The sequence below is a fragment of the Microtus oregoni genome, unplaced genomic scaffold (genome assembly GCF_018167655.1).
Source record: "Microtus oregoni isolate MIOR12 unplaced genomic scaffold, Mior012 000024F_ref0000369, whole genome shotgun sequence".
NCBI classification, from domain to species: domain Eukaryota; kingdom Metazoa; phylum Chordata; class Mammalia; order Rodentia; family Cricetidae; genus Microtus; species Microtus oregoni.
Genome location: NW_024543083.1, coordinates 7,720,517 through 7,864,695, shown reverse-complemented (window position 1 = coordinate 7,864,695; position 144,179 = coordinate 7,720,517).

Sequence of the window (144,179 nt, the reverse complement as noted above, 5' to 3'; positions counted from 1 at the left end):
CTAGGCTCTGCAGCAGAATTGAAATCCAGAGACTACATCCCACCAGAAAGACTACAACAGCCCCAACCAACCTATGCTCTCCACCTGTAGAAAAGTGGATCCTCAAATAACCTAAAAATTATAGACAGATGGATAAATAGATAAAATCTATTATTAGAAGTAATGTGTAACTAATTAAGACAAGCAGTTTCTCTGCATCTGTGTAATTTCTAAGATAACTTACCAGAATCATTCAGTTGCAGCAGAAATAGAACCAGAGAAATTGTGAGGTGAAAGACATCAATCTATTTATACTCTACCTCCAAATCCAGCCCAGGGCACGGACGCACGCATGCTCGCCTACCCGCCTGCCCGCGTGCACGCACATCTGACTAAGAACATTTGAAATAAGTCTGATCCTTTTAATTCATTTTTTTTTTTAGAAAACAAAAACTATTTGGTGATAATATTGTCTAATTCTGCAAACCTCTTTCTGCTTCCAGCCTATAAGACAGATTTCTGAGCGTGACTGAGACAGGCATATTGGCAAAAACATGAGCACGGCGCACATGCACACAAACACAGACCTCCTCACTCCCACTCAAACCGCCCACCCATCCTCGTGTGTCCCATGTGCCCAAACAGAAACACAAAGACACAAACATTCTGACGTCACTGGGAAGCCGGGCTGTGCTTCCTGCAGCGTTAGCTGCTGTCTCCCCAAGGCTTCCAACCTGGGAAGTTTCCAGCCACGTTACAGCGATTGAGCAGAAGAAGAATTTCTACAGATACCGTGTTGGACGGAGTTGAAAGCAAGTGTGGACAAGGACAGAGGATTCTGGAATAGGGAGGGCAGACAGCATACATACTTCTCCCACCTCTTGTAGCCCAAGTTGCCTTGTTTTCAAGTCTGACCTGAGCCGGTTCCTTTCCTTCTGGTCTGTTGGCTAATTGCCAGACGGTGTTGCATGGTTAGGCGAGATGCTGGAGAGCATCTTTTCCTTCAGTCTGTGGTTTTGGCCTCATGGCTGGGCAGAGGGCTCTTCACTTTGGCTGGGTCCTATTGCCGTTCTCTTGACTTGAACATGTGGTTGGCTTCGACCTATATTGGACAGCTTGAGGTTTTCTGTTTGTGCTCCTGCTCTTTGGAAGACAGGCTGCTGGTCCCGGGAGGTGGTGGATGGAAGAAATAGGGACCAGCACTGATGAGACCCACAGACAGCTCCCAGTTGATCTGTAAGACACTGAGAAGAAGGTACTATTAAATCACTCATTGTGGGTGGTGGCACAGCGCTTTAGGGCCTTTGGGTATCTCTTAAGACATACCACACAAGAATTCACTTTCCTGTAGCTGGGACAGCTTCAAAGAGCTCATTCTGTAGGAGTCTCACAGTGGAAAGAGGTGACAGCCACCAGACCCTGGACACCCAGAGAATGACCTATATGGCAAGGAAACATTTCTATTACACTTCCTACTATAGCGTCTCAGGCATGACTTGCATGGAGCCAGGATCTAGATGTGTGATACAGCCCATCTCTATTGTGATGGCAATAAAATTTCAAAGAGATATTATTGTTTAAGATCAGAAGTGGGCATCCTACAATGGATGAAACATCCCAGAGAAACAGGCCCAGATCCCCTTCTGCCTACATCTGATGAGCGAGGGGTCTTTTCAGGGAAGAGAATACATACAGGCAAGGGGGGGGGGGGGGGATGGACAATCTCCAGGGACACACAGCACAGCTTTTCAAGACACCAGAGCTCCTAAGATTACGCCTGGGCCCAACTTCTCTTCTTAATACCTTCAGCACAGCTCACCCTTACAAGAGGTCAGGAACAAACCTGTACCCGGGATACCAGATATCCAAGAAGCTTTCTCTTTTCTTTGTTTTAAATGTAATTTAACACGATGGCCTCAAAAGAAAGGTAAGGGTTGGGGGGTTGGAAGGGGCAAGGCGGGAAAGTAAAGCTGGAGAAAGCAGACTCTACTTCACGCTGTGCGCTCTAGAGCCTATGCCGGTTATCCAAGCAGGCTGCAGAAGGAAGCAGACTCTACTTCACACTGTGCGCTCTAGAGCCTATGCCGGTTATCCAAGCAGGCTGCAGAAGGAAGCAGACTCTACTTCACACTGTGCGCTCTAGAGCCTATGCCGGTTATCCAAGCAGGCTGCAGAAGGAAGAGACGGAGACGACAAGAGGGTACTTCAGAGGAACTGCGACCTTCCAACTATAAACGGAGTGCCCAAGACCTAACGAGCTGATGCTCGAAGTCTTAACTGCCGGTGCGGGTGTCTTAAGAGGCGGCATCTCTTCGGAAATAATTAAGGAAAAATGAGATTCTGAGAGTGAAGCGCTGGTGGGATCATATTAGTCTTCTCCCTGGAGACGCCAGAGTGCTCTCACTCTCCCATGTGAATATACGCTAATAAGATGGCCATCCCCAAGTCAGCAAGATAGCGTCACAAGGAAACAGATTGTCCAGCACCTTCATCATGGGCTTCTGGCCTCCAGAACTGTAAGAAATGGATTTCTGTTAAGTCTATGGCACTTGTTATAGCAGCCTGGGATGATGGAGGGACCTACAGACCCACAGTTTCAATTTCTGCCTTTTCTTTAAACCGTCTCAAGACCTGGCTCCTAAGCTTCATGTGCATGCATGTGTGCGTGCGTGCGTGCGTGCGTGCGTGTGTGTGTGTTTAAATGGAGCTACCCTAGTGCAGCCTAAACAGCCTACACCTTCCAGTGCTATGAAAGCTAGCTAGCTATCGGGGAGGATGCTTCTCGGACAGTACCGACTTGGTTTCTCTCCGCTCCACCCAGAAGTCATAGATTGTCAAATAAAAAGTTCAATGTCAGATGTGGGATCTCTCCCCACAAGTTGTTTGTCAGGGGTAACTCTGAGACCTCTCACAACAATCTAGGCCATTGCCACCGTCCTTAATCTACCAGACCTTGATGACGCAATCCTGTTGCTGAAGTCACCACACACTTTGGTCACAGGACATGGAGAAAAGGAGTTGGCACTACGCACGCACTATGTCTCCTCTCTGTGGGTTAGCTCTCATAGGACTAGCTATGTGGGCTGCTGGTGGGAGGCTCATCCCTTATCCTGCGATGAACCCTGGGAACTACAACAAGAACGGACATTTCCGTCGGTATAATGGTAGCATGAATCTTATGGGGGTAACCAATCTGTTTCTGACTGAATTTGAGGCCCGATCCACCAGAGGAACTGTATGCCTAGTACTGTAAGTCTGGCTAAGAAGCCATAATTGGGCCCCAGGGGTGAACTCACCACTGTTACTCTACTAGGTAAACAAGGTATTAGACTGCCCTTGACATTTGTTTGTCTATACCGTTAGAGTAGTTTAGCGATCAGGGAAATCCCCTTATGAGGAGGACAGCGGTTAAGGCAGACACCCATGACTTATGAAAGTGGAGAGAACGGGTGCCTGGCAAGCTTAGTGTGGAGTGCTCAGCCTGTTTCACTCCCTCTTCAGAAGAGTGGAAACCTTGCAGGAGCAGAGGGCCAAGACGACCAGAAAGAGAGAGAGTGTGTTCTCTAGACATAACGGGACTGCTACGTTCATGACCTTGCAGCAGTCCTGGTTTGACCACAAAAGATCAAGCGCCTAAGCATTCAGGTGCAGAGGTGGGAGGGGTTTGTGAGTCCCCGCCCTAAGGAGGTAGTGACAGTTGGTGGCTTCTGGGAGAGGAAGAGCCAGTTTTAAGAGTGAAGCCCCTGGTGGCTAACCATGCTCCAGTGAATGGACCTTACATTCAAAAAGAAATAAAAAAAGAAAAGAATAGAAGGACAGGACGATGATCAGAATACATTGCATGCATTTCTCAAAGAGTTAACAAAAGTATTGAATCATAAGCTTTTTTAAACTCCTGCTTCCTTCAGGCCTTTGAGCTCCTCATATTGATGGGTCTGCAGGAATTCCTTCAGATCCCCCAAGGACCACATAGGGGAGCAGTTCTCAACGTGTGGGTCGCAACCTCAAAGGGATCAAACGAACCTTGCACAAGGGTGGTATATCAGATACCCTGAATACCAGATATTTTAGTTGCAATTTGTAACAGTAGCAAAATTACAGCTATGCAGTAGCAGCAAAATAATCTTATGGTTGGGAGTCACCCCAACATGAGGAACTGAATTAAGGGGTTTCAGCATTAGGAAGGTTGGGAACCACTGACTTAGGAACTTTGAGAAATAGCAAGATGTTTCCATTCCTGAGTGACAAAAGCAGAGGAAACCCTTGAAAGTCAGGATGAGGTCCCTGAGAGACCAAAGGTCCTGATGTGAAGAGAGATTGAAATCAGTCCAAAGATCAGTCAGAGAGAACCATGTAGGACAAGGCACACAGCAGAGCAACCCCAAGAAGAAAAACAGGAAAACATCAACATTGCTCATATGGCCAGAAATCTACCTGCAGGCCCGTGGTCTAGCACCCCTGATTGGCAGTCACCTCAACACACAGTTTCTCTTTCTGCGTGTACAGGATACAAATGTATTCCGGGTTCTCAATCACTGGGACCGCTCCCTCTCCCCCTCAAAAATACTAGGTTAGTATTTTGTGTTTTGATCTATACACTAGATTTTCTAACAACAGACACGTAATTAAATATTTTAAGCCAAACTGTGTCAGCTATGGCCCATAAAGCAGATTCAGTCCACTATGGATTTTTATATAGCCTATGAGATAAAAATGTTTTTTTACCTTTTTTTTAAGTAGTTGGGGAAATCAAAAGAAGAATAACCCTTTGGACACATGGAAACTGTGACGGTCCTATTTCGGTGTTCACCAATAAAGGTTCATTAGAATACTGCCCAGCTGGCTCATCCAGGAATTGGCTAACACACCACCACACCATAACTGAGTGCCTGTGCCAAACACTGCCAGGTCACAAGGACTAAAGCTCTCACTCCCTGGCCATTTACAGAAAATGTTTCTTGACCTTGATTAAGATACTAGAACAAGTTGCCCAGAGTTGGGCATGGTGACACGTGTCTGGATGAGAGAGAGAGAGAGAGAGAGAGAGAGAGAGAGAGAGAGAGAGAATGTTCAGAATCTCCCATTTCAACAGTAGAAATAAATCCTTCATTCTAGACAGGGAACAGAGAGGGGTCGCCGATGGCTGCTTAGAAGGACTGAAGTTGTCAAGTGAGGTAAACTGTCTTGAGTGGCAGGCGCCTGCTGGAATTTGTTTTTGGAGATTCAACGCAAAGGCAAACAGACAGAACTGGAGGCCAGGCTCTTTTAAGTTGTATCTTCTGTGACGGTCAGTTTAACTTCCTGAGTTTGTGTGTAAAATGAAAGCAATACCTGGTTCTTAGAGTCAGGGTGTGGGTACCAGCACGAGATGATGCATTAGAAAGGTGCACCCTGTTTAGACATTGCCTGCCCTGAGCTGGTTTTAGTGGCCATGGTTGCAGTCACTGGAGCGGATAAGGAGGTTGGTTTTGCCACTTGTGAGTTGAATGATCTTAGGCAAATCACTGACCTGTCTAGGCTGCAGTTTCTTCATTGGGAAACTATATGAACAAAGAGACCCGCTCTCAAGATTTTCTATGAGAATTCAATGAAGTCGTAAGAACTACCAAAGCTGGCTCAGGAAAAGCGTACCTCCCTAGCGACACGTCATTAGCAAGCAAGTGAGAAGACTATGGAGATGATCTTGGAAGACTCAATATGGCTGAACATACTTGACAGGGTATATCACCAGGGCCAATGTAAATTTGAAGGTGTTTCCTGGAAAGCCTGTGCCACCGAGGTGGGTGTGCTGGCCTTTCAGTCTCCCTTAGCTTCCCGAGTAGCAAGGTGCTAAGAGACTTTCAGCTTGGGTCGAGAGTGGGCCCCACCATCTGTTCGTGGGAATGATATCGATATCATTTGCCAGGTTAAAACAAAGATGCGAAGTGCCGGGGGACACAGAGGGTTTGAGCACAATTGTCTGTGAGGGTTCAAGTTCAACTTGGATGAGCACCAGGGCTAATAGTTATGGATTAAAGCAGACAACACCATCAATTTTGCTGACTTTCTTATGCCTGCTTTGCATCTTGCTCCCCGCCCTCTTCGACTGCAAAAATATTTCAAGGCTTTGGGGAATACAGACTCCTCAGCGTTTGCTTTCACACCCTGACTGGTGTGGTACTCCTTTTATTTCTGGTAAGTTCCTCCCACAGAAAGTACATTTCTGAACTGTAGCCTAAGTCATCTATGGATGTGATGTCGGTTGGTTTTGTTTCCGTTTGTACTTCTTATTTTGGAGAGGGAGTTTTTGTTTTGTTGTTTTGTCTTAAGTGGCCCGGCTGCAGTCTGCCACTGGGCCAGAAGGGGGAGGCTGAGCGAAGAGGAGTCACGGCTCTGGAGGGAGGAGAACCAACTGGAGAGGGAGAGGAGGGGAGTAAGGGGTTGTGGGGAGGAGTGAGGCAAGGGGAGGCTGAATGAAGCAGATTCATGCAGATGTGTAAGAAAAGCAGCTGGGGAGGAGGGAGAACAGAGTGAGGGTAGAAGAGGGAGGGGAAGGAGAGGGAGGAGGAAGGGGAAGTGGGAGAAGTTGGGGTGAGGCAATGAGAGAAGTGAGGTAGTTAAAAAGACAGAGGGTAAGGGGAGGGGTGGTGAAATCAAAATAATTATAATAAAATAATAATTGCAGCCATCACTTTCCTGTGCTCCATGCTCTACATACGTAGTCGCACTTAATCTTCACAGCAACCCCAGGAGGTGGGTATTAATATCCCCATTTTTCAGATGAGGAAATCAAAACGCCAGAAAAGAAAGCCTTCAAACTTTCAATCTGTGCACTAATTTTCAGGCGGTAGGAACTGGGCTATAACCAAGTCGTTTCATAAGTAAATACTGGCAGCTTGAATTTTTTTCCTTTTTTTTTTTTTGAATTTTTAATGTTCACTATTCCAAGCCGCGGGTCAGTAACAGAATACGTGGGAAGTCTTTAAAAAACAGCAGCGAGAGCTTTTGAAACAGCACCGCTGCAAACCGCCGCTTTCACACTGGGCTCCATTCAGAGTTCAAGGTTGTACATTTTTTTTCTCCCACACAAATTCAACAGAACAAGAAACCACAGGCATTGAGTGTTTTCCAAGTCTGATCTCGGGAGTATGAACTTTTAGAAACAAGCACCAGGAGGAATTTATTTGAAAGCACTTCTCTGAAAACCCTGTATGCTCTCCATTCCAGGCTTCCAGGCCCTTGAAGAGCTCGGGATGTTTAGCATACACCCAACCACTGGAGGCATTCAGCAAAGACTCAACAGTATGGATGCTGTAGTCAATTTCCGGGTGGGTATTAGGCTTGTTAGACTCTTCCAGCTCAATCAAGCGTTTCATCCTGATCGGGTGTCACGACCAACCATCTCCAGCCCTGTTCCCCCACAAACTCCACAGATGGCTCTGATGCTCTGGGAATGTCTGGATCCTTCTATCTCGGCTACCAGGCCACATGTGCTCCCAGCATGCGTCCTACAGGGGTTTCTCTAGAGTAAGTATCCTGAAGGAATAAATAGATAAATGAACCGCACAGCCTGTCTAGCTCCACATGTAGGGTTTGAGGTTTTACGGGGGTGGGAGGGGATGGCCTTTTTGTCCTTTTTTTGTTCCCCATTGTATTGCAATTGAGTTTGTCAAGAGGCTCGGAGTTTTATTTTTCCAACATGAATCACTGATGATCTAACGAATTAATTACCCATCCGTCTTGCCCTGTGTGAGTGAGGTCATGGGAGAATGGCTGGGCTCTGCTGACCTCCTCTGGACTGGAATGTCACAGCCCCCATTTAAGGACTCAAGTTCAATACCAAAATTGCCAGTTTAGGTTAGAATCAGACCTAAATGTATCTTATTATACACAGAGGCACACAAATGCAGTATGTCATCTTTAATGGTTTAGAACAGAGCCTAAAAAAAATAGTGTCCTAGCCTAGATGAGTTTTATAGCCTTTGATATATGGCTTTCATTATTAACAATAATTTCTGTAACTGCATCCAAATTCTGGAAGACACACGGTGAATATTAATTTTATTTTTTTATTTATTTTCGGCTCCCAGTGGCTTCCTCTAGGGCAGACCTGCCGTCCCGTGTCTCCTCGGTCCTGAGATCTTGCATTCTCCTGTGTGAGGTTCTCATGGTTCTGGGGACAGCCTGCTTGCAGGAGTATTGTGCACAGGCTTTTGCAGTTCTGCTGGAGACCGGGATCTTTGCTCGCTGGGTTTTCTTAGCTCTTTCTATTTTGCAACGATTTTCCCCCCTCACATACCCTTTGTCATTATATTAAAATCTAATTGCAAGACGACTCTCCTCACCTAAGCCATCAACAAAGCCCAATTATTTCTAATGCATGCAGAAGGGGGAAAGTGCCAAACAATAAAAAGGCTTGCAGTAACCTAAGCCTTTTTCACAGTCAGGCTTCAAGTTCACATGTGAATTTATGCCAGTTTTGACATTAGCCGAAAAAATTAACAGTTCTCAAAAATGAAACTCTCACAAAAGGGGTTTTGTGTTTCAAGCAGAATAAATTATAGTGTGATGTTATTAAAACACTTAGTTGTTAAGTTGCCAAGAAAATCCAGTATATTCACACAGACTCGAGGACCTGTCTCCATGCAAAGTAATTAAATTAGATTTATGGGCTGCATTACATCAGTGTTTGATAGTTCATTTTTCCTTTCTTCATATTTTGCCCTGCTTTATTAGAGCATGTGACAGATGGTAAAAATAGTGTGAAGTTTCTTGGCCCTGTGCTAAATCCCCTTTCGGTTGTATATCTCTCTCCTGTCAGTTCTCCCCAGCGATGATAAATTAACCTCTCTCGTTGTATCCCAAGTGTGGCAGTAAAGCTCTCTTTGACACAGCGCTATCACTTCATCTTCATCTGCACTGTTTCGAGGAGAGAGGAAGATGATGCAATCGCCGCCGCGGGTTTAAAAGAGGAGATTTATTGTGTCAGAAAAAGGGAGGATGATTAATATAATACGCATCATTATAGTTTTCATTTGGTCTCATTTGTTGCCTTCGCCTCGTTGGAAGTCAAGAAGTTCGTGGGGTGGGCCACCTTCTAGACCGCCATTAGCCTCTAGCCCTGCCTTGTGGCCTGAGCCCAGGGCCCAGCAGGTAGAGGGTGACCTGCTCCCCTCAGCTCTCACCCGGTCTCTGGGGAACAGGTGATGGTTTTCTCTCTGGTGACTGGAACCAGCTTCCTGCCTTTACCAAAGAAGATCAATGGTGTGCCTTATGAACAGGGGACATAAATAAGGTTGCAAGCCGTTGTTTGAGGTGTGTCAAGTCAGGGTGAACCATAAAACTAAACAAGAGGTGAGGTCATCAAGACCCTGGAGACACCCCTGGCAGGACCAGAAGAAACAGTGCCATAGGAATGTTTGAGCAAGAAGAAACATATTGTTGTGATTATTTCTCCCATTTATAATAAAGCTATAGTCTCTTTTGAGCTGCTCCTTGGCTGTGAACTGCTTACATCTGTACACTGACTTTTTATTCTGCTCAAAAGGACACTAGGCACGCAATGATGAATTGTAGATCTCTCCTGCTCTAGACAAGGGACATCCATTGGCCAACTACAGAGCCCATCTCACTTTCCCAGGACCTCCCAACATTTCGAGTACCAGATAAGGGGTTCAGCTCAAGGAGAAGCCCTGGACCCTACAACAGGATGGTGCCTCAGCCACAGGGAACAGAAGCATTGCTGTCACTCCGTGTGCCATAAGGGGTGGGATTGGAAAGTGTCCAAAGTGGAAAGAGTTCGTGGTATGTCTCCCCAAAAGTCAATAGCCTTTGGCCACAAACCAATCCTACTGGGGTACAAACCAAGATTGTTCACTGTTTGCTCCAATTGTAGTAACTGCCTCCCAGACAACTGAACCATTTTTGTCCAATTTTCCTCAGTGACTCTAGAAGAAACAGAGAGCAGCCTTGTCCTACATATCCTTACCTATTTCTTCCTGTCCCCACACCTCTATCCTTTTGCTCAAGCAGGACACCACAGCCATATTTGTAGTCTATACTGTACTGTGTGACCTCAGCCAGTGACTGAGGGGACTAGACGTGAGTCTATCAGGTTCTTTCTCTACTAGTAATATGAAATTAAGGGAGAAAAACAACCAGTGGGCATGAAAGAGAATGAAAGAATTCAAGACCAAGGGCAGCTCTAACATGGTGCTAAGGCTCCAAAATCAAGATGCTACAGAAGAGGCAGATAAAGATGTTGGTGAATGAAGATGAAAGCTACAGCAAGGACTTCCTGGACCCTGACACACTCTCCGTACACTCCTGTTCTTGAGTCCCATGACACCCCCTGAAGCTTCCAAATAAACCACCCTCCACTGTTTTGGTCTTTAAGATTTTTTTTTAATTATCTGTCTATATGGACACGTGCACATGAATGCAGGTGCCCATGGAAACCAGAAGAGGTCGTTAGCTCTCCGGACTCGAGACTCACAAGCAATTATGATGGGCCATCCCACGTGGGTGCCAGGAACCAAATTCAGATCCCCTGCCATCTCTCAGCCCTGCTCTTTGTTCTTAAAGTAAAGCTCATTACTTCAGTGTTTTCTGTAGCTGTCTCCAGGCGCCTCTGTTTCCTACAAGGCCTTAGCATAATTCTTCTTTTCCATGCAGGCTAATTTCTTTTGCATGCCACAACCATGCCTTGGACACGTCTATGTTCTCAATGTGCTGACGTTGCTTCCTTTACCCAAAATGTTCTCTCTCCCTTTCTCAGAACCAATCCTGCCCGAATCAGGTGCTCTAGACTATGTTAATGACAGTTCCCTTGGGTTTCTCTTAGATACTCTATGAAACAACATTTAACAACGTTGTATTCTGCAATGTGTGTTACATTGTATTGTAATATTGCCTTGTCTCCCTGCCTCCTTCACTGGGCAAGAAATTCCAAGTTCCTGAAGGTCAGCAATGAGCCACACTGGTATTGTGGTCAGTGCTAATAACATAGGGGAGTTTCCCCCAGATGGATTCCCACATCTAGCAAGGCTGGGTAAAAGGACATCAAAAGCAGGAAGGCTGTAGTTTAGATGGAGCCAGAAGTGGCCTCTGTCTCTTCCTTTTCTCCCCAGCAGAATGGAGTTTTTTGTCTAAAGTGAACAGGGTGTTTGAGCACATGTTCAGAGCAAAGGCACTGTCCTGGGATATGGGAGCCCTGCTCCCATTTACAAAAGGATCTAATTTATGGCTGCCAGAAAAAAAGTAGGGTCCCCTAGCAGCGATCTAGGGTGATATGCATCAACCCAAACTTTGGATGAACTAAGCATGATTTCAACTTAATTTCAGAAATCTAAATATATGGAATGCATTAGCTGATTTTATTTTTGGCAGCAGACTTAACCATTCTAATCATGTTTTGCTCCAGCGAATTTTAAAATTAGTTTGCATTTCCTAAGCACACATCAGCTGAGTGAGGGCCAGGAGGGAGGGAAGGAAAGAGAGGGGGATGCTAGGAGAACACTTGGTGGAGATTAAAACTTTCTTGGCAGCTGCTTCAGCAAGTGGGTAATCCACACAAGGTATGGAAGCCTACTAGAAATGACTTTGGGGGCCTGGAAGAATGTGGTTGTAAAATAAACATTGGTCCACCAACCTACCTTCTGAATGTGGTGTTGAGTCAAAGGAAGTAGTGGAAAAACATCTTTTACTACCTGTGTTTCTTTTGGGAAAAGTTCTTAGTTAGATACAAATTCAAATTTTCTGTGTAGCAGTAAATTGCCTCTTCTTATTGTAGAGTTGCTTAATATGTTATTCCTTCTAATAAAGTGGTAGTATTAGTGATTGCAAAAATCCATTCCTTCTGAGAGCTCAGTGTCTTTTAGATATCATTTCTGCATCCTCGGTTAGACCTCGGAGATCAGGCTAGACACAAGTCTCTCGATGGCTGACACAGGTCAAAAGACACTACTACAGTAATAGCAATTACCATCTGTAGGATCGTCTACTGTGTAACAGAAACCGCATCCTATACAGAGCATCTCCATCACAATCCTGAAAGTTCTGTTGATTAGTTTCCCTCGTTGTATATCGGAAGAAACTGAGTCAGGACATCCAGTACACTGGGTGTAGTCACACAGCTGGAAGTGGCATTGTGTTGGCTAAGCCAAAACTAACTGGCAGTGCTCCTTCCCAAGAAATACAGGTTGTGCTTTGGCCTGAGCAGTGGGCCAATGATGTTGCAATCACAAATCCCTTTTAGGGGTCGAGGAAGGAATTGAAGAAAGCAAAAGTAGAATGCTACCCAGGGCTCCTAGGATTCCTGTGCAGATTCTTGATGGAAGGAAGCATGGTTCTTTGGGATCTAACAAAGGGTGAGGGATTCTAGAAATACACAGGACTTTGTGGCCTCTGGAATTGCTCTGAACCAGCTCTGAGGGCAAAGAAACAACACACCAGGCAACACACTCTGTTTTGTGTCTTGAGCTTCTGCCTTGAGGGCAGCCTTTGTATGACACTGGGCCAATGGTAGGTAGAAGTTTAGACAGTAGGGGAACCTCATCACAGGAAGCACAGGAGAGCCTGTAAGGAATTGAGTGTGATTAACCCAGCACTGTGTTAGAGACTGTCTAAAGAAGAAAAAAATAATTGAAATGCAAGTCATCTGTGTTGACCACTTTTCATCTCTGTGGCAAGTGTGAGCTACTTAGAGGAGATAGGATTTGTGTGACCCAGTCTCAGCCCATGGTGGCTCCACTCATCTGGACCTGATATGAGGCAGGGACATCATGGCAGAGAGGACAGCCAGGAAGCAGAGAAAAAGTCAGAAAGCCACGAGAGAAGATACAGATCCCAAGACAAGACCCAAACCTCTGAAATTCTCCATAATTTCTCAATAATACCATCAAATTCTGCATCTCTTGGGAATGCACACCCTGTATAGGTCAGCACCAGCATCATTTCATCACTTCCTAACATTCAGAATGCAAAGATTTCAACCATGAGGCGTTGAGGAGTTGTTTTATTTCTAAGTCCTAAGACCATCATTATGACTTGACTGTCGTAGGGGTTCTACCGCTGTGATCAAACAGCATGACCCAAAGCTACTTGGGGAGGAAAGGCTTATTTCATTGTATAGTTTTCAGTCCATCATACAGGAAAGTCAAGGGCAGAAACCCCAGGCAGGAACTTGGAGACAGGAACTGAAGCAAAGGCCATGGAATAACACTGCATACCAGCCTGCTCTTCATGGCTTGTTCAGACCGCTTTCTTAAAGTACCCAGAACCAAAAGCCCAGAGGTGGACCACTCACAGGGAAATGGTATCCATAGTGACCATCAATCAAGAAAACATACAGGTTGGTGGTCATTTTCCCAGTTGAGGTTCCCCCTTTCCAGATGACTCTAACTCGTGTCAAGCTGAAAAAGAACTAGTCAGCATAGCGGCAAACCACCTAAAACGATCAATTTAATAAGGGAAAAGATTCATCTTCATTTATGTTTCTAGTGGTTTCAAATGATGATTTCTGGGCCGTGTTGCCTTTGGGTCCACAGTGGCACAGTGCATCATGGGTACTCGGATGCTTGGCAGAACAAATAGGAGAGGGAGAGACAGACAGAGAGATATAGTCCAGGATCCCCTTATTACAACATGTTCCTAGGCATCTCCTTCTTCCCACTAGGTCCCACCATGACAGGTTTCACCTCCCCCAAGTTGTGGCCCAGCTTCAGAACCCAGTTTTTACTACATGGGTTTTCCAGGCACATTTTAGATCCAAACCGTAGGATTCAAAGTTTCACATAGAAACAGGACTGCGAAAGGAATATATGCTGTGTGTGTATATATAGGTAAAGAGGCTTATTGAATTGGCTGAAACTACGGAGAAGGATGATGGAGGAAGGTCATTGGCTAATAAAGGCACTGCCCTGGCCCATTTTATTGGTTAGAGGATAGGTGGGAGGAGTAAACAGAACAAAATGCTGGGAGGAAGAGGAAGTGAGCTCAGAGACTCGACCGCTTTCCTCTCGGGAGCAGACGCCTGAGAGAGACGCCATGCCCCTCTCCCGGGATGAAGCTCTGACCCAGGATGGACTAGGCTAGAATCTCCCCGGTAAGCGCACCTTGGGGTGCTACACACAGATGATTAGAAATGGGCTAAATTAATATGTGAGAATTAGCCTAGAAGAGAATGGGCCAAGCAGTGTTTAAAAGAATACAGTGTCCGTGTAATTATTTCGAGGCATAAGCTAGCCGGGCAGGCGGCTGGGGTGTTGGGGACGCAGCCCCGCCGCCACCCTTATTACTACATATGGCGCCCACGTGGACAACTGCTTCCTCATAAAGCCTGAGACAGCTTGGGAAGTAATTCTAGAACAAAATGAAAGCATTGTGCCTGGTTTCTTGGTAGCAGCAATTTCTCGGTTCTACTCTGCTTGCTAGAGGCAAGCAAACGCCTCATCTAAGAGAGGCTTCCTGACTCAGCTTTAGCTGCAAAGCCTGCAGCTCATTAAGAGGTCCTGCCACGAAACACTTAAATGCTGTTGACGAAAAGCTGAAGGCATGCTTTTCGGTTTTCAGCCATAGCAGAAAAAAAGCTGCACCGTTTAAAAATGCCAGCTTTCTGGGCTGTCCTGCCAGGACAAACTCTGACTCTTTTACGCAGGCGGTTTGTGCGGTTTGCAAGCACAGGCTGCTGAAGCTCTCTTGCTGGCTACAGCCAGTACCTCAGCCATGAGGCTGGAAAGCTAAGGAATGGGCTGGATCCAGCTGGCAAAGCCATGCCTTTAATCCTACTGATATGCTTGGTAAATTAAAGACTTGTGTGGTCAGAAAAAGAGAGATATACAGTAAAGAGAGATTCAAAGACAAAGAAAATTTCTAAATGGTTTGAAGTGTGTTAAAAATATACGCAGACTAAAATTTAAAGTTCTTAAAGTAACAAAAAAAAAGGAAGAGAGTTGTTGTGTGTGGTAGCACACGCCTTTAATCCCAGTGCCTAGAAGGCAGAGACAAACAGATCTCTGTGAGTTCAAGGTGTAGTAGTGTATACCTTTAATCCCAAATGCCTGGGAGGCAGAGACAGGCGGCTCTCTGAGAGTTCAAAGACTGCCTGGTCTACAGAGTTACTTCAGGTCAAAGATACAGAGAACCTGTCTCAAAAAGCAAAGAGTTAAAAGTAAAAAGAAACAAAATAGAGGTTAAAACAAAGCTGCACAAAGATGGAAAATGCACAGAGAATTTTGATACTGTATGCTATTATGCTCTCTTTGAATTGTTTGAATGCTGAGGAAAAAGCAAAAGCCACTAAAAGATTTTTGTTTATAAATGCTTCTGAACTAATCCAACATAGATATTTTGAATTTGGATCTAAGGAAATGATACTTTGGAAAGGAGTTTCTTATTTTGTTTTCACAGAGGATGAGATGCTGTTCATTTCTTCTATTCCGATTTGGTATGATGGACCACGCCCCCCTGAAGGGTTGGTGTAAACATCTTCAGAAAATTGCTTCGCTCAACTGCCAACTGAGAAGAAACTAGCACACAGGTTATACCATGAAAGACCTAATTAATGACGCCCCCATTCAGCAGGAAGCAGTTTGGAGAGAAAAAACTGCGCCCATGTTCCCAAATATGGTTTATAAACGTTCTTTTACATTTAAAGGGGGATATGATACAGATATGAATAATTTGCATTAGTATAGATTTTGCTTTATTGATAGAGATTTAAGGTCAATTTTGTTATATGTATAAGTGTTTCTGATTTTGATTAAGGTATTGTGATTGTGTAGTTCATTTAAATATGTACTGTATAATTAAGAAATATAGATTGTTAATGGATAATCATCGATAATAGTAAAGCTTGTAGTCATGTTAGTTAGATTTTCTAGATATATAGAGATATATTTTAGATTAGACATTCTTCATGCCTTTCAAAGATTATAGAATAGGACATTTAATGTTTTAATAACTTAGGACTTTTCATGACAATGAGACACTCTGCTCCTGGCAGCACCAATGTACTTCAAGAGGAAGATGGACATCGAAGAGGCACCTTATGGAGTTTGATAGCCATTTGGGCAAGAAACTGCTCTTGCCTGGACTATTGCATAAAACTGGACACAGAGAACCCACAGAGAGAGGACTACTGAACTTGCCTAAGGTGAGATGATCTTTCGGGGTTCCTGATTCATGAAAGAGTCTGCGAGACATTCTGCAGGACACAACAGATAGTGACTGAGCTGACTTTGAATTTTCCTGCTTTATGGAAATGTCTGCTGGATACCATGGGCCTGAAGGCTGAAGATGGATGCCCCAACGGTACAGAGGAACTTTGGGTGACTGTCCAGGTAGCGAGATGTCTCTGTCATTTCTAGAGTTTTAAAAGTTGCTTTTTTCTTGTTTGCTTAGGTAGTATTGTATCTTTCTGGAGTCTTTGATGGAGTTAAGAATAGTTAGTTATAGTTATAGTTTTCCTTAGTTATGATAAAGATTATTGTAACTTTTACTTGATAACTGTTTTGTTATATGTAATTTTGCTATGTTAAAGCCTTTTTTTTTGTTTAAACCGAAAAAGGGGAAATGATGGAGGAAGGTCATTGGCTAATAAAGGCACTGCCCTGGCCCATTTTATTGGTTAGAGGATAGGTGGGAGGAGTAAACAGAACAAAATGCTGGGAGGAAGAAGAAGTGAGCTCAGAGACTCGACCGCTTTCCTCTCGGGAGCAGACGCCTGAGAGAGACGCCATGCCCCTCTCCCGGGATGAAGCTCTGACCCAGGATGAACTAGGCTAGAATCTCCCCGGTAAGCGCACCTTGGGGTGCTACACACAGATGATTAGAAATGGGCTAAATTAATATGTGAGAATTAGCCTAGAAGAGAATGGGCCAAGCAGTGTTTAAAAGAATACAGTGTCCGTGTAATTATTTCAGGGCATAAGCTAGCCGGGCAGGCGGCTGGGGTGTTGGGGACGCAGCCCCGCCGCCACCCTTATTACTTCAGAAGGATGGATGGACTATCTAAAGCCCGGGGCAGGTCAGCAGGCTGGAGACTTGGGTAGGAAGTGATGTTGCTGTCTTGATGCAGAAATTCATTTTTTTTAATAAATTTATTAAGGATTTCTGCCTCCTCCCTGCCACCGCCTCCCATTTCCCTTCCCCTCCCCCAATCAAGTCCCTCTCCCTCATCAGCTTGAAGAGCAATCAGGGTTCCCTGACCTGTGGGAAGTCCAAGGACCACCCACCTCCATCCACGTTTAGTAAGGTGAGCATCCAAACTGCCTAGGCTCCCCCAAAGCCAGTACGTGCAGTAGGATCAAAAACCCATTGCAATTGTTCTTGAGTTCTCAGTAGTCCTCATTGTCTGCTATGTTCAGAGAGTCCGGTTTTATCCCATGCTTTTTCAGACCCAGGGCAGCTGGCCTTGGTGAATTCCCAATAGAACATCCCCATTGTCTCAGTGTGTGGGTGTACCCCTCGCGGTCCTGAGTTCCTTGCTCGTGCTCCCTCTCCTTCTGCTCCTGATTTGGACCTTGAGATTTCTGTCTGGTGCTCCAATGTGGGTCTCTGTCTCTGTCTCCTTTCATCGCCTGATGAAGGTTAATATTCAGGAGGATGCCTATATGTTTGTCTTTGGATTCACCTTCTTATTTAGCTTCTCTAGGATCGTGAATTATAAGCTCAATGTCCTTTATTTATGGCTAGAAACCAACTATGAGTGAGTACATCCCATGTTCCTCTTTTTGGGTCACCTACCCCTGGACCCAGCAATACCACTCTTGGGAATATACCCAAGAGAGGCCTTATCATACAACAAAAGTATATGCTCAACTATGTTCATAGCAGCATTGTTTGTAATAGCCAGAACCTGGAAACAACCTAGATGCCCTTCAATGGAAGAATGGATGAAGAAAGTATTGAATATATACATATTAGAGTATTACTCAGCAGTAAAAAACAAGGACTTCTTGAATTTTGCGTACAAATGGATGGAAATAGAAAACACTATCTTGATGCAGAAATTCTTACCCTCTAGAAGCTCGCACTGTTTGCTCTTCCAGCCTTCTAGTTTTGTGGTCCAACCATATTACTGAATACAACTCCTTTCATATGAAGTCAAATGGTTATAGGTATTAAACAGATCTACCAATACCTAGGCCAGTGTTTAACCAAATGACTGGGTTCTGTGGCCTGACCAAGATGACATAAAATGAACTATCACAGTTGCATTTCCCTAATACAGGTTTTTTCACCGTGTTTTCTTCCAATAACCATACATATCTTGCATAGTTATAAAGACAGTATTATGAGAATTTACTACTTTTATTACACATATAACACATGTTCATTATAGAAAATTTGTATACATAAAAATTTGCTGTTCTAATTTCTTATGTAATTTGCAAACTCTTCCTCGTATTTATGAGGCTATTTCTCTTGGGAATTATAGACATGAACTCCTTCATTCTTTCTTGTCTGTCACGCTTATGACGCCTGGTAATTACCAGGTGTTCATATATATTGTTCAAAAGAAATGACTTTTGATGCCTAGTGCCAGCATTTATTATTTGTAATAACTGCATAATAGTCAGAATTGTCTGCTAAAATTATTGTGAAGCATTACTTATTATTAAACACGTAGATCGTTTTCAAATGTGCTTCTGTGGCTTTTAATTCCCGGCCCTAAAATAAGTCTTCCTCTGGTAACTTCTGTGTCACATACATCCTTCTTCTATTTGAATAATTCAGGAAAACTTATTTCTATGTGATTTCTTGAAGGCATTTTGATCTTAAGCAATCACACTGGTTAGTCAAAGCACTAATTAATTTAGGGAAAGTATAGGCTTTACAGTGATTGGCAGTTCCACTGAGCCTTATAACAATATCTGGAAGACACATGGTTATTTAGGAAACTAGCCCCAAACACAAGCTGAGCTTTGACTAGTGTGTGTCTTAGTCACTGTTCTGTTGCTATGAAGAGACACCATGACCACAGCAACTCTTATAAAGAAAAGCATTTAATTGGGGGCTTGCTTACAGTTTCAGAGGCTCAGTCCATTATCACCACGGTGGGAAGTGTGGCAGTGTGCGGGCTGCCATGGCAGCAGCTGGGAGTTCTACATCTGGATCTGCAGGCAGCAGGAAGAGACTCAGGACTTGGCATGGGCTTCTGAAACCTTAAAGCCCACTCCAGCGACATATTTCATCCAACAAGGCCACACCTCCTAATCCTTTGAAAGAGTGCCACTCCCTGGTCACTAAGCATCAAATCTATGAGCCTAGGGTCGTTCTTATTCAAACCACCACAAGTGGTTCCGAAACTTCTATCACAATGGAAGTGCAAGTCATCATGCACATTTCCTGGGTCTCTTTGGCCATTGGCTTCTCACTACATGTTCAATGAATAGCAGACCAATCCAGAGGAAGAAGAAAGAAAAGTCATGTCCTCCCCCAAAGAGCCCTGAAAGGCTCTGGTTTTCCCTCATGCATGTCTCTTACCACCCGACCCAACCCTGCTGCTTCCGCTGTGGTCCCATGTGGCAGGCAGTGATCTCTCCTCTGGCATCTGAGGGCAGCAGTCCCTTCTCTCCAGACCCCATTCCCATTACCTCTCGTGACCATGTGACTTCACAACCCCCATACCCAGGTAGTGGGTTTGTAGAAACAGCAGCAGTGTTTCCTAAACTCCACTTCCCGTATTACTCGTGTACTGCAGGATTTCAATGGGTATTTCTCAAAGACAGGTTTACAGTGCAAAGCATTTAGGAGATGCGAGATTGGACAAAGTTCAGCTGTATGGCTGTAGGACCTCATGGAGCCCAACATACATGAATATTAATATTAAGGCACACATTGAATCTCTAAGAGTTTTCCCACTTTTTTCAGTCATGTAGCCACGGTATGTTGTTATATTATCCAGGGACAATAATCTTCCAAGGAAATGCTTATCAATACTTTTATCAAGAAGAAGAGAACAAGAGGTTATTGATAAAGACTAAACTCTTATTTGTAGTAAAAACTAGATAGTCCCAGTACTCTGAGTTCCAATTATATTGGTATATATTGGACAGCAAAGGTTATGTCAGAGGTGGGCTCCTCTTCTCCAGGGATACAGTGATCATCCACAGCCAGCACAGGGCGTGGTTTCAACCTAGGCAATGTTTCCTTCTGCTCCTCCAACCACAGCATCAGGCCGCTGTCCAGAACCGTCTTCTACACCCTGGCTTCCGGAGCTCAATGAGAGGAAGGTCATTTTTAAGAATGAAGTCCTCACTCTACGTAGTTTCCTATCTTTTCTCAGGAGGTTAAACGGGGTCATTTGTAACAATACAAGCTGAGCCTTAAGCGGAAGTTTCTGGAAAACAAAGGAGCTGATCAGCCCACTGGGCCAGGACGTCTAGGAACTGGAATAGGGAGCTGCTGAGGCACCAGGAAGTGTGTTCCCTTTCTCCCTCCTTCTCTCCTTCTTATGCTGCACCCACTTCTCTCTCTCTCAGGCTGTCCTCTCTCCCCAGCAACCCGACTTTGCTGAAGTCCAGTGCGCATGCGCATGGCTCCTGCTAGCTAATCCAGGCTTGGCTCTTCTCTGCCAGAGTTGCTTGCTCAGTCTCTCTGCTTTCCTGTGGCTTAATTCCTGCTGGTGGTTTCATTTCCTCCTGTGCTCAACAAAATGCTGACTGTAGTATTGGGCCTCCATCCCAAACCTGAAGCCGGTATTGTTATAAAATTAATAGTAGTAATAGTAATAATAATTTTGAGTGATTCAAGAATTAAGTTCTTTCACAAGATGAGTTTTTTGCTTTGTTTTTTCAACTTCCAAAGCAGAGTTTCCTTAAAATCCAATGTAAACTACTCCCTGGCATGGTCTGTGTCTTCTCTACACTGTCCAATGGCAGCTTCTGTAATGCTCCATCTCACAGTCTCTAAAATGGCCTTCCCGGAAGTCTCTCCCTACCTCCCCATCTGCTTCCTCCTGCTCTCAACTCTGCTGACCATTCCCTCTGGAAAACTAAACGTGACCTCGTGACTCAGGACCACCCATTGCAAGCCATTGGGACAGCATACTCGGCTTCAAGTCTGTTGGAGAGTTCCTCCCCTTTTTAGTGCAGTGGGGGAGGCCAGAGGCCCCAGCTTGTTTCCCTGTCATCGTGCCTGGTACAGCTTGCACCCATCGAAAAATCCCTGCTGCCTCCACTCAGTCCTCAGCAAGCATACTGTTTATTCCTCGGCTTTCTAATAAAATGACGTGCTCTTGTTTCAACACTTCGTGTTCCTACTTCATGGGTGTAATGTCCTTTTAATTTTCTCAAGGGCATGAGATACATACACTGTTTTTGTTTTAAAGGCCTGAACTGGTGGTTCATTATAATTGTGTTTTTCCTTCTTTGTATGAACTAGCTTGTTTATATGGCTTATTTTTATGCCTTTTCTCTAACGTTTGGGATTTGTTTTTTCATTCAGCATTCATCTTTTAAGGCAGAAGTTTCTTTTGTGTGACTAGACTTGCTGTCTGGGGCAGGGGTAGTTGTTGACTTAACTCACGCCTAAAATTCTACAACATTTTCTTCATCCACTTCACCTGAAGTTGTTCCCAGAAGAGCTCCAGGTGGCAGGCGGAAAATGCATTGTTCTTATCTGCGATTGCCCAGTGAATAAGCTAAATAGCTGAGATAGTATCTTCTCTAAAAGTTTGCATTTGATAAACTAGCAAAACCAGACTCATACCTGACTGCCCGATTTCATAGCCCACATTCTTAACACCACACTCAGCTGCCCTTCCTGTGGATCTACTCAGAGATCGGCATTTCAGTAAGGACTTCCAGCTGTATGTGAGCCACCCCTCCGGCCCCGTGCCAATAGAAGCAAAGGAAACCATTTATACACCCAAAGGCCAGAACTTGACTTTGCAGCCTGACTACCACGCTCTCAGCATTCTCTTCCTACATCTCCTGCTTCTGCGTGTGTTGGGGTCATCCGGTTCTACAAGTTGTATTCTCTGCATGGAAGAGGACGTGGCCTCCAGGAGCCCAGGATACACATCCCACGAGTTCTGCCCACCCACCTATGCACACGAAGTCTGGCTGCTATCCCAAACAATCACTGTAGTCATGGAGATAAGGTATTCTCTTTGGCCTTATCTAGGCTACAGACCCACCTCTGGTACTAGAGAGCAGAATCTGAAGGCTGTCTCACTCCCTAAATCATGAGTGACATCTCAGAAAGGCAGTTTCAGTCTGTACTGATGACAGTAGGCAATCGGGAGAGTGGATGCAAACACCCACAGTTGCATGTTAGGAACACGGGTCATGCTATAACTGGTGTGTGGGTGACATGAGGCCTGAGGAGTTAGACAGAGTCCAGGTTCACATCCCAGGGCTATTGTTCAAGAGTTGGATGACCCTAGATGATATATTTAACCAGACTAGAGTATTTTTTATCCACAATTTTCCATTATTTTTTCTTGTAGGTGGACTTACCAACTGGCACGCGTTTAGCTACCATGTAGAAATTTTTTTTTGCCACCGTTATCTTTCCTTTTTGCTAAACTCCAGTTGACATCAGCTGGGGTGTGTGTGCAAAACAGTGCTTGCACTTCCTCCATCAGTGGCTTCTGTCACCAAGAAAGGGACATCCAGCCCCTTCCCCAGTCGCTCTGGGTCTAAGAGATCTGCTTTCTTTCCTCGGCAGCATCACCACTACCTGGGAGCCCTTTGGTTGTTTAAACATCTAAATTCTAGAACAAAAAGGCTACACCTCCTTCTGTGCCCATGCCCTCCTCCTCTGTCTTTCTTTCTTTCTTCCTTCCTTCCTTTTTTTCTTCCTTTCTTATCTATTTATTATTTTGAGACCTGGTCTTGCTATGGAGCTCAGGGTGGGCTCAACCACCTTCCCATAACATGGAGATGAGAAACCTAGAGCCTCTTTGCTTAGTGGATAAATAAATAAAAGATAACGCAACTGACCAGGAGATTTCCACTTTCAATCATGCCTCCCTCACGCTCATCTGGATTCGGTTCTCTTCATGCAGCCAGAAGCCTTCTATGCACGTGGGGATGCTCCACGTTCACTCTTGTGTGGAGGAAAGTAACACATGGACCAATGGCACAAGCTGCCATTCTGCCCTTCCTGCTGGCATGCTGCATGGCAGGGGCCTGCGTGAGTCCCTGGCAGCAGTAAGAAGCAATTATCTACTTGCCTGTGGCACTGGAGTGCTATTTAGCTGTGGTTCTGGGATCGGGAGGCCTCCCTTCATTTCTGAAAGCTGAGCTCTGACTGGGAGGGGAGGAGGAAGCCAATGATCGCAAGGCTAGAAGGCTGGCACACCAACCTCCCCTCCCCTTGATGTCTTTTGCTGCATCCCAGGTAAGGATGGCAGCCGGAGTCAAGTCCCCTCCTGGCACACTGCTTCACTGAGCCTGGAGGGAGGCGGCAAAGGGAAGGTCTTCAAGAAGTGATCCTCACTTCTAAGTCTCCCAGTGCAACAAGCTGTTGTTTCTGATAGGACTGGAGAGTTACAGGGGCTGGATTTGAACCCTGACTCTGTTTTTTCCTAGTCACATGACCCGAGAATTCCAAACTGGGAGGCAGACACCTCCTACTGCCTGACCAGATCCATTACTGTCTTCCCTTCTTTTCTTCAATCACTAAAGAGGCATTGATGAAGACTGGACACTATAGACCATGTAAAATCACCAGTCCGTCCTTCCACACATCAGGTACTCAAATGCCCAGAGTTTCTGGCATCTCTAGCTGCCCTTTATCTGACAGTGAGCAAGTTCTCAGGAGAAAAGGAACGATTGGCACTTACGGAGAAGCCCCATGTGGCAGAGCCTGCAGTGGATGCTGTTTACGGACTGCATCTGCTTCCCCAGTTATGCAGGGAAGGAGCAACACACAAGATCCTCCTCCATTCAGAGAGGATACTCAAGGACATCCCCTGTGACAGACTTACGGGGTTTGCTCCAAGGAGCCGCAGAACTACAGGGGTGCTCAAGATGACCTGGGACACAGATGCTGTGAGATTTCCCCACAAGGTCATGGGGTCCTCATAACTTTGGAGGCTCCTGAAGCACAGTGTGTCATCAGAATGTAACAGCTGCACTAGGAGCCTACAGATGTCGTATCTATTAATATGGTCTCCAAGTAGATTTTTGCTTCTCTCAGCATTTCTATGCCACACTCCCACCTGCTACCCAGTCTTCATGGTCAAACCACGTGTCCCAGGCATGCGCACTTTTTTTATCTTGGTAGCACGGATAATCTGGCCATGCCCATTTTTACCTTGGTACTATGTATGGTCTTGGCATCATTCACTGGATAGGAAGCAGGCCATGAGTGAGTGACGTCATCCTATTCCAGGTCCAAAGTAGACGGCCTCCGTGAGCATCAGCCACAAGCTTGGTGACAAGCCACAAACTGAGTCCCAAGAGCACAGGAAGCCTGCTCAGCCCTGCTTTTGACATAGTTCATAACCTGGGTCAAAAAGGAGTGTCTTTCGTGGACTCCCTAAATGTGCGGGCTAGAGAAGAGCACTGAGGCTGGAGGGGCCACGGTCATTGACCTGAGCATCTGTGGCCATTTGAATCTGTTTGTTTTGTTTGTGGTTCTGATACAGCATCAGGATGGCCTCAGACGTGATGCCCACCCTCCTCTGCCCCTACACACACACCTTTGGGCTCTGTGTCTGCACCAATACACAGAGAATGAGCTTGTCTCCAGCTTCTAGCAGTAGTAGCAGTGATTGATGGTCACAGTGACCGTTTTCTGAAGCCCTGAATATCTTTAATGCGTTTACATCATTCTCAGTTAGGCTTCACAACAGCCCCAGGGCGCATAGGCGGAAACAGACTCTGAGAAGCGCCATAGCCTAAGATTATCAAGCAAATGCACTTTGGAGCTGGAGTGGAGCCTAGGCCGCAATTCCAAAGGCTGGATTCTCTCTCCTGTGTCCCTGGTGCTTCCAAAAGAGGAACGGAAAATCTTTCCGAGCTCTACCTGGTGGAGGCTGGCCTTCTCTCAGAGCCCTGTGGAGAATAAAGGGGAGCCAGATAACTCCCCCCTCAACACACACTCCCCACTCTAGCAGTGCTTTCTGCTGAGTCCTCAGAGAAGCCCAGGTCTACCTATGTGCATAGAACCAAAGGAGGTCTTCCCTCCTGTCCTGACAAAGTATTTCAGTGTTAGTGGGGGTTGGAGGAATATGTTCAGCCCAGACCCGGCCCAGCTGAACCTTTTCTTTCACTCTGCCTTTCTTTCTGGCCTCAGATGCTGTTTAGCCTCTGCAAGAGTCTTGGGAGTTTCTTTACCTGGAGACCTCCCTTCCTCCTTGCTTCCCTCCTTCCTCACAGGCTCCCTTCCCGCCCTCCCTTTGGGCAGCTTTCCCTGGTTTCTTTACCACAGGAAACTTGGGCAGGCTGGGAGTTACTCCACCTACTTTCCCCCTCCCACCTACACTCTTCCCAAACCTGGGGAAATAATTTTCCTCTCGCCCCCCAGGGCTTCTCCCTGCTCCACTTCCCTAGCCTTCACAGAAGAGGCTGCGGGTTGAGGCTTTTCCATTCCATTTCATTTTTCATCATTTTTACCCCTTTCGGATGGTTCGCATCTGAGGGTCTCGGTGGATTAACTGGCCAATCAGATTTCATTATGAGCCCAAGTAGTTCTTATCATTAAACCTGTAATTTATTTCTTCTGTGTTTCATAAAATGTGAAATATTACCGTTCTCCGGGAGCTTGAAGAGAGCAGGGATGCCCCATTAAGTTCGACACTGCTCCTCCGTACGAGGCCCTAATTATATGTGAAATTTTTTTTTAACAGCTAAGTTTCTACTTGCAGATGCTAACAAAAGAAATAAGCTTTTAATCCAAACATAATTAATATGAATTACCTCCCTAGCACACACTGGCTCTGCACCATTAAACTTAATTTTTGTTTTGCATGGTAATTGTGTTATCATTGCCGTTTATAGAACTCGAGGACCCTTGCTTTGTTTTCAGTCAAGACCGAAGGGACTGGAAATGACTTCCTGCCCCGTGTTAGTCTGAAGTCTGCTCGCCAGCTTCCTGACTGGTCCCTTCTAGACCCTATGGCTTGAGGGACCTAGAACCACGAGCCACGCTGTTGGCCACAGGCCAGGTCGTTGCTGCCCTGGAGATGGGCTGAGCTGAGACTGATGGCGTCATTAGCGTCACTGTCATCATCGCCATCATCATCATCATTGTAATCACTGTTATTGCTCCTAATAGTAATGAATACCACACAATTTCTCTGTAGCGTGTGGGTTCCGGCTACCCTGCTATTGCTTGCTTCTTCCAACTATCTGGGGACTATAGATTTGAATTAGTCAAAGCCCCTAGAAAATCTTAGATGGAACACCAAAGCCCCAGGTTTTATTAAGTTCCCATTAAAGGGCCAGTGGAAAGGCAATTAATTGCCTTGTATACATAAGACTTTGGGTTCAGTCCCCAGCACCTTACACACACACACAGGGAGAAAGAGACAGAGACAGAAACAGAGAAAGAGACTGAGAGACAGAGAGAGGTTGGTTCCATCAATTTTTTCTTTAATAAAGAATGGGATCAAGGCTGATTTTTCTTTCATCTTTGACCCCTCAGCCTTGGTCTTTTTATCTCCTATTCTAATATGTATTTTTTTTTTTAGACTGAGAAGGAAAGCAAGAATGCCCTTCATTCATTAAGGAATTGTTGGAAATCTACTGTGGACTGGGTATGGTCAAAAATGACCTCTGAGATCACAGAATTTACCATGTAGCTGGGAGAAAGAGGAGGCGTCAAATCGTGGCAACGGATGGTAATGCTGAGGATGTAAAATAGCGTGTCTGTGCACGAGGAAGTGGAGGAAAAAAATCAAAAAGGCTCTCGGGAAGCATCCTGTAAAAATAAGAGCTTGAGCTGCCTTTGCATATGAGCGTGGGACAGAGGTGATGTGGAGAAGTGAGTGGGGAAGGCTGCAGGGAACACGACACCCATCTAGGCTAAGGCAAGCCAGGGAGCAGTCAGAGACAGGCTAGGAAGGTCTTCTGGAACCAGAACACAGAGCATCCTGAGTGCTAGCCAAGCTGACAAGACTTCATGAAATAAATTTTAATTTATTTATGTTTATTTTATGTGCTTTTCATGTGCTTTGCCATGGATGGCAGGTTCCCTGGAACTGGAATTATAGGCAGTTGTGAGTTGAACCTGGGTCCTCTAGAAGAGCAGTCAGTGCTCTTAAGCACTGAGCCATCTCTCAGCCCCTCAAAATAGTTGTTAAACAGTAATGAGATGGGGTGGATGTCTTAAAAAGTGGCATCTTCAGCTGGCCAGTCTATTAGAAAACCAAGGGAATCTTACATTAAAAAGCCTGGGGGCATGGAAACCAGGAAATCATGGCAGGAGCATGGTAGAGTGTCTTAGAAATAGTATTAGAAAAAGAAAAGAAAAAATTACCTAAACGAATCCATATAGCTTGGAAAGAGATAGAGATGAGAGAGAGAGAGAGAGAGAGAGAGAGAGAGAGAGAGAGAGAGAGAGAATGCAGAGGACAGAATAGCTGGTAACTCACTTTTGTTTTCTGATAAAAAACTGTCAATAGGCTCCTGCAGTGACTCAGATCTTGGCACAATTATGGTTTGCCTATCCCAGACCACTACCTGAAGCCATTTGCTTCTGCCAGCTAGTGATACTGTTAGCATTTACAACACCCACACAGTCGTTTCAGGATGCAGAACTACATATATTATACGGCTGGACCAAGGAAAGACGACACTGAGAAGTTCAGAAATATTTGGACTATGACATTTTTCAGTGGTCAAGAGCAACCACTGGCTTCCAGATCTTTCTCTTCGCAATATTGTTTTAAAAGTTATGATGGCAGGGCTGAGGCCGTAGCTCAGTCAGTGACGTACTAGCCTTGCAAGCATGAAGACCTGAGCCCAATCCCTGGGACCCCCATACAATAGGCTTTCAAGGGCTGACAACACCCAGGGTTTTCCTCTGGCCTCCACATGCATGTGCAAAACACACACACGCACGCACACACACACACACACACACACATACACACTATGGTGGTGACAATATTAAGTAGCACCAGGTAAACCTCACAAGCAGTGACTCGGCCATATGCTTCATCAAATGCTAAAATCTTGCAGCTGCAGGGGAGCCCTTCCTCTTAACCCTCTCACTGTCCTGTGTTTGTCTGGAGCACAAAGGGGAGCCCCTGTCGGCAAGCACACTAGACCCTAAGAACAGTAAGGGTTTGCTGGAGCTTTTACCATGGCAGCGGCTTCATTATTCCCCCACGGTCCAGCTACAAACAATTGGATGCTCCATCCTCTAGAGAGGTTCTGACTTCAGGGAAAAGCATTCTGTGAAAGCAAAGCTCATGTGTGACCTGGAGCTCTGCACAGGAACGAAGATTTAGATTAACTCAAAGAACCCTCTGCAAACTGTGTCCTTGCTCCAAAACAGCCCAGGGAAGCTCTGTAGTGTAGTCAATATGAAATTTTCAAACTACTAAAAAGGAGGGAAGAAAATATCGAATATGACCCGTTAAATAACACAGGTAAGAATAAAAAAATTGAAAGGAGGTGAAAGACTACATTCCAGTGGGGAAAAGGCTGCCACACACAGGGTGGACCGCACAATGGAAGTGGATTCATCAGTGGGGCAGCCCGGTGCTCTGGCCTGTGCAGTATGATGTGGAATTTCCCAGGATACCATGCATGGTGGCTGAATTGAGAAACGGAGTTAAACAGCCGAGATCCAGCAAATGCCCAACCTATGACATTCTAGTCAGACACTGATAAGCCTAGCAACCACTTTGGCAGTGGTCCATAATGTGGACAGGAACATGACCTGTGGGGCTAAGCACCTGCAGAACCAGAATCTAAGAGCTGAAAGCCTAGGAGGAAGGAGAAAGGGGAGTTGAGTAAACCTAATGATTGCCCTAGATCTGATCCCAACTGCTCTTCTCCAGGCTCCATGAAGAGTGAAGATCCAGTAGGGTTCTCCCTGAAATGTAGCAAGAATTCTTCAAGTCCAGATTTGTCCCCTTGGCAGCCTGGATTTTTAAAGCTAATAAAAACCAGTTTTCTTCTCTGGGTTGTCTGAGGTCTTCTGCCTGTCTCTCATACCCGGGGAAATAGTTTCCTTCTAGGCGGCAACTTGCTTGGGCCACACTGTTTTTGACACTTGATACCCCAGACACCCCAGGAGGTAAAGAAAGGAAGTGACCTTGAGTGTGCTTTCAGCCTATCCCTCTGCCTCTGGGCATCACAACTATGGAAAACCAGTTTCTAAACTTGGTTGGTGTGATGCTTAATTTTAATTGTCAACTTGACGGCTCAGAGTTCAGTAAAGCACACCTCTGGGTGTTTCCAGTAATGATGGGATCACGAGGACTCTGACCTAATCACCAGATGACTACCTGATGGAAAGTGTCCTGGCATGATTGGGGAGCAATGAAAGAGGGGGAGGAGGTAGGGTATAGTTGGAAGAAGTAGATCACCGGAGGGCTGGATCTTGCCCTGGCGTCTTCCTGTATGCTTGCTTTCTAGCTCCCATGAGCCCAAAAGTAAACAGTCTGACAATTGCTTCTGATGTCATGGTGTTCTGCCCATGCACACAGGGCCAAGCTGCCACGGCTTTAACCCTCTGAGACAGCCAAAATAAACTCTTTGACCTTCATTTGTTCTCATGGGTGTCTTTGTCATCCAGGCAAGAAAAGTAACTACTACAGTTCACATTGCCAGTGGAGACACAGCCCACCTGGAGTGAAGCCTCTTCCAAAAATACCTTCAAACATATCCTACCTTCAACCTTGCAAAACCTCTTCTGGGCTCAGCAGGTGAAGGCATTTGCTGTCCAAGCTTGATGGTCTGAATTCAATTCCCAGAACCCACATGGTGGAAGGAGAGAACCTCCCCCGGGTAAATTGTCTCCTGGCCTGTGCATGTTCACACAGACACACACACACACACACACACACACACACACAGATAGACAGATACACACACATGCCTATGCACACACATACACATGAATGCATATATAGACACACACGCAAGACATACACACACAGAGACAGACAGATACACTCACAGAGAGACACAGGCACACACATACACATGCATGAACACACACAGAAACACATGCATGTTCATACAAACAGACACATATGCACACAGATAGACAAAGACACACATGCAGACACAAATGTAATGCAAAAACTGCATTTTTAAGTAACCATATTTAAAGTCATTTTGAAGGGAAGTAAAGAAATGAGTGAAGTATAAAGAAGAGCTAAAAATAAGGAAAAGATATATCGAAAGGAGGCTACAGAAAGTCTCACCATAGTATATACAAAGATCTAGAGAAACCAGGCTAACTTCTGGACCCTTGAGTGGGGGTTCCTATCTTCTTCCAATCATGAAAGGTGCTTTTCCAGAAGGTAGAGAATATGGCCAAAAGAAATGAAAGGTCTATTTGGCTCCAAGTTACCAACCTGAACTGTTGGTCTCACAGGCAGGAATAGCTTTATTCAAGGTGAGAGCCTGGCTGTTGACATCTGTAAAGAAAGACTCTCTAAGCTGGAGGCATCATGGGACGAGTGTCAAGACTTCTGTCCTAGCTCTGGACACAGAAGAGGCCTCGGAACGGAGGACAAGTCACCTGACCTCCCTGGCTTGTCACTCAGCTGAGAGATGAGGAGCAAACAGGTGCCAACCTATGATGAGCCGCCACGAGGATCGGTGAAGCTGCTGCGGGCAGAGATCTGGCGAGGTCCTGGCACACCCTTCGCCGTTATATAAGTATTTACTAGTTCATTTGGTTTTCATTTGTTTTGGATTGGTATAGGAAGTAATAGGCTGTAATTATGGCATTTTCATATAATGCTGGTTTTCATTGTTCCTGCTCTTCCTCCTCTTCCTTCTCCTCTTCTTCTTCCTCTTCTTCCACATTCCTCCCTTTCCCCACCCCTCATACCTTCCCATGCCCCGCGTTCTCCCTTCCATTTCACGCTACATGCATCCTGTTACCTTCCTGTCTTCCTTAGGACCACTTTTCCCTCTCATGGAGCTTTTCCAGTTGTGTGGCCTAGAGCCACACTCACACACAGAGAGATGAAAGGCTCAGATCTTTACTGAGAGGCAACAACTGGTTTCATTTTGGAAGTGGAGAGCTAGGTATTTTCCAAGTTCATGTTCATACTCTGAAATTTTCATGATATTGCTAGGATTATTAGTGAGCCAGCACACTCTTCACTGATCTCATGTACCACTGAGCTGTACGGACATCTCCCTGGTAGAGAACATCGCACTGGGAGCGGCAAATAAATCAAAACACAATGATGCTGGAAAATGCCATAATGAAACCCATTACTTTGCATGTTGATCATAAACATGAATTTATAAAAAGAAAAGCAAACACACTCTGGAACTTACATTATAAACTTGCTCATACAGAGATCTTCGTAAATTATTTAGTAAACTAATATATGATTATTGAAGACTTTCTGAAAAAGACACAAAATAGGAAAATATTTTACTGCCATTGCTACTCACGGTTCCTACTTACATTTTTTTTCATTTTTTTCTTCTACTCCTTTTTCTGTATTTTGATGGATATTTTAACCTAATAACCATTTGATATGTCACCATCTCCCAACATAGAACACTAATGCCCAAGGGGACCACAGAGATGTCTCAACAGTTAAAAGCCCTGTTTGCTCTTTCAGTGAACCAGTGTTCAATTTCCAGCACCCATGTGGTAACTTATAACTGCCAATAACTCCGCTTCTGGGGGATCCAACATTCTTTTCTGGCCTCCATGGACACCGAATGCATGTAGTAATTACAGACATCTCATGCAGACAAAAACACTCACATACATAAAATAAAAATAAAAAGCCTTTTAAAAGGGACATTAATGCACAAGGATAAACCACAGAACTTTCCAGAACTTAGGTGCTGATTGCACAGGAAGCTCTTCAGGAAACCAAGTTTTTCCCATACAAACACACACTTAGAGAGTGCTGTCTGTGGCCCTCTCTCTGTGTGTGTGTGGAGGTATAGAGAGATAAAGATAGATGAGAGACAGACAGACAGACAGACAGAGTCAGGGTCTCACCATGTAGCCCTGGCTGGCCTGGAACTTGCTCTGTAGCCCAGGCTGGCCCCAGACTCTCTGAGATCCACCTGCCTCTGCCTCCCGAGCACTGGTATCAAAAGCATGCACCACATGTTTGGCTGATAATTTCAACATCCTATCGAACCTATTTCTACATCTTTCATAAGATTCTTTCATACCCTTTGAAACTGCTTTATAATAAACCACTAAGAAGATTTGTCCCAGAGTCCTTAACCATCCTGTTTGTATTCGATTAACTTCGTCTTTGTGGTAATAATTTAAAGCTTCCCTGAGCTTTCACCTTGCAGGCTGATGAGAAGTGGAAGCGTGTTCAGGTTTCCGTGTTCCCAACAGCCCCAGAGGCAGCATTATTGGGTGGAAGGGCAGGAATGTTGACATTCATCAGACACGGTGCCAATTTGTTTTTCAACAGGTCTGTATCCATTGCCACTGTCCATCAGCTTGTGACAAGTGCCCGACCAGGAGAGAGGCGAAGGCCAAAGGGCTAAAAGCGGGACAGCTGACGGCTTCTTTCAGCGGCCTTCGTTAGCACACCTCCAGTGACATTCAGGGCAGCCCTGGGTCTGGTGCCAGTCCTGTTCCCCTCCCCCGCCTGCCTCTTCCTCCCTCAGCTCCTGAAGCACAGAGTCCCGGGGAGCTCAGGTTTATGCCATGCTCCTGGTAGTATCACAGAGTAAAGGACAACTGACTTTCCACATTGCCAGAAATGTGAAGGGCTATAAAATGTTTATCAGTGTGAAACTCCAAGGAGGAAGGCCGGGGTTCGCAGCATTTGGTACCGCTTGTCATTGGTTGTGGTATAAATACGCTCAGTTAGCAACCCTGCCGATACAATGTCACTGAAGTTGGAGCTGGAAAGATATGTGTACAATAAGTTCACCCTAGAGGCCACTGCCTGCGTGTTGGCATTGTCACGGGTGCTGGATTTCTCTTCTCTCTTACCTGCATGGCTTCTCAACCTTGTTCAGATTCTTCTCCTGATCTCACCATACCTAGGAACAAGTACAGCAGGGGCCTTTCCTGGGTGCAGGACCAAGTGAACTATTAGCCTGTCCTTACCCCCCACCCATGCTAATGTTACATCTGGCTGGAGTCTGGGCCAGGTGTCTGCAGGTTCCTCTTATCCAGAACACTGAAGACAAGAGCTCACACCGGTTTGCAAAGGAAGCATGCTGAATTCAGAGCAAAGTGACAGCATAGGCTATACAGAGAGATGCTGTCAAGATCTACAGAAGGCCATGCGAGTCACAGCATGCAAGGGTCCCAGGCTACAACCTGGGCTCTCTTCTATGAAGTCTAAATGAAGGAGCCAATTGCTGAAAAGTACAGCCTGTGTTTGATTGATAGTTGAGGAAGTGTGATCATTTTTCCTTCTGCTCATGTCCCTTCTCATAATTAATAAAGATATAAGATGGTAATAGGGGATTTCCTCCAAAAGTTCACTTAAACGACACACTTTGCCTTCCTGTTCACGCATGCCACACCAGTGCGAGCCTGATGAGCCTGTCTATGCTTCATTCAGGATACCCTGAGAATATTCTCAACAGCATCTCTTCTCATTCGATTGTTACTGTGGGTAGGAGAAATCTATACCGTTGTTCAGAAATGAGTTTTTGGAGCTCAATAAAACAAAAGGTCCTGGGGTTGCTATGTGCTTTGTCTGGTGAGGTGTGGGTGTATAGACTGTGCAGATGAAAAACCAGACTCCCAAGAGCATTATTACGAGAGGGATGTGTGCATAATCAAAGTCAAATATGGTTCCAGGCCAAGCTATCTCCTTTGCTTGCCTGCCTGACCAAGATTTCTGGCTCACCCATTGCAGAAATCAACTGGATTCGACTGCCAAGTATCCTCGCCCACCTCTATGGAACTCTGTGCCATCAACTTACATTGATCTTGCTGTGCGGCTGGTCCCTCCCCATCCTTTCTGCTCTGGCTACAAAGCACAGGCTGTCTTGACTCATGCCCGTTCTCCCCCTTGGTATTTAGCAGACTCCTCTCCTCATGTCTAGTCTCCAATTTCCCATCCAGTAAGTACCCCAGAGGATCTAATAACAAGTACAATTTCCACATTAGTGAGCCACAGTGGATGCGATCTTGAAATCAATCCCTCCTGTTTTTCCCTTTCATGCCTTTCCCTTAACCCTCACTGGGGACTCGGGGTTCCACAATGCCCACTGGTTAGCCCTGAATGAGGCCAGCCCCCCATTCCCAGCACCAGATAATTGCTGTCCTCAGTGTGCTCTCAATGCTGTGTTGATCAGAGACTTGAGGCTCTCAGGTTTTCGTGCCAAGCTCTTCGATGGAACGTCGTGCTGTGTACTCTAACCATCAGACCAGATAATCCATGAGAGCCTGTTCCAAGATGACACTTGGGAGTCACAAGTCCCTTGAATAACCCAGCCGCCACAAGGGACATGCACAATCTGTGTTTCCCAGTGTCAGGAGTCTCAATAAGAAGCACGTACACCTGTCCAGCACACAGTCTCTCTTGGACATGCTCCCCTCGTCCCTCCCACTCACTCTCCTTCCCAGTCAACACAGACAACCTCATAGTCAAGTGTCAACAACTGCCAGGAAGATAAAACAGAAGAAACAGGTAAAAGGAAAAACTTACACACATAGCAAAATTGCAGTATTCAATGGAAGGTATGAAGGAGTACGGAATGTTGTATTTTCCAGCATTTTGTGGGGAGCTCTAGACCCTAAAAAAGCATAAGTGATTCCCTTGATCTATGGACAGAGAAATGAATGGGTTCCTTTCAAGCTCCCTCCCAGGGCCCATGTACCAGTCTAAGGATGCTATTACCCCATGCAAATGTGTATGAAATAGTTAACAGTAATATTCCTGAGCTGAGGCAGGGCGTAGACTTAACAGTGTTACAAGGAAGCATATGGATCCCCATATTTTTTACCAAAGGCAATCTATTCTAAGCTTGGATTCAATCTGGAAATTGCTTTCCCCCAAATGAATTGAGCTCAAATACCTTCACCCTCTCACACTGTGGGGCAAAATGATGAATCCGGGAGCAGCAGGCAGGGAGGAGGCAGGGAGGAACATGCAAACAGAACGCCCATATTAAGTAAAGCTGGCGTTTACACTTGGCCCATCAACGTGGAGCAAGCATCCCTCCTACAGAGCATCAGCAGCAAAGATAAAGTAAACTCTGAAGATTTAAATAAGGGAGTGATGAGGATCCTCATCCAAGGAACACAAAACTCTCATCAAAAACCAAGTGCAGCACAAGCCGTGGTTTGGATAGGCATCCCTGAGAACCACATACTGATGGCTAGGAACCCAGCTGGTAGCTTGAGATGCTGGAAGACCCAGTAAAAAGTCAAGTCCCTGGGGAGAATGGATTTGAAGGTGATATTGGGGCCCCTACCACTTCCTGTTTCTCTCTCTGCTTCCTCTCCCACTTGATAGGCTACTTCATCACAGACTCAATGGAAGCCCAACAGCCGAAACACCAAAACAATGAGCCACAGCAAGCCTTTCCTTTTTTAAAAGTTGGTTTACCCAAGGCATTGTTACATGTATGGAAAGCTAACTACCATAGCATAGAAGGAAAAGATATATAATCTAGCAGAAGAAAAATACAAAGTAAACTATCTTAAATCATCCCCTTCACCCGACTCCAGCTACACATGGTTTGGTTAATTCTTTAATGAGGATGGATTATAATTAATATAGAACTACACAGTATAATTATTGCATATAATTATGCTTGAACTAACAGCAGAGTAAATCACATATAGTTTGTGCTATATAGTGCGAATTTTCAGTTAATATTTTTTGAGGAGATAGGGAGGGTATTTCATAATATCCTCCAGGAATGCGTACATCACATGCATCCCTCTGGATATTTCATTTGAGATTGTGATGCTCAGTGGTACCCAACCCAGCAGCTGCATTACCGGATTCTGCCTGGCAGACCAGCCCAGGAAAAGAGTAGTGATGGTAACATAAAAGAGACCCATGGCTGGTCAGAGCCTGCAGAGCCAAGGGTTAAGGTCGCCTTGCCATCTGGTGAGGACTCTTAGGAGAGCTCTCCAGGATGTTTTGAGAGGCTGTCTGTCTCTAACCTGTCCCACTTTCCCACTACATCCCTGGCCCCTTCCTGCTTATCCCTTTCCTCTTTTTCCTGGTTCTCTGAGAATAAAACCTGTGCTCCACTGATGACCATTAGGTTCATCAGAGGAAGAATTACAGGCCCCAAGCTGCTCCAAAAAGTACCGCAAACTATATGGAGCTGATGGAACTTAGGGCAATGCATGGCAGGTTGTGCTTTATATGAGCACACACGGGTGTGAGGAGGGAGCAGACAGATACTGGGGCAGGCTAGCAAGGCATCTGTAGGAGTCCTCAAGTTTGGGGATTGGGAAGAGCTTTGTCTGTCTTGCCATCAGTATCCTGCATAGGTGTTTCTTACCTAGGGACTTTGCAACCACCTTGGAACAGTGGCTTTTTCCTCTAGGCACTGTTTCCTCCCCTGGCGCTTCCCTCCCCTCTGGGCCACATATCCTAGAGTGGCTGACAAAAATCTCTCCAGGAACTCGAGGCTTTCTCTAGGTGAGAAGACACTAACAGGGCTAAAGAAAGCAGGTAATCTTGAAGACGCCTCTCTTTTCCCTCATTGACTTGGTGGGCTCCTTCTGTTAGCTTCCGATCGTGCTTTCCTCCTCCCCATCCACTGGACTCTTGGGCAATTTCCCTTCTTACCAGAAATCACTCCCGTCTTGAGTCTCACGCAGGGTTTGTGTATCTGAGTTTATAGCTCAGCTTCCCTAGCCCAGTCCGGTCTTTTGCTACTTACCAGCGACCTCAACAGTGTGACCCTGACGCCCCACCCCCATTGATCTTCTTAAAGAAGTGCTCAAACCCCAGCCCCCTTGTAGCTCTAAAGGGAATAGGCGGGGGGGGGGGGGGGGGGGGGGCTCCCTTAGCATTCAGGGTACTGATTCACCCTCACTCAGGGTGCTGCCCCAAATACAGCCACCAGGAGCTCTGGGTTCAGAACAAGGAATCTACCCGCACCCCCAGTCTCTTGTCCCCCTCATCCTGCTTTCAAAGGCCACCCTGAGACAGAGCAAGTGACACTAAAACCAAAGAGTCTTCCCCCACCCACCCCTCCGCTGCAGCCCCGCCTGCCCACTGATAATAATGGGCCAAGACACTTTTATTATCATTATTAATTAGCACTTTCAAGCAATGGAATTAAATCAATATGGTGGACTGAAACTAATTTTAACAAGCCATTGAGATCAATCATTGGGACTTTTATCTACATAAATGCCACTAAACTCAGCTCGTTAGTGTAACATTAGCTGGAAAGAAAAAGAAGGGAGACTGGCGGGGTTTTAATTAGGAAGACATAAACTGAGCCACAATTTTTCTTCTTTGATTTGCTTTTAATCTCGCCTGCAGAACTCTTCCAGGGCTGCTCTGGCTGATTTTCAGTCCCTGGCCACTGGGACAAGAAGCGGGGGAGGGGAATGGAGAAAGGAGACATGAAGGGCAGGCAGCCAAGAACACTGCAGATGGCCCCTCCCCTGGGTCCACCCCTAGCCAGGCCATCACCCAGGGACCTCTCCAGCTCAGCTCTCACCTTCTTTGTCATCCAACCAGAGCAGCCTCTGTATTCACCTTCACTTATCACTTATCCGTGTCTGCATTAGATGAAAATGATGGATGTGCACATATGAATTTAGGCGAATAATCAATCAGTGGACAGCAGATGAGCACCGGCTATGAGTCAGATACCCTACTCCTAATCTAAATTTGGACCAAAAATTTAGCGATAGATGGCCTGTTCCCCAAAGCCTGCATTTGTTCTTAGTCTTCCTTGGAGCCCCTGGAGGCCAAGGGCTGGAACTTATTCTCTGAGAGATCCCTTCCTATCTATCCTTATTTCTGAATCTGTAAGAACCTATAAATGTTTGGCCTGAGTGCTGATACCTTTCCATCGATCTAAGAAAATACCCAAAACTTATAAAGAAAAGGTGTGAGGTTGGCTCTGTGATTAAGAGTACTTCTGTTCTTCCAGTGGACCAGAGTTTGAGTCCCAGCACCCACAACTGCCTGTAACTTCAGGGCCAAAGGATCTGATGCCCTCTTCTGGCTTCCACGGGTACTGCACTCATACACATATACACATACAGAGATTCACACATATGCATGTAATTCAAAATAATAAAAGCAAATAAATAAAGCAAGTATTTATCTGGCTCAGAATCTTGGAGTTTCTTGTCCATGATTGGTTAGCCCCATTGCTTTGGATCTGTGTGAGGCACGCCATCCTGATGGACGTACATGGTGGAACAAAGCTGCTTGCCTCATAAGTAGGATGCAAAAGAGAATGAAAATGGGCACACAGTCTCTTTCAAGGTTGTAGCCCAACGACCTAAAGACTTTCTGGTAGGCTCTGCCTCTTGAAAAATCCCATAATCCTTCAATAACAACCAACCCTTTTAACACACAGGCCTGTGGGGAATAAGTGACTAAGATACACCTTCTTATCCACATTTTATTCCTTCCAGTACTCAGACAGGGACATCCCACTACAATGAGTCTTCCCCAATTCTGACGCACCTACATAACAAGTTTACATACATACAAGGTTCCTGATTGGTTTCCTTTCTTCCCTGTTCTTCCAGACCCAGTTTTAAGCCAGACACTCCATTCTGTCTGTGGGACAGCCATCACCATAGAGGTCTGTACCTTCCTATCCAGCTTGCCTCCTCGACAAGCTGTAACCACTGTGAAGGGACTGGACCTCAGTGACTCCACCATCCTCAACACTGCCTGGCACAGGGCCAAAACCCTCTTCACAGCTGTGCACACGTGTGGTAATAACCACTAAGGAGAGCCATGGCACCAAGGAAACTGAGCCCAAGAGAGAGGCTGTGGGTGCTGCAAGTGCCAGAGCTAGAAAGAAAAACCTGTCCAAGGTCACTGGAATTCAGATCATTCCATCATGAGCCCCAGATGCCAGGCAGGAAGCTACAGAATTTGGTGTTTGCCATTCTGGGTTTCAGTCTTGCTTTCGTCTCATCTCTCCTTACTAGGATGCCCTAGTCTTCTTTTTTAGATTGTAGAGGTTTATTTTTTGCCCTTGTATGTTGGAAGCATGTAAACTTGTATTCTTAATTTTATATATGATCACAGTAAAGAAATTGTCTGAGTCCCAGAAAAGATACTTTTGGGTAGTGTTGGGACTATTGAGCATTATGAGATGAACATAAGGATTTGGATGCCAGGGGCAGAATTGTGTGGTTTAAAGTGATGTGTTTGGTTGTCAAGTCAACAAGGTTTGAGCTTCTAATGGCTCACATTTTAGTCAACTTGATTGAAAACTCCATCAAAACATACCCCTGAGTACATGTACAGGGATTTCTAGAAAGGTTTGACTGAGGAGAAGAGACCCATCTTGAGTGGAGATCACACCGTCACATGGACTGGAACTATAGACCAAACAAAAAGGAGAAATCTAACTGAACAATAACATCCCCAGGGCTGGAGAGATGGCTCAGTGGTTAAGAGCATTGCCTGCTCTTCCAAAGGTCCTGAGTTCAATTCCCAGCAACCACATGGTGGCTCACAACCATCTGTAAAGAGGTCTGGTGCCCTCTTCTGGCCTTCAGGCATACACACAGACAGAATATTGTATACATAATAAATAAATAAATATTTAAAAAAAAAACAAAAAAAAACAAAAAAAAAACAATAACATCCCCACCCTACCCCATCCCCCCGCCCACAAATGCCACGTGACTAGCTGCCTTCCCCATCTGGATGGACCGTATCCTTCACTGGGGACCAAAATAAGCTCTTCCTTGCTTAAGTTGCTTTTGTCGGGTATTTTTTCATAACAGTAAGAAAAGTAACTAACAGCATCATTGCTGTTGCTGTTCTTATTACCACCAGTCGGGATGCTCTGATATCATCCTTACCCACAAAATCATTAGAATTTGGCATTCTTGCAAGAGATCCTCCACGGCCTGTTAGCAGTCTACATACCAGATATTGTTCACATTACAAATTAATAAATTAAATTTTCTGCAATGTAGCTATCTTAGAGTAAACCAATGCATGGATCCAGTCCATGCCTGCACATGCTAGAACTCAGTCTTAGGAGACAGGGGTCCTAGATCTTGGTGACTATACTAAGGCTCCATTAACTTAAGGCACTGTAGCCAGCAGGACTTAGTGAGTCCTACGGAGTTGGGTTCATTGTTTAATCCCTTTATAGTGAGTTCCTTTAAAATATCTAAGCTTTAAATTGCTCATCTGTAAAATGGGGCAAGTATAGTAACTCCTGGAGCCCACAGGTGTCTGTAATGACTGGGTGAGACGATGGATGGGACCGTGGTCTTGCACACAGAAGTTCTCAGTAATCAGTAATTCCCAGAGCTTTTATTATTCTACTTCCATGTACCTTTTTCACGTTTGCCGTAATTTATAGGGCTATTTCATATGTATTGTGTACTCGTGAAGACCAACACCCCCCCCCATCAAACAGAGAAGACCTGCTACAGAGTCGAAAATAAGTTGGTCAAAAGACACAAAAAAGTTTCAGTTCAACAGGGCAATGTCGGGAGAGCTGTGTCATCTTGGTGACAACAGTTGGTAATAAGGTACCCTTTTAGAAAGTGTTCTTGTGGGGGGATAAGAAGGATGCAAAGTGATAAGCATGTTAATTAGATTGATTGTAGTGATCATTTTGCAGTAGACACGTATATTAAACATCACATTGTATTCATAAATAGGTACAACTTTCACTTGCTGATTTTGTACTAGTGAAGCTGGAAAAAAATAAGGTCACTTTTTCAAGATTATGTTGGGTTATTTTTTCTTATGAAGTTAGACTGACTCAAACCCAGGGTGCCTAACGATCTGGTAATAAATAACAATAAAAGCTTTGCTATCTTTCATTACACATTAACACTATTTTGGAATTTTGGCCTTGCTCTTGATTTCCTCCCATGCCCTGCCACCTGCGGCTCTGTTAGTCACACAAATAAGCTGCCCAAGTCTTTTAACCCTTGCGTCATAAAGTGAATCTGTGTGCTCTATGGCGACAACCCAGGATGGGCTGTGTGAGTCTGAGACCAATGAAATTCTTTACATCTTGTAAACCTAGGGACACCTTGACCCTGGAGATCCACTTTCCGTGTTAATCAGAGGAGGAAGTTGGATTATGACAGACTATGGGTAAACATCAAAGATGTCTTCGTAATGATTGCTTACCTGTTGTGTGTCGTTAGGCAAGTCTCTAAGGCACAGAGTTTTGGAGTGGGGATTGCATCATACCCTGTATTTGCAGGACTGTGCGCGGTGAGGTGGCTTAAACTAAACAGTTTCCTCTCAGGAGACTCTTTATCTGAATCATCCCAAAATGCAGGAAGCCCATAGCTCTTGGGGTAGGACTCCCGGGAGGGGTGAATCAGGCTTTCTCCCAGGGATTCAGGCCAGCAGTTCATGTGCATGAGAAGCCTTGCTACATCTTCCCCTAGAGGTTGGACATCTTGGGTTCCTTAAAGACTTCCTAAACCAAATGAATCACCATCTCCACACCCCACTGTCTCTATGCCTTCATTCCAGACAGTCTTAACTTCCTGACAATGGCATTACTCTCTCATGGCTCTCCAGCCTCAAGGCCCTGCAGCTTTTTTTCAAGTTGTTTCCTTGGGATTCTGTGAACTCAGAGATCTAGGTGTGGGTACAGAGGTAGGTGTTCATGATGTGGTCCTTCTTATGTCATCTTTGGAAATCTGTATCAGCTCCCAAATACATCTCCATGGTGATTACCCTAGTTGAGGATGTGTCAGCCGTCTGACATCGCTTCCAAGAAAGGACTTGCAGTTTGGAACATTCTAGCATCTGGTGAAGTGGGCCCATCATTTCAGGGGGTATCAGATGACAGCAGTGGGGGGCATGTGGTGGAGCAAGATGATCACTGAGGAGCCAAAAGTCAAAGAGAAAGATGGTCCGTGGAGACCCCTTCAGTAATGTGTCCCCAACGGCTTGAAGACCAGACCTGCTGTTAGCTGTCGTCTCCCAAAGGGCCACCACTCACCAGTAAATGCTACCCAGGGGACCAAGTCTTTAACACATGGACCACTGATGGACACCCAACATTCAGATTCTAGTAACTATAGCACACCCTGCTTCTTAAACAGAGAGTTCATTGATGTTTATTTGTTTATTTAACCTTTAACTTACATATATGTATATTTCATTAATAAAAGGCTTTACATTTCCCTCCCAATACCTGAAGTGCACACACATTTTCAGCCCTCCCACAGCCAGGCATGCTTCCCTCACACCCCTGCCCAAGTGAGTCTCTTGTCTGGGAATTTCCTATTGCCACCTTCCTGCTCAGCCTTACTGCCACCAAACACGCCCACGTTTTCAACACTGTGTTCATTACATCCTCTCTCTATTTGCAAATGCAAATTCTATGGCTCCTGAAAAAACAGAAATGAAACAATTTTTCAGGCATTGGGTGTGTAGCGCACAGGTTGTTCTGAGTTTACCCCACAAAGCATGTCTCCGGGTCTAGTGAACTAGGGAACTCATTCTGTAGACACACTTGGGGCTCAGTGTGAGAGGAGACCTTATCTCACGCTGGCCAGTGAACTTCCTTCAAACCATGAGAAGCGGTTATGCCTCTTTCATCCACTGGAGAAGGTGTGGCCTGAAATCATTGCCCACTTCTCAGGCAACAGACTCTTGCAGAGCCAAGAAACCGCCCCGCCTTGCTACTTGGGCCTTTCAGTTGAATCCCTCACACCCCTTTCCAATTTAGCTACTTCTTCTCTCCCTGTTAACAGCTTCCTGTGACTTTTTAGCCAAACACACATGGCCAAGATTCAGGGCAAGTCAAATAAATAATCCACAAAAGTTACGAAATTAGAACACACTGAGGACCTTCAGAATTGCTCACAAGAGCCTGGCGGTGGCAGCGCACACCTGTAACCCCAGCACTCAGGAGGCAGAGGCAGGTGGATCTCTGTGAGTTCAAGACCAGCCTGGTCTATAGAGTGAGTTCCAGGATAGGATCCAAAAGCTACACAGAGAAACCCTGTCATGAAAAACAAATAATAATAATAATCTGTGAATTGCAAAGCTGAAGTGAATGATTTGCAGGTCACAACCAGCTCTCTCCACAGTCAAAATGCGAAGCCAAGTTTCAGCTCTCAGGGCACTGTTCTTCTCATGGCCGTGTTCGCTCACTGGCATTGCTCAAAATCGCTTATAAATGGCTTTCCCTCCTGCATCCTCATAAAGAAGTCTGTGATAAAGTATCAAGTATTAAAACGGGGAATGGGGCTGCAGTTCACTAGGCAGAGTGATCGTCTAGTCGGCATGAGGTCCTGGGTTTCATCTCTAACACCCTGTAAACTGGATACGGTGATGCATGCCTGCAATCCCAACCCCTGGGAGTGGGAGAAAGGATCACAAGTTCAAGGACACCCCCAGGTATATAGGGAGTTCACAGCCAGCCTGAGCTACATGAGACCAAGTCAAAAAGAAAGAGAAAGAGGGAGGGGAGGGCGGGAAAGAGAGGGGAGGGAGAGAGAAAGGAAAAGGAAAAGGAAAGGAAAAAGGCTGAGTATGAAATTGAGGTAGAAAAATATTCAGAAAGTCTTTTGCAAGATCTGAGAATAAAAGTTTGAATCATCCCTATGCTAATTACGGATGCTCTTATTAGTCTATTTTGCTAGTAGACAGCTGCAAGCTGAAGGGTGTTCATTTATTCAGTAATCAAATAGATATCGAGTGTCTCCTGTGTGTCAGGCTTTGTCCTTGGCACTTAGGGAAATGGCAGTGCACAAGGCAGATAAAAACCTGGCCCTGTGAGGGCTTACATTACTCACTGACAAGGAAGTAAATAGGTCAAGCGTGTTTTACATCAAAGGCGGATCCGCACTCTGGCTATGGGTACAGAGGGAAGGACGTTAGAAGTGTCAGAGCTCAGGGTGGGCAGAGAAGTCCATGGCCACCCTGTGCATAAAAGCAGGAATACAGAAAGAATAAAGATGAATGCAAGGCAATTTGCCAGCAGCTCCTGGGTAGCCCTCCGGGCCTGATTCCTTCAGATTTTCTGTGAACCAAGAAGAGAACAACTACAGAGAACTGGCAAGGGTCCCCTGTGAGGCACAGAAGTCACATAACCTAGCATGAGCAAGCTGAAATCAAAGCTAGCAAGTCCTGCCTTGCAAGAGGTAAACAATTGGATCCGAGGCTTCAGGAGCCAGCTGCCCGCTTTCAAAGGGGTCTTTTTTAATTCCTCGGACTCTTTCTCCCTCACCAGTGGTTTGTGTGCACATATGTGTATATAGGTCCTCAGGTACCATCTGCCTTGTGTTCTTTGTGTGTGTGTGCATATGTGTATGCAGGAACCATCCACTTTGTATTCTGAGACCTGGAGTTTGCTGGCCTGGTTGGTGCCAGGGCTCTGCCTGCCTTCCTCAGTCCAGAGCTAGGATTACGCATTCACAGCCCCAAGTGCGGCTTTTTTCCCTCCAGTTCTGGGACTCGAACTCTGGTCCTAACGCTTGCATGGCAAGTGCTTTACCAACAAAGCTATTACCCCAGCCACATACACATCAATTGGCGTTTAATAGAAATAATGGACAAGGCAACACTTCCCTGCTGATTTTGATAGCATGGAGGCAAGTCTTAGAACTTCAGGTATTTTAACAATTGAGGTGACTTTCTCAAGGCCAGAGACATTGGGTAGAAAGTTAGGGGGAAAGCTACTTGAACATAGAGAATATGAGGTACTACACCTAAAAGAAAGGAAAACAATCCTATGAAAGTTTCTGGGCTTTCTTTGGAATCTATCTGTCTCTAGAATTCGATCAGATCACATGATGCTATTTGGGAAAGGTCCAGCCACTAACAGGGACTGACCGTGGCAACTTACCTCTCACCAAGCTGAACTTAGGTCAAACATAAAGGACATGGGCTCAAGAGTCAGGCTTAGGATGTATGAGAAACTCTTTTCTTGATTTTCTTGTTCTTATTTTCCCACTTACAATCTCCTCAACTTCCCGCATATTCCCGAGGGAGACATCTGGCTTTCTCAAAAATATTATTTCACTGGGCATGTTTTATGAGGTCTGAGCTCCAGCAGATGATGTCACACTGTTTGCTAAGTGTCTTCTGTAGAGCTGTCTATCTTTTCCTTACTAGGCCCATATTACTCTACCATCTGAAGAAAAGGCCCACCTGCCACACCATGGTCAGCAAAATGGAAGACCCATTCTTTGTACTTCGCTGCCCTAGCCAATAAAGGCTCAGCCTAAGATGGCTGCAGAGTTGGAGCCACTGAGTCTGTTATAGACCATGAGGTGCAAAGATGGGGAGACTACAGGATGAAGAGGGTCCTCCATGATGAGTCAGGTTCTGCCAAGGAGCCTGACCAAGGGTATGGAGAAATGACTCCATGAGTAAAGCCCTTGCCAGGTAAGTGTGAGGACCTGAGTTTAGATCCCCAGCACCCACATAGATGCCAGGTAGGTGTGGTGACCTGTGTTCCCAGCACCTGGAAGACAGCAACAAGGAATCTTCCAGAACCAACTCACCAAGCTCTGGGTTTAAGTAAGAAACCCTGCCTCAAAGTATGATGTGGGGAGCGATACCTAATGTCAGTCTGGTGCACCCACACACACACATGTGCCCACACACGTGCATGCGAACATACAAAAACAGGGGGAAGGGGAGGAGGAGCCACCGCCTGTTCAGAAGGTCCACTCCATACATCTACTTACATCTCACTGGCTGGAGACAGAGTGCAGTTACCATACCACACTTTGCTCCAAGACAGACGGAAATCTTGCCCCTCCCCAAAATGAAACCCTAAAGGAATAAGTCAGAGTCTGGAAGACAAATATTGCATGTTTCTCCTACATGCAGAACCAAAATTTAGACTTAAGTACATGTTCGAACGCTGACGTCATAAAACTGGGAAAGTGGTGGTGAGTGGGGAAGAAGCCACCCTAGGGAGGCGGCAACGGAGAACGGGGTGCATGTCTCCCCCAGAACCCCCACTAGCCTATGGTAAATGTTACTCATTTACTGTTAACTATTTTTCTCTCCTCTTCGTCATTTCTGTTCTTTATTTCCTTTGTTTTCAACTTTCTCCCCTTCTTTTCTCTCTGCTGCCCATTTCTGTAATTACCTCAGACTGTAGAGATATTTGGCCACTATTCCTCAAGCCCTCATGAGAAACAGAGGGCAGCATATCTTGTCCTCCTGTGCACACTTCAAGGATGCTGATGCCTTCATCACTAATGTAACTCCTTATCTTCCTTCCCCTTAACAGAAGGAATGGCTTCCTGAGCCTCCTCAAGGCTGTAGTGAGCAGAAGCTAAGCATGCATGGGCAAGCATGTACAATTTGCTGGTGGTTATCTGTCCCAGCATCCTCTCCTATCAATCACTTGCAGTCAGTGTTTCAATACTATGGCTTAGCCTCACTAGATAGCCACTGTGGTGTCATCGAAAAGAAGCATTTGCAGAACCACCTCCGACATCAGGAACATCATCCCTGGTGTTATGTGGACCAAATCAACCAAACTTGATCCATTTTACAGACTGTCCTCCTCGTTTTTATACCTGTAGAATTCATCCCCACATGCAATTTCACCAGATGCATGCTGATGGAAATGAGCAATATCTTGCATTCATTTTGAAATGTGAGAGGTTTTCTAAATCAGATAAAAACTTGAGGAAATTGACATACTCATGTAAGGCATCAGCCCGGTATGGTTATTATTACTTCTCCAACAAAGCAAAACTATCTCATCAGCCCCAGAAGATGAGGCTGCTTCTAAGAATAGGGGAGCTTAGCGAGACTAAGGAGTTCAAAATCTCAGTTTCAAAGGCCAAGATAGAGACTTAGGGTGACTGTCGACTTCAAATTATGTTATGATTCTGCAATCCACACAGCCAAATTCCAGGTTTAATTTTCACCAAGATAACAGAAAGAGCATCTTCTGGAATTGCTACAGAAGTGCAATGTCTGGTTGAATTTGAGCTTGCCATTGTCTGTTATAAATTTTTCAGTGTGAATGGGATCAGCCATTGGTCTCTACTGTGCTTGCAGGTATTGTTATAATTATCGTCACATTATTCAATCACAGTATCTACATGGTCCTCAGGCATTGGTACAATAAGTACTTTATTATGAGCTACCAAAGTGATAAATTATCCTATTCATACTGCATACACTGGATTAGTGTGCAGCACCAATAGTACAAACTCATTGTCATCAGCAAGGAGTTCTGTATGAGTTCATGCTAGGAAAAAACTAAACCCAGCCTAGACATCGGAAGGGTCTTTTTCCTGTGACTATTTCCATTATCAGGTATTCTTCCAGTGCCCAATGCAGAAAAAGGACCACGATGGATACAGCAACAGAAAAAGACTAGTGTGACTATCAGAGTACAAGGCAAACACCCAGCTGTCACAGAGGCAATGAATAGACATAGCAGCTATCACAGCTCAGCCTTGAAGGCAAGAGGACAGTTGACATTCTCCAACTGAGAAGCTTAGAGTTGGAGTCCTAAGAAGCTGAGTCCATATCACTGGGCAAAACAGGACTAGAGATCATAAGGGCAGGAAAGCTGGAACTCAGACCTAGAAGAGGCAGTGGGAGGCTGGTTCTAGGAAAGAATTAATTGCACCGCCCTCCAGGTACAATGTTCTCAGTGAATATTCCTTTGCTGATGTGTGATTTCCCTCTGTATGCTGTGGTTACCATTAATGAATTAAAATACTGCTTTGAGCCTATAGCAGAGCTATAGGGGAACATACCTAGGTGGGGAAAACTAAGTTGAATGCTGGGAGAAAGGAGGCAGAGTCATGGAGAAACCACGTAGCCCTACTGGAGACAGACAGTGGAACTTTAGCTGGTAAGCCACAGCCATGTGGTGATCACAGATTAATAGAAATGGGTTAAGTTAATATGTAAGACTTAGCCAATAAGAAGCTAGAGCTAATGGGCCAAACAGTGTTATAATTAATACAGTTTCCATGTGATTATTTTGGGACTAAGCAGGTGGGAATGACCAAGTGGCCTTCTCACTACACTATTTGTCTTTCATCTCTTTCTAAGGTCATCCACTGATGTGGGAAGTCCTTCTGTATGTGTGTTGCTTTTATTGGTTAATGAATAAAGCTGTTTCGGTCAATGGCTTAGCAGAAAAAGCAAGGTGGGAAATTTGAACAGAGGGAAGACAGAGAGAGTAGACAGAGTTGAGGAGACACCATGTAACCGCTGAAGAAGAAAGATGCCATCACATTACCAGTAAGCCACAGCCTTGTGGCAATACATAGATTAATAAAAAGTGAGTTAAGATGGAAGAGCTAGCTAGGAATATGCCTGAGCCACTGGCCAAACAATGTTGTAATTAATGTAGTTTGTGTGTGATTATTCGGGTCTTGGCAGCAGGGAAATGGAAGCAGCCTCAGTTTACAGTTCACCATAGAGTGCACCAGGAAGCCAGAGAGCAAAGGAGACAAGCTGTGGACTCCAAGACTGGCAGCAGAAAACAAGGATCGCTTGGAAATCAAAGGGAACCACCTATGAATGAGTACAAACAAATTCTAAAGCTTACAGGGGAAAAAAAATAGGTTCTCTGTGTTCTGATCATTACATAAAACTGGAGCAGAAGTCAAAATCATCCTCCAATGCAATCTACAAGCCCAGATGTCTTCACAGCTGGATTCCAATGATGCAAGGATGAAGTCGTTCCAATTACACACACCCTCTCTCTTCCTCACTCACATGAACTGAGCACAAACATCACTCAGCAAGGGTACCTTAGTCCTAGACATAGATTTTTAAAAAAATATAAACAGAAGGCTTTCAGAAAGGGGGTGGGGAATGTAGGAGAACACCTATGACTTGAAAGGGGGAGGGGAATGGTAGAGATGGAAAGGCACAAGCAGACTTGGGGGTGAGGGTGGGGTCAAGTTGCTGGTGAACCAAATCCAAGTAAGTGTGAAAATGTAGTGTGAAACCTGTTGCTTTGTGTGCTAATTAACATAAAATAAAAACAAAAACATCTTCCTGGAAGGATGACTGTGGGGTGAAATTAATTAGCACATGCAGTATATCTAGCTCTTTGTAGATCTTTAATGAAAGCTGATTCCCCCCCCCCCTACTAGGAAGAAAAAAGTCCTAATCAAAAATGCTACCTACATGAATCTAGTAATGTATTGAAAGAAGGATAATAAATCTTACCAAATTGAATGTGTTCCAAGACTACAATGTTGATCAAATGTTAGAAAATTAATTAGTGTAATTCAACACATTAATACATTAAGTAAAACATCATTCAACATTTCAACAGATGAAGTAAAAAGTACTTGATAAAAATTAATGACAATTCATAATTTTTGAAATACTTTCAGGGCCAAGAAATAGGAGTAATTTGCTTAGTATGATAGTTTATTAAAAATTGGACAGTGTATAGCTGTATCAATCAGGTTTGCTTGACTATAATGAAATACTGGAGGCAACTTGATATATGAACATAAAAGGCTTATAACTCACAGTTTGGGAGGTTCAAGTTCAAGATCAAGCAGCTTCTCAGTTTAGCATCAGGCCAGTGTGATATATGATGGCAAGAATACATTAAAAAGTTTCACTCTGGAACCAAGTCATTGCCATGCACGCCTTTGAGAACACTGTTCTCTCAGTTTCTTTTCCTGAGGCTGTGACAAAGTACCCTGACAAAAGCAACCTAGGGAGAAATGGCTTTCTTGGCTCACAACTCAAGGCAATAGTCTATTATTGTGGGGAAATTGAGGCAGCAGGAACTTGAAACAGCTAGTTACAACACATCCACAGTTAAGAACGAAAGCAATGAGTTAATGCATGCACACCGGGGACAGAAAGCATTTTAACAGGAATGAGAACCATAGGCAGCTTGGTAACTTCATTTAACTTGCCTCTTCAAGACCTTCTTGAGCACAGCAGTGTATCCACCACTCCCATTTGAGGATGTATTGCTGTTGTGTAACCTGCATTTAACACCTAACTTAGGATGAGCAGCTCGGGTCACATGACAACTAATTGGTCCACTGTCAAACCTTCAGTTTACACTGATACCCATTAGCGTGCCAATAACTGTCTCCCAAAGTGAGAATAGTTTCTATGAGTAAAGAAGAACCTTGCTCTGAAGTCCCCAGGCATTTCCATAATTCACCTCTAAAGTCCTGCCAAAGACTCCAGATAGCATCCCCTGTCTGCCACTGATAACTCAAGTGTCATTCCGTGTGCTAGATCATATGGTACAAGTGGTTCAGCAGGTTGGACCTGTTGAAGAGTCTTCTCCCATTCTGGGCCCCACTCAAAAGTAGCATTTTCTACTTTATTTGGTATATGGGCTGCAGTAATGCACCCAAGTGAAGAATGTGCTGCAGCCAAAATTCAGATTGAACAACCAAGTGTTATGCTTTGCTCTTGATGGTGGGGAGGGCCAGATACAATGATTTCTCTTCCACCTTAGATGTAATACTTCTGATTCCCAGGGAACCTGCAGGCCACGCCAGCCAGAGAAGCAGGCATACTGACTTCAGACTTTACCTCTCCCTTCTCTCCTCCAAACCCAACCCCCAGTCTCACTCCCCACCTCTGCTGCAAACACCTGCTGCTGTCTTCACTGCCTCCCTGCCCCCATCTCCAGCAGATCACTGATAACCCACTGACGAGGACAGGAGACCCACAGCTGAGGGTGGTGGGCTCTGAAAAGGGATTTGCTGAACCGATTCGTAAAAAGGATGCCTCACAGAATACCAGTATGAACACATGCTCAGCCCAGCCAGCCAAGCCTGGGGAAGGACAGCTAGGAAGTTGTAACTGTGAGAACATCAGGCCTGAGCAGACCCTGAACCCATCAAGCAAATCTCCTCCCACCTTCCTGCTAACTCCTCCCATTGTCTCAGCCCCCAGCTCCAGCTGGTATTCACTGGAACCTGCCAGCCAAGCCTGCTAGAGAAGTTAAGTAGGCCAGCAAAGCAGGGAGGTGAAGTTTAGGAGGAAAAGAAGTAATACTTCTGCATCTCCACACCACTGGGCTCCTAGAAATTTTGCTAAGGTAAAAGGGGCTTTGAGTTTAAGTTGGATTTACTCCCCATCTCTGATACGCATGAGCTATACCAAGTCCAAAGTGGTTGCTATCTCTTGCTTACTGGATCCAGTCGACATAAAGTCATCAGTACAAGGAACAAGCATGATACTGTGTGGAAGTGACAGACAATCAAGGTCCCTTATGTGATGACACTGGCTAGAGAATTAATGTATCCTTGAGGTAGGCCAGTAAAGGTGTATTGACAGCCTTGCCAACTAAAAGCGATTTGTTTCTTGCTGTCCTTAGGGGCAAAAATTAAGAGGAAAGCATCCCCAAGATCAACAGCTACATCCTGGGGGAAGTGTAATCTGCTCAAGTAAGGAAACCACTTAATAGTGAAGCTGCAATTAGAGTCATCTCTTAATTAGGCTTGTGATGACCAACTGTCATTCCCCATGATCCACCTGTCTTCTGCACAGACCACATAGAATAGTTAAAGGGAGATATGGCGGGAACCAGCAACCCTGCATCTCTCAAATCCTCAATGGCGATGCCAATTTCTCTAATCCCTCTGAAGAGGGAATACAGGTTTGGGTTCACTATTTTCCCTGTTAGAAGCTGCTCTCATGGCTTCCAATTTTCCTCCTCGATCTGGCAGTCAGGGAACCAACATGGGGATTCTGCCCAGTTGTATATTCTGGCACCAAGGAAATAACCAGAGGATGAGTTTGAGGACCCACGAGACCCACAGTAAGTCAGACTTGGCTAAAACTTTATGGATCATCTGACCTCCCCGCTGTTGCTTTCATTGCAGGGCCATAGCGCTTGGAGGGGGTGGGGTCTCTTGGAATCCTTGCCAATTCAGAATTAGTTTCTAGTAGCGCCTGGAATGTCCGATTATTTCCTTTTTCCCAATAAGTTACCCTGATAGATGAACATAGATCCTTTGGGGTAAGGATGGGCAAAAGATTAGAAGTTGGAGAAGGATAGGAAAATGACTCAGTAAAACTTGAAGCGTTGTAACAAGGTCCTGAGGAGAACCTGGCCTTGGCCTTCCCTTCATCCAGCAGGTTCTGTATTTATTCGATCATCTAGAAATTGGCTGACGGGCCTTGGGTCTGCGTTGGTTCATTTTAAGATAGCCTTTCATTAATTTTTTTCTGGAATGTTTATGCTTATGCATATCAAACAAGGCCACAGTAGACTTCTTATCCATTTCACTATGGGGAACACCATGACTGATAACCAGAGCCGAAGGTCTCCACGAGTCAGGCCATTAGAAACATGACTTTGACTGTGGTGTCCCTTACAGTAAGTACACTCACCTTGCCTTGGATGATTCAGTGATGCCGCTTGGCCCCTGCTACTCTGGGATCCAATTAGAACCTCTGCATTTAACTCATACAAATGAGCAGCTGCACCTCCCCCATAACGTCTGACACAAGGAGAACACCAATGGCAGGGCTCTCCGACTGTGCTGGTGGCCCTCTCGCCAATTTACATCTTAGAGCTTTAGTGCAGGCTGTACCTTTCAGGCCCGTCCCCTGTGTAAGGTTGGGTTTAAAGCAACAAAGCCATTCAGGCATCCCAATTTCTCCAAGCTTTAAAATTCTTCCATCAGCATCAAGCCAGGGGATATTAAACATCCCCAGTTTATTTCATATTAAGGCATCGTTCAACCTATATATCAGCCAGTTAATCAAGTAAACTCTTGACATCTTTTATTAACTGGGTGAGCTACAACATTAAACCTAAACTCTCGACTCAATGGTCCTATAGCAACAAATTCAGACTAAATCCAGTCTTACGTTCTTTCCAACTCTATCCTACATCCTTAGAATCCATTCCCACTCATATTCCCCAGACTTCTGCTGGAATGAATTAGAAAACTCATTATGTTCTTTAGTGATATAGCACAACTCCTCATGGACCATGCTTTCTACCTCATCTCTAGAGTATTGCTTAGCTTTGAATCTTATTATAGGTCTGGAGGCAGAGATGGGCACCGAGGGACATCAGCACTGTCTTGCTCAGCATCCTCTTCAGGAAAGACCTCTAATGGTCTCACAGACAAGGCAAGGACAGAGAGGGCAGTACCGCAGAGGTGGGAATGCCTCCTCTACTAAGAATGGGGAAACTATTTCCTTAGCCATAATAAACCCCATCTTTACCGGGGTCCTACCACACATCTGCATCCGAAGCTACTGGACCCCTACACTTTTCTAAGTGCTTCCCTCACTTTAGGGGCTCACATCCTTTGGGGCTGAGACTCAAATTTATGATGTAAGTCACCCAGTCATATGAGGAGGGTCCAAGTTTTATTTTTAGTAGTGTTAGCACTACAACTGCTGGAGATGCCCCCCCACACACACTGCCTACTTCCAGGGCACAGCTAGGAACCTTTTGACTGTTTATGCTCATCTGGATCTCTCACAGACCTTTCATTTTTGTTTATCCAGAGATGCTAGAAGTAACAAACCGGCATCATTATTTTATTTACCTTTCCACAAATGCTCAAGTCTTATAGTCAAAGTCACCAGCTCCTTGTGTCTCACAAGAGGTGAGTCAGGGGTATCAAATACATGATCTTGTGTAGTCCTTAATGAGTCTGCACTGAGTTTCCAGTGCTCTCCATGCTACCAGAGGAGTCTTCAGTAACCGCAGGTTTCAGAGAATTGGAGAACCACCTGCAGCTACCACTGAGTCCACTGGAGAAATTTATCATTACAATTCTCTTTCTCTACTACCAAAATCTGCATTAGTCTAGGATCTTTAGAGAAACAGAACCAATAAAATGGGACTTTCTAGATTGACTTCACATGATAGGGTTTGAGTAGCCCAATGTTATCCATCTCATATTAAAGATGGATGGGTGCCTCAGCGCCCCAATCTTGTGTTGGAGGCCTATAGATTCTTACTGAGTCAATGGTCTTCAGTCCATCTTGGGAGACCAAAGAAACCGGGTTCTGATATGAGTGAAGGATCGCAGCAGCAGTAACAACAACAACAGAGCAGATGAACTTGCCGGTGAGGTTAAGGCAAAGGGCACAAGCAAAGCTTTTTTCTTTGACCTCCTTTTGCCTGAGCTGCCACCAGAAAGTGGTACCCATATGGGGGTGGGGAGGCCTTTCCACTTCCAATAAACTGAACAAGAAAATTCCTCAATGGTGTGTCCAGGTGGCTTGCCTTTTTTCCAGAACCAGGCAAGCTGGCAAACAAGATTAACCATCACAGAGACCCTTATTGATACCATAGCAACGATGTATGTATGAAACAGATAAGAGATTCTTCCATAGCCACTGTTTCAACAATGATCTAGAGATGCCAGCCTGAGAAGGGTCAAAGCACATAAATGAGAAGGGAATGAATTAAAAAGAATAAATAATGCAATTTTTATGGACAAAGTATAACTGTGCATATGAAAACCATGAAAGAATCTATGAGTTATTAGAATAAGAAAAATTGGATGAAATAGGAAGTAGCATATATTACTGTAGGATAAGACAGAGTGGTTTGTATTGATCCAACACTCCCATAAACAACATTGATGACATACATTTTACAAAGCCAGTGATTTGGAGGTACTAACAGGGTGTGGTGCAGGGAGCAGTCACAAGCTAATAGAGTCAAACCTTAAAGGAAAGAAACCTCCTCAATGTGTTTTCTATCCAAGTACACTCTATGATCCACAGTGTAAAAGCAGCTAAACCCTAACAGAAACGCTTCTGGTCTATTAATACAAGGAGTCAAGAAATGGAGCCCAGAAGAGCTGCAGGGTAAGGGGTGAACCTGGAAATGGTGAGAGAAGAGTCATCAAATCGACACATTAACTCCACCCAAATCCTTGACACTTGAACTGCACATGTGTGTACAGCAAGGCAGGCAGAAGCTGTGGGGATGAAAGAGCTGAGCATGAGCTAAGCCTGATTCTAAATGCACCTCCTTCAGGGAGACAGCTTGGAATTCAGCTCAACTGAGCTCACCACCCGCAAAAGCAAAAATAAAGGTTCTTCAAAAGAAGATAGCAGAACCCAGAGTTTCTACAACTTCTCAGTGATACCTAATACATCACCAGAAAACTGACATCAAGGAAGACATTAAAAATGTAGCCTAAAGAAAAATAATGCGAAAAAAAATTGCTTGTAGAAACTTATTTTTGAGTGACTCAGGGTTTGCATTTGAAGAAACAAAACAAAACAAAACAAAAAAACTGGGCAAGCATCAGAAAAATGTTCAAAGACATTAGGCAATTAAGATGATCATGAAGATGTAGATGAGATCCTTGGCAGAGAAATAAAAACTACAGAAAGATCAGATGAAAACTTTAGAACAGAAAAGCACAATGTCTGAAATAGGAAGATAATTCAATAGGTTTAAATGGTATAATAGAAACAGGAGAACATTTGGCCAGCAAGCTTACAGATAAATGACTAGGCAGTCTCCAATCTGAACGAAAGAAATAAAACAGATTTAAGAAAGGGACAGACGTTGTGTGTGGTGGTGCGTGCCTACATTCTTAGTACTTGAGAAACTGAGGAAAAGTGTCATGAGCTTGAGACCAGCCTAGGCTGCATAGCGAGTTATACGCCTGGGCTACAGAATCAGACCCTGTCTCCAACAGACATAGAAGCAAGCAACAGACTTTAGGAAGAAATAGGGTGGAGAGTTGGCTCAGAGGGTGAAGAGGCTGCTGTGCACATGAGGACCTGGGTTTGCAGCCCCAGCAGCTGTGCACAATGCAGGCATGGTAGCAGACACACATCTGTCCCCCTAGTGCTAGAGGACAGAGAAAGGAAGATCCTAGGAGTTCACCGACCAGCCAGTCTAGCCAATTGGTGGACTCCAGGTTCAGTGAGAGACTGGCCCAAAATGATAAGGTGAATAGCAGTAGAAAAGGTCCACCTCTGTCCTTCATTCATGTGCACATATTCATGTTTACGCATACACTGTATATACACACTAATAACGATGGTGTTTAGAGGAAACAAGAAAAGATCAGACTTCAATTACCTGACAGATAGTATTGAACATGTTAGCACATATTTAAAATTCTAGAAGACAAAGAGAGAAAGGATAGAACTTTATAGAAAAAATACTAGTGTTTGTGGTGATGCACACACTTAGCCCCAGCACTTGGGAGGATAAGGCAGGGCTGTGAGTCCAAGGCCAGCCTTGGCCATACAGAGAGAGAGAGAGAGACACTGTCTAAACAGAAACAGACATTATTAACTTTTGGGGGAAGACATGGCTTACAGGTACTGGGAATTTAGCAAGTCTTAAAATTGAATTCAATCAAAAGGAAATAAAACATTATTTTTAATTAAGAAATTCTATTCATCAAACGGTACCACAAGGGTTCTTAAAAAACAAGACACCAAGCAGTGAGGACAATGAGCCAAATGAAGAACATGCTCCAGAAATACGTAAGCATTCCTAGGGACCAATCACAAACAAGGCCTACCAGGAAGTGTGAGGAGTCTTAGACATCATGAAACAGGAAAGCTGTGTGGCAAATAAACTTGCACAAAGAGCTGGTTCTCATCATAAATTGACAAAATGTAAGTGTGGGGGGCTATTCTTGCTGTCAACTTGACTACTTCTAGAATTAACTAAAACCCAAGTGGCTGGGAACACCTGTGAGGGATTTTTCTTTATTGAATCATTTGAGTTAGGAAGATCCATCCTAAACTCAGATTGTTTGCAGTGGGAAGATCTACCTTAAATCTGGGTCACACCTTCTGGTAGCAGCCTATATTAAAGGACATAGAAAAAGAAGCTTTTACTCTTGCTTGCCCTCATCTAGCTTGCAAATCCATTCATTACAAGCATTGGAGCCTACTTCTTCCAGATTCGGGTGTATACTGAAAAACAGCTGAGACAGCCAGTCTCCTGGACCAAATATCTACTAAATTCTTGGAATTCCCATCAGGGGAAGCCATTGTTGGAACAGTCGACCATAACTTATAAGCCACTCTAATTAATCATATATCTATATATATAAATATATATGTATATATATATACATATTTTATCAGTTGTTACTCTAGAGAACCCTGAACAATACAATGAATGAAAACCATGATGAAAATGAAAATGTAAAACTATAAGCCTTCTCCAAGTATATTTTCTCCCACATGAAGATACTTGCCTATTATATATACATATGTATATGTACATATCTATATACATATATATGCATATGTCTAAACAAATGTGCATGTGGCCAGAGTATAACAGTAGAAAGAATAAAGGGAAAACGTCAGGTGATGAGAAAGGACTGTATGCAAGAAAAGGACACGTATGTTGTGAAGGAGGACATAAAGCTAGTTGCTTCTCTAGTGTGACCTCTGTCATGAAATTTTTATTTTTTTGATGGCAGATGAAATATATAATTTTGGTGGTATAAAATATATTCAATAGTGAAAGTGTAAACTCCAGTGTGAAGCTCCAAAGCTTCAGAGTGGTTATTCTAAGCATATAAATATGTAGATTTGCTGAGCCATGGTAGCACACACCTTTAATTCCAGCACTCAGGAAGCAAATGTAGGTGGATCTCTGAGAGTTCAAGGCCAGCCTGGTCTACAGAGTGAGTTCCAGTATAGCCAAGGCTACATAGAGAGATCCTTTCTCAAAAAACCATAAACATACACACACACACAGGATATGTAGACTTTGGGTCTGGTCAATTTTACTGTGTGATGCTTTATATTTGTAAGTTTTTTATAATAAAGGTTTAATTAAAAAATTTTGAAGAGAAAAAAATCTTCATGATTTGAGGTAACCAAAAAATATTCTGAACATAAAAAGTTCAAGCCACTGTCTCGAAAAACAAAAAAAAAAAAAAAAAAAAAAGTTCAAGCCATTCAAAAGATTCATATATTGGACTTTAAAATTCAGAAATTCTCTTTAAAAGCACACTTAAAATTATGAATCAAGCCATGTCCTGGAAGAAAGTGTTCATGGACTATAGCTGATGAGGAGCTTGTACCCAGGAAAAGAACTCTCAAAATTCCATTATATATAAGCAACGAGACTTTAAAAATTCAGTAGGCAAAAAACCAGCTATAATTGTATTAGAAAAAATGAGTAGGCACTTCATAAGAAGATACACAAATTTCCTATTGCTCTATGATCTTGCAAAAAAAGATACACAAATTTCCAACATGCATATAAAAATATGTTTAATACCTTTAGTCAAAAATTTGCATTACCTAACAGTAAATTAAAAATTATAAGCCACCACTGCGCACAATAGGGCTGCTAAAGTTTAAAGACTGAACTGCTGTGTTGGGGCAGGAATGTAAAACAGGCAGCGCTCCCACAGGCTGCTGCTCTGTCAGATGTGAGATGCAGAAACCACTGTGGAAGGCTGTTGACAGGTTTATTTTTTTATAGTCAAAATTACACCTACCCTATGACCCAATGATGCCACCACCTACACATTTATCCAGGAGCGATGAAAGCCTATATCCACAGAAAAGATTTTCATCAAGTATGTTCTGAGAAGCTTTGCTCATGATTGCCGAATGGTGGAAGCCTTCCAAATGTCTGTCGAGGAGTTGATGTACAAACTGAGATGTGTTCGTGCGATGGAATAATACTCAGCCATAAACAGGGGACACTCCCCAAACATGCGAGAACATAGACGACTCTCAGAAGCGTTGTGCCAAGGGGAGGAAGGCAAGCACCAAAGAATACACTCTGAGTGAGTCCATCTACCGACCATCAGCAGAAGACAAAACTTGAATAATAGAAAGCAAAGAGGCAGTGGTGGGGCAAGGTTCAGGGGCCATGAGCAAACTTTTGGGGTGATTTAAAGAACCTGTGTCTTGACTGTGGTAACATAATGACTGTCTGATGCTATGCAGCTGTTGAAACTCCCTGAACTCTTGGTGTCGAAAGGGGAAGCATTCCACTCTGTGTAAATTATACACCAGTAACTAAAATTTTTAAGTATTTAATGTTAGGGTTAATTTACGTATTTGTTATTATTTTATGTTTCTTCATGTGCTCAGGCCACTGACAACTTTGTGGAGTCAGCTCTCTTCTTCCACGCTTTATGGGTTCTAGGGAGGAAGCAAGGTCTCCAGACTGAGCCATCTTGCTAATCCTATGGTTTAGTTTTGAATATTTGACGGAGGGGGGGATCTACAATGAGCTACCTTACATACCAGACTGAGAAAATTTTAAGCCCAACCAAGTGTTGACAAATGATGAAGAGTTGGGTGCTGGGCAGGAGAGCCCTGAGTTATCTCGGTAGAGGACTCGCTTCTAAGGATCAAGCATGAAAAGAAGAAAAGGATACAGGATAAGGACAGGGAACAAGGCCAAGTCTAGGCCGTTGTTCTGGAGTGAGAAATGCCCATCTAAGGGCAAATTAAAGCATCTTTAATTGTGTGCACTGCCTCTTAGACACGTAGTTGCACACAGTACTTGAGTGAGTCGAGAATTTTCAGGTACACTGGGACGTCACGCTCTCACACAATCTCCTAAAGTTTGTTCTGCTGCAACGGTCTGGAATTGAACCCACAACATCTGTGAAGAGTACCAAATATAAATGCTAGATCTCTGAGGAAAAGCAACACAAACACAACAGCCAGGGTCAGGGTCATCATGGCTATTCTGCAGGGCAGGGGTTCTGGCCCAGGGAGTGGGACCAGAGGCAGCAACTCAACCTCCGTCGCTTTGTGCATGCTGGCTTTAGACCTATTAATCAAGCCCTACCTGGAGGTTAGGGCACTTTTCGTTTTGCATGTTATATTTTACAATAAAGGAGAGGGGAATGGTACATGCATAATGGTTAAAGGAACTATGCCAGTTTAGCCTGGAAAATAAAGGAAGGCTTAAGGGTCAGTTAATAGTCATCAATTGTGTGAAGAAGAAAGTAAATTTTCTGTGTGTTTCCACAGGGCACAGCTAGGACCTTTGAAAGCAAGAGCGTTCTAATGATTCGAGTACTCATAGTGGGTACCCAAGCTCAGCCTCCACCCCTGGGCAGCTCCATCAGTGGCTGAGGTTAGGTGAGGGCTCTCATCCTCTTGCAGCTCTGAAACCTCCATAGATAAATAAAAGAGGACAAGCCGGCGCCATTCCTCATAAAGGAACAAATAGAATATCGAATGAGAATGTGTTTACTTCTGAAATGTCTGTCAGCTAAAAACAGGGACCCTGCCAGGCAGTGGTGGTGCACTCCTTTAATCCCAGCGCTCAGGAGGCAGGGGTGGGAGGATCTCTGGGAGTTTGAGACCAGTCTGGTCTACAGAATGAGTTCTGGGACTGCCAGGACCACACAAAGAGACTCTGTTTTTTGTTTTGTTTTTTTTTTTTAAAAAAAAAAAACTAAACAAAACAAAACAATAATCACAACAAAAACAAAAAACAAGAACCCAGATCTACTCTGACCGGGTCATTCTTTCATCTTCCTTCCCTGCTTACCATGGTGTTTCTGTTATTCAGATGGCTCTGTTTTGCTGATTTCTGTTGTTTGTTTTGTGGTGCTCAGGACCCAACCCAAGGCCTCACCTGCTAGGCCCTTGCTCCACCCTGAAGGAGACCCCACATCACCCCTTTCGCTTTCACCAGGGTAGATTCACTTTCAGGTTCTGGTTCTGGCTGAACTTGCTCTGCTGTGGCCCTCCAGGCATGGGCCTTGGGAAAGGGACAGCTCCCAAGCAGAAACAGCCCAGGGACTGCTCAGGTTGTCTGCAGCCACCCTGACGGTTACTAGCTTGCACCGTTCTGAGTTAGTTGCCATCTGGAGAGATAAGAAGCAGATTCTGCAAGACAAGGAGTCACAGATGACAACAGCCCTCACTGGCCGTGTATTCAAAGGCATTCGCTCTTTCCATCTCTGGTGTTTTAGAAGAGAGTATGAGCTGGAGAAAGGAGGAAATAACGGAAGAGAAAAGGGGGGAAATATGGAAACCCACAGCTGAATCAGGCAGAAGACATTTGCACAGAGTTCGCAGGAAACCGAACTGTCTTCAAACCATCCGCCCAGAAAGGGCAATCTTTTGGGCAGTATTTCTAGGGTACCAATGCCCTTGCACTCAGAGGAAGCGCTTCCTGCTTTAGCAGCAAAGAGAATGTGCCCAAGAATCAGGAAAACAAGAAGCAGGTGGTTTGAGCGAGGTGTGTGGTTCCATTGGGCTCATGAAGTCAGCAGCTACGACAGCCACACTCTTCCTGCAACCCAAGCCTTTGCAGCCACAACAGCAACAATGATGGAATCAGGGCAGCTGGGTTGCAATGCTCAGTGCCACTCAGTGATCAGTACCATTTCCAGCTCCCCCCCTCTGGCCAAAGAGCAAGACAAGGGCTTCTCTCTGGATACACAGAAAAGGCGACTGCATATCCAACCACTCATGCCAGAGACCTAGAGTCAACATACCCCAGTGGTTCTCAACCTGTGGGTAGCCATCCCATTGGAAGCCAAATAACCTTTTCACAGGGGTTGCATATCAGACATCCTGTATATCAGATTCTCACATTATGATCCCTAGCAGCACTAAACGTACAGTTATTAATTAACAACAAAATAATTTTACGTTTGTGGTTATAATTTTACATTTGTGGGTCACCACAACATGAGGAGCCATATTAAAGGATCGCAGCATTAGGAAAGTTGAGAACCACTGACTTACACTGTTTCCTCTCCTTTCTGGTTGCTAACTCCTGTTTTACCTCACGTGAATGACTAAGCTCTCTGTGTGCTTTCGCTGCACACTGCAGAGCGGGAAGGACTCAGGACACAGATCCACTCCTATTTACCATTGATAGTGAGGGGACAGCTGGAGAAGGTGAGGACATCTCAAGGAGGGGTACAGGTGATCTTGTCCCTAACTGAGAGGAGGAGCAGCCCAGTACGTCCTGCCTCATCTCCTTAGCTGCCCATAAACAGCCTCCAACTGCTTCTACAATGAGAAGATGTGAACCTGGACCGTTCTCGTTGGTATTTCATGGAATCAGCACTGATTTCCTGACCAACGGACCAGAGCTCAGAGGGCTCTAGGACCCCACATAAGGTCTCTGGGTGAAGAGAGAGATGAACGGACTTCTTGCCCAGTCAATGTTTTGCACCAAGCTGAGCCCCGCCCCCTTCCCCTGTCCAGGGAGAAAGCCACCTCCCCTTCCTTCCAGTCTTTTCTTCCCTATTAGCTGTCAACACTTTCTCAAGGTTCTTAAGAAAACCAAGACATCTTCTCCCTCTGAAAAACCTCTCCGACCTGTGGAGAAATATAACCCCTACCCCCTCTGTTATTTTTCCTGCCTGATGTCTGTAATATCCTTGTTATTAAAGAAGCGCCTTCTCTTTCCCAGACTCCACCCTTCTTCATTAGCATACGCGCTGGGGCTCAGCCATAGCAATGCGGTGGCTGTAGGTGTTCTGTGGCCCACAGGGCTCACACCACAGTGGCTATGACCCATTAAAAGCTCCAAGAGCCTGCTGGCTTGGAGGTGGGGAGCTATTTCCCAGAGCACATCCACGCCTTGTGCCTAGTTTACTGCAGCCAGGGCCCTGCTGGGTGTGCAAGGCAGGGCCCTGGCCCACTTCACACACTCTGGGTATTTCCCAACAGGCACTCTCTGGCTGGGAACTTAATCCTGCTGGAGCCTGGCTGGGAGTGCCCCACGGGGAGCCCCCTCCCGAAGCCCAAGTTCACATTCATAGAGATTGCCACACTACCAGACAGGCCCTGAATCACGAGTGTGACTCACTTGTCAGCCGATTTCTCTACAGAAACCTCTTAGCAGTTCATTTCTGGCTAATTTATTATCCTTCAGCTTAGCCCTACAGCGCCATTAGCTAGGCGTCTGACACGACTGAGTGAAATATTGTCTAATTTATTATCTTATTACTCCTCTGGAACGGGATCAATTAATTACCCATTAAAGTATTTCAGCTGCGGAGATTTATTAGCGGCCCTCTGCATTTTAGCAGATGATTAGTTATACATGTTTGTTTGCTTGAAGAGCAGAGACTAGCAAATGGAGAGGAGAAAGGAGAGCAGAGAGAGAGAGAGAGAGAGAGAGAGAGAAGGAGAGAGAGGAGAGAGAGAACCAGTGCAGCAGCAGGCAGTTAATGGGGCTCCTCTGCCTGGTGAAAATGGAGCAGTCGGTGACAAGAATTATCGACTCATTCACTCGCGGTTTTGAGATAACCATATGTACAGGGGAAGGGGAGGGGGGAGAAATACCCTCACTCAACTGCTTTTTCCATTCAATAAATTCGCTTCAGAATATATTGGATTGGGGTTTGATGGCTATTTCGTGTTTTGCAGAGTGCTGACACTGGTATGATTCAGTAATTATTGTTTCTTTTAAGTTATTGCTGTAATTTTGCTCTCTAAGATCCCAATCAATTTCTGCCTCTCAAGGGCACGCTTGAAAAGCGATATTTGAAAACAGCCCTCTGATAGATTGTGCTGCTCGACAGTGGCTGAGACAAATAGCCTAATCTGGCACAAATTAGCTTGGCTTCCACAGATAGTTTTATACAGCAATGTAAATTATATTGTCAGGCCCAGTCACTTTCCTGCTTAGAGTGCAGCTAACAAGGAACCATGGGGACGTGATTGGTGCTGCTGCGCCCTCCCAGGGCTGCTGCGGAGCCATTTGTAAGAGAGAGAGAGAGAGAGAGAGAGAGAGAGAGAGAGAGAGAGAGAGAGAGAGAGAGAGAATCAGTGCCTTGGGTAACAAAAAATCAAGGTGGTCCAGAGTGCTAGAACAGGAGGTGCGGATTGGACAAGTTCTGAGCACTCTGGGCTGTATGAATCTAAACCATTGGAAGGAGATGCTCTGGAATGTGGGTTGGGCTGGTCCAATCCCTGGGAGGGATGCAGGAGAGGGAGGCGATGCTCCGTTGGGAAGTAGCCGCAGAGGGGCCAAGACCAACCACCACCTTTTCTCCTCCAAGAGAAATAAATGGTTTCAACTGATCTGGGTGCAGGGTGGGGGGAAGAGATGTGCTGAGCTGAGCTGAAGTGAAAGCCATACCAAGCAGTGCTGGATGAGAGTGTGCTGAGCATATCAGCCAGCTGGCTGCACTGACCTCAGGGAAGAGCCTGGCAGGATGTGCTGACCAGCACAGGGCAGGCATTGCCCTCCCCCCAGATCCGTGTGACAGAACTTCTTCTCTGGACACCATTCTCAGCAACTGGCTAGTCCCTTCCCCTTTCTGTCACATCTGGAATCCTAGGTCCCCTGACTCTGCTGACATTTCTATTTCTCTACGCCCCTTCACCAATTGCGCCCTCTCCAAGTTCACCCACAGACCCCATTCTTGGGCTTGGCTTGGAACACACAGCCTTGCTCTCATTTAATATATGCCTGATTGGCTCTTAATTCTCAGAGATCCCCGAGTTCTAGGAGAGGAGCAGGACCCCACCTCAAGGGCAGGACTAAGTAGCGTTCAGAACTCTGCTGACCTAGGAACAGAGAAGCCAATCGAAGGTGTTTGTAAAGTTGCCTCCTGAGTCCAGGAAGGAAAGGTAAGTGGGGGAGGCAGGGCAGAGGCAGGGCATCAGTGAGTACAGAGTGGAAATACCTAGTCTTTACGTAAGGGCTGAGATACTGAGGAAACACTGGTCTTCCCCAGAGCTCTGGTACCTGTGGGATGTAGTTTTGGATACTTGCTACTACATAGCTCCACATCCTCCAAGGCTAAAGGCTGCACTGGGACTACCCTTCATAGTCAAAGGCTTGTCTTCACATAATGTCTAAACTGTACGCGTGACAGAAAGGTTCTGGCAGAAACAGCAAATGCTCTAGCCTCCTTGTCTGGTAATGGCCCAAAAGCCTTCACTGATTTCAAAAAAGACTTTGGAGTTGAATTTAGGTCCCCCTGTCTGGACCAGTCATCATCTGCTATTTTTGGAGATTCTGAACCAAGTTCTTTCACCTTCCTGCTTTGTTACTTCCTTCTCAGTATCTCTGGGGGCTGTTGGATTGCTACCTCTTTCGTTTGCTGGAGAAAGGAGACGCACAGGACTGGATGGCAGAAACACAAGCCTTGGCAAGGGCCACGTAGCCATCAGATCTGATGAAAGCACTGTTTGCAAATAAAAGAGCACTTTTTCTTCGTTAAGCCTCATAAATGACAGTTGACCCACGCCAGATGCTTTGCATAACTCGTGTTTCCGAAAACTAATTAGCTAATTCTGTAGAAAGAAAATGCTAAATACATGATAACACAAACACAGCAAAAGTTTATCTGACACTTATCCTAATTCCAAAGTGGCACCCTTAACGATCAAGACAGTGACAGTGACACAAGCAGTGACAGAGGCCCAGCATCCTTCCACCTTGTGACTCCTTCATCTTCAGCATACAGGTTCCTACTTTAAGTGCTCCTCTGCATCATGTCTGCAAAGAAGGGGCATGCAGATTTTGTCCATGGAGAGGCAGGTGTTTTCTGGGCCATGATGGGATTTATTTGTAAACATGCTCCCAGATATATAAACTTCACGCTGGTTGGGAAACTCACCTAAATGTGTTTGTACCACAGGAAAGAAGCAAGAATGACAACTGATGACCCTGTCACATAATCTCAATATTATTTGGCTCCAGATCAGGTATGGAAACTGGAACATCAGATCCAAAGTCACACAGCGGTAGATACAGAGATAAAGTAGAGATAGAATTTAAATATGGTTATTCTACTCTGCCAATTTATACCACACAAGAAAACAAAACCTAACCAAGAACAAAGATGTTGCACAAATGTCACTCATTTTCCCTAGGACTCAGCTTGGAAACAGAGGGTTCAGTTACCTGCTTCTAAGTGGAACACTAAATAGACCCAGGCAACAAAGTTTGATTTATTTCTCTTGAGAGCCTTGGTAGAGTTCAGTACCCAGTGCTTTATATGAGACTCAGAGAAGTGACTGACTTGTTTAAAGTCACACAGCTAAGTAAGCACCAAGTAGGAATGAAACCTACTCTCCTCATTTCACATTAGGGGTGCAATCCTCAGCCCTGCAACCTCCTTATCCCATGGGGCCTTTCACACTGTAGCAGGAAACAAAATCAGAGCCCATCACACCTCCATGCTTGCTCTGCTTGGACACCTATGCCTTGGTAGCTTTTCCTGAGGGAAACAATCCCACATCATGTGCTGGTCAGGGAAGTTCTGCTGGCAGAAGTTTGGGGCAGCAAGTCTCGGTTGCACCTTCAGGCAAGAAGCAGAGAGAGAGAGATGAATGTTCATGCTCAGCTTGCTTTCTGCATTAGATGCAGTCTAGGACCCAAGACCAGAGAAGAGGTCCTTCTACTTTTAGGGTGGTTCTTCCCACCTCAATGAGCCTAATCAAAGCCATGGGCTAACCTAATCAAGATACCTTCATGTGTGTACCGCAACTTGTCCCCTAGGAGACTCCCAATCCCGTGAAGTTGACAATATCAACCATCACAGCTCAGTCAGTGCCTCTGCCTATCTCTATTCTGCCCTGTCAGGTCCAAGACAGATTCTTTCTTAACCAATGGTATTCAGAGCATACAGAGGGGAATCCCACATCAAGACACCATGACCATGGCAACTCTTATAAAGGAAAACATCTAATTTTGGTGGCCCTCTTACAGTTCAGAGGTTCAGTCCCTTACTCTCATGCTGGGACACTGTGGCATGCAGGTAGATACGGTACTGGAGAGGTGGACTGGTGAGTTCTACATCTTGTGTAGGCAAAGGGAGGTGGACTGTCTCACTGAAAGTAGCTTGAGCACAGGACATCTAAAATTCCCACTCCCATAATGACACCCTTCCTCCAACAGGAACACACCTACTCCCAACAAAACCACACCTCCCATTAGTGCCAATCTTTGGGAGCCATTTTCTTTTAAACCACGACAGACTACATTCTTAAAGCTAACCCCTAAGGCCTATTCCCTTCTTTGGCCACTTCTTCCTCCTGAGGCCGACTACCAAGGCCCAGTTATTAAAGTATTGAAGTTCAGCAAACAAAGTCCCCTTTGGCTATACTAATTAACCTGCACAATCAAACCATCTCATCCCAACACAGCACTTTCCCTGTCTCTTTACAAACCACCATTTACCTATAGTCACTTCTGTCTCCTTTCTATCCAGAGGCCATCCCTTGTCCCTTGGGGAAAATATCCCTTCCTCCTTCTCCCTCATCCTCTACTGATGGAGGAAGGTCATTGGCCAATAAAGAAACTGCTTGGCCCTGTGGGTGGAGTAAACAGATCAGAACGCTGGGAGGAAGAGGAAGTGAGGTCAGAGACTCCACAGCTCTCTCGGGAGCAGACGCCTCAGCAGAGATGCCATGCCCTGCTCCCTGGCAGACACACGTGATGAAGCTCGGACCCAGGATGGACTAGGCTAGAATCTTCCCGGTAAGCACACCTTGGGGTGCTACACACAGATGATTAGGAATGGGCTAAATTAATATGTGAGAATTAGCCTAGAAGAGAATGGGCCAAGCAGTGATTAAAAGAATACAGTTTGTGTGTTGTTATTTCGGAGCATAAGCTAGCCATGTGGGCGGCCGGGTGTGGGGGACGCAGCCCTCCGCCCCATATTACTACATTTTAGCCTAGAAGAGAATGGGCCAAGCAGTGATTAAAAGAATACAGTTTGTGTGTTGTTATTTCGGAGCATAAGCTAGCCATGTGGGCGGCCGGGTGTGGGGGACGCAGCCCTCCGCCCCATATTACTACATTTGGCGCCCAGACGTGTGGACAACTAAACCCATTTAAAAAACCTGAGAAGGCTTAAAAATAAGGGAGAGAGAGTTTAACACAGATTTTTGCTGTTTGTTGGTGGCATGCTGTAGAGAGATTTCCTGATTCGGCAACAGTAGCAGAAAAAAACGCTGTGTCATTTTAAAGCGCGACTTCCTGGGGCTGTGCTGCCATTGCGATCTTTGTCTGGCTCCTGCGGGAGACAGAGCTTTTGAATAGAGCATTTGGAATAAAGTGCTACAATTAGTTTGATGGCAACTAGACTCGCTGTGTTCTCCGGTCTGCTCTGCTTGCCAGAGGCAAGCAAGCGCCTCATCTAAGAGAGGCTTCCTGACTCAGCTTTAGCTGCAAAGCCTGCAGCTCATTAAGAGGTCCTGCCACGAAACACTTAAACAGTGTTGACGAAAAGCTGAACGCATGCTTTTCGGTTTTCAGCCGTAGCAGGAAAAAAGCTGCGCCATTTAAAAAATGCCGGCTTTCTGGGCCATCCTGCCAGGGCAAACTCTGACTGTTTGAGGCAGGAGGGCTGGCTACCGAGAGAGGACTTGAGTGTTGTCTGTTGTAGTTCACTTGCTGGCAGGGACCTTGAAATGCCATACAGTTGTTGCAGTAAACATAGCTACAGCCTGTATATCCGCCATGAGGCTGGAAAGCTAAGAAATGGACTGGATCTAGCTGGCAAAGCCACGCCTTTAGTCCTACTGAGATTGCTTGGTAAATTAAAGACTCATGTGGTCAGAAAAAGAGAGATATACAGTAAAGAGAGATTCAAAGACAAGGAAAATTTCTAAATGATTTGAAGTGTGTTAAAAATATATGCAGACTAAAATTTAAAGTTCTTAAAGTAACATAAAAAAAGGAAGAGAATTGTTGTGTGTGGTAGCACACGCCTTCAATCCCAGTGCCTAGAAGGCAGAGACAAACAGATCTCTGTGAGTTCAAGGTGTAGTAGTGTACACCTTTAATCCCGAATGCCTGGGAGGCAGAGACAGGCGGATCTCTGAGAGTTCAAAGACAGCCTGGTTTACAGAGTTACTTCAGGTCAAAGATACAGAGAACCTATCTCAAAAAGCAAAAAGTTAAAAGTAAAAATAAACAAAATAGAGGTTAAAATAAAACGAACAAAGATGGAAAATACACAGAGAATCTTGATACTGTATGCTATTATGCTCTCTTTGAATTATTTGAATGCTGAGGAAGGAGCAACAGATGCTAAAAGATATTTATTTATAAATGCTGCTGAACTAATCCAACATAGATATTTTGAAAATGCCTTGACTTTGAAATTTGGATCTAAGGACATGATGCTTTGGAAAGGAGTTTCTTATTTTGTTTTCACAGAGGACAAGACCCTGTTCATTTCCTCTATTCTGATTTGGTATGATGGACCACGCCCTCCTGAAGGGTTGCAGTGAACATCTTCAGAAAATTGCTTCGCTCAACTGCCAACTGAGATGAAACTAGCACACAGGTTATACCATGAAAGACCTAATTAACGACGCCCCCATTCAGCAGGAAGCAGTTTGGAGAGAAAAAACTGCGCCCATGTTCCCAAATATGGTTTATAAACGTCCTTTTACATTTAAAGGGGGATATGATATAGATCTGAATAATTTGCATTAGTATAGATTTTGCTTTATTGATAGAGATTTAAGGTCAATTTTGTTATATGTATAAGTGTTTCTGATTTTGATTAAGGTATTGTGATTGTGTAGTTCATTTAAATATGTACTGTATAATTAAGAAATATAGGTTGTTAATGGATAATCATCAATAATAGTAAAGCTTGTAGTCATGTTAGTTAGATTTTCTAGATATATAGAGATATATTTTAGATAGACATTCTTCATGTCTTTCAAAGATTACAGAATAGGACATTTAATGTTTTAATAACTGAGGACTTTTCATGACAATCAGACACTCTGCTCCTGGCAGCACCAATCTACTTCAAGAGGAAGATGGGCATCGAAGAGGATCCTTATGGAGTTTGATAGCCACTTGGGCAAAAAACTGCTCTTGCCTGGACTATTGCATAAACTGGACACAGAGAACCCGCAGAGAGAGGACTACTGAACTTGCCTAAGGCGAGATGATCTTTCGGGGTTCCTGATTCATGAAAGAGTCTGCAAGACATTCTGCAGGACACAACAGATAGTGACTGAACTGACTTTGAATTTTCCTGCTTTATGGAAATGTCTGCTGGATACCATGGGCCTGAAGGCTGAAGATGGATGCCCCAACGGTACAGAGGAACTTTGGGTGACTGTCCAGGCAGCGAGATGTCTCTGTCATTTCTAGAGTTTTAAAAGTTGCTTTTTTCTTGTTTGCTTAGGTAGTATTGTATCTTTCTGGAGTCTTTGATGGAGTTAAGAATAGTTAGTTATAGTTTTCCTTAGTTATGATAAAGATTATTGTAACTTTTACTTGATAACTGTTTTGTTATATGTAATTTTGCTATGTTAAAGTTAAAGCCTTTTTTTTTGTTTAAACCGAAAAAGGGGAAATGATGGAGGAAGGTCATTGGCCAATAAAGAAACTGCTTGGCCCTGTGGGTGGAGTAAACAGATCAGAACGCTGGGAGGAAGAGGAAGTGAGGTCAGAGACTCCACAGCTCTCTCGGGAGCAGACGCCTCAGCAGAGATGCCATGCCCTGCTCCCTGGCAGACACACGTGATGAAGCTCGGACCCAGGATGGACTAGGCTAGAATCTTCCCGGTAAGCACACCTTGGGGTGCTACACACAGATGATTAGGAATGGGCTAAATTAATATGTGAGAATTAGCCTAGAAGAGAATGGGCCAAGCAGTGATTAAAAGAATACAGTTTGTGTGTTGTTATTTCGGAGCATAAGCTAGCCATGTGGGCGGCCGGGTGTGGGGGACGCAGCCCTCCGCCCCATATTACTACACTCTACCTCCTGTCTTTATCTCTTATTACCTTCCCTTTTCCCCTCTAAAGCAAATAAATCTCCTTTGTGTTGAGAACTTGGTCTTGGGGTGCCTTGTGACAACAATGATCCTTTCATCCCCTGTTTCCCTATTGGCTGTTTCCATTGCATTTTTTTTTATTTTTCATAGAATATGAAAAATACCAAGTATCATAGAATAAATTAATCAACACAATTTAGAATTGAAATCATCATAAACTCCTTCATGGAATTATTTTCTTTACTCTAGATACTAAAATGTATAGTCTTGTGAATTAATAGTACACTATTTATGCAACATATAAAAAACAATTCCACTATTTAGACCCCTAAACCATCTCACCCATTGCAAATGCTGATTTTATCATCTAGACACATCTACTACCATACATCTACTGTATTATAAACCTTCAAGATGTGGCTATAATTTATAAAATGGAATGTGCATTTTAAAGAAATAAGATGTACTAATTTCTATTTATACCAGGTATTTACTATTTTGATACTCTTCCTTCTTGAAGATCAATTTTTCCCATATGGTAGCATCTCCTTTGAGTCTAATGAATTGTCTAGCATCTGTTGTAATGTGGGTGTATTAGCATTCCATTAATACCTGAGATAAATGGTTTTAAAAAAGGGAAAGATTTGCCTTGGCTTGTGGTTTCAGAGATATCACTCTCTGGTAACAAGGCCCCATGGTTTTGGGCCTGAGATGGCATAGAATGTCATGGCAGGTGTGATGCTGGAGGAAGTCTAGACATCTCATGGTAGCAGAAAAAGCAAAGACAGACACAGGAATAATCAATACACCCTCCAAAGACAGACCCCCGGTGACTCAATTTCCTCCCACTAGGCCCTACTTTTTAGTGGTTCTTGCTCCTCCCAGGACTCAAAGTCTGGAGGTCAAGCCTTCATCCTCTGAGCCTTAGGGGTCTTTTAGGCTTCCTGAGTGCAAGCAGTCTTCCTTAATCTAGAAGGGTCCCTGTGTTGCCTTTGTTCTTAAATAATATTCACACAGTCTAGGTGGACTGGTCTCTTGTTGTCTTATTCACATCATCCACTTGGGGATGGGCTTTTATCATTTTTTGGCATCCAGTACATTGTTGGTCTACATGTAATATACCCTTTCTCTCAAGACTTCTCTCCATTTTTTTCAAGGTTTGTTGACGGATGGACTGTAAGGCTCTCCACAGAACAATTTTCTACATATATAGACCTTGCTTTGGATTTACTAAGATCCTCAAATGGATAAACTTAAGACATTTATGAAATTTGGGAAATCTGAGAAGACCAATTCTTACTTGTCATTTTCAAATTTTTATATTTATATTCGTGCGATTTTGTCATTTTTACAGTGTGTTTGCTCATTATTCCTTTTTTCTGATCCGCTTTTGCAAGCCAGAGCATGTGTTAGACACTTTGACTTTGTCTCACAGTGTCTGAGATCCTGTTCCTTAGTTTGTTTGCCCTTTTCTATTCTTAGGTCTAGAGACACGTTTTACCTTGTTCTGTAACAGCACTGACTCTTCTTATGCCGTGCACATCCTTCTTAAGCAGTTGCTGCATTTGCTTCCAAAATTCTGTCCTGAGGTTCTGTTTAGTGTATTGTGTCTCTACTGAGATTTCATATTTTTTTTATTTATTTGAACCATGTTTTCTCTTATCTTAGTGAGTAAATATTCAGTATTTGGATTATATAACCAATCTTTATGGACTGTGTTTTCTCTACATATCTTGATCTTTCTTGTTAAATTCTTTGGATTATATTCTAGACATTGTGAGTACTGGGTTGTGGTTCCTCTGAATTCTGTTTTCTTCTCCGAAGATTATTGAGCCGCTGTTGTGGCAATAACAGACAAGCTGAATGGACTCAGACGACAAACTGCCTCCTGGGAGGACCTCTAAATCTCAGTTCAGTTCTTCTATCTTTAGCTGAGCTTCTTGGATGCCGCCCCCCCACACACACACTTGATCCTGAACTCAGCCAGAGTTCTGAACAGGGTTTATATTTAGCAGCTGTAGGTGCCCAAACCTCTGTCATCTGCTTCTTCAAGTCAGAGATACCACAGGTTTCCTTTGGGAATTTGAGCTAGCTTCCTCATGTGATGCTAACTTCAGATGTGGTCATAATAACCAGAAAAGTCATCCAATATTCTTCCTTCTCTTCTAACAGTACAAAGGCCAGTGCCAGGAATGAGTTACCCTGTTGGAGTTGTTGACTAGTAACCCCCCAAATATTGCTAGAGATTGCCATTGTTCTTTTACCCTTCAGAACTTGACAATAAGAGCATGTTATTGAAGAGCCCACACACCTGAGTCACTCAGGATGGCAAAATTAAGCTGGTAATGACCTGGAAGTTTCATGTCCACTGGCCAGATTTCAAAGTGTTGGAATGCATTATGCATGTTCCTGGATATGAAAAGTAACTGCCAATCTTATCCAGGTGTCAAGCATTTTTATCTTTAGACTCAGAAAATGTATTGATCTTCGTCATTTCATTTGTTTATCACTCATTGACTACCTTGCCTCTTCTAACTTGACTTCCCCACCCCCAAATTGTAAACAGAGACTGTGCTTTCATTTCCCAGCCACCCAGACCTGAGTCTTTGTGAGTCTAAAGTTTCATATCTAATTTATCTTTTATCATAAATAAGGAAAACTATAACTGCAACTATTTGTCTTCAACTCCATCAAAGACTCCAGAAGGATATAATATTACCTAATAAAACAGGAAGTGCATTGTAAGCAACTTCCAAAACTCTAGACATGACAGACATCTTGCTGCATTTACAGTAACCCAAAGTTCTTCTGTAACATTGAGGCATTCATCTTGAGCCTATAGGCCCATAATATCAGTGAAGCAGGAAATTTGAAAGACTGTTTTGCCTATATTGGAAGTTTGTCATTCACTTTCTTCTGTCTCTGCATAATGTCTGGCAGGCTCTTTCTTGAAGCAGGAACCCTGAAGGACTGTCTCACCTCTTTGGCAAGTTTAGCAGTCTTTTTTTTCTTTCTTTCTTTCTTCCTTTTTTTTTTTTTTTTGTTTGTTTGTTTTTCGAGACAGGGTTTCTCTGTGGTTTTGGAGCCTGTCCTGGAACTAGCTCTTGTAGACCAGGCTGGTGCAGTCTTTTTTTTTCTGTGGGTTCTAAATGTCCAGTTCATATAGCATGCATCAAACAATCCAGGCAAGGAGAGTTTTTTGCCCAAATGGGTACTCTTGTCACATTGAAGGCAAATTTTATAATGAGTTTCTTCAATGCCCATCAGTCTCTTTGAAGTAATTAATTAGTGCTGCCAGAAGCAGACTTGTCTCATTGTTGAGAAAAGTCTAAGTTCTTGCAACCTTTCAAATGCCATATTTTGTAGGCCTTTGAAGTGCTGAAGAGTATCTACCTAACTGAAATACATCTCTGTACATCTGGAAAACCTAAATAACATGACTACAGCTTGCCTATTATAGATGACTATTTATTAATCTGTATTTCTTAATTATATATTACATTTTTAAATGAGCTACACAAACACAATACCTTAAATGAGAGCAGAAATACATGCACACAGTGTAACAGATCAACCTTAAATTTGCCAAGATTCATACCAATGCAAAGTATTCATCTTTATATGGTACCTCTAACATGCTCCAGGGGATGGCCATACACCCAAGAGTCTATAAGTAGTTGTAATGGGATTTTTATGGTGTTTTTATAAAAATGAAAATACAAAGTTGAATGCATACGAAGTGGGGAATGGGTTTGGAAGGAGATGAGAGAGGGGATAAATACAATCAAAATATAATTTATGAAATTCTCAAAATAATTAACAAAAAAGACTTTTTAGAGCTTTCAGAAGCAGAGCAGTGTGCTTGTGATGGGAACCTGCAAGGTCAGCCTCCAGTTTTCAGGGCTGCAGATGACACCAGGCCTTTAATGTGGACCAACTGCAGCATCTCTGACATGTCAACATGCATTGATTGATTTTCCACTACATGTCCACCAGGAAATTTCCAACCAGGGCTCCTGATGGGTATCACACGTCAAAACTCTCCCGATACTAAAAAATAGGAATAAATAAACCACTCTAAACATAATTAATAATAACAATAATATATATAATTCTGTGTGATGAGAACGTGCTGCATGCTCTGACTCTAATCCTCACAACAAAGCATCATTCTTCTCACCTCTGCTTCACACAGCCAGCATCATGGTAGAAGATAATCAGAGTCATACAGGCTTGAGTTTGTCTCAACATTGACGGACAATAGGTAAATAATATCTTCAAATACCAATTACTTACTGTCCATGAGCCTCAGTTAACTCACTCATAACTCTGAGCATTCAAAATTACAGTATTAATAAGAAATAAAAGCACCTGCTAGAGAACCCTGCTCATATTGGCTATAACTAATTTTACAGGTTAAAAAAAAACTTAAGATTGTAATATTTAAGCAGGGCAGTGGTAGCGCATGCCTTTAATCCCAGCACTCGGGAGGCAGAGGCAGGCGGATCTCTGTGAGTTCGAGGCCAGCCTGGTCTACAAGAACTAGTTCCAGGACAGGAACCAAAAAAAGCTACGGAGAAACCCTGTCTCGAGAAATCTAAAAAAAAAGACTGTAATATTTAGATAATTTACTAGATAACTTAGGCAGCTATTTCATCTTCTAGCTGGCAGGGCTGGGTTTCAAATCTGAATCTGAGTATTTTCTTTACAGCTGACTGTATTCTCTTCATAATCATCACTGATTATAGAACACCCACTGTGTCCGAGCAATACACTAGGGCTTTGGCATAATGGGAGTCAACCCAGAAACTAACCATATATGAATAAGGTGAGATCTAGAGGCTGGGGAGCCACACTTGGTAAATCGCTTGCCAGGCAAACATTTAGACCTGAGTTCAGTTCCTTAGAAGTCACATTAAAAAGCCAGATTTGGTGCACATTTGTAATCAATTGTAATAACAACTGGTTAGGTGCAGATCCTAGGGGAATCATTAACCAACCAGCCTAGACTAGTTAGCCAGCTCCAGACCAGCAACAAATGCTGTCTCAAAAACCAAGGGAGATACCTCCTGAGTAGTGATACCCAAAGGGTTGTTCTCTGGCCTACACACACACACACACACACACACACAGAGAGAGAGAGAGAGAGAGAGAGAGAGAGAGAGAGAGAGAGAGACTGGCATATACATAAACATGTGCATATTCCATCTTTTAAAAAATTTTTAACAGTCAAGATCCCCATGTCAGCCAATTTCTTCCTTCTTGCAATCATCAGAACTGTGGGCCTTTGGGATAATTCTTCCTATTGCAGAGCCAATGTCTTCCCTCTAGGGAAGCCATGTCTTGAATAAAGAGAGACTTCTAGTCCACAATACTAGAGAAAGACATCCAGGTCTTTCTACAGAGGTAGGGTTCCATAAATGATACTGATACCCTCTTCATTTAGAACACGTTCAGATGGAGCTGGAGAGAGAACAAAATTTGGACAGACAAATATCTATGTCACTGTCCTACCAGTAACAGGGACAATAGCGTTCTCTGTTCCTTTCCACTCCCAGGAGAGAGTCAGGCTGGGGATTGCTCACACATTTTATGTCTTGCATGTCAATCAAGTCCCAAGTTATAATAAAGCTTCCTTTGTCAACCCTGTCATTAGTGGGTTCAGGATTCTTGAGGAGTGTATACAAACCTCCCACACCCACACAGTTATTTAAAGTGATTGCTGAAGTCACTTAAAAGCGATTATCTAGTCTGTTGGCCATATTACACCTCTCTCGCACATAATATGGCCTGTTTTATTGTTTCTGTTTGTTATCACATAATTGGTAACTTACAGGTGTTTGTAAAATCTTAGTTGTCAGATCTGTTGGTCTATTCATGAATTTAGATATTCAACAAACGACTATCAAATGACTACCTAGATGAAACATAAACTCAGAATTAGCAGAATTGTGCTTTTTATTTTTTATATCTGTGTGTGTACATGTACAATGTGTGTTTATGTGTTTGATATGTGTTTGTGTGTGAGAAAGTACAGGTGCATGCATGCCACAACACAGGGGTGAAGGGGAGCTGGCCACCTCAGTCGGCAGACCTCATCTTCTACTTTATCTGAGACCTGATGTCTTTGTTGTTCACTGTGATTATGCCAAGTGCGCTGGCCTTTGAGCCTCCAGGGTCTGTCCTGTCTCTGCCTTCCATCTTCCCATTGGAACATGGGGAGTACAAACGTACCTGTCTTAGTTAGGGTTTCTCTTGCCGTGAAGAGACACCATGACCATGGCAACTCTTATAATGGAAAACATTTCATGGGTGGCTAACAGTTTTGGAGGTTTAGTCCATTATCATTATGGCAGAAAGAAAGCATAACGACATGCAGGCAGACACGGTGCTGGAGAAGGAGCTGAGAGTCCTACATCTTGTCCAGCAGGCCACAGGAAGTAGTCTGAGACACTGGGCATGGCTTGAGCATATATGAGACCTCAAAGTCCACACCCCACAGTGACACACTTCCTCCAACATGGCCATACCTACTCCAACAAGGCTACACCTCCTATGTGATTATGGGATTAATAGCATACTAACTACCATTGTACCTACCATGCCCAGTTTCTTTGCATGTGGGTTCTTCAGACTGAACTCAAGTTGTTATGCTTGAACAGTAAGTAAATAACCCAGTAGTTAGTACTTTCTGCTTTCTGTTATAGTCTATAACCAGGAACAAGATCCTGTTTCTAGACTTGGAGATCTGGACTCAAGTTCTGGCTCCTTTGTTTATTCCGTGGAAGACTTAATCTTAGCTTGTACACCTCTACAGTCATAATAATTTATTTGACATATCTGAAAGTATCTTACAAAGATCAAATTAGGCTATATAATTAAAATTATAAAAGCCAAATAACTTTAAACAGAAGTTATCACTATTAAAATTGAGTTTAACCTTTCATTTGTGTTTATTACTAATTCTCTTCCCATTAAACATTCCAAATCATTCTATAATCGGAAACCGTTTCTGCTATTATTATCGTGTCTAAACAGGAAATCATTACTTACTCCTTTTATAAGTGAGTCAACAGGCAAAAAAAAAAAAAGAAAGAAAACCCTTTTTGAAGTCAGTATATTTCCTCGAAATAATCTCATGTGTTTGGTTTTATCAAATAAAATATTCACTCTGACCTTGGGGCTTACAATACAGTCACAAATACAGATCACAGACATTTTATTATTGATCAATAGTAGTAAAGATGAACACGGTGCTGTAGGAGCACAGAGCAAGATGACTAGCAGAAAAGAGAATGTCTCATTGACAAAATCCAGATTGAACAGAGTTCTCTGGAGGAGAAATAGAAGTTTATCAAGCAAGTGATACAGGATATACTACTGTATATGTGATGCTTTTATTGGTTAATGAATAAAGTTGTTTTGGCCATTGACTTAGCAGAGTAAAGCCAGATGGGAAATCTGAACAGAGATATAGAGAAAGAGTAGATGGGGTCAAGGAGATGTCATATAGCTGCTGAAGGAGACAGACAACAGAAACTTACTGGTAGGTTACAGCTGATTCACAGATTAATAGAAATGGGTTAATTTAAGATGTAAGAGCTAGCTATGAATACATCTAAGCTATTTTGTCAAACAGAGTTTTAATTAATAAAGTTTCTGTGTGATTATTTGGGTCTGTGTGGCCAGAAAACGAATAAGCAATCTCTGTTTACAAGCAAGGGAAAAGGCGGCATGCTCCTGCAGAGAGAAGAGGGTATAGCAGCTCAAAGCTGAGGGGCAGCACAGATGGCGCTAGGACTCATGGGAAATCCGATATGTCAGTCAGGACAGGGGAGGACCACAACCAGAGGCATGAGATAGTCTGTTAAAATCAGCAGATGATCCATTTGTGTTGGGTTATACTGGCTCTTCTGAGCATGTGAAGTATGTGGGTGCCCATAATGTGAGCCTATTTCTATCATTATAGCATAACCTTAAAGTTTCTGGACAATGTCATTGGTGCTCCAACCCTAACTGGAATGAATGTCCAGAAACTCTGAGCAGAGTGTATAAGAGAAACAAGTTCCCATCTTACCTGAGCTGTTCTATTTTCTTTTTTCAACAGTTATGTGGTAAGAAGTTACAGAAACTAGAGATAGGCTCTTTGACAAAATCACATGGAGGCCAAGGAAGCTGTGGAAAATTGGCAACATGGTTTGGCAAAGAGTAAAAATGAGTAGAAGGTCAGACACTTTGTCAAAACCCTGAAGAATTCAGCAAAAGGGTCAGTCATCAAACTTCAAGCTAATGAAGCAAACTAAGAAATGACCAGAGAGATGAACAAACCCCAGGATAACACAATGTTCTAGAAGAAAGGGGTTAACTCTTAAAACACATAGATGATGCCTGTTATAGTCAATGTCTGGTAGTTTATAGGTTACCATAGGTTCATTGGTCTAAATAAAAACGACCCCCATAGGCTCTTAGAGAGTAACACTATCAGAAGGTGTGGCCTTGTTGATGTGGATGTGTCCTTGTTGGAGGAAGTGTGTCATTGAGGTTTCAGAAGCCTAAGCCAGGCCTAGTGTCACTTTCTCTTCCTACTACATGTGGATCCAGATGTATAACTCTCAGCTCCTCTCCAGCACCATGTCTGCCTGCACACCCCCATGCTTCCCGACATGACAATAATGTACTAAACCTTTGAAATGTAAGCCACCTCCAATTAAATGCTTTCTTTATAAGTGTTGCCATGGTTACAGTATCTATTCACAGCAGTAGATGAGGATCAGTTTCAGGGCATGGAGTGAGACCAGAAGCCACCTCAAATGGGCTGAGCTGCCACAGAAGTAAGCATGTTGTGGCTTTCATTTGAAGCTGTGGTGCTTTATGGCACACCATAAATATTATAGGATTTCATGAAACTGAAATGAGAATCTTCACAAAACAGCTTTGCTTGTTTGACTGGTTGATTGATTTTGCTTTTTTGTTTAGTTTTGTTGTTTTTTTTTTGTTTTGTTTTTTGTTTTTCCTTTTTTGACCAACACCTTTACTGCCAAGAGGATATGACATATTAAAACTCACATATATATGTGCATTCAAATTTTGTAAATAAATATATTTAGCTGTTTGAAAAATTGCACAAATGGTAGCACTCTTGAGTGTTAGAGACACACAGTTGGCCCTCAGCACACAAGTCTCATATCCATAAATCTGATTAACTGTGAGCAGACAGTGTTTGGGGCCAGGCTGTCTTCCCTGCCATCATTCCTAAGACATATAGTATGACAACTATTTACATAACATTTTCATTGGAATGGGTATTATAAATAATATAGAGATAACATGCAGGAGAAAATGTGTAAGCTAAATGCAAAACTACCAGTTTACATAAGGGACTGGAACATCTGTAGATTTGGGTGTCCTCAGGAGTCCTAGAATCAACCTCCATGAATTCAGAGTGAAAATTTGATCTTTTAAGTAAAATCAAGAACCAAGATCTTTAAAAAATCAATGAGAAGAGGTATTGCAATTGGAAAAGATACCAGGAGCAGGGAAGTTCCTGAAATTTCTGAAGTTGGGGGCAAGAGGAAAGTGGGGAGACTGTAGAACATTACTAGCCAGTTAGAGGAAGCTTGCCCATTTTGATAAAATACTTATCTTCTCAGTCTATTGTTGACAAAGTGCAGGGTCTCCCTGTTTATCTTGCTCCTGAGGTGTCTTAGTCAATGTTCTATTGCTGTGGCCATGACCATGATAACTTTTTAAAAAGAAATAATTTAATTGGGGCTGGCTTACAGCTTCAAGGTTTAGTCCATTATTGTCATGACAGGAAACAAGGCAGAATGTAGGCAGACATGGTGCTAGAAAAGGAGCTGAGAATTCTAGATCCATGTCTGCAGGCAGTAGGAAGAGTCACTGGGTCTGGCTTGGGCTTCTGAACCCTCAAAGCCCCACCCCTAGTGACATACTTCCTCCAACCAGGCCACACCTACTTCAAAAGGCCACAACTCTTAATCCCTCTCATAAAGCAGCACTTTCTAATGACTCAAATATATGGGGGCCATCAGTCCAAACCACCACATGAGGTGACTTTGTGAAAAGGAAGGAAGTAACTGTTCTTGCTCTTGCCCAAGTTTTCACCTGAGCTCTAGACAGCACCCTACCTTGGTTTCTGAATTATGAGACTGTTCCACTGCTTTGCCTCCATCAGGAAAGGGAATTGGGGGGCACAGACAGATCCTGGAGAGGATATCTTGCTATTCTGTGCTGTTCCACATAACACTCGTACATTGTGGGCCAGTAAGGACTCCAGCCTTTAACCATCCTCTGTCTCCAAAACAGAAGAAATGAAGGCCTTGGAACATGGGAACTTCTGGTTCCAGAGAGACCTCACACTGCTCAGTACCTGGGACTGATTTTAGAGACAATGCAATTGCCCAAGGTTGTGAAACCGGTATCAGAACTCCTGATTCTGAGGTCAGAGTTTCTCTCACACACCGTATTAGTTGCTTTCTATTGCTTTGATTAAAAAATGCCATGACCAAAAGCAACTTGGGGAAGAAAGGATTTATTTGGCTTCCACCTCCACATCACAGTCCAGCATAGAAGGAAGTCAGGGCAGGAACTCAAGGCAAGAATCTGGAGGCAGGAACTGAAGCAGCAACCATGGAGGAATGCTGCTTACTGGGTTGCTCCCCCTGACTTTCTGAGTTTGCTTTCTTAGACACCTCAGGATCAGCTGCCCAGAGACTACCGTACACAGAGAGCTAGGTCCTTCCACATCAATCACCAGCCAAGAAAATGCCCTGCAGGCTTCCTACAGGCATTCTGATGGAAGCATTTTCTCGATTGAGATTTCTCTTCCCAGATAATTCAAGCTCCTGAAAATTGACAAAACAAAAGGTCTCTTTGGATCTGGCCATTTCTACCTTTTCTACCTGGCTCAAGGAGGGAAAGAGACCACATATCCCCATCATAACCTCTATTATTTTTCTAAGGTACAAATTTATTTAAGGCAGGATCTGTCCCTGAGGGGCGTGGAAATGTCTTCACTTTGTATGTTATAGTTTTTAGGAAGAAACCTCCATGACGTCAGTCAAAGAGAACTGAAAACTTACCTTGGTGTGCCAGCAAGCTTATGAGTATCACTGCTCTGTGTGTGTATGTGTGTGTGTGTGTGTGTGTGTGTGTGTAGTGTGAGCACACACCACTGCTGCTCCCCACCTAAAAGAAATCATCCCCAATATCTAACCTGCCTTTTTCCACTTTGAAAATTCATCTTTTCAAAGTAAGACAGAGAAGCCAGTAAGCTCACTCCACGCAAAGCTACACCTTAAGACAAGGAAGCAAGCAGTCCTTGGAAGCAGCCTCTGTCCTTGGAAGTAAGAATCATAACTTCAGGGCCTATTTGTGTTTTTCAGGCACCATTACATATGTGTATACACTCATAAACTTGCACAGAGCTACATACACACACACACACACACACACACACACACACACACACACACACACAGCAGCAGCAGCCTCTATGCCCCAAATGAGAAAAGCCCATGCAAGAGAGGAGGAAGTGCCCTTTATAGCTACAGGCTGCCTCCAGCAAAAGCATGCCTAAATGCAATAGGTTAAATATATTGCTGCCATTACACTCTGCAAGAAACACATTCCATAAAAACGAAGGTGCTGTAAATTATACAAATATGATGCTAACAAGCCAGGAAACGTTCCACTAATGAGGTCAGCTACAGAGCTCCTGCAGCGCCACAAATCATCTGCCAATCCTGCACATGAGGTACCAGAACAGCATTGGGTCAGCATTTTCTGAGCGGGCTTGGAACCTGCTGTTTGGTGTAAGGCTACACAGGTAGATAAAAGGCCTCCACGTCTCCCCCTCCCCATGCCACCCTCCCAACTTTATTTGTGTGTCAAATATCCAAGTCACCAGACGAGCATGTTCTGCATTAATGTACCTGACTATTATGCCCATTGTTCTCCTGCTTGGAGTGGAGAATTAGTCACTCAGAGGTGTAAATATTGGTTACAGTTTTGAAGCGTGCAAGCTTTGTGTTTCTATCAGCCCCATTCCTGGAGGAATTATGCATGCTGTTGGCACCGGGTTTTGTACACACCGTATTTGCTAAAGCTCTAAAAATCAAATAAACATGTTCCCTGCTCCTGAGTTATTAGTCCATTCACCATCTCGCCCCATTAGGGGGGGCACGATAAACACGCCGAAATGTGGCATTTAGGAACTGCGACACGATTTCTGCTTGGCATTTACAAGTTAGAGAGCAATTGAAGCACCCTTCCTGTGCCTTTGTCACACAGCGTTCAGCACAGAGCCAAGACACCTTTGGAATCATTCTCAAGCCCTTGGCCAACAAGACCTTCATCTGGGGTGGAGATGAGGGCTCCACCTCCAGACAGATGTCAGCCACGGAGACGAGCACCCGTTTCAGGGATGAGACAGAATCACCAGTCAACAACGGGTATCTCAAAACCAGTTCAGAAGGCAGATCCACAACTTCTGCAGCCACCTGGGTTTCCTTTGCTCTTGATCAGGAGTAGAAGACCAGCATGAAGCATCAGAAGTCCTGGACACCGTGACTGGGTTCACCCAGAACAGTCAAGACCCGAGACTGAGAGCCATTTTAAAAGAAAGGAGGGCTGCTAGTTGTATAAGCTAATCCCATCGTTTCTTGGCCAAAGATTTTTCTATTCCAGGATCCAGAGCAATTTGGGTTTAACACCGCTGAGGGTGAATGAATAGAAATGCAAGGAGTTTAATACAAGGTGCTCAAAAGAACACAAGTGAGCACTGAGCAGGTAAATATGATCACAAAGATGCCTCCAACCTTCCCAGCACTGAGCACAGTGTTTATGGTAGGGCTCCATTTAGAGCCAACATCAGGGGTGGGGGGTAGTGTGCGCCCTACCCGCCTGGCTTAGTCCTTGTCGCAGACACCTGTTTATACTCCATCTCGAAGGCTTTATTGAGTTTGTGTTCTCCCCAGTCTCCGGGCCCTGCCGTGGATCTATTTGTATACACATATCACAGGTTTTGGAAATAACTTCAGCACATAAATGCCATTATTTCCAGCGGAGTTGGTGTAAACCATATTTACTACCCAAACACTCAGCGAAAAATCGAGCTGCTACGAAGTGGTAGCAGCAGCGGCAACGACAACAACAAAGAAGTCGGTGACAGCTACAAACCGCAGCCACAAATCAAAGCAGTCCGTAAAGTGGCCTTCAGGTGGGAAGCCCAGGGCAAAGGCAGAGGAAGAGGCCAGGCTGGGGCTGCATTCCACACATCTGTAAAGACACCAAGCTGCCAGGTCCCTGCTCCGGTTTAAATACAACCTGTATGTGGGAGCCTGGGGGATAGACCAGGTTTGAAGAAGGTGCCCATAGAGGGTCACAGTGACCGTGGAAATCTGAGCATCTAGTGTGGCAGGGAACCCAGGGTCCATCAGGACACTCTGGGCGGTTTCTGATATACAATAGCCACCCAGGTTCCTGCAACAGTCAAATGAGAGGAAACATCTCAGGGGCCGTACCCCCATGTCAGGACTCTCCCTTGCCTTAGAAGTGTGAATTATTTTGATGACTTCACAAGCCTGGAAAAATCAGGCCATGCCACCACAGCCATGCTTACACCGACACTATTGTTTTGACAGGCACTAAGCACCTACTGTTTGCTCAACAATAAAAGCTCGGTGTTTGGCAAAGGAAAGGAAAGAGACATCTCTGTGACATTACAGTCTACTAAAGGAAGTAAAAAGGAAATTGTAACAGCCAGCATGATGGCACACACCTGTGATCCTAGCAGTCAGGCTGAAGCAAGCAAATCACTGTTAAGTTCAAGGCCGTCTCGGCACAAATGGTGTGTTCTAGGCCAGCCTGGGCTGTGTTCTGAAGGCTTGTCACAGAATAAAAACAGAGGAGGAGAAATTGAAGGTGAAAGAAGAATGATTGCATAGGAAAATAACAATAGCCATTAAAAAGTGGTCCAGACTGGTAGCTAAGAAAAGGATGCCGTAAGCTCTATTGGCTAAGTCCCAGGTAAAGAAATAGGTGTTTAAACCCAGCACTCAGGAGGCAGAGGCAGGCGGATCTCTGTGGGTTCGAGGCCAGCCTAGTCTACAAGAGCTAGTTCCAGGACAGGCTCCAAAGCTACAGATGAACTGGGCAGGATAAAGAGAGGGCCAGATTCAGTGTAGAAGAAAGATGTGGCAGAAAGGTTAAGAATAGGAACTAACACAGTGTATTGTGTTTGGTGACCCTTTGGGCTGACACAGAGGGGAACAGGAAGATGAACTTGGAGAGCTGCCTGATTCCACAGGATATCAAGCAAACTAATACTGTTGAAGATTTGATTGCGGAGAAAATTACCTACAATAAACACAAGTGTGCCTTCAGCAGCAGGATACCCCATATCAGTGAATTCTACACATATTTGCATAGAGAGAGGGGGAGTAGCGACAGTAGAGTGGGAGGGGGCACCTGAGCATTGTTAACGGGCACACAGTAGAGTTGTTTATGCTGTTTCCCCCATCCCAGAAAGCACTAAACCAGTGTAACACACGTAACGGCAGGGCCTGCTTCTTCACGGGCAAATAGGTGCACTTGTGCAGGAAGAGGAGACAGGAGAGGGAGACAGAGAAGCATGGCCCCTCCAGCTTGGCAGAGGGTGCCTGAACTCCGTGGGAAGGTCAGACATTTGTATTGGGGACGAATAGAGGATCGCCATAACCTGGAGCAGACAAAGTGTGAAATATGCATTTTTTTTCTTTTTCATTTTATGCCATTTTTATGAGACTTCTGTGTAGATGCGGCAAGGAAAGCTCTTGGCTCGAGCCCTGCAGGGTTGGCAGATTTATTACCGAATTAAAAAAAAATGAAAACAGTTCAGCTGTCTGGCCAGGTAGAAGAAATTATCTCTACTTGAAAGAAACCAGATAAAAAGGACCCACACTGGCGGCACAAGGGGCCCTGCTCTGTCCAGAGCTCTGTACCCGCCATAGCAGCTCCAACCGACCACTGCTTCTTCACTGGATCTAAGTCCTCTAGGTTGGCTCTGGGTCCATTAATCTTAGTTTCTGTCTGACAAGGTCCGAGTTATCAACTTCCTGTAGATTTTCACCAACCATGGTGGGGAAGGCAAGGTGGGAAAGGAAGTCAGGCTTAAAAACACAAAAGCACTGCCAGAAGGGACACCTAAGGTCCAGCTGGAAAAGGCACTGGAGTTCCAGATGCCCCAAGAATGTCCCAGTCAAAGTCACCTGTCCTAGGACCTTAGCCTAGGCTCTTCCACACCCACGATTCCCTAACACCATCCCATTTTCACAAGCAAAAACACTGAGCACTAAAAATGGACCATTACAGCCTGCAAATGTTCTTCTACTCACCCATCTCTGTTGACCAGTTTCTTTTCGAGCTTCTTAGAGTCTGCTATGCAGCTAAGCACAGGAGGAGAATAAATATTCATCGCCTCCCCGAGGACTCTGACTGATCAACAGGTATTTGCTTCTAGACTATTCAGACTGCTATAACCATATACCTTAGGCTGGACAATCTGTAAACAACAGAAATTGTATCAGCAGACTCCATCGTAACCTAGATGATGACTTCTCGCTGGGTCATTGTATGACAGAGTGAATAAGATGCCATTCATCTCCCCAAAGACACCACCTCTTATTCATAGCATACTGGGACTGGGTTTCAGCAAGTGAGTTGTGAGAGGATGCAAACACAGCAGCTGCCCTTCTTGGTCCATGCCCAGCAATGATAAATAGATTGATGAATGAATAGAAGGCTAGATAGATATATGGATAGACGTATGTATGTATGGATGGATGGATGGATGAATGGATGGATGGATGAATGAATGAATGAATGAATGGATGTATATATGATGGATGATTGATGGATATATGTATGTATGTTTATATGGATGGATGATGGATGGATGGATGGATGGATGGATGGATGGATGGATTAGTCATTAGATGGTTGTAAAAACTATGGGCTAGGAAATTTAATTTCTAGATCAAGGCTAAAAAGCCAAGGAACTTCTGCTTCCTGGCTTTCCCTCACCCTCCAGTCATCATCCTTGGGACACAGTTTCCTCTCATATCACAGGAGCTGTGGGGCAGCAGACATGTCAAGATCATGTTACCCACAGGGAAAAAAAAACAGGAAAGAGAGATACAAGAGAGTTTTCTTTTTTCAGACCATCCACCCTTCTACTTCCCAGTGCCTGAGACAATCACCTATTGATGGCTTCTTGTAGCTTACCTGTGGGATGGCTCTTCCATTTCTGACAGTGTAAGCCCTCTGACTCTTACATTCCCCTGGAAACAGAGATCTGAGCTCCAGATGTCCCCAGATAAGACTCACTTCACAAGACCGTTGCAAGAAAGGAGCCTCGACTTTGCTAATCCACCCCACACACAGACACAGACACACAGACACACACACACACACACACACACACACACACACACACACACACTAGCCTTCCCTCCATGTCATCCAACTCCACATCTTCCCATTCTGGCACCCAGAAAAGAGAAAGATCAGTGTTGATGAAGTGCTCTGAAGAGGAAAACAGTCAAGTACTTTCCAACCACAAGAAGAAAGCAATTTCAATCGAAAAGTAAAATCACAGATTACATGCGAATCCTCGTTGGCAAATTTCGATTACGGACATATTCAATGCATGGCTCAACTAAGCATCTTCGGAGCAGTCAGTGTTTCCCTGGGAGGTTTACCCCACTATCAGATGCTGCGTGAGAGATGTCCTGCTGCAAAATGAGCCTTAGGAAAGCACCTTGAGAGCTTAGGTTCTGGCTACCTGGCCCCCTCACAGGCAGACCTTAAGCAAGGTCATCATGGCTGGCAAGGAACTCTATTAGAACAGAAGGGAGGTGTCACCTCTGTCCAGTTTCCCATCTTTCAAAAGTGATGACTCAGAGGTGAGGAGCACTAGTAACTCTTAGCACATCTCTAAAGGAAAACTGCATCAGAGAAGATGGGGTTCATAGGATGTGGGTCACACGCATACAGCTCCCCGAATTAAAGAGGGCTTCTAGATAATTTCCTCCCAGCAGGAGCTTTCTTATCACCGTGAGATTATCTGCTCTTGGCATCACCCAAGTCTCTAGGACATTCCAAGGAGGAGAGCAAGCTAAGCAATATCTACCCAGGCCCCTCCCATCACTAGTTTGGCTTGGAGATTACCCCACTCTTGCCTCATGTCAGATCCCAGTATCCTCCTTCTACATAGAAGTCAAGTGTAACAAAGATGCAATCTTTGGCCTGGCCCCGTATAGTTGCATGAGTGGGAATGGCTTCCATACCAGGACCCCTTGTCCACAGCCTGGAGAGAGAAGCCAAGAGCAACCGAAGCAGCAGCAGCAGCAGCAGCGGCAGAGGAGGTCCTGCTCAACAGGGCCTGGAGCTGCCCAGCTAGGCCTGCCTCTTGTTCTGACTCCTCATCTGCAGAGCATGTGGGTTCTCATGGCCTTATCTGCCAGATGGCTCCCGGAGGGGATGATTTATTAGGTGCAGAAAGCTCGCTGATAAATTTTACTGTGAGTCCCCAGCAGAAGACTGGGGGTAGCAAGAGCCCGGCACAGGCAGCTCTAATGGAAAGTGCCGTCACCAAAGAGCAAAGCATTATTTATGACTGTCTGTAATGCCGTTCGGGGGAAATTCATCATCGCTTCCCTGCTCCGTGCATGTGGGGACAGCAGCACTGGGGGCAGGGGGAGCAGGTGGGGAGCAGAGTATCACTGGGACTCTGCCAGTTGAGAGCAAGGCCATATTTTCCCTGGGTGACCCAAGTCCCCTTGTCAAGCTCTGACCTACAAGTTCCCTCACTGCCCAGCTGCTCCCCCACATTCTCCTCCACCCCCACCCTCTGCTATTAATACAGAGGAGGGAGGAGAATGGTGGCTCCTTGTTCTCTCTCTCTCTCTCTCTCTCTCTCTCTCTCTCTCTGTGTGTGTGTGTGTGTGTGTGTGTGTGTGTGTGTGTATTCTTAAACACCTGCCTAAGTAAGGATGCCCCTGCCTGGAAGCAGAGGACTAGATCAGCTGACTGTTCCTGTCCTCATTAGCTCAGGGAGGGACAGCTACTGCAAAGAATGGGTCTGTAGAGCAGGGCAGGGCAGCAACACAGGAGTCCCGGATGGGTCTTAAGATGCTTTTCGTCCAGATGCCCAGCATGGCTCACGAGGCAGAGTTCTGTCCCTATATCCAGTGTCCTGCGGCCTCAACTGAACAGAGACATTTGGGGGACCTCTACTAGCCTTTTAGCTGGTCCCTTCCTGCCATGACCACAGGTGAAATCCCAGCCCCTGCCCTTTCCTTTCAGGTACACAGAACAGTTGCGGAGGGCCATCTGCCTTGCACTTGAACTTACTGACATGTCGGTCTATCCCTATTGCCTGAATAAGTGCCCTCTGAAAGCATGGCTTGTATCCTCTTCACTTTTATATGCATGCTAGCAGCAAAGCTCCTGGCTCATAGTAGCATTGATAAATGCTTGCTAATAGAATTACACCCGTAGACTTAGATATACTGGGATGATGTTCCCATGTGTTTTGGGGTGTCTGTCACCACGCTGGTATTCATAGCATTGCAAAGGTACTTGTCTCCACCCACGTGACACTTAGCATGCCATGGGGAGAGAGCACCACATTAAGAGTCAGGAGTGTTGGGCTCCAGTGGGCAGCAGCCACAAACATTCTTTGTGCATAGGATATAGTCCCAATTAGACTCAGTCATTTACACACAATGACTTCACTTCGCTGCTCTGTTCAATTCTGTGCAGGTTGGTATTCCAGGAAGGGCAGGGATGATTAAGTCTGTTCCTTATACCAGGACATCTATGGGGACATCACAGTAAGAAGCAGACCGAGTTCTAGAACAATGGTTCTCTAATGCCAAGAAAGCATCCAAGCCCTTTCTTTATGTGTGTCATCTCATCTAAATGCCTTCATGGCGACTCTATGGGAAGGTTCTATTATTATCCTCACACTGTAAATTGGGAAACTTTAGTGTCACCTCACTAACTGGAAGTGTCCTTGAGTCGAGCCATCTCTCATCAGAAAATGAAGTAGAGCTGAATCAAGTCCCTTCAGCCTCACCCAATCTGGCTGTCACCGAAGTAGCAATCATGAACTCTCTCGTCCACTGGAGAGAGTTCCCATCAGCCTGGGATGACCACACAGGCCCTTGCACATGGGTCTTCCAAAGTCACGCACTGTAGATAGACTGAGAATTAAAGCTACTCCATGTAAAGCCATGTGTGTACAGGTCAGGTTGGCTGGTTTCTCCGTTTAATAACAATGGCCAAGTGTGTGTGTGTGGGGGGGGTCATTGGGGCCCATGACTTATCAAGATTAGCAAATTTCTTCCTATAAAAGAAGACAAAGAACAGGAAACAACCTGCCTTTCCTGCAAGCCCATGGAAACACCAGCTTTTAAAGTCACTATTACTGTATTTAGTCAGAGCCCATCTCGGTTATGACTTGAGGTTTGCAACGCTGTTGCCTTTCAATCTGGATTCCTGCGAATCTCACCAAACAGAATATGTCTTTGAAACAGAATTAAGTAAGAAGTACTTGGAATACAGAAAACCTTGGGTTCAAGGCTTGCATTCATATCTTTTGCTAGTTAAGCAAGTTCCTTAGCATTTTCCTGGAAAGGGTGATAACTTGTTCATAGGCTTGCTCTAAGAACTGCACTAGACAGCATTATGCAGATAGCCATAGCGAAGTGCCTAGCACGGACGAACAGGTAAGAGTAGTACTTATTGTTACGACTACAACTCGCAGGAAGTGGGCGCACTCACGCATTGATCAAGCAGCCAGGGCGATGGTTCTAATCTTGCTCCCACTCACACTTGCATGGGATCCTAATGTCCAGTGTGTCAGCTCTGGGAGAGGGCGCTGAATGTGAGGTGCTTGGGATTGTATTAAGAGAGACTAACCCCACTACAGGCAGGTCTTGTAAGCACCCTTGAGTCGTATGAGGTAGAATATGTGTCTCTGACGGCCCTTTTGCTATCCACCCTAGTGCAGTAGGAAGGCTCTTGCCATGCACATACAGACAAATTCTTCTGTCTTGATCACTAGAAAAATCTCCTAGTCCGTCTCCATTCTTCTGAAATGACAATACGGGTGCATAGTAATTCAGATACTTTCTAAACACTGATCTCCGCAAGTGTGGCTCAAGCTTTTCGGAAGGCCAGTCCCTTTGGTGACAGTGGCTTCATTTCCAATGTCATGGAATGTAAGTGCTCAGTACTTTCCTTGATGCTGGGATAAACACCCGACAAAAGCAACCTCCAGAAAGGAGGGTTCTTTTACTCACCGTTCAAGAGCACAGTTTACCATGACAGCAGGACCAGGGAGCAGCTGGTCACACTGCATCCACATTTAGGAAACAGGGAGAGATGAAAGCTCTCCGTCTCCTTCCTATTCAGTCCAGGACCTGACCCTAGGGGATGGTGCCACCCGCATCCAACATGAGTCTTCTAGGCTGAATCAAACCTTTCCGGAAACAGCAGCATAAATACAAGAGTCGAGTTTCCATGGTGATCCTGAGTCCTGTGGAGCTGACAATCAATATTATCCATCACAGAAAGGAGCTCACCCATGAGAAATGAATGCTGTACTTTGTGCCAGCCACTCAAAAAAAAGGACAAACAGAAACTAAATATTATAGTTACGTGTCTGGTGACAGGTTCAAGACCGGGTGCTAGGCATATTTCTAGGAGAATCAAATAGAGTGTCTGGTAAGCATGCCTGCTTCTGGGCTCCAAGACCAGATATCCTTAACATAAAAGAAGTCCAGAAATCAGCACCATAAGCAAGCCAGAATCTTGGATGTATGCCAGTTGAGAATCATTGATGATTATAAGTCAGTGGTTATTCTTCTAAGTATAAGCACATGCACACGTAAGCGTGCACGCGCGCGCGCACACACACACACACACACACACACACACAGTACTGGGGATTAAACCCAGAGCCTCATGTATGCTAGGCAGACCCTTTATTACTTAGCTCTATTCGTGGCACCGGTTTAGTATATCTTATCACAAATTGTCTGTGTCTCTGCATCAAATATTTATGCAATTAAGTCTCAGGAAAGTGGAGGAAACCGAAAACATCTCTATGCTGATCTCAAGGCCCCAGCAGCATCTTCTGTCTGTATTTTGGCATCCCCACATCCTCACTAGATCTTATGGTTTGTTTTTTTTTTTTCAAAAAAACTCTCCACTTTCAGTATTGTGGTTTTCATAAAACCGCTTCTTAGTATTTAAGGCAGTAGTAAAGTTTTAAGACTTCAAACAGAAAACAGAAAATAGAACTTATGAGGTGTCGTAGAACTGGGTGATTGGCAGGGTCTGCCTGGAATGCCTGGATGCTCTCTGCAGAGGCCTCCACTCAGGGGTGGTACTCAGGGTTCAATTAGTGATGTCTGGCAGAGGCACAAGTCAAGGATGCCGTTAGAAAAGTGTCACTTCCTTCCAGCTCCACTTCAAATCAATAACCAGCAAAGGAGAGAGAGGTCTGAACTGATTTGTGAATGACAGTCATGTGGAGTTTCCAGCTAGGCTGGTGGAGAGAGCTGCTTTTCTCTCCTGCTGTCTCCCTACCTAAGCCAGAGATGTTGGAATCTGCACATTCCTGATCCAAGAAGAAAGAAATCATCTGAAATAAGACTAGAAAGCTGTCAGAGGGGCTGGACTCTTGGTGATGCCTGAATTCCAATGTAAATAAAGGCATCTTGACCTATTCCTTCTATCTTAAATGCCTTTCTCCATGACACACACACACGGAGAGACAGAGACAGACACACACAGAGACAGAGAGAGACTGGAGACAGTCATTTTGCTATATATCCCTGGCTGACCTCAAACTCCCAGTGCTTCTGATAGCCCCAGAGTACGGGTATTACAGGCATATACCACCATGTCTGGCTCTTCTAATGTGTCTTTATTGCAATCCTCTCCGTCGTTTAAGGTCCAAATCGAAACCTGCCTGCTTCCTAACAAAAGATCTGACAACATTTCTCTTCCCTGGTGGAATTAATTATTCCTTCAAACCATTATAGACTTCATAAAAGCATTCATGGCTGCCTTGTTGCTTGGTTAGTTATGTGTCCTCTCCCTGTTGCTCTAGGCTTCGAGCCTTAGCAAATAGGGCAGGGCTACATTCACCAACACAGGATCCAGGGCAGCAAGTCCTTTCCCAAGCAGTTCAATGTGGATGTCTTTGTTTTATAAAACTAAAAAAAAAAAAAAAAAAAAAAACGTAGGGAGTTGCTATGGACACACACACAAACAAACACACACAAATGCACACACCTCTATATGTCTAAAGCTTGTGTTACTATTGGGAGGTGGGAGAAACTGTACAAGATGGAGCCTGTGAGATGTGTTCCAGTTCTGCTTGTCCTTAAGTGGTCTGTTGGGACCCTGGCCCCTCCTCTTTCTCTGTTTTCTATTCAGTCCATGAAGCAAGTGGCTTCTGCCACCATGGGTTTCCTGCCATCTTTGCTGCCTTACAACAGGGACAACTGATTATGGCTGAGAGTTCCAAACCCGTGAGCCAAAATAAAGCTGTGGTTCATACTGATTATTGCAGTTATTGGTAACAGTAATAGAAAGCCAAATAATACAGCCAAGAATCATGCAAGAAAAGTCTTTCTACACTACCTGTCACTGGGTAGCCTTTGACATCCTTCTCAAAGTAAACAGACAGAGGAGACAGGAAAGGAGGAAGGACCAGGTTCCACCAATAAATTGGAGCTGAATCTGTGTCATCTGTAATCACTGGGTTTCAGAGACAGGATGCACTGAGTAGCCTTCTAGAATAGACACTTCCTGATGTGTCTGCAGGTTAGCTGGGCTCCTCGTCATGACCCCACCCTCTCAATAGAGCGATCCATGACACAGGGCCTAGGGGCCTAGAAGACAGAGAGAACAAGTTCATGCAAATATTGGGCCTTTGCTAAAACAATAAAAGGAAATAAAATTTCTCTGCAAAATTATAAAATGAGAAGGTGGATAGTGATGGAATCAAGGAAGGGTTCCTTTTATAGATGAGTACACTGAGGTCCAAGCAGGCCAAGCCATGGACGTGCTTCTGAAACTGTCTGCCTAGCTACAGAAAGGAAGATCAAACCCCAGCTTTCTGCTCACCAGGTCAACACTGTTCCTAGTACAAATTTCCAATTACACTAATTATTTTATTTATTTATTTATTTATAAAAGATTTCTGTCTCTTCCCTGCCACCGTCTCCCATTTCCCTTCCCCTCCCCCAATCAAGTCCCGCTCCCTCATCAGCCCAAAGAGCAATCAGGGTTCCCTGCCCTGTGGGAAGTCCAAGGATCACCCATCTCCATCCAGGTCTAGTAAGGTGAGCATCCAAACTGCCTAGGCTCCCCCAAAGCCAGTAAGTGCAGTAGGATCAAAAACCCATTGCCATTGTTCTTGAGTTCTCAGTAGTCCTCATTGTCCGCTATGTTCAGTGAGTCTATAGCACAGGGACAGGACCCTTGGGAGTCACCTTGACTACCTATGTGTTGATACCATCTTACACCTGTCAGAATGGCTAAAATAAAAAACACCAATGATAGCGGTGGTGGCACACGCCTTTAATCCCAGCACTTGGGAGGCAGAGGCAGGCGGATCTCTGTGAGTTTGAGACCAACCTGGTCTACAGAGCTAGTTCCAGGACAGGCTCCAAAGCCACAGAGAAACCCTGTCTCGAAAAACCAAAAAAAAAAAAAATTGTTGTCTCAAATGAAAATAAAATTACATCATTTCTCCCCACCCTTTACTACCTTCTTCTCTTCTCAGGCACCCTCTTGCTCTCTTGATGTGGGATTCCCCTCTGTATGCTGTGATTATTATTAATGAATAAAGAAAACTGGCTTGGCCTGATAGGGTAGAACAGAGCTAGGGGGGAAACTAAACTGAATGCTGGGAGGAAGATGGAGGAGTCAAGGAGAAGCCATGGAGCTGCCACCAGAGACAGACATGCTGAAACTTTGTCGATAGGCCATGAGCCTCGTGGTAAAATATAAAATAATGGAGATGGTTTAATTCTAGATATAAGAGCTAACTAGCAATATGCTTAAGTAATTGGCCAAGTAGTGATTTAATTTATACAGTTTCTGTATGGTTATTTTGGGTCTGAGCTGCCCAGCGAACAGGAACAAACAAGCAGCCTCCTTACTACAACACTTTCTAGCATGAACATCACAATGGAGTTGCTGACGCTGGTAATGATAACAGTGATGATGGGGCCTCATTCAGGGCCATAATTTAAGGGGAATATTCAAAATGAGAAAGCACCACCAAAATCAATCCACTGAACTTTATTTAGAAGAGAAGCTGCTAATAAAAATGTTATGGGAATGTGAGCTCTTGGGAAATAATGATGATTTCCTCCTATTAAAAGACTCATCAGACCCACTTCCCAAGTGCAGCTCAGTTATCTGTGGGCTCCTTGCTCCTGAGTACAAGTTCTCTGTTTAAGGGGTGGTGGCAGCTGGCACCCCATGTGCTGGAGCCCTAAGCTCTGGAGAGGCAAGGAGCCCTGGTTTCCAGCCCTAAACAGCTCCGTCTACTAAGAGGGTTGATTCTGGGGCAACATCTTCCTGATTCTCTTCCTTTCCCTCTCATCCCCCATTAGCAGCCACTGCTTAGCTTGAATTTAAGAGTTATTAATAATGGAACAGCAGTGGACTGGGGCTTTATTCTCAGAGGCCAGCTGAGTTCTTTTGCAGAGACAAATCTACTCAAGTATGGGGAGTCAACAGGCAGTGTGTATGGAGCCCCTGCTACAGCATGGCGTACTCATAGGACATGGATCTGACCTCTGGCTACTCACCTCTCCCAGTTTAGGCACAGGAGGGTGAGGGCATGAAAACAGACTAGGAGGAAATATTCCCAATAGAGTGGGGAGCTTGGCTGAGTGACAGTGGGGCCCCATCTTGGGCCCTGCAGCAAACAATCGTCATCATCACCCTGCTCTTTAGTTTTGATAGTAGAATTAAGGAGAAAATTACTCCAAGGTCATTTCAGCCTCAGGATGTTGAGTGGTTGAAAATGGCCATAAGTCTTTCTTGGGGGACAAAAAGACAAGAACTGCCTCTGGAACTTGCTGATGCAGCTTTATTCTGAGTTCTTGAACACATCACCCCCTGCCCTATTCAGCTTCCAAATACTGCCATGAAGATGTGGATTCCAAAGACAGTAGAGGACTGCAGTAGGCTACTGCTGAAAATTCACCATCTCTGTCCTTCCTAAAGGATGAGATTTGTTACCACAACCTGCTGAACAAGGAGCCAGGCACACACACACACACACACACACACACACACACACACACACTTATCAACAATAACAAAGCACCATGCTTACTTCATGGACTTCTCTTCTGACCATCATTCTCTATCTAAACTTACCCATTTGTTACCTGCAGAATTAATTATGGAATGTTTAAGCCTCAGTGTGTTCTATGGTGACGTATTTCTAGACCTTTATCCCCTGAAGTGTCCAAGGAGCACACTTCATTTAGGATGACTGAGCCAGAGTCTGCATATAGTAACGGAGTTAACGCCCTGGCTTCCAGAGGCTCTTAACCTTGCTAATTTATAGTGTGTTTCTGCCCTCTGTCAGGCCTCCTCTACTACACTCAAATGCAGAATGACCAGTGTCTCTATTCCCTTCCCTCCCCTTCCTCTCACCATCTAAATAATGCTCCTGGCTTTCACTCTCTCTCGAGCCTGACAAGATTAGAATGTCTTTCCAGAAGAAAACGAGGCCATCCTTTCTCATTCATTGTCGTAGACACCAAATTCCTCTCCAAGCTATCCACATGAGGGTTCTACCACCCTCATCCTGCCAGAGAAAGCATCATCACTATATGCTGTGCACCTTGTCAGTTTACTGGTAAATCTAGCACCTGAGAGGCTGCACTGCAAGGATGATACATGAAGATTCTGGCCACACCAGCCTCAAGCTGTGGCTTTTAGCTCTCATCACCAAAGCAAATCTTTCTCTCCTCCAGCCAGACAAAGCAAAAGAGGTCTCTGCTTGGGAAATACCACCCACATTCATTCACCATGATGGTGGAGGTACCCAGTACTAGCAACACAGGATGGTTGATAGTTTCTGGATCCTAACACAAGGGCACTCAACTCCATTTATCCAGGTCTGCACCAAGTACCAATCTCACCTTGGGTTTAACAACAGACTTAACAGATTAGAATAGCAGCTAAATGCCCACAGCTGGTCTGAAGGCTATTCAGATTCTGAGCCAACGAATCATTCTCAAGGCAAGGGAACATTGGAAGGCCAAACACTGAATTCAGAAGTGTTTTGATAATATGGAAGACAGCTTTGAAAATGAATGCTCAAAAAAATATTTGGATTCACCACAAATTGCTGGATAAATGCCTTCTCCACAGAGAGGTCAATCTCATTGTGTATGTCCTCAGATTAGTATTGCTATGATTTATTCCTGAGACTTAGCAGTATAAAGCAAGGATTCAGTTGAATGTTACATCTTATGTTCAGGGGGTTTAATCATTTCTTTTTCAATGTATTTCTTAAACCACAGCTAAAAAGGACTCAACCTTGCCCACACTGTATATGACATGAACAGTTCTTTCGTCCACCATAAGAAATGGACAGAGCAATGGTTTCCAAGGGACATCACTCCTTTCTCACAGGGCTCCTATCATCTGGACCTTTCTGATTGACCTTAGTGGCTGTAGTGGCTGGCGTGAGGTCTGCATGTCCTCTACTACATATTCCTATGTTAGAGAGAGATGCTAAATATCCCTCTGCTGGAGAGTGAGATTTAACGACTTCATCTATTACATCACTTTCATCGTCTCTATTTTCCACCCAAATTCAAATTGGTCCCGACCTCCACTTACTCCCAGAACCACAGAGCGGGAAAGCTGAGGAAATCAAAACAAGATCTCCCTATTCATGTCACAGGCATTGCTAAAGACTCTCTGAAATCAGAGTCACCTCAGTGTACTCTGCACTCCTCCAACTAAAACAACCCCAAATCTGAGGTTTGACCTGGCCGTGCCTCTAGAGTATAGGGTCATTACCAGCCACAGCAGGCCGAATGGCTAAACAAAGAACCCTAATCTTCTCACTACCTCCCCTCCAAAACACAGCTGGGGATTGCCTCGGAGCCTCCCAAGAGAAGGACAGTGACTGGACAGATCACTTTAAATAAATGGTACCCATTACTAGATATACCTGTGCAGAGCGTAGTTATGCTATGAACACGGAAGGTCCCCATGCAAGGCAGCTCGTGCTTCCCCTCCCATTGGCTCCTGCCAATTATTTATTTATTTATAGGAAGAAGGGTTTGTTTTGACTCATGAATTAAAGTCCATCACAGCAGGGAATGCTTGGTAGAGTTCACAGCTCTGGGGGTTGTGCATTTGGGACCCCTCACATCTAAGAGGACTAGAAGGCAGAAACATCAGACCAGAAGCCCCCCTCCTCTCGGGGTGTATCTCTCTCTCTCTCCCCCTCTCTCTCTCTCTCTCTCTCTCTCTCTCTCTCTCTCTCTCTCTCTCACACACACACACACACACACACACCCACACCCACACCCACCCACACACACACACACACACACACACACACACACATACACACACTCACTCGCTCTAGGTGCCCGGTGCCCAATTCCTCGGCTCCTAAAGATCCTATAATTTTTTAGCCCCACCATCTGGAGACCAAGAATACCAATCCAGAAGTCTGTAGAAGACACTTGACATGCCAAACCATAACAAGGCCTTTCTTACTTGAATAGACTTTTGAGCATCCTGGCTAATGCAGCCTGGCTACACGCTTTTGAACCTCAGTGTGCAAAGGCTGTTATCCACAAAGTAATAAACAAATTGGACACAGTGTATCTAAGAGACACAGCAGGATCCAGGAAGCTCTCTCAGGTGACCAATGTATCCACTAGTATTCAGCTGAAAGCCAAGTCTCCTCTGCCAAAGGGGTCACAGAATGTTACCAAGATCTTACTCCACTCAGTGTTTATTACAGAAGAAAGAGATGAACTCTCAAGGAGAAGGGTACTTCATGACCACAGAGGCCAGAGCCAAGTTTTTATTTGAAAAAGGGACTTTTATACTATTTCTTAAAGTTTCTGGATACAGCTCTCTGAGAGGCAATTTTCTATCCAGGTGATTGACAGCCCATTTGAATAAACTCTTAAGGGACGAATAGATAGTATACATGCAAGCTTACAATTTGAGGGGAAGTTTAGAATTCAGTGTCTCTACCTTTGGGCAGGCCAAAGGTCTAATTCAATTTCCATGCTTTTCATCAAAGAAATCATGTAACAGAGAAGATTTAAGAGAACTGGAGGATAAAGAAAAAGAAGTTTATAAACTAGCCACGCTTCAAGTGGAAACAGCATTTGGCCAATGGGTCTCCTACCCTGCTGCTCCATACCCTACCCTGCAATACAACACTGTGTGGTACTCTAAGTCTTGAGGGGCTGCTGTGATACTCCCTCCCTCTCATGTGGTCTTTCAATCTTAGAGCGGGAGCAGTTAGCCTCAGGATAGAACTAGGGTCCTCACTGTCCCCACTTCTTCTAGTCTCCAAATTCCTACACAGGAGGTCCCCACCACCACCACCAGGAACTCTACCCAACATAGACACTTCCTGTTCCTCTCCCACTCCAACTGGGACTGAGTTTGCAAGAATCAGGTCTGGTCTAGGCCCCTGTGGGAAGAGAGGTGGTCCTTTTAATCCACGGTCAGGGCCCTCCAGCCACCTGGAAGCCCTGTCTGTGGTGCACACGCCCCACCCTCACCCCTGCTCCAGGCCTGCCCTCCCTACCTCACATCTGGGGAAAACCCTCCGCTCAGCTCGCGTGTAACTCAGAGCCCAGATGACACCGAAATGCTAAGTGAAGAGCAATTAACTTTTGCTTCTGAAAACCCACTTTAGCTTTCCATAACTCTTTGGGGGCCATTTCAGCTAAGCCAAACCTCCCGCACAGTCTCCCTCAGCAATAAATTACCTTCCCGGCTTTAATTAGCTGCTGGAGTGTGAGGCAGGGCCGGGTGCTGACGTGGCAGCTTTCCCCACAGGTCCCATTCTGTCAGACTCCAGGAGAATGTCAGCTGCAGGAGCTGCCCGTGCCCGCGTGGGAGCCCCATGGCTAGCCATGAACCCCCACTTGCCCACAGGTGCAATGGGGACACCTAAAGTCTGCATCTAATGGGGGCTAACTTCAAATGGCGGCGGAATTAGTTGGGGGGGGGGGCTGATCTTGGGCTTGCATTGCCGAGCTCTTGGCCTCTGTTCCTGTGCCCTCAGTGACCAGATGTTTCTTCCCACCACAAGCACTCCAGCCCAAGGTATGTACAATCCTTACCTCCCTCATTCTTCTCTGAGAGAAATTACCGGCTGGACTTACCATATAGGCTTCCCGGGGAAACTTTGCTGCCTTATAGTGAGCTAAGCCTGAATGGCAGCGGGTAGATCTCTAAGACTGTGGTTTCAGTTATATCTGCGGGCCAGAAAGAGTAGTAGCTGGGAAAGACATGAAAAGACATCCAAGAATCCCCGAGGTCACTCTAAACCCCCGGTTTAAAACTGGAGGTGCACCAGCCCTGTCTCTAGGTAGAGTGTGACTCTCAGTAAGGCCTTCTCATAGCCTCCGCCCCCTCCCGCCACCGGTGAGGAAGTGGGGCCATCATAGCTGCTCTGTGACCCCCTACTGTGCATGTGTGTGCTGTGTGTAAGCTAGGCCACAGAGAACCACTCTTGGTGGACCCTGCGCCTACCCCCTGGGGGAGACAGCATCTACAGGACCCTGGATTCCTGGTGGCAATCACCCACACTGGTGAGGGATCCACTTCCTGCATGGGGAGAGGAGGGAGGAGGGGGGGCCTGGTCTGGTTCCCTGTCCACTTTGGTCATTTATGCATTTATGCAAATAGCATCTTCTGGAGGCCCCAATTTACTCCTCTAACTCCTCTATTTGTACTCCCCTTCCCCTTCCTCCTCACACTACCCCAACTTCCCAACACCCCCACCTCCACACCCTGCTTCCAAAGCCCTACTACAGGCAGCTTCCTTCCTCCTATCTTTTGTTGAGTTTTTTTTCTTTTTTTTTCTTTTTCTTTTCTTTTTTTTTTTTTTTTAAAGCCAAACAAGGAACTCCTACAGCCCGACCTTGCTTGTAGCTCTTAGGCCGGTGACAGGCCTATGGGTCCGCACAGTCCTCTCTCTGATTAAGGGTGTGAGAGCATCACACAGGTCGCTGAGCCCCAGCAAATCTCAGCCGTGATTTCCTCTGTGCCTCCCCAATTAACAGGCAGCCTGTCAGCGCAGGTTGGGCGGCGGCGCGGGCGGAGGCCTGCAGGCAGGTACCCGCTGTCACAGCCGCCAGACAGCAGCAGAGCTCGCCATCCCACCCTGCCTGCCGGCGCCCGCCCCCGCTGTCTGCTTCTTCGCTAGCCTGTCACACACCCCACGCGGTGAGAAGTGAGCAATTCCCTCAGCGGATACCTCTCCCTGAAGCCCGGGGGGGGGGGGGGGGGGGGGGGGGGGGGGCGGGTGGCCTCGTACCAAAGGGGACCAAGAGTCCACTCTCAGCCCATCTCTCCACACCTGGGAAATCTCCCAAAATGATCTGTAGCAGAGAAACCAACCCAGGAACCCGCAGGGCCTCCTAAAGGAAGGGCCTGATTTCACACAAGAACAAGAAATCTGGCTCTGGCTCACAGCCATGGCCCTTGACATCATCCTGGGTGCTGGCCTCAGTCAGGATACCAGCCGGAAGCTCAGGGGACTAACCTCTCAGGAAGGTTCAAATCCCGCATGGCAAAGTTGATCATTTTGCTTCTACCTACTCATGGATCTCAATGACAGATCCTTTCCCTGGGGCTTCTCCTGAACAGGACCCCACCTCAAAAAAAGCATTCTCCTGCCCGTCTGAGCCGCCAAAGGATGATTTCGAGACCTCCCATAGCTGGAGGAAACCAATGTTTTCTTCGGAAAGAGACCTGGCGTGCGTTTTCAAATCCCCGCGGTATTTTCTCCATAGACCATTATGGGGCCCTCCCTTCCAGAGTGGGTTGGCATGGTGGCCCTGCCCCTGGGCTGAGAACAATACTCATAGCAGCCACTGTTGTCCAGGAACCTTTAGGGGACGCCTCTGTTCTGTCTCACATCTGTCTAGATGGAACTCCATCCTCACAGGTGTGTGTACTTGGCCCAATCAGTGGAAGGCGGGGGAGGAGCGTGTGTGCACATCCTGGAAATGGAGAAATTACTTGGGATGTGTCAGTGTAAGGAGAGACTGTGGACCACACCGGCATAAGATGCGGAAGAATGGGAAATGAAGCTAGGCTCAGTAGCTCCTAGAACAAAGGAACCACCCTTATTGGTCTTTCCCCTTCTGGAGCTGACCACAGCAGATACTCTTTAAACATTTGCTAAATGAAACAGAATCTTCTAGATGCTTCAACAACAGATGGGACTTGTTCCTAATACCCTAAGTTACCTACCTATCAGTGCAGCTGTCTTCACCTTTATACATTAAATCAAAAGTAAAGAAGGAAGCAAAATTTAAAAAAAAAGGAGATATGGAGGCAGACAAGAGCAAGAATAAGGAATGTTGGGTGAGCACACTGGAAACAGGTCAGGCAGCATGGTTTCTCCTCAGTACCAGGCACTACAGCATGTACAGCAACATTCTAGAAGCTATGGGAAACTATCATGTTTCAAAATCCGTAAAACTAGTCCAGAAAAGAAGGTGAAAGGAAGAGAGAGAAGCAGCGGGCTCCAGATGGGTCGCTCTGAGACTGATCTTTCAATCAAGTATATGTTCATCTGCGTGAAGATGCAACTGCCGGCCTCTAAAGAATTCAAGGCCTCAGATATGTTGATAGACAGAATATTATCCTATCAAGGTGAGGAGGACTATATATCAAAATCATTAATTATGATCCAATTTGTGCTCACACTATAAAATGCAAGCATTTGCCATCAAAGATGCTTGGTCCTTATTACAGCCCCTGAGATGCTTGGGAAGAGCTCAGGGGTTTGAAATCCTGTATTTGAATTCCACACAAACCTTTTACCCCTGGGTTCAAAGCTCAACCAATACTTTAAAGGTGTTGACGCCGACATTCAAACCACAAGGGTCCTTACTCCTCATGATAGGCCTAAGCAAAGGCCTGGTTCATACATTTGCTAAATTGTCTTCTTAGAGTCCTGCGTGCACCCATGTGCGTAGCATATGTGGAAACCTATGCCATTTTATGAATGGAGTTGCGAGAAGAACAAAATGGCCCAGCCTAAATTGAAGAAGAGAATAAGCCACCTCATTCCTCTCAAATATCCAAGGCCTGGATGAAGGCCAGCTGCCTGGGCGTGCAATCCCTATCTTCACTTTATACTTAAAGCCAAAGCAATGTGAACACAGGACTTAGGGACCAGGCTCCTCCTCCACTGCAGGGTCTGGGCCAGCACTCCAGGCCCCAGAGAGAGCCTGAGTCAGAAGCCCCCATAGTTCGAAAGTTATTACTCAATGGATGCTAACACTTTGGCACCATAAATCCAACCGAATGCTTTCTTTTATATGTTGTCCTGGCCGTAGTGTTTTGTCATAGCCATAGAAAAGAAACTAAGAAGTTGGTACCAACGAGTGGGCTGTTGCTGTGACAGACCTGACCATGTGAGTTTTTTGGAGGAATGTGAAAGCCAGACTTTGGCGATTTGGACTAGGAAAGTAGTTGAATATTGTGTGCAAAACTCAATGACTGTCCTAGTAGGGGCTTGGAAGGCCGTCGTCCTGGGAGCAGTGTGGACTCTGGCGGTCCAGTTCAAAGGGTCTTGAGGGAAACAACATTAGCAACTGGACTAGAAACCATTCTTGTGATGTTTTGGCAAAGATGTGGCTCTCTGCCCTTGTCCTAAGAATTTGCTGGAGTCTAAACTGAAAATTAATGGACCAATCTCTTTGGTGGAGGAGATTTTAAGACAGCCTAATGTTGAATCGGTTGTGTGATTATCAGTGGTTCCGCGGATGCAGGTCTACAATGGAAAAGAGCAAGTGGGGGGAAAAAGAAATACAAAATGGACAGCTTGAGGAGAAAAGGGGCCCCAGGAAGTTCGATGCGAAAGCCAAGGCTTGTGCGGAGATAAGAAGATTAAAAAGGCGTGGCCCACATAAAGGGAGGGGTGCCCTCATGTCAAGACCCCACCAGCTAAGATTCCAGCTTGTGGAAAGAAAAGGCCTAAGGGATGTCTTGCTCCTAAGAGGCAACAACAAATGAGAGCTGCTGCTAACATGATTCACGGGGGTCAGGTTCCACCCCAAAAAGGAAGTCAAATGCGCTAGCGTTTTTTTTTTTCACATGCTTATAGGCAGTTTGTGACTCTGTAAAAGCCCAAATTGCACTGACAAACCTAAGATGCTGGAGATGGACAGAGCCATGGGATATCTGCCAAGCAGAGTCATCAGAGGGAGCGGAACCAGCACTAGAGAGAGGAGTGTGCTTCAGACAGCAGAAGCTGGGAGGGAAGAGCCAGCTAAAGCCATTGAGATCAATCAGAAAGCCACAGGACTGGAGCTTTTCCTGTAAGATTTGAATCTTGCTTTGGTCCAGTATTTCCTCACTATGCCCACATGTCGTGCCTCCCTCTGGGAATAGGAATGTACATTCTGTGTCACTTTATGTTGAAAGTATGTAATTTACTTTCTGTTCTAGAGAAGATTATAATTAAGAGACTGCCCTGAGTTGCAGAAGAGATTTTGGACTTTTAAGCTGTGCTGAGACTGTGAAAGACTGTAGGGTGTTTAAAGTTGGGTTAAATCCATTCTGCATTGTGATATTACCACAAGCCAATGGGGGCTGGGAAACAGAATGTGGTAGTTTGGAGAAGAATGGCCCCATAGACTCAACTGTTTGAATGCTTGGTCCGCAGTTGGTGGAACTGTTTGAGAAGAATTAGGAGGTGTGGCCTTGTTGGAGGGGGTGGGTTTCGAGGTTTCAAAGTCTCATGACATGCCCAATAATCCCTCTCTCTGCTTTCTGCTTTCTAACCAAGATGTAAACTCTTGGGTTCCTGCTCCAGGCTTTTGCTGTGCCATCGCGGACTCTAACCCTCTGAAACTGTAAGCCCAAATAAATACTTTCTTTTGTGCATTGCCTTCATCATGGTGTTTGTCACAACAATCGAGAAGAAACTGAGATGCGCCCCCACCCCAAGCTGTTCAGAAAGCCTTGGTTATGATTTGCCTTCCATCCCTGTCTCTTACTCTAGGACTCAGACCAAACTACAGATAGACATTGGATACTCAGCCACTGGGTGCTCAATGAAAGTATACTGAAGGATATTGATGCTATACATGGGATACAATGAGCATATAGAAGGTATTTTCAAATAACCCTGCTGCCATCCAAAGAAGCCTTTCCTTACCGCCCCCAAGCTCTCCCCACCTCCAGAAGCAGAGGACTTTCCACAGAATGCACAGTATTCTACAGAATAGAGATAGTCGGAAGGGTATCTCACACATGCTCTATAACATATAGCCTAGTCTGTAGCAAGCAGCATAGTCTACAACATACAAGGCACAGCATGTACCATAGTATATAGCATGGTTGGCAGCATGAAGCACATACTACTGCACAGCATGCATAGTACAGCATGTATACAGTATATAGTATGAACAAAAGCATATACCATATATGGCATATGTAGCATACATGGTATATAGAATATGGCATATATAACACAGTGCATACAATACCTATAGCATGGCCTATAGAACAACTCCTTAAACTAGGGGTCATGACTCTACATGGGGTCTTATAACTGAATGGCGGGGTGTGTATGGAACATTTAGCAATAGGAAAAGGTTGCTGAATGCACATTGACCAGAAGTTAATTTAAATCAAGCATCTAATGAATTCTGGAATGCTCACCCATGTTTCCTAGTGTATTTCACTGCAGCCTCAGTTTAGAATGCATTCTTGTTGCTCGCGATTTCTCTCGCTGTGGCATCAGTGTCTGAGTTATCCTCCTAGCTTCATTCAGAGGCCGGGGAAGAGCAAACTGAAATCAGCAGAAGGGGAGGCGGAGGTCCAGTCACAGAGTTGTGTCTGTCACCTCTTATTACTGGACAAGACACCTCAGCAAAACAGTTTATAAAGAAGAGAGACTTATTTTCAGATTAAGGTTTGAGAGGTTTCTGTTTGTTTCAAAGCAAAAACATCACAACAGAACTGCATGGAGGTGGAAGGCTGTTCACCTCACAGCAGCCAGGAAGCAAGAGGGGCCAGGGACAAGAAAATGCTTTACAAGACACAGCCCCAGTGACCACTCTATTTGCCAAGTAGGTCCTACCTCATAGTTCCTACCATGTCCCAACAATGCCATCAAACTTAAAATCTAGCAATGAATTAATCCACCAATTAAATCAAAGCCCTCATGATCTAATCACTTCACAAGAACCTCTCTGAACATTGTTCTAAGATCAAGCCTTTTAACACATTAGCCTTCAGGGGACACGTCACAACAATCATCAGACCAGACTAAAGAGTCAGCTTGCCCCATCTCCAACTCGCTCCCATGACCTGCTTTCTCCCTTGCTCTGGAGTACAATGGGAAGCCGTAGACCTCAGGGGACATGGGCTCAGAGAGAGGGATTAACACTAGTTGCCTGGCACTGTGGAGAGGATTACTGTTGGCGAACTGAAAGGCACTCTCCTTCTATATATAGAGTAATGACAGGCCAGGAAAGCAGGCAGTGTGCCCCAGAGACAAGGCCATTGGGAGAGAGGTCTCTCAAAACACAACATTCAGAAAGGCAGAACTACCGCCTGAAGCCAACAAGTGCCACCCTACCCAACATGGACAAGACCAACATCTTAAATGCCATCTAGAGTCCTCTCTCCACTTCATTGCTGATTTCTTTTTTATTTATTTAAAAACAGTATTTAAAAACAGTTTTGCAATATGTTCTGATCACACATTTCTCTCCCCCAACTCCTCCCAGAACCTCCCCACTTTTCAACCCACCCAACTCAATGCCTTTTCTCTTTTTTCTCTCTTTTTTTTTAAAAAAAGAAATACACACAAAACAAGCATAAAAAAACAGAATCAAAATATACAAGCAAAATACAATAAGACAAAAAGAAAGAAAGAAAGAAAGAAAGAAAGAAAGAAAGAAAGAAAGAAGGGGAACATTTTAAAATGCCCAAGCAAGCAAAATGAGACAAAAAGTCTACCAAAATACCATTGAGTTCTTTTGTGTTAGCCTAAGCACTCCTGGAAATGAGGGTCTACCCTGATGTGTGGCTCACATACCCAGTGAGACTCCACTGGAGGAAGGTATTTTTTTTTTTGTCAGCAGGTGCCATCTGCAGATAGTTCCTTGGTTAGGGCTGGGGTCCCATGCCCACTTTTCCATATAAACACTGGGACCCCATCTGGCTTGAGTCTGCGTATATGGCCACCATGTAGACCATTTGGTATTGGGTAACCAAATGCTGTGTTCTTCCCTGGAGAAGACTATTTCTCTCACTCAGTAGTTGCCTGTAGTTCTTACCAAGGATTGAGGCCTCCTCAGCTTTCCCTATTCTAGCTTAGCATGTCTATTGGCATTGTCCTTGTTCAAGCCATGTTTAGGCAACTGAGACATGGAATACTAGTGACTTGTCTGAATTTGTAGTTGCAGAATAAAAACCTCTTAATTTAATAGACTCTAATTCCCACCTGTATGGAGCCCGACATCTAGAATGAGGGCAGGGTCCCTGGATGCTTGAGTGGAAGGGAAGGTTTTAACTGGGAAGCACACAGGGTACCATTCGGAATGCACGCCAACCAGAAAGCAAATTGTGTCTCACTCTTCTCCTATCTAAGTTGCAGAAAGAAGCCTAATAGGAGTTGGAAACGATGTGGTGAGAGAAAAGTCCCTTTTAGAATCACCTTTAGGAACATAACAACAAAATGACTCCTAATCACATTCAGTGACACCCATAAACCAGTGCCTCACTCAGCCATCATCCGAGAAGTTTCTTCTTGCAGTAGATGGGAGCTAATACTGAGACCCACGACTGGACAGTGTGCAGAGAAGAAGAGATTTTGGAGCACTCAGTTCAAAATAGGATGTCTCCATCAAACCCCTCTCCTCAGCACTTAGGGAGCTATGTGGAAGAAGAGGTAGGAAGACTGTGAGAGCCAGAGGTAACAGATGACTTCAAGGAAACGGTGTCTTTCAGAAACAACCGGACTGATGCGTAAATCACAGAGACTGTTGGTGAGCCACCCATGCTCTTTCCGTAACATGTCACCAACCCTCCTGTAAGTAACCTTAACAGACTCATTGGTTCACCAAAATGGGCTTCAGTGAATCTGTTTGATCCACTGATGCCCTATCTGGGGTGAATAGGTATTTTTGTGTGTTCTTCAGAAAGGGTTTTTCAATAACCAGGCATTGGAGAAAAGATGTAGCAAATATTCATTGGGTCTCTGGATCTATTCTTCATGAGACACATCATTACCTCTACAAGGGAAATGATGCCTCCAGCCCCCAAGTCAGCAAGGGCTGAGATAGGCTGAAGTCTCCCTCCAGAATGCAATAGAATTGCCCTGAGCAGAGTGGTGAGCTGGATCACAAGAATAAATGTATAAACTGTCAGGGGCAATTTCCACAACATTTACCGAATATGTACAAAAAAAAAATCCTGTAAATGAAGACAACCTTTTTTGAGAGCAATGTGGCAATATTGATCAAAATTCTAAATGCACAAATCCTGTGCACCACAAGTTTCATTTCCATATACAACTGTATGAGGGTGCTGTTCAGAGTGCTGTTTGCAGGAGGAAAAGCTGGAGTCCACCCAACTGTCCATCAGTTGAGACTAGGGCAAATCAACTGGATCATCCCGAAATTAAGATATAAATGTTGTCATGTGTTAAGAAGAATGAGCTAGGGCTGTTGGCTCCTCCAGGACCATAAAAGAGTTCTTAATGAAAATGAGAGTTGTAATACCGTGGATATAGGATGAGCCTGCTTGTATTTAAACACCTTTGCCTATAAGACATATATCATATCCACAATGAAAAAGTATAGAATACATGCATATTACCAATGGTGGCTACTAAAGAGAGAGCACAGAGAGAGGGGTTCTGATTTACCTGGGCAGCTTTTACAGATTCTGAGCTAGGTTCAAAGTTTTGTAGCATTGGCACGGGTCACTGTGTTTGTTATCTTTTTATCGCTGTGACGGATACTGAGATAAAGTCTTTAAAAGGGAAAATGATGTATTTGGGCACATAGTTTAGAGGTTTTGAGCCTATGACTGGCTGGACCTGAGGCAAGTCAGAGCATCACAACCAAGAGGGTATGAGGATGTGGAAAGTCCTTCTGTCTATGTGTTGCTTTTATCAGTCAATGAATAAAGAAACTGCTTTGGCCAGTGGCTTAGCAGAGTAGAGCTAGGTGGGGAAAACCAAACTGAATGCTGGGAGAAAGAAGGCTGAGTCAGAGAGATGCCATGAACCCACAGAGAGGAAAGATGTGAGTTGCCAGGCGGAACCTTGCTGGTAGGCCACGAACCTTGTGGTAAAATATAAAATAATGGAAATGGGTTAAATTAAGATGCAAGGGCTAGCCAGTAAGAAGTTAGCACTAACAGGCCAAGCAGTGATTTAATTAATATGGTTTTGTGTGGTTATTTCTGATCTGGGAGGCCGAGAACAAATAAGCTGCTTCCTACTACAGTATGATGGTGTGGAGACACTCATCTTATGGCAGTGTGAAGAAGAGAGAGACAGAAAGGAGCTAGAAGAAGATATAGCTCTCAAGGTCACACTCCCTGTAACCCTTTGTCTCTGACTAGAGTCTACCTCCCAATGTTTCTACCACTTTCCAATGGTCGCATCAAATTACTAACCTGTCAACAAATGAATGCACTGATTAGGTCAGAACCTTCATGCTACAGTCATTTATCAGTGAAGCAGGAGGCTAAGCCTTGAACTCATGGCGGGGTGTGGTATACTCCATATCCAAACCATCACTGCTACCTGCTACAAAGCAGTCCTCCAGAGAACAGAGAAGTTAGTGAGGACAAGGAACTAAAAGCATCACTAGGGACCTGCCTGCATGAACCCGGAGCCCCAGCTATGAGGTCTTCAGAAGTGACCTCAGTAACAATGCCGTTCTTTGTGAAAATGCATGCTAACTGCATATCAGATCTTTCTTACAGGGGCACAGGCACCAGAAGGGAAGTAGGAAGGTCACAATAGACGGTGACATGCCAAACCAAACTTGCTTCCAGGACCTGGCAGATGTTGTAGCATCTCTTAAAGTCTAGGTTTCCCAATTAGTAAAGTGTGTGTCGCCCTGACACCTGCTGAGGATCAGGGCACATCAGAGAAGGGTAGAGGATGAAGGTCATCTTCATGAGGATGGGAAGTGATACAGGAAACCAAAGCCAGGTGAAGTGACCCTTTGGGGAAATGGCTCATCAGTTGAGGACAGTCCGTCCCACTCAAGCCTGTCATGGTCCCCCGCCCCCACCCCCGACCCTCCTCTGTATTAACTTGACAAAGTGCTAGAAACTGCTTAAGTGCCCACAAACTCTCCAAAGAACATCACCGACTTCCTGGGGCTAGAGGGCTGGGGTTCTACAGCCAGAGAAAATGGTTGTTTTGTCAAGTGCCCTCTAACAGTAAACCTTCTGCGTCCGTTTCTAAATCCCCAAGTAAATATTGGTTCATTGGTCTCCTGATGAAAACCACTGATGGAGAAGCCGATGGCTGCCTAGAGACCCAGGCCGCTGAACCAGCAGCATGCTTCTCAATGAGTCTCCTGTGATCCTAAACTTAGCCCTTCCCTCAAGCCCTCTTTCTTTTCTTCTCATTTTCCCAACCACAATCTCCCCACATGCAAGCCTCCTCACTCCTCAAAACTTCACTCCCTCAAGAATACTCCTGGGCTGGGGGAAATAATCGTTAACTTAATAGGCTGCTGTAATTACATAAAGCATGGTGCTCTTAATAAGAACTTAGACTTTCAGCCACGAAAACCAAGTTGGAGTTCTAACTCCGCTGCTTACCAGCCGAGTAACCCTGGCCCAGGGAGCCTCCGTGTCTTAGTCAGGGTCACTACTGCTGTGATGAAACACCATGACCAAGGCATGTCTGGCTTACACTTCCCCAGCACTGCTCATCCCCGAAGGAGATCAGGACAGGAACTCAAACAGGACAGGAACCTGGAGGCAGTAGCTGATGCAGAGGCCATGGAGGGGTACTGCTTATTGGCTTGCTTTCCATGGCTTGCTCAGCTTGCTTTCTTATAGAACCCAGGGCCACAAACCCAAGGATGACACCACCCACAATGGCCTGGGTCCTCCCCCATTGATCACTAATTAAGAAAATGCCCGACAGCTGGATCTTATGCAGGCATTTTCTTCAGTAGAGGTTCGCTCTTCTCAAAGAAAGGGAAGTGAGCTTCCCCCAGGGGACACTAAGCCACTTCCCCAAAGTCATTAAACTGGTGCAGTTTGGAGTTTTCTGATACTGAGAGCCCCAACATGTGGGTGGGGGAACACAGAGAAGATTGTGTTGAAGGGTCCCTGTCATCTGGTTCCAGGGCAGGCAAAGTCAAGTACATGATTCTTTGCCAGATTCACCACTGTTCAGACTGGCATCACCTAGGGGAAGGTAATGGGCTTTAAGTACAACCCCTGACAGTTCCCCTTGAAAAATCCCCAAATCTTTCTCCCTTCTCAGTCAGTGTTCAGTTAACCCATAATACTTGCTGAGCACTTACTCTGGGAATGGGGCATTGAGAACTAGAAAAATGAGTTCTCTGTGTTCTGCTTACCCTTCTGTGTATTGGTGCTTGCCCACCTCTGGACTGCAAGTTCTGAGAGAGAGAGAGAGAGAGAGAGAGAGAGAGAGAGAGAGAGAGAGGAGAAGAAGGAGGAGGAGGAGGAGGAGGAGGAGGAGGAGGAGGAGGAGGAGGAGAGGAGAGGAGAGGACAGGGGTGAGAGAGAAGGAAGGAAGGAAGGAAGGAAGGAAGGAAGGAAGGAAGGAAGGAAGAAATCTATGACCCCTCTTTGTTGGGAGGAAAGATGCATCCAAATGGTCGTGGGATAGATACATGGTCATGGTCACTGCATGCAGATACCTCTTGTCTTTTTTATAAAACTGTGAACATTTCTGAAGAGAGAAACCATATCTTCTACTAACTTTACTAACTGGTCCTGGGAACAATGTTGTACACATGGTAGATACTTAATATTATTACCTGATTTGGGTAATGTATTGGATAAAAAAGAAGATACTGGGTATGGTGGCTTCCAACTATAATCTGAGGGGGGAAAAGGGGCCACTGCAAGTTCAAGGTCAGCCTCAGTTCCAGAGTGAGCTCCAGCCCATCCTGAACTACAGAGTTGGACCCTGTCACAAAAAGGGAGAGAGAGAGGAACGGAGGGATGGGGGAAGAGAAAGAAGAGCCATTATTGTATATTGCTTTATATTAATGTAAATCAGCATAGCTCTATAGAAAACTATATGGAGGGTCCTTAAAAATTAAAAGTGGAACTACCACATGACCTGGAGGTTACCCTGCTGAGTATAAATCCAACGGAAAGGAAATGAGTGTCAAAGAGACAGCTGCACATCTGTGTCTACTGCAGCGCTGTTCACAGTCACCAAGAAATAGGAACAACCAACATGTACATCAAGGGATGAGTGGATAAAGAAAATGTGCTGCATATACACAACAGAGTATTACTCAGCTACAAAAAAAGAAGAAAACTGTCATTTGAAATGGTTCCGATAAGAACTGGAGATTGTTGTACTAAGTGGAATAAGCAAGGTGTCATGTTGTATCATTAGACTTAGAATCTAAAGGACTTTTCCTCACAGAAGTTGGGAGTGAAATGGTGGTTTTTCCAGAGGTTTGGGGGAGTGGAAAAAGACTGGGTGGAAAATGTTGGATCAATGGAAAATTGATAGAAGCAAGAAGCCCTGGGTGCTACGGCACAGTGTGCAACTTTTCTGTTTTGTTGTGTTTTGCTTTTTGAAACAAGATCTCATCTAGCCCAGGCTGGCCTTAAACTGATCCTCCTGCCTTCATCTCCCCGGTGTTGAGATTACAAGTGTGTGTTACCATGCCAAGCTTCCAAGTAGGCTTACTGTAGATGACGATGGTGTAATGTACATTTCAAAGAACAACCAGAAAATACTTTGAAAATTTCAGCATAAAAAAATAATGAATGAAGCAATAAGAACATTTGATTTTATTTAAATATCATACTCTATATGTGTGTTATCTCATCCTGCTATCTCATTAAAATAATTTTGTTTTATGTGTTAATTTATTTTTAAAAGAATAAATTAATAACACCAATAGCATCTATGTTTATCAATAAATAAATAGCTAGCTAATAACACCAACAGCATCCACTCCTATCTACTGTCGGCAGCCTGATAGTACTAACAGACAACACACACAGCTTAGGAGAGCTAGCGTATGAGCATGCAAGCAAGCTGTGTAGCCAGAAGTCTGCCGTAGTTCACATCACAGTGTTGACTGCCATCTTGAAGACCCTAACAACTTTTAGCAAGGGAGTGAGATGTTCACTTTGCATGGGGCCTGGCAAATGAAACACATGGTCTTAGCCACATCTGTAAAGAGCCATTAACAATTCATTTTCACAGTGTATCAACTTTCAGAAGTTATCTGTTGTACAAAGATATGCACATAAAAATCTGGTCAAAACTAGAGAGTGCCATGTCTAGCAGTTGATCTGCCTACACGGAGCTACCAAACCATGGTCCCAGTAACAGGGCTTGAGCTGGACATCCCGGTTCTGACTTCACTACTTTCCTCAAGCCCAGTACAAAGAGAGTCCCAGTTATTTAACTTCTCTGTGTGCCTATGTCTCCGTCTGTAATACAGGGATAACGATGGCACCTTCCTCTCAGGATTAGGTAGTTTGATAAACACAGTGCCCTTCACATAATGTCTGCCCATAGAAGCATGAGCTCAGAAGATACTGGCTCTGTTAGTTTGTGATCCATCCTATTAGTTCCATTCCCACAGTTGGGTTATGGTAGAAAACAAATAAACATACTTCAGAGGACACAAACTCAGCTTGGCTTCTGCCAAAATGTGAAATTCTCCGTAAAAGCACCCTCGGTCCTGGGAAAACGGAAGTCGTGTTAGTGGAGGAGACTTGATAGTGGAACATGTTCAAATGCCCCTCAGCTGCACAGAGAGAAACGGATGCTCCCCGGCCCATATCAGCCACTCTAACCCTCAGCCCCCACTCCTCATCACCTCAGCTCTAAAAGTGGAGACACCTTTTCCATGGCGCTGTCCAAATTAAGAATGTGATGGTGACAGGTGAGAGCTAGAAAAACCTTTGAGACGAGCTCGTCCAAGCCTCTTCTGCATGCAGAATATGGTACCAGAGTAGGAAATAACTCCAGTCCACAGGTCCATGAGAAGCCTCAGAAGTCAAGGCCAGTTCTCCTGTCACCCAGCCATACTCCCATACTATCATTGTCTGATGTTATTTTGGGGGTTTATTTTGCTTTTTATAATTCTTCAATATTTCTATATTATAGTACTTAGAAAGGAGGTAGGAGAGGGCGAAGGACAGAGAGTGGAGGGAGATTTATTCAATTTTTATTCTCTGTTCCCACGTCCCCCCTCTACTATTTTAACTTACTATATCCTAGGACAATGTAGTCCACAGGTGTACCGGAACATTTCATCCATTGATGGACCACATACGACAGAGGTCCCATAAAGTCATAGCTCCTGGTCACCCCAGTCATCTCAGTTTGTGTAAGATCATTCTAAGATGTTTGCACAACAACAATGAAATTGCCTAGTGACACCATTTCTCGGGGCACATTCCCACCATTAAGCAATGGGTGACTCTGTCCTGGGAAGGCCATAATACCTGCCCTACAAACCTACATACATCAAGGACTGTGTTAAGATGGACCATTATGATAAAGTGCTGCCTGCGAAGGAGACCATGCCGACAATACCAGGAGCATGCCACGCAACGACCGTTCCTTAGTCAAGGTACAGCGGCTCAGTAACAAGAATGGAAGCTGAAGGGAGTGTGACAAGAGACACACCCAGCCGCCATCGGACTGCCTCTGACCTAAATGCCCAGAGAAAGCAAAGGCCTCTCTGACACCAGCCTCCCTGCTTGTGTTACCCCATTAAAAGTCTGAAAGGAAGGTTCTGAAAGATCTCCTGCTTGCATTCCTGTTAATTAAACATATATAGAAAAGAGGCAGCCCTGGGTTTTGTCTGCTGTACTTTTGTTCCTGGGTCTGTTTTTACTTATTCAGAAATTATATAATTAAAAAAATAATATTAGGTAAATGTGCATATCAGCCTGACAGGCTGCCTGGGCAACCTCCACTTGGAAAGTACAGCGACAGCCCCTTTCTTTCTCTTCCTTGTTTTTAAGCACAAAATATGTCACACCTGGAAGTAATTAGCATAATTTTACTAATTTATAGCTAATTACACAATTACTTTCCTACGAAAGGCTCTGGAAAGACACTTGAAGCAAGTTTCGCCAAATCTAGCGGCACAAAATTGCTTGAAAACATTCTGTTAGCTTCAAACATTTTGCAGAGGGGTGGGGGTGGGTGGGGGGATGCGCGATAAAGTAATTCTTTCCCATTTCGGAGTGTTCAAATATGACAGGAATATAATTTCTTCAAATGCTTTACAAAGCAGAATGCCTAAATGTCTAACCAGAAGCTGCCTTGGGGAAGAGCTCTGGAGAGAAGTGGTGTCAAGGCAGACTCAGGACTGACCCCACAACCACAACTTTTTGACTGCACTGCCTGGCAGATCCTAATCGCGGCAGGTGTCCAGTTCTGCTCTGGAGACGGATTTGTGATGGTGTCAATGCTCGGGAACCAAAGAGCCCTCCAGCAGCCCCTCCAGTGGCTCAGCATCCTATGAGCCATTTACTTACTTCATTTTATGTATATATGTGTGTGCCTGAGTATAAGAAAGTGCACTACGTGTGTGCAGGAGCCCACAGAGGTTAGACATAGAATCTCCTGAAACCAGGGTTATAGACAGTTGTGAGCCACCATATGGGAGCTGGAATTCAAATCCAGGTCTTCTATAAGTAAAGGTAAGTGCTCTTAAGCATTGATCATCCATTCAGGCCCTGTGAACTGCATTATTTTTGAGATAAGATAATTACAACATCCCCCCTCCAATTTCCTTCCTCTGAGCTCTCGCAAATACCCCTCCCCACTCCCCTTCAAATGCATGGTCTCTTTTTACACTAATTATTGCATGTATATATGTATATGTGGTAAAGGCATATGCATATATTCCTAAATAGAATCCTGTGAACTGTATTACCAACAGACACAAAACTGCTCCCAACTGAATGTATTCAATTAACTTTTTAGATTTGTGTTCATTATTGGAGACCTGAGGACAAAATTTTGTGAGTTGGTTCTCTCCTTCCACCTTCATATAGTGCTCAGGCTTGCGTTATTAGGAGCCAAGTGACTTAACCCACCGAGCCATCTCCATAGTCCTTAACTAACATTTAAAGTCCTCTCTCAGTGCCTTGTACCCAATGCGAAATCTCACTAAAGAAATAGTTCCCTATGTCCCATTGTCACATCCCAAGCAGAGGAGGGGGAAATGTCAATCAACCTGCTATTATTTATTGAACATTCATTTGGGCAAATGGAGAAATAACAATAAGATCCAGATGTAATCCCTGTCTTCAGGAAACTGACCAGAGCCACACACAGGAAGCAGGTGGCTTGGGATGGCATCAGTTCAGTGGCAAGTGACATCCACCTAGACAGCATGGGCTACAGGTGATGCCTAGATTGGAAGACGGGAGGCAGAAGCCAAGGGGGAAATGATGGAATCCTGTCCCCCACAAGACACAGTGGGGAAGGGAAGACTGTGGTATGAATATTTTGGCATAAGCAAAAACTTTCTGAACAGAGCTCCAGTAGCACAAGGATCAGCCCCAAGAATGAATGGATGGAACTACATGAAATTAAAAGGGCTCGGCACACCAAAATAAAACTAGCATCAGGGCACGCAGAGAGCCCACGAGATGGCAGAGAATCCTGACCAGCGACAGACAGGAGCTAGTATCCAGAACTGATAAGGAGCTGCAGGAATTAAATGCCAAGGAAGTAAAACTGCCAGTCGGCAAGTGAACTGAGGAAATGAGCTGGCAGTTTTTGAAAGAAGAAACACAGACTCCAGGAACTGCTTCGGAAAGTGGTCGACATCCTTAGTTAATGGGAACATGCAAATTAAAACTACTTTGAGATAATCCCTGACCCTGGTAAGAATGACTGTCATCAAGAAAACAAATAAGAAATGTTGGGGACGATATGGAGAAAAAGGAACCCCTACTCACTGCTGGTAAAATCAGTGCAGAGGTTCCTCAGAAACATACAAATAAAACTGTCATGTGACCTGGCCATCCTACTCTGGGACAGATACCCAGGGAGCTCCATACCCTAGCATACTGACATTTGTACATCCATGTTTATTGATGCCCTATTTATCATCACCAAATGAATAAAGAAAAATATCTAAGCCAGATGTGGTGGCGCACACCTTTAATCCCAGCACTCAGGAGGCAGAGGCAGGCGGATCTCTGTGAGTTCAAGACCAGTCCTAGCCTATAGAACAAGTCTCAGGACAGCCAGAGTTACACAGAAAAACCCTGTCTTGAACACACACACACACACACACACACACACACACACACAATGGACTGTTATTCATAAAGAAAGTGAGATCATGAAATTTGCAGAAAAATGGATGGACCTGGAAAATATAATATTAAGCAAGGTGACTCCACCCAGAAAGAAGCAGCGCGCACGCTCTCCCTCATTTGTGCGTCCTCCCCTATAAAATGCCTAAACGCATGCACACGCAGGCGTAAGTGTGGCTAGAATAACATTTACAAAGGAGACCAAGACACGGCAGCATTAGCTGAGGAGCAAGGATGGAATGCGGGCCACAGGCACATGAGTCACGGGAGAGGGTATAAAGCCTTTCTTTTCTAGCTTCAACTCTATCAAGGTCTTTTCTCCTATTTCATTGTGGATATGTGGATTCAACTTTTTGAGTATCAAAGCAAAAAGAACTATTTTTGCTCCCCATAAGAATCCCAGTTGGGTTCTTCTTTTGATGGTGCCAGTCAAAGTGAGGCTTTTCCTGTCATCCCGTTGGCCACTGGGGCACCAGAGCTTAGACGTGAGTGCACGGAGCGCGTCTGTCCGTCAAGTCGATTCACTTTCACTTAGGAAAAGGGGCTTTGTTTTTGTGTGTTTGGGGAAGGCAGTTTCCAAACCTGCGACTTCCATGGTTTTAGATCTGCATTAAATCACTCTACTGTACGACAGTGCTATTGTATACATAAAATAAAGTATGGCTTTCAAGTTTTAAACATTTTTCAAGTTGTTTTATGTTAGAGGTAATACAAAAATAACTGTCTAAAAAGTCACCTGTGAGAAACGGTGTTTGTGAGAGTGTTGGGGTGCGGGGGGAATGCACTGTCCTGGGAATCTTCACCCCATTCCTAGAAGGCTGGACTTCCTCTGCTAAATGGTTCCCAGTCAGCTCCCTGTCTCTTCGGGGCCAATCACTGCTTCCTCCCAGCTTCCTCCACACCTAAGCTCACCAGGCCTGCTCCAAGAAGAGCCTAAATTAAAATATGCTAGTCTTCAAGTCAGCCTTGCCCCAGAGTGTGACTTACCCAGCAACAGAGACCTGGTGCGACTTTTCTACCCCACTGTCTCCCAGCCCAACATGTAGCAACAGACACAAAAGAATCAGAACGAAACAGAACTGTGACGCCGGTTTCTGGCTTAAAGGGTCCTTGTGTAGGTGGGAGAGAGACACCTGGGAGGGGTCCAGTTTCTGCCAGGCTCAAGCTCAAGGCTGCTGAGATATTTTGGCAAAGAAATGTCCCCTGCCTCCCCGTGGGAGAGGAATGTTAATAGCTTACACTTGGCATATTTCTTTGCACATTTTCAAATTACTTCCACAGCTGCCGTCAGTGACCTTTGCAGAAAGCCGACGAGGCAGGTAGAGGAAGCTGTCAGTGGCCATTCCTCACCAGCCTCCATAGCCAGCCAACAGGTGGGCACGGCGCACGTGTGCTTCATGACAGAGGGGCACGGGGAGAAAAAGACCCTGCCCTCGCCTTCCTCAATCTCCAGAAGAAGAAATAAACAGCAAGGCAGTTAGCTTCCTAATGAGGGCTAACAGTTTTTGCACGGAAGCTGAACACTGGGAGAAACACCTGAGATGACGTGCTCGGGACAGGGCCTCTACAGAAGTGCCGGGTGCAGACTGAGCAGGTACAGGAAGGACCGGATGGTCACACAGCTAGTCAGTGTGGGTGGAAACTGAGGCCCACAGAGCCTGAACGGCCTGGTATCAAACCTCAACCCTCCAATTTTCAAAGTAGAGACTTGGAACCCACAGAAGGACGTGGTAAGTGTGCACACACACTCACACATATGCCCGCTTGCCCATGTGAATACACACATGTGCACACACAGACAACTGTCTGGAAACTCAAAGGCAAGCAGCCAGAACTCACAGCCAGAGTACCTTGAGGACAAACAAAGAAGAGGACTAGGCCAGCCCTGTACCTACACCCTGGCAGCCAGGGCAGGTTTAGAATGAGGCAGGGTGGGGAGCCAATTCCAAGGAGGTGCCCGGCCCCTCCCACGATGGCGTCTCCTACTTGCCTGCCTGTGCGAACCACGCTCATTATTTTGTGAAGTATGATGAGACCGCTCTAAGATTTCAGAGTTGGCCAGCAGCTCCATCAGAAGCAATCAAGGAAGCTTTGGACAATTAATGGGAAAGTTTTGACAGAAGGAACATACATAATCCTGACATAGCCTTCTTCGAACACCCATGTCCAAGCCCTTTTCCGCCTGCTGCAGAAATATGAATATTCATCTCATGCTCTAAATGCCTCTCACCTAGAGAGTCCTCTTGACTCCCAGTGAAAACAAACCCCTTCGACTCTACGCTATGACTGCACAGACATCGTCACCCTAGACGGCTCTGAGGACAGTCAGGGAGGGCTCTCACAGTACACGCCACTCAAACACACGGGCAGCAGGCTGTATGTTTGGTACACGGCATTGCTCCTCGCTGCATGTTCTAGCATGCTGTGTACTTCACATGTATTTGTCTCCTCCCCACTAAGAACAGACAGGGACGTATCCTCATTTCACAGTGCAAGAAACTAAGGCCACAGTTCCCTTCTAGGAAGGTCCCGAAGCCATTCACTGACTGGAGCTTCAAACCCTAGTCCCTCTGACTCAGAATCAGCCATCTTAGTATGATGGAGTGGTCCTCTACCTTTAGCCTCCCTATACCAGGATTCCAGCTTGGGGGAATGCTTCCAGCAAGAAGACATCTTGGTCACCCCGGCAATGCACAGGACAAGGTGAAATGCTTCTGGGGTGTAGCAGGGGTTCAGGACCCAGAAGCAAGTGGGAGCACAAACAGCTATTTATGTCCAGGACTTCTGTGCGGGGACCATGGTGACCGTGACTGAAGCCAAATCCTGCCAAGCAGGAGTCACTGTAAGGTTCCTTCCCGATTCCAAAGCCAGGGCCCTAAAATTGTAGCATCATACCAGAAAATCACTTGACTAGAGGGTCCTTCCTGGGAAAGCTTGGTGAGAAAGACTTTCTGTGGCATTAGCGTCACCAGGAAATCGTCCCCAGTGGGAAACATTGGTTTCTGGCCCCAGTCGGCTTTTTCATATAAACGCATACAGAAATACATGATGGGTTTGAAATCACGAAGCTTGACCTTGTGCCTAAACTGCGACACCCAGGACAAGGCCCTATGCCTCTGGACCTTTGTCTTCCCTCTGACAGACGGCAGTCCTGACAGCTGAGGCTTCTAGCTCCGGAATTCCATTACTGCAGGTCACCAAAGACGGTGTTTCCCTCTGATGCAAACTTAGAAGTAGTTGTCAGGGAGGTGAGAGAGAAAAACACAGGCAGACGTGGAAGTCTGCAGAACCAGATGGACAGAGACAGCTCAAAATAGGGGAAGCTACCTAGCCAGAGACAGAAAGAACAGTCTGGCGGTGTGGAGAAAAAAAAAAGAAAAAAGAAAGAAAGCCCTTGATGTAAGCAGGCTTGTGCCAGTATTGCTGGAAACAAATGGTGACAGATTGCTAACATGTTACAGTGAAAATTACCAACATGACGAGGCTTTTGCACCATAACCAGCACCTCTAGCTATCCCATTAACAAAACCGAAGAGACCAAATTGCTAATAGGAGAAAACGTTCATGTTGTATTATGTCACACCTCTCCTGCCCGGAGAACACAAATCCAAGGTGAAGCACCTGGAAATGCCCCCAAGGACCAGTTTCCCTCGGATGGAAAGCCCTAGCCTGCCCCACCCTCTCTGCCACAGCGAGAACATCAGCAGGTACCACCAGCATGGCCACATCAACTGCCCAGGGACCTGCTCACACTGTTCAGCTGCGTTGGGAAGAAGCGTCAGTCATTCCACAGGACAGGAGCCAGTGACCTTTAGAGCACAATGGGCGATGACAGAGCCCAGGGCATGGAGGGATGAGTGAGTCGACTGGACCATGGTGATTCCGAATGGAGAGAGGGCTGGATTCCAGGTTTTTCCACCTACTCCTAGAGCAACCAATGCAGGAGAGCTTGTGGTCTCATATTTTTTTACCACTCCACCTGGTTCCTGCCCGCTATCGCTTAGTCAGAGAGAGCCCTGGTCCTCATTCTATCAACCCGAGAGCCCAAGCTGTCTTATGTGACCAGGGAGGTGTTAGGAACAGGACACACCTGGTCCAGGCATTTCAGGAAGATCCTTCTTGCTTGGTCTGCGGCTGGATTTCCTGCCCAATCAGCCAAGGCCCAGAGAGCTACATTAGGAGCTTGTTCTCCTCACTCAGGGAAACCCTCGGGTTGCCCAAAGTCCTTAATGTTTGCTCGGAATTTTCCCCCCGGGGTAATCACTGCCTACCCCAGTCCCCCTGCTACCAGCTCAGAGAGCGGGGCCAGCTGTGGGCTGTGCGCCCTGCTAGTCACTCAGAAAAGCAATTGGCCAAAGATTGTACTGAGTAATTGAATGGTAAAGGCTTTTGTAGACCAAGCAGAGACTTGTCTTTGTCAAAAAAAAAAAAAAAAAGAAAAAAGAAAGAAAGAAAGAAAGGAAAAGAAAGAAAAGAAGGGGGGAAATTCTTTACAAAGTACCCAAGTGCTGGGTGTCAGACAGGACAAGTTTTTTAATCATGTTAAAATGATTTATTTAAACGTCAAGGCATGTCACCTCACTTCCTTTCATTTTTCAAACTGTTTGTGTTTTTTCTGGATGATAAATTTATCTTCAGACAGCCTCAATATGACTAATTAACTTTGAAATATAAGAACCAGATGTGTGAGTTGGAGAGCTTTCTGAACTAATGCCAGACGGACTGGTGGGTTTTTTTTTTCCTCCTACCCCGCCTTCCCCCTTCTTCTACCCCCACTCTTCTCTGCTGGCCTCTCTGAAATGACGAAGCAGAGGCAGAGCTTCACCGCACTGCAGAGTTGGAAGCTCAAGGCTCCAGCTGACACAGACTACCCGGGGCTTTCTTGTCTTCCACTCCCAGTACCAATTGTCTCTGCTGAAAGTGACCTGGTTTGCCAGGCAGGGCAGGCAGACCTGTCTCTGGAGGAGGGACTTAGGAGATTTTAGAAAATTCCCCTGCTTCAAGCATTGACCTAATGTGGACCAGGACACTGCCAGCATGTACCGGCTGCACAAAAGTTAGTGGCCCTGTGCTGTGGCACATACCAATTTCTTTGCAAGAAAGTCATCTTAGTGTTCCCGGGATGTTTGCTCCTGCCAGGAGAGAGAAGAACAGATGGGGAGGGGACATGTGGGTGAGCCTTCAGTACTGTATGCTGGAGCAAAGGCTGCTGGGATTCGGGACCCACAGATGTGTGTGTGTGTGTGTGTGTGTGTGTGTGTGTGTGTGTGGTGTGTGGTTATTTATGTATATGAGTGCAGATGTCTCTAAGTCTGCATGCCTTTGGGTGTCCTGTGTATGTGTCTGTGTTTATGTATATGCGTGCACGTGTGTGTATCTCTTTGCCTTCGTACCACGAGGGATAGGATCCTAAACCAGAATGGGCGTTAGCACAAAAGAAAAAATTCACTTTTCCAGGACTCAAGTAGCTTAGAGCCCTAGGTCAGAGGGAAAAGTATAAGCTCCGTGCCTCAGTTTCCCCTGCGTAACTACTCCACAAGATCCACCCGATCTCTCCACCTACAGAAGTGGGTAGAGGTTACCTGAGATCGCGAACATGAAAGTGCATGAAGCCCCGGCGAGGCTGACACACACCTCAGGGATTATTAGGGTAATTCCCGCAATTACTCCATTACTAGGACCATAATCATTATGCTGTCTCTTGATGTCTGCGAGTTTTCACCTGAGATAATGTCACAGGGCTGCCGGGTCAGTAGCATTGCTCACCCAGTCACACCCTACTAGAACCATAAACGGTGGACTTGATCCTTCTCCTGCCAGGGAGGATACGATAGAGCCGCCTCCTGGATGGAGAGAGAGGAAACTCCCCAGCCCACACCTCAGACTCGGCTGAGTCCATGTGCTAGTGAAGGAGGTGAGGGAAGGGCTATGGGTGGAGGCTCCTTCCCTTCACACGAGAGAGTACCACCCCGCAAAGTCTGGGAAATGGCCCTTTCTCACCTGCCCTCCTGTTTCTCTAAAATAAGCTATTCCCTGGGCTCTGAGGACAGGAGGGGAATGTGCCATGCAGGAATGGCTCACAGAAATATAATTCCAGCTCCCTGGAAAGTTCCTCTTTCCCCTAGTCTTAATCTTGGCCTTTGTTCCATTTCTCCAGAATACTTTCTTGCTTCCAGATTGTCACCTAATCCCCAGTAGAAGACCCCTCAAAGAGGTCTTTGCATTGTAGCAAGAGTTTCTTGAAACTTGTGAAGAAAAAAAGACTTCAACAATTTAATGCCCAAAACAATGAAAAGGGAGAAAGGACGAGACTGTAGGCGGAGAGGGCAAAGCAAGCTTCACCCAATGCCGAGAATACAAATCCCAGAGGAGCTGGTTGGATCCCAACAGGCCCTCAGATGGCCACTCCCCACACCCCTTCATGAGGCAGACTGAGGAAGACACAAAGACAGGGCGTCACAGCACCCACACTGACAATGCTTGCCTCTCTCTTCCAGAGTCTTCACTCTCCTTAAAGACAAACCGCAGTAAGCTCTCCAGACATCACAAGAGTCGGGGAGGTAAGTTGTCGGAATGCTGAGAACCAGGTAAATACACAGTAGATGTGGAATGTGCCGTTCCATGACCAGCTGCTGGGCCATCACTTCCTCCCCACTTAGCAGGACTGGCCTGCCCTCACCGGCCTTCGCAGAGGCCATCCTCCCGGTGAACCAACACCCATATATCCACCAGGACCCGCGCAGTCTCTCACAGACTGAGAGCCATGTGCAGCACCACGGCTTGGCTCTCTCTACCTCTCTCTCCCGACTCACACCAGGCAAGGCATTCACTTTGCTTGCGGACTATTAATAACATTTCCTGCCATGTCAAACGAAGATAATTATGGAGCTTGCAGAGACACAGCATCCTTGACTCATGGAAGGCTGGAGAATGGTAAAGCCTAGGAAGCTTGGGGAGCCAGATTGGGAAAGCGAACCTTGGGTCTTCTGGGACCATGGGGTACTGCCATCTCCTGCTACTGTGGGGAAGTGGCACTTCGTCCCAGGCCCTCCCTATGCCTGAGACTCAACATACCAATGGAATCTGGAGATGAAACCCACAGGCTGAAAGCTGGCCTCTACTTCTGGCCAAAAGAGCCCCTACTGTGTGCACCCATCCAGTCCCCAGAGTCACCCAGCATCCGATGGAATCAAACGACCTGGGTTTTCTCTGCTCCCCTACACAACCACACAACCTCCCCCACTCACCTTCTGCCACTAAGTGAACATAACAGGCAGTGAAACCTGACACCATGAGCGACAGAAGCCATGTTTGGGAGCTGTCAGACTTGATGGCTCCGAGACCTGGATCCGAAGGCCCATCCCCTCTGTGCTGCTTGAGATATTTAATAAAGCAAAGCCCCCAGGATCAAGGGCTGCAGTCCCTCCCATGCCTCCACGGAGCACGCTGGAGCTCTCTAAAGCCTGCCTCGCGTCTGTCTCTCTCCAGAAAGCCTTTCAAGCCGCCTCGCCAGACTGACATTTTGACAAGTTGCCACGAGTGACATCTGATTTGTACAAATTTCAAGACTAATAAATCTACCTGTCAAAGCGGAAACTTTAAAAGGAGCTAAGCCCAGCGGGTATAGTTTAACAGAACTCAAGTTGATGAAAGTGTAGGATGGAGAAATTATATCTGTCACAATCCACCCACATTAGCTCTGCAGAAAAGTTGGCAACTGAAACAAACGTCTTTCACGGGTGTTACCGGAAAAAAAATTAAAAATAAAAATAAAAGATTTAATCCCAAAAGAAGATTGTTAATACCCTGAGTAACAAGTAACAGTTCTATTTGTAAACTAGCAAATTCTATTTATTTAATTTTTAATTTTGTTGCAGATGTTAGAAGTGGCTCTCCCTCCTACCTCCTTAACTGTCTTGCTTGGAATCTGGACTTTCCACTCAAGCTGGGGCCATCAATCACACAGTGGCTCCCAGCTGGCTGGCAGGGTGAACAGAGGCGTTAGCATCAAACATGCAGGGTGAGGCAGGAGACACTGCCCTCAGCTTTGAGTCCTGGGGAACCTGCTGGCACCCTGCTCCCTCTGGGTAGGCACAAAGGGCATGGGCTCATTTCCTCACAGCCCCACCCCACCCCATTTAATCCAGAGCCCCAGGTCTAGCCCCCAATACGCACACTGCAGTGGGGTTTCTATCCGTAGTTTATGGGTGTTTGTGGGAAAGTATAGAAGGAGACCTGAAGCAGGGAAAGGGGGATCTAGAATCCTGGCTTTTTATTTTACCTTTCCTGTATGAGAGGGCACTTTTTGTCCTACATCATCTGGTCAGAAACATTGTGTGGCAGAACCTTCAGGTCAGCAAACAGAGTGGGGAGAGACAAGGGCCTTCTTAAGATTCAATTATATTTATAACACAGACAGGAGAAAGTCTGAAACAAACCCCTTTGAACCATGCAGCCTTCCTCCTCGGCTGTGCCATCTCTCAGAAGTGCCTGCTACTGCCCTTCGAGGTAAGCCACCATTTGATGTAACCTCAACAAGCCATACCCTCTAAACAATCGCTATGACTGCGGTTTCCTTCCCCAGAGTTTAAACGGAATCTGGTGTATCCTCTTTCTTTTGCTGTAAGAAACAAGCAAGCAGGGACAGACAGATAGACAGGCTATTCAGCTTTCGGTAGATAAAAGACGCCCTGAAGTCACTCATTACATCCACCATGGATCCCGGAACTTGGAGAGAATGAAGCCCCACTAGGAAACCTTGTAGGAACTTTCCCTCTCCCAATCTAAAATTTCTGCATGATTTCCACTTGGCTAGGACCATATCAATCCCTCAAGCCTTCCTTTTTATTTTAGGGCATGCCTTAGGAGCTCAACATGGCATAATAAGGAAAATTCTGGTGATGTGGACAACCATCAGGACTAACGAGATTCTTGCACACTAACAAGGGACCCGCGCACAGGCCTAGAGCAGCCCTCTTTTAGATTAAGGACATGGTGCCAATCTTTCTGAGGCAAACTGGGGCTGCCACAAGCTCTGCCCAATTCAACGTTTTCCTGTCAATTAAATATTTGCGGAGCAGATTCCACGTCCATGACACACCACTCAGCACTGTGTGAATTATGGAGAACTGCGAAGTATGATCTTGTCCTAAAAGAGTTTACAGTCCATATGGAGCGCTGAAACGGCGATAAACAACATACCACAAAATGACACAGAACCTGATGGAGAACAGAGTTCAAGCATGGGAAGACAGCCAAGGACACGAGGGGGCACCAGACCTTGCTCCACACGGGTTGTGGAGCAACACTGAGAGAGTGGTCTTCTGTTGAATGACATGGTTGACTCTGTATTGTCTGTGGCTTTTTCTTACAAGAGGCGCTGGGCCTCTTTTATGCTCCAAAGATCTGAATAAGGAGTTATGCAATTGTTAGCTGTTGTCCTCAGCTCTGTGGGTTGGGCTACCCAGGCCTGTCTTCGCTGGGGAATCAAGTTATGAGCCAGCACCAAACAACAGATGAAGGGTAAACGAACAAATAAGCAAAGAAGCAATCTGGGTCTCGGGAGAAGACAGGAACTTGGCTGTGCTGTGCCATAGGGTGGCCTGTACCCACCCATCGCCAACACTGCAACTCCTAGACCCTCATCACCATGCAGGGAGCCCAGGATCACCCCCAGCCCATCGAAAGCAGGCAAAGACAGCAAGCAATGCCTGAAGAGAAGAGCAAAAAGAGAAAAAAAAAAAATACACCAATATTGCTTTTCCAGGCAGGGTTCCAGTAAAGCCACAAATAAGGACAGCATGTCTTGGAAACAGAAGACCCTAGAAGAAGAAGGCCAACATGTGGTGGTGGGACCCCAGGTCACTGAGCCCCCGTCTCCCAGCCTGAGTTGTGAGGCATAAGACAGCCTTTCTGTCCCCAAAGTCTACACTTGTCCCCACCTGAGCCTTGCCTGGACCTGCCTTGAACAGTTAACCAGGCCTTACATGGCGCCTCCACCTTAAAGCCAGTGTCTGAGAGCTTGACAGAGGTATCAACCTTTATGGATAAATCCCGAGGAGGAAAGGGACAGCTGCAGTGAATTCATGAAGTGGACCGTGTGTTGGACACGGAGAATGTAGTGTTTCCCAAACAGAGAGACCCAGTGTCTAGCATGGATCACCAAGAGCACAACCTCCAGCATAGTTGATTCGCGTACGTGCATTGCATTGGCGTACCTCTTCAGAGGGGACAGTTAGCAAGCCAGCGCACATTGGTTTGGTATCCGATGTGTGATCACACAGTCAGCAGGCAGATGTAGAAACCGCTGGATTTGGTTTTCCTATGAGACAGCTGCTTTTTATCTATTTTCACTTAGCAAGACGGTCCCTCTAGGGAAAGCCTTGGTTATGCCAAATGTGACTAATTAAAAAAAATTGCTTAAAGATTCCCACCCCCCAAAAAATAAGCATTTCCCATCATAGTTCATTGAATTGGGTTTGTTCACCTCAAAAATCCCTTACCTAAAACGAGCTTCCTCTGGATTGGCAGAAATGAGTCAAATCTTAGGAGAGATAGAGGCATCACTTGAGGCCTAGGTAACAGCCCAAAGCAGGCCTAGAGAGCTGAGGCCAGGATGGGGGCTGCAGGCTCCAGGGGCACTCACTCACATGGAGAAGTCTAGAGGGTTGAGACCAGGATGGGAGCTGCGGATTCCAGGGGCATTCACTTGCATGGAGAGGCTGCCTTGCCTCTGGACAGTGCTTCTCCATGCAATTCCATAGCCCATTGCCTCCTGTCTGGGGCCCATTACCCACACGGCAGGAAAACTTCAGCTTGAAAGAGTGGAGGCCCAGATCTTCCTACTGCCTCCAGGCAGCACTTTGGGTTTTGCAACCAAAAAGAAAAAGAAAAAGGGAAGGAAAAAAAAAAAAAAAGCTTGAACTGCTTTTTTCAAATGTTCTGGGTCTTGGCAAACCCCAAAATGCCTTTTGCCAAGTGCTTTTTCCCTTAATTTTTAAACCTCGGGTGTATTTCCAGAACAGTCCAATCCATCTGCTTCTGATTCATTTACACTTAACTCATTAGGAGGCTGTTGCGTAAGAAGCAGTTTGACGTCCCCAAGATCCCGGGTAAGGGATCCTGCTTCCCCCTGTGGGTCCCACAGGGGCATCTTGCCAGCAGAACATGGCGCACGCGCCCCCGAAACTAGAAAGCCTGCTCGGAGCTTCAACTCCTGGATGAGAACAGGCTCCCTGGACGTCCACGCCCATCCTTCATCCTGCTCGCCCTGCCCATCACATCATTATGGCTGTTATGCTGTTACTGTCATTAAGAACATAATGGACGGCCACACATTAGTGTCAAAGGCTGTGTGCACTTCACCGTCGGCCATTCTTCATTCCTGCCTCCAAACTCAGCTGGCAAGGCACTCAGCAAACACTCCCAGCCCACCACAAACTCCTTAGCAGGGCCTGAGGGACGTCCTGTGCCGCACTCCCCTTTAAACACGGACGCTCACCCCCATTCCCCCTTTGCTTCCTACCAGGAGCTCCAGAAGGGTGGGAGAGGGCAGTTTCTAGGGACAAAAGCAGGGCTGGGCTGCCAATGGCCCAGCCAGAAGACCCAAAGACAAACCCAGATTTCCAGAGGGCGAATGTGCTACTTCTTTACTGAAAAGAAACCATTTCTTCCATCTTCCATTACTTTGTCACCATAGTTTTCAGTCCCACATTGATTTTTTTTTAAATACAAAATGCATTGATTGTATGTTCAACAAGGCCCTTCACAAGGAACCAAGGGAACTGAAGGCAGATGAAGGGACCTTCCTTGGAAGATTTTGCAACCATCTAGAAACACTTTCTGTTTTCCTTGGAGACTTGTCATTGGCCCAAGAAGCAACACACTGGAAAGTGTAAGTACTGCCCACCAGGGAGAGAGCTCAGAAGCTGGGCTGGGGAACAACACCTTCTGGGGACAGTGGTGGGGCTAAGCTAGATTCAGAAAGCCAGGCTGAAAGGACCCAGCTAGATGGCAAATCGACAGAGTCCTGGCCCCGGATGATGGTGTGAGGCTGAAGCCTCAGTGGCAGAAGACACAGCCTGCTTGTGGGGCAAAGGCCACAGCACAGAGGGACAGAGCTGATCTAGGGAAGTAGGCTGTAGGTGATTCAGGTCAAAGGCTAGCCTCGACCTCGGAGCCCAGGTGAGTTACTTAGAGCTGATCTAGGGAAGTAGGCTGTAGGTGATTCAGGTCAAAGGCTACCTCGACCTTGGAGCCCAGGTGAGTTACGGCAGGGCTTGATAGAGGGAAGAATTTCAGGACAGCAGTGTTTTGGGAGAACACATCAGTTGTGAAGGTACAGGGCAGCTGGATGCGATGACAGGCAGGAGGCGAGAGACCTGTAAGGAGTCTGCTGTAATCACGCAGGCATGCAATGACAGTCATCTCAAAGGGGGTGGTGACAGAAAAGAAGGGGAGAAACAAGCTCAACAACTGGGGCGGATGACTCAGTGCAGCAGGCCCTGAGGAAGGGGACAGAGTGGAGATGGCACAGGAGCAAAGGAGTGTGTCAGCCGAGGGCAGAGCATTGGAAGCCATGGGTGGCATCTATGTGGCAAATAGTAAACAGAGACATAGTTGAAGTCCTTACATGAACGCTTGCTGTCCCTTCCAGTGAGGCAAGGCAGATGTTCTCACTGCAGTGAGTCCAGTATTGAAAGGGAAAGGATCAGCTCAGGACCCCAAGACCATGTTCTCAGCACAAAGATTCATTTGCACCAGGGATAGGGGACAAAGACAGGAGATAGAGGACAAGGAAGATGGGGAAGGGAACAAAGGGGAGAAAAGAGGTTATTTGTCCTCGAGGGACAACAGATTGCCTCTAGATAGAGAAGACACAGGTGTGGCGCAGAGGAAAATGGTTGGCGGTTTATAAAGGTAAAAAGGGAAGCCCTGTGTTGGGATGAGGTGCCTAATTTTGATTGGGTGAGTTAATTAGTGTAGCCCAATAGGGGCTCTGATCGCTGGACTTCAATACTTTGATACCTGGACCTCAGTAGTCAGCCTCAGGAGGAGGAAGAATGAAACAGACCTTGGGGGCTAGCTTCAGGGATGTGAGCTAATGGCTTTTAGCAAGGCAGAGGGAATGGAGGAGAAGCCTGCCAGAGCCATGTCTGCCAGGCTGGGTTGGCTAGAGTTCCTTCAAGTCTCCCTTCCAAAACTCATGTGGGAAATTAACTGCCACTATGGCGATTGACTTCTAGGAGTCATGGCAGATCAATGCCTTTATCACAGGAACGGGTTCCATGTTTTTAAAGATATATTTGTCTAATATATACAAGACCAGGGCTTGCAGGCTGAGGTAGGTGGAGCTCAGAGCTTAAAGTCAGAGAGAGAGAGAGAGAGAGAGAGAGAGAGACCTGATTTTCTCCCTCTGTCTTGCCCATAATTATGATCCTGCCTTTGACCCTGAGGTGACCCTCACATTTGCCATTGACATGCCCCAGACTTCCCAGCTTTAACACTGAGACACAAATGGCCTTCTACCATATGTAAACTATCCAGCACTGGGCCTTCTGTGATAGTAGCAGGGAAAACATCCTAAACCAATATGCTCTGTTTTGCCGTTAAAGAATGGGGACTTAGACCAATTTAGTCACTCTCCCAACAAGACCCCCAAAAATACCTGTACAGAGAATAGATGGGGACCCTAGAATATAGCCGTGTGCTTCCTCTGCCTTCCTTCCCGATCATTCCTTAAGCTGCACCACACTGTTTTCTGACCCCTTCTTCCCTGATCCTCACGAGCCTCACTCCTATAACTTACTCTGTCCTGAGCCATCTGCAGCGTCCTGCATCTGCCTAAATCCAGAACGAGCCTTCATTCCCCCTAGAAACCCCTGCACACCTTCTCCTCTCCCTGATCCTCTGAGAGTCACTGTGGTCTCTACAGACATGTGCATGGGATTTCAGACTGCTGTGAGCCTGTGGCAGCTCACACATGGTTCAGTATTTCCTGACAGTGAGGTGCAGGGTAGCTGCCGAGGCCAGGGCCCAGCCTGGCTGCTGGGGTAGTTCCATGGCCTTGGGCAAGTTACTCAAGCTCTTTAAGTCTGTTTCCTTAGTCTGTCAGTTGGAAATAAAAGGGTTTTTGTGGAGGCTGGATGAGAGCATGCCTGGCACATGAAAGGCACTCTGTGAACATGCCCATCCATACAATGACAGCTGTTGTCAGCTGCAGCCGAGCGATGGGAAACGCATGCTCAAAGCCTTGGCCAGTAGCGGGTAAGGCAGAAGGAATGTTATTCCACTCAGTTCTCGAAGATCTCAATGACAATGAACAGCCTTTTGGTGCTGAGTACTTGCAGTCTTGAAAGTATCACATTTATTTGATTGCATTTAAGCAAATGAGTCAGGTGAGAGGATTCCACTCCAGCCTTCTTCAGACAGGACATCGCTAAGACCAAGACAGGAACTCAGAGGCCATCCTGACATCCTTAACACCAAGCGAGTCATGCTCAGCCTCCCCCAAGGGAAGAGAACTTTCTGTTCACCCCCACTTGGTTTTGTAAGCTCCATCTTGCTATGTCCTGTCCTGGCAGCATTGGTACCCTTCCCAAAGCACTGGCCTTCCTCTGACTAGCCCCAGCCTAGGCAGCTCCAGGAGAGACAGCGTGGAGAAAGGAGGAGAAGCAGGCGGGCCCGTTGTTGGGAGTCTGGGATGTGGTTCAGTCATAGAACACTTGGCCAACATAAGTAAGGCCCTGGATTGAATCCCTAGAACTGTAGGTCATATAAATAGAAGTTAATAGGATTGGGAAATTAGATGAACACATTTCTTTAGGGTGCCGTATCCCCTTCCTCGGTCCCACCAATCCCTCCGTGCTTTGAATGTTGTCTGTTGGAAGCCAATACACAGAGTTCCTTGGCAGCTCAAAGCATGTCCCTAGTATAACACCAGAAGCCTTGCTATTCCTATAGCCCCATCCAACCCAGCTCTTTTCATCCGTCACAGGGACAATTGAAAATGAGGCACTAATTCCTGGGGCTTTATTAAGTACCAACTTCAAAGAGGAAACATCTTTCTTTAAAAAAATAAAATAAAAATTGCAAGTTGGGAAAGTGGAAGATGGTGGCTGTCTTAAGATTTCTATTTGCTGTGAAGAGTCACCGTGACCATGGCAACTCTTATAAAGGAAAACCTTTAATTGGGGCTGGCTTACCGTTTCAGAGGTTGGGTCCATTATCATCATGGTAGAAAGCATGGCAGCACACAGGCAGACATGGTGCTGGAGAAAGAGCTGAGAGTTCCATATCTTGATCCACAAGTAACAGGAAGCAGACTGTCACACTGGGCGTGGCTTGAGTATATATGAGACCTCAAAACCCGCCCCCACAGTGACACACTTTCTCCAACAAGGCCATACGTTTCAATAGTGACACTGCATGGGTCAAGCATTCAAACACAAGAGCCTCTGGGGGTCATCCCTATTCAAACCACCACAGTGACTTTCCACAGCAGAAGGGCTGGTATTCCGATGATTGATATCAAAAGTCGGTATCCATCCTTGGTTATATTTTCTCCACATATCCATATGTCAACAAGATGGAAGAAGAGACTTCTTCAGGGGTCAAACATGAAGATGGAAACCCCCCAAAAGGGGCTCCATATCGGAGGTCTCTAGAAGTGAAGGGCTAGATAAGCATCTAAATATCTGCAAGGAACACATTCAGGGACCTGTGCTAAGCACAATCGGAAGCTACCCAGCTCACTACTGACCTAGAAGCCCTTCCTGCGGTTGCCAGAGGGCATTTGACCCTTGGGAGCAAGCACCAAGCTTAGCTGGGACTGGCTAATGCTTTCCTATGCCTGGGAGGTAGAAGAGAAAAGCTCAAGAGTGGGCAGAACAATCTCCGCAGGCCATTGGATCAGGAGAAGGGAGAGCATACTTGGAGCAGAGGCCTAACAGAATGGTTAGTAGGAGAAACCTCCCATCCCCCCCACAAAGCACCCCCCGCAGAGTGTTGGGGCTTCCACATGGAGCTTTGAATGTGCTGATAGACCTGCCTCCATCCAAGTGTAGCCAACAGTGGCACAGTGGGACCATTTGTTAGAGTTCATGAACCACCCACCAAGCCTAGGCCCTATGAGAGACCCTTGCTGATTGTTGGAATAGGGACTTAAGCCCTGTATCCACACAGGCACAGGAACCATAGGAGGAGACAGAAGGAGTCCAACCCCCGAAATGAAGCATATCTGGGGCTCTCAAATGGCACAGGCTGTGCTTGGGGAAATGTCACTGCTTGGCTGGGAGCATGGAGCACTGGCAGGCAGGGAGAGGCAGAGAACGGAACCGAATTTAGGAGTGACTGGAAGGTCGACAAGAAAGAAAAGCCAACGCACAGCATATATACATAGAAACAAGCAGCACTTCGGAGCCTGGCTGCGGTGCCGGCAGAGTACCCACAGTTCCTCTGAGCTTGAAGCTCTTGCAGCTCCACAGGGTTTGTACGAGATGAGACCCACACCGGGCTTGTTCCTGCACCTCACTTTTGTTTAAGCTTATTCCCAACCTTATAATGTAGCTCTGCCACCTCCATGGGCAGTATCATAGCATAGCACAGCACGTACACACCGCACACACACACACACACACACACACACACACACACACACACATACACACTCCATCTCTATTCATTCCACTGTTTATGGCTCTTCCCCACACCCCAGAATCTGAACAGTTAAGCCGAGGATGAGATAGACTTTGATTCCCAACTACTCCTGTTGATTTTGTTGAGATTTGAGTACATCTTGCTCGTCCTATCACAAATGGCATGTCCCCTGAGTTCAGGAATGCTGCCACTGACGTCTACGGCACTGTCCTCTAGGTTTAGCATGTGGTTAGAGAAAGAAAAATCAGAAGGACATGGTGTGGAGTTGATCTGATTGTGACCCTGAAAGATACCAAGAGGTTCGTACTCAAAAGAAAACCACAGCGTGTAGGGGGTTCGACCTGAAGAATTTACCTCACTTAACTTTGTGACAAAGCTGGGCAGAAAGATGAGAGCTGTTGGCTCAAAAAGGAAATGTCTATGAACCCAGACGAGGTCAGGTGGAGGGACGGGCTTGTCTGGTAATTTTATTATGTTGTAGAAAGAAAGAGATTAAAACAAGAGAGAGAGAGCAGTGACAGTCTCTGAAATCAGGATCACTCTGGTGTCACTGAACATGCCAGATAAAAAAGATAACTACTCTCACAGTCCCGGAGGGATGGATTAGGCTGGAGGGCCACCTGCCTACTGTCTTGAAGACACAAGAGCCAGGGGTACAAGATGAATGCTCCTGGCCAAAGAAACGGTGGGGGTGTTCCCAGAAGAGATGCCGGCAACATAGAAAGGCTGTCTGGTCTCCTCTCTTCTGGACATCCATATATTCTTAGATTCCACTCACCTTATGACAAATAAAAAGTATAAGCATGCAGCAGAGGGGTTCTCGATGGCGGGCAAGAGATGGGGTGAAGACCGTATGGCCAAGAAGAGGTTGAATGGAGGCAGGAATTTGCAGTGTGTGAGACTGTTTGCGACTATGCTGAAGTTTTTAGACTGTCAGTTTCAGCAGGCCACACCCAGGAGAACTTCCTTAGTTGATAGGCCATCAATATTCATTCTATTCTATTCATAAAAATGCAGATTCCAGCCCGTTTTCCCAAAGCAGTAACTGGAAATGTGAGGTGCAGAAAAGGGAAATGATTTACCCTAGATCACATGACTGGATTTTTAGCCAAGCCAGGGGGAGAGATGAAATCACAGCTATCTGTGTGTAAAACCATTATTCTTATTGCTCAATGTTCTTGGAGTGGCCAAGAGTATGATCTAGAGGTGTCAGGGTATCATGAGAAAACACAGGGGCCTCTGACATTGGATTTGACTTTCAGCACCTCAGCTGGCCAGCTGGATGATTTAGAAGACTATTTAACTTCTCCAATCCTCTATGTCCTCCTCCGCAACAACCTCATGAGTTATGAGAAACAAATGAGGACATGGAACAAAAATGCTCAATATTGACATGTCCCATGTAGTGCACCCGCCTGGGAGCCTGAGGCAAGAGAATCACTTGTTCTGGGCCAGGCTGAATTTTACAATGAGTTCTAGGCCAGCTGGGCAACATAATGGAAGTCTATCTCAAGAACAAGGAGAGGGGAGCAAGAGGAGCGAGATGGTGAAGAGGAAACCTTCCACCATTTTGTTTCTCAGAGTCAGTTTTGAATACTTAAGACTATAGATCATCAAAGAGCCCTCCTAAAGTTATGCATCGCCCATGCCATGGATAAGCCAAAGGCCACCAAGAGTAGTCCCAGTCTAACCCTCCTTCCCTAAGGACATGCTGCATGGTAGGATGGCAAATGCCTATGGCCCACAACCCAGCTCCAAACCTGCTCTGGGACACTCCCTTTTCTATATACTTTAACATTGTAGGAAAGTCACAAACCTTGTGTCCTTCCTTACATTTTATAAGTCTCCTGTTGATGGTCCTTTGATAGCTCTTTGTAGGGGAAATTGTCTTGAGGTCTTAGTGGCCTTATTGATTATGTACTCTGCTTTAAAAAAGATGGATAAAATCCTTTGATTAAACGCTGGCAAACTTTCCTTGGCAAGCCATAGGTGAACCCTAGAGTCTAGAGCTTCCCATTGCCACTGGATCAGAACAGCACAAATAGAATGTCTTAAAACAGTGTCTGTATCTTATGCTTGTAATGGCCACAGGTCTAAAATGGTTCTCACAGAGTTAGAATTGCATCATGGGCAGAGCACGCTCCTCTGTGGATGCTCGGAAGAGAATCTGGAACATCTCTTCCTGCTTGGAGATGGCCGTGTTCCTTGGCTCATAGCTCTTACCATATTCAAATCCAGGATGGCTAGTCAACTCTTTCTTACACAGTGTCACTGACTCTGGATCCCTCGTCACCCTGTTCAACTTCCAGGGATTCTTTTGATTACACTGGGGCCACAGGAATTCAACACGCACCCTTTCATCTCAAGAACAACCTCTCAGAGGTTGGAATTCACCTGCACCCTTAACACTCAAAAACACCTATCAGATCATGTTGGCAGGTTCCAGAGCTAAGACACAGACACTTCTAGAGAATCATTATCCTACCAACCAGTGCTCCCACCTCCCTATTCATCCCCAGGCTGTGGACTGATATCAGTAGCTCAGTACTCCCTTCTGCCTCAGATCCAGGTTCAGCTTCCCATTGAATATGCTTCTGCAGATACAATGAGTCAACTGGCCATGGGTAAGATGCCAAGTGTATCTGTTGGGCTGGTCGCCACTGGTATGCTCTGGATTGGAGGTGGGGTTGCCTGTGAAATTTCTATCTCCATAGGCCATCAGGGTTGGTGCAGTCCCAGCCAAAGAGAGATGTTCATAATATATCATTCTTCATCTGATGTCTGGCCTCAAAGAGACCGCACTAGCTGTGTAGGCTCCTCCCAGTCTTCCATCTGGGACAGATGAGGAATTGGGGTCTGTTGTTCCTAGGAATTTTGTTATTGTTGTCTGTTTGTCTTTCAAGACAGGATTTCTCTGTGCAACATCCCTAGCTGTCCTGAAACTAGCTCTGTAGACCAGGTTGACCTCAAACTCACAGAGTTTCACTTGCCTCTGCCTGGGATTAAAGATATGTGTTACTACTACCCAGTTTTGGTCATGGAGGTGGCTCAAACGTTAAAGGCTAGGCTCACAACCAAAAATACAGGGATTTTTCATTTGTACACTAAGTGTGGACATACCCTGAAAGAATCCCCCTTCCCTGACAGCCATCCACAGTAAAATAGCTCCTCAGCGAGGGATGGGACTCATGAACCCTTCCTTGCTAGAATGTTGACTGGCTTGATCTTATACAAGTCTCATGCCAGCAACCACAACAGCGGTGAGTTCCTGTGTGCAGAGGTCCTCTGATTCTTAAGATCTTTCTACTGCATCTTCCAAGATATTCCCTGAGCCCTGGTGGAAGGGGATGTGACTGAGGTCCCATTTACGCTGAGCACTCCACAGACACACACTCTCTCTCTGCACTCTGACAAGTTCTGATCTTCTGCATCACTGGCACCCACAGCCCAAAACTACTCTGATGAGGACTAAGAGCTGCACAAATCTATTCGCTCACCATTTTGTCCCCTTGACTTGTTTAAGGTTCCTTACTAGGAGCCTGGAAACAACCACCTCTTGCTGGGTGCTAAAGTCCCTGCAACTACAAAAATACTGGAGGTCAAAGAAACTTAGGCTCTGCCATAAGGTAGAGCAGGACCTCTCTACTGTGGTTTATTCTCACAGCCAGTCCCTGAGCTCATTTCCCCATAACTGCTATGTGCTTCTTTAAATCATAGGCGTGCGCTCTCCCTCTCCCTCTATCCCTCCTCTTTCCCCCTCTATCTCTCTCCCTCCCTCCCTCCCTTCCTCCCTTTCTCTCTCTCTCCTCTCCCTTTCCTTCTCCCACTATCCCTACTCTCTCCTTCTATATCTCTCCCTCCCTCCTTCTCTCTTTCTCCCTGTATCCCTCTCCCCCACCCCATACATACTACTCATTCCCCATGTCTCCTAAGAAGCTGGATGGAGGCTGAGTTATGAATGAATGCATTTATGGCCACTCCACCAAGCAGTGTTTAATTGCTCATTTCCTGATACAAGCATCATCCAGTTACCAGGCCTGGGCTGTGCCTGATTCCTTTATCCTTCCCAGGAGGCTCCACACTCTCTGGCACACACAGACTCCAAGCAGATCCACGCTGCAGTTCTTCAGGCTTGTTCAGACATGTCTAAACTAGGCTGAGGCTCAAGCTGGGACTCTCTGCACAGTTAAAAGGTGACAGAGTGCCCCCCAGAGCAGAGGTACTGTGTTTATGCTGCCCAGCCAAGCCAAGACCAGAGAGCAGAAACTACAGAGAAAATAGAGATTGCTTGCCTTGGACATTAAGCCAGAAAGCTATAGATCTGTCAGTACTAGAATGAAATTTTTCCAAGGGTCACGAGTACCCTGAAATGTGAACCATGAAACCATTTACTGAGATGCCCTAGTGTCAGACATCCAGTGCTGGGAATCAGTACATCCATCATCTTTCCCTGTACAATGGTTGATGGGAACATGCCTCCTGAACTGTCCCAAAATAAAAGTCCCCAGCTTAGCTACCAGCTTTGGTGCCTAGGATGAATAGCTACCCTGGATTCCTCTCTAGAGTCCAGTTCTCAAGGCTGGGGCCTTCCTGGTTAGCAGTTGGAGAAGGGCCATCTGCAGTTTGCAGGCCTATATCCATGTGACGGGGTCCAAACAAGATGCCTGGGTATCAGCATAAGTCCTATATCCGCTATCTTGGAGGAGATGATTCCGGGGCTGCAGCCCAAGATTGCACGAAGCAGTGAATTGTCAGCCCCACAAGGTGAAAGGCGCGTGGAGGTGAAACACAAACAGTGGGCCTTGAGCGGCAGCTCCCTCCAAGGCAAACCCACCAAGCCTCCATTTCCTGAACTGTGAAATGGCCCTAAGGACAGGAACCCCTCAAAGTTGTCGTGGCAAATCAAGAAAATGACATGGGCATGCCTTGTGAGCTGTGATTGGTGCTTCCCAGCTGAGCTCTCCCAGTGTGCCTTTTTTCAGCTCTCTGCACCCAGTGCCCGGCACCCTACTGCTATATAGAATGCCAGTGGGCATTAAGTGGCTATCGAGTGAATTTGATGTTTGTCCGGAGAGCAGAGGCAATCAATACGGAACCGTCTAAGGGAAGTAAACCTTTCCCTAACTTACAGAAGTTCTCTCTGAGCAGATCCGCGCACAGGGCTGATGTGGAAACTCTGCTCCAAAAAGGAGTTCAATACCAGATGCTCTGTCCAGAATGAATGGATGTCAGAGCCCATGGGATGTCAGAGGCAAAGTGGCAAAGCCATGCTGAGGGGCTCCTGCTTCCGGGGCAATCTACCTTACGGGACGGTTTAGGAGCCTGTTACACGCGTGTGCTCAGCCCAAGCTGTTGAAGGCAGGTCCTCAACAGTTGCCAATCGCTATACGCCATGAACTTGGTGGACTTTCACCAATGGGGCTGGACTGGGAAGGAAAAGGAACCAATGGAGGGCTGTCAGCAGAAACAAATACTGCCCTGCCTTGGGATGTGTATATCTATCTATCTATCAGGCTGTTACTATATAAATGCCCTATCCAAAAGGCATGTTGAGATTTAATTGTCTCTGTGACAGCGCTTAGAGCTTGGACTTTAGAAGGCAATTCAACCATGAGGGAAACACCTTCAAGATGGCTAAGGCTATCACCCTGTGTAGGCAGTTAGCACAGGGCTGTGTTTGTTAGGTATCAAGCTCAGCTTCATCCGTGGTCCTATTCCCATCCTCCCCCTCTAAGGAGCTCTATTGCCATGTGACGTCCTCAATCAGGATGGAGAGGCAGCATGGAGCAAAGATGCCAGGACTTTAATATTGAACTTCCCAGCCTCCAGAATTATGAGAAATAAATGTATTTTCCTTTAAAAAGAAAAAAAGAATTATCACTCCATGATATTCTATTAAAACTACATAAAAATAGACTAAGAAACAGGGATCCAGATGTTATAACCACACAAATGATGGTTTAATTACAGACTGCTGCATTATGACAGGCTTTAAAGGGAGCCACAGTCAAGAAGAGGTGTTGCAAGGAGGCCACTTGTTGTTTCCCTGCTGCTCAGCCCCCTGAAATAACCACACGGAAACTGTATTATTTAAATCACTGCTTGGCCCTTTAGCTCTGTCTTCTTATTTGCTAACTCTTACATCTTAATTTAACCCATCTCCATTAATCTGTACATCACCACGAGGTTGTGGCCTACAAGCATAGTTTCAGCATGTCTGTCTCCGTTGGTGGCTCCATGGCTTCTCTCTGACTCCTCCTTCTTTCTCCCAGCATTCAGTTTAGTTTCCCCCCCCCCACACCTCTATTCCCTGTGCAGGCCCAAGACAGTTTCTTTATTAACCAATGGTATTCAAAGCATACAGAGGGGAAAATCCCACATCAAAGAGGCTTCTCAGAGGCTCCACATTTGAAGCCTAGGCCTGAAGATTGAGCCCATGTTCACAGCTGGAAAGATCATTCAGATAGCCAGGGGGCTAAAGAGCAATCCAGATCCTCCCAGGGCTGTGAGAAGGGTGTGTAGCAACAAATCATGGGCAATGGGGCAGAAGTACAGGGTCAATATTGTCTCTAACACATCCTTCATGCAAGAAGTAACAAGCAAAGAATCAGCGAGCACGATGAGAGCAGGCATGCGGCTTTAAAAGATGATATGAGCAAGAAGGGACACGGGAGTCGATGCGTCTTAAGTTATAGCGGTCGAGGAAGGGGGCAAGCGGGTAGTGACTCGCTCAGAAGAGAGGTAGTGGCAGAAAGGTCTGAACACATATCGACTCCACTTGAGCTACCACCTCCAGCAGAAGGTAAAAGAGCCATGGGAAAACAATCTCATGTGCTGGAGGGAAATTATGGGAATCAATGAAAGGCTATCTTAAAGTCTTACGGCATCTGAAAAGATATAATTAAAGCAGAGAGATAGATCTTGAGCTCAGATAGTTCACAAAGCCTCGGGCCGCTACTTACAGGAAAAGGAATAGAAGGAAACACACCACTTATGTCAGTGCCCGTTTTCTGGGATTACGGCTGCTCTTTACTTCCGTCTTCGTATTTCTCTTAGTTCTAAGTGTTCTGAGGTCACTTGTGTGTTTCTTCTGTAACTGGGGGGAAAAAATAACAGTACCGTTCGCTTGCAAAGAACAGTGCTACTACGTCACTTTCTGAGTGAGGGCAAGAAAGTTGTTAAAGTATCACACTGGTGGGTCGGTTGATGGATTGGTTGGTTTTGAGACAGGGTCTCAGGTAGCCCAGGCTGGCCTTGAGCTTCTAATCCTCTTGTCTCTGCTTCCTAAGTGTGGTAATAGGCCTATACCATCGTGCCTAGGATTTCATTTTCCCATGGACATCATTGTCCTTCCTGGAGGAAGACAGGGCACAGAAAGAACAGAGTCATCTTCACAGCAAATCTTATTGATTCCTAAGACGGAAACCCAGAACAGGCAACAGATGCCTTCGGTATAGCTGGCCTGTCCCAATATGACTTCCTGGCCCTTTCCTCTCAGAGAAACGACTCTATTCTGAAGTGCCTCCCTTATCCCTAGTCCTCAAGCGGCTGCCCAGAGGTAGATGGCTAAGTCAGAAAGGGTTGATATTTTGTCAACACAAGTGTGGCCCTCAGCCTTGGGCACAGGTACGTGTAGCAAGCAAATGCCATGGAAAGGAAAGCAGTAGGAAGAGGATGGAGTGTCACCTGAAGATGTAGCATCAGCCCAGGGAAGGCCCACTGCCATTCCTTAAATGGCCTGTCCTTATGGTCCCAGTACGCTGGACTGTTGGGTCCTCAACTAGTCCTGCGTGACCAAATTGCTGGAATTTCTCGTCTCAGAACCAAAGGATTTCTACTAAGAATCAGCCTGACACAGAGTCCCCACCAGACAAAAGTCATGCATTCTATAGAAAGTATTTTGAATGCTGAGGTTAGTGACAGACGTACCATACTTAGTTAAAATGCTAACAGCAGCAATGAGTCAAAGCTCCCAGGTAGCCATGCAGTTCTGAGAGGAAAGTGTAAATATCAGTGATGCTATGCTGTTGTGTAGGCTGGGTGTGTCCAATGCTTTTCCAACTTCAGTAGATCATCAACTGACCATGGGGGTGGTGGTTTGAAAGAAAAAGGCCCTAAAGGGAGCAGCACTATTTGGAGGTATAGCTTTGTTGGAGTGTGTATAGCCTTGTTGGAGGAAGTGTGTCACTGCAGAGGCAGGCTTTAGGTCTCATATATGCTCAAGCCACGCCTACTGTCTCAGTTCACTTCCTGCTGTTTGCAGGACGTAGAACTCTCAGCTCCTTCTCCAGCACCATGTCTGCTAGTACACCTCCACGTCCTGCCATGATGATAGTGGACTAAACCTCTAACCCATGAAATGTTTTCCTTTCTAAGAAATGCTACGGTCATGGTTTCACTTCACAATAATAGAAACACTAACATTATATCCAAATAGGCTTTAGAATAGAACTCCATGGTAAGCCAGGGAGCATGTGTGTTCTGCTAACAGTCCAATTTGCTGTGATCTGTTAACAGATTATCTACACTGACAAATATCAATGCTCCCTGCCATCTAAACTACCCAGCAAAGGCCAGACCCTCTTCCTCCTTAGTGGGGTATCCTCCATGCAAAGGCTCCCCTGCCCTGCCCTCAAGCCAAGTCTCTGCTCCAAGTTGTGTGAAGGAACTGACTCTGCAAATTAAATAAACTGGGATAAGCCTGCAGCACCCTTAGCATTACCAGCAGAGTTACCCAGTGTCCGTGGCCTCGTGCCCTTCCCAAAAGGCAAAGGTTTGCCCCTTGGAGAGAAACCCCCAGAGGAGGCCCGAGGAGGACCCATCAGCTGCTGCCTCAAGCCAGAGGGGAGAGAGAGTTTGACAGCTCCAAGGTAAAGCCTCTTTTTATTAAGACAACACAGCAAACTTTTTTAACCGCAGCTGACATCTCTCTAATAAATCACCAGCATGTCTTGGGGGATAGAAAAAGCCAAAACACTGTCACATTTGATTTTGCTGGTTACTCATGTCTCGAGAACAAACCATGTGTTTTTAATCAACAACACTTTGTTTTGCATTTCTCATACCCCAATACTCTTTAAATAGTTGCTTTTACCAGAGGGCTATTTTAAACCCAGGACTAGCTCCTTCGCAGAGGACATTGAGAAAGAACAGCATGTTACCAACTCCCCAGGCTGATGCCCACACTTTCCTTCCTGTGACCGTTTCGCCCTATGAAGTCACATCTGTATGTTTCAGAGGGGGCTTTCCTATCCCTTCTTTGGAAACTTAGTTAGATGTCTTCCTAAAACGCTGAAGTTTTTTGGAGTTTTCTAACAGACAACACAACTGGATTATGGGAAAACGGCAAATTCTCAAGCAAATGAAACTGAGAGGGTTCATGTGGAATTAGGATTCCAAAGGAGGGGGGAGGAGAGAAGGAGGCCATCGGAGGGGGAAGGAGCAGTAAGACAAGATCTGTGCAATGGCAGATGTCAATCTCTGCCTGCAAACAGGCCCCAGACTTCTTAGACTCTAAAACTTAGAGGCATATGTGTTCCGCTCAGGCCAGCTGACCACAACTTTCTCAGGTACTCTCTTTGTTTTGCTGGAGTGGGTGGCGCCTCAAGATAAGAAGTTGATAAGGAAAGGGGCCACTTGCCTAGTTACCCGACCTGCCAGGACTTTTGACAGTGATTGGCAGTTAGGCCCATCTTGTGCAGACATCTGTCTTAATAACCTTTGCTTCACAAAGACAATAAAAGGGAAGAGAGACAGATCTCAACCTGAAATAAACTGTTTGCTGAGCAGTTAAGCTAGCCCTGCTGAATAGTTCAATCAAAACCAGAATCATGGGCCACGCCAA